Source organism: Rousettus aegyptiacus, unplaced genomic scaffold, assembly GCF_014176215.1.
Source record: "Rousettus aegyptiacus isolate mRouAeg1 unplaced genomic scaffold, mRouAeg1.p scaffold_m13_p_11, whole genome shotgun sequence".
In the NCBI taxonomy this organism is placed as follows: Eukaryota; Metazoa; Chordata; class Mammalia; order Chiroptera; family Pteropodidae; genus Rousettus; species Rousettus aegyptiacus.
Window position 1 is genome coordinate 72,077,382 of NW_023416286.1, and position 103,326 is coordinate 72,180,707.

Genomic DNA, 103,326 nt, shown 5'->3' on the forward strand with positions numbered 1-103,326 from the left:
ATAGACTATGCCTAAAGTTATTTAGTCTTATACTCTCAGAGTCACAAATAAATAACTCTGGTAGTCTAGCAACATGTCTTGAAGGAAAGAAAAGTGGAAGCAAGCCAACTTAGGAACTGATTAAGCATTCAGCAGAGAATTTTCTGTGGTTCTGTCAGAAGGCTCTGTCAGTGCATTTAACTATCTGGACAAAAGGTTGTTGAAATCACACAAAGGACTTTCCCAATTCAAATGCTGCAGATGAAATGATATTCACATAGAAACACAGCAGATCTTCAAAGCTTAATAAAAGCCTCATCTATTCATTTCATTACTTTATTACTTGCAAGCAGAGTAAGAAACTGATATAAAACCAGCATAAAGAAATCTCTTTAGGAACGGAATTCCTATTTTTACTTTACATATTTACTTCAATGCGCACATTCAGGAAGAGGGCAAGTGCTAGGTCAGACGTAAAGAAGAGATGTGAGCAGGTTATTTCACCCCAATGTAAGAATAGCAACCATTTGTATCAGGCTTAAAAAGCCTCATTATGTGAAAAGTGGGCAAACACTCCTGTGTTGGAACATTTGTAAAGAGAGATCAGCAGTTTAGCAGAACAGTTTGAAAACTTACATTTGAAGCAGCCACGTATTCAAAACTGGATAAAGCCTACAGAGTAAACAAAATGACTTAAATGCCTCTTTAATAAAATTTCTTTACTTTCATGGGTGAGTAGGTACAATAGCTTCAATCAGTATTAACTCAACAATAGAGGGAGAAGAGCAACAAGTCGGATTGCCTCCATGACATGGGCGTGAACTCTGTGATCTTCCTGCTAAGATTCTGTGCTCACCCTGTAATTGAAACATAAAAGGTTTTGATTAGAAAGACCTTGGTAACATTTAAGAAAGAATTTCTCAAACTATGTCCTACAGACTCGTCAGCTCCACAGGGGCTGGCAGGAGAAGGGTGAAGTGAGAGGGAAACTGTAAGAGCACGTCCCCAGGCTGGCCTCTGGAGGACCAGAGCACTTTTATTTTTTTTTAACCGCTTTACTGAGGTATGACTGACATACAAAAAGCTGTACATATTTAATGCATACAACTTGAAGAGTTTGGAAGATAAGTATACAACATGGAACCATCACCACAATCAAAGCCATAAACATATCCATTGCCTCCAAAAGTTTCCTTTCATTCCTTTTATTTATTTGTTTGATTTTTAAAAAAAATTTGTGTTAAGAGCACTTAACCTAAGATTTACCCTCTTACCAAATTTTCAAGTACACAATACAGCACTGTTAACTAAAGGCCCTATGTTGAACAGTAGATATGCAGAATTTATTCATCTTTTGTAAGTGAAACTTTATACCCTTTCACTGACACCTTTCTATTTCCCTTCCCAATAGTCCCTGGAACCACCATTATATGCTGTTTCTATGAGTTTGACTCTTTGATTTCTTATTAAAGTGAGATCCTGCAATATTTATCCTTCTACATCAGGCTTATTCAATTAGCATAATGACAAACAGGTTTATTTATTTTGCTGGAAACAGCAGAATTCTCTTCTTTTTAAAGGTTGAATGATATTCTACTGTATGAATATACCACATTTTCTTTATCCATTCATCCCTAGATGGACATTTGGGTTGTTTTCATATCATGGTTATTGTAAAATGCTGCAATGAATCCTGGAGTGCAATATCTCTTTGAGATCCTGATTTCAAATCCTTTGAGTATACTCACAACTAGGATTGCTGGATCAAATGATAATTCTATTTTTATGAAAAACAACATACTGTTTTTCATAGTGGCTGTACCAATTCACATTACCACCAACAGTGTACAGGAGTTTTCTTTTCTCTACATCCTTACCAACACTTGCAGTGTGTGTGTATATATGTGTGTGTATTAATGATAACCATTCTAGCCATTGTGAGGTAATATCTCATGGTTTTGATTTGCATTTACCTAATGATTAGTGATGCTGAGCGCCATTTCACATGCCTGTTGGACATTTGTATGGCTTCTTTGGAAAAATATCTATTCAGTTCCTCTGCTCACTTTTTAATCAGATTTTTTTTTTTTTTTTTTTTGGCCATTGAGTTATATTTCTTTATATTCTTTGGATATTATCAGATACATGATTTGCAAATATTTTCTGCCATTCTATACGTTTTCTTTTCATTTTGGTGATGGTTTCCTTCACCATGCAGAAGCTTTTTAGTTTGATTTAGTTAACTTGCTAAGTTTTGCTTCATTCCCTTCATTTTTGGTATCAAATCCCAAAAATCCCCACTATGTTTTCTTCTAGGAATTTGATGGTTTCATATCTTTCTTTCACATTTTTAATCCATTTTGAGTTAATTTTTATGTATGATATAAGATGGGGGTCCAGTTTCATTTTTTTACATGTGGTTGTCCAGGTTTTTCAAGACCACTTATTGAAGAGACAATCCTTTCTCCATTGTATATTTTTGGCTCCTTTGTCATAAATCCATTGACCATATGGCATTGATTTATTCCTGGGCTCTCGATTCTGTTTCATTGATCTATGTATCTGTTTAAAAGCTCATACCATGCTCTTTTGATTACTATAGCTTTGTAATGTATTTTGAAATCAGAAAATGTAATGCCTCCAGCTTTGTTCTTTCTCAAGATTTCTTTGGCTATTTGGGGTCTTTTGTGATTCATATAAATTTTAGGATCTTTTCCTTCTGTGGACAATATAATTGGATTTTTGATAGGGGCTACATTGAATCTGTAGATTGCTTTGGGTGCTATGGACATTTTAACAATATTAATTCTTCCAATATATGAGCACAGAATACCTTTTCATTTATTTGTGTCTTTTTCAATTTCTTTCATCAACGTTTGATAGTTCTCAGTGTGCAGATTTTATACCTTGATGTAATAATTTACTCCTAAGTATTTTATTATTTTTGATACAATTGTAAATAGGACTGCTTCCTTAATTTCTATTTTTGATAGTAATTAGTGTATTGAAATGCAACTGATTTTTTATATTGATCTTTTTTTATCCCGTAGCTTGACTGAATTCATTTATTAGTTCCAACAGGTTTTTGGATGAGGCTTTAGGTTTTTCGATATATAACATAATGTCATCTGCAAATAGTGACAGTTTTAGTGCTCCCTTTCCTATTTGGATGGCTTTTTTTTCTTGCCTCATTGCTGTGGTTAGAAATTACTGTAAAATGTTGAATAAAAGTGGTAAGAGTGGACATCTTTGTCTATTTACTGATCTTAGAAGAAAAGCTTTCAGCTTTTTACCTTTGAGTATAGTATCTGTGAGCTTGTCAAATATCTCTTTTATCATGTTGGGGTATGTCGTCTCAATACTCAGTTGACTGAATTTTTATGAATGAATGTTGAATTTTTATCAGATGTTTTTTCTGAATCTATTCAGATAATCATACAATTTTTATTCTTTCTTTTGTTAATGTGGGGTATCACATTGATTGATTTGTGAGCACTGAACCATTCTTGGATCTCTGGAATAAATCTCACTTGATCATGATGTATAATCCTTTTTACATATTATTGTATTCAGTTCACTAATATTTTGTTGAAGCTATTTATGTCTATGTTCATCAGCAATATTGGCCCATAATTTTCTTTTCTTATAGTGTCCTTGTCTGATTTTGGTATGGGGGCAATGCTGGCCTTTTAAAATAAATTTGGAAATGTTTTCTTTTCTTTTCTTTTTTTCTTTTTCCTTTTTTCTTTTTTTCTTTGAAAGAGTTTGAAAAGAATTGGCATTAATTTTTCTTTCAATGTCTGGTAGAATTCAACTGTGACAACATCTTGTCCTGGGCTTTTCTTTGTTGGGAGTTTTTTGATTACTGATTAATTTCTTTATTTGTTGTTGGTCTATTCAGGCTTTCTATTTCTTCTTGATTCAGTCTTGGTAAGTTATATGTTTCTGAAATCTTAACCATTTTTTTAGATAGTTCAATTTCTTTTTCTCTGTTGCATTGGTTGTCTCTTTTTTCATTCATTTCTAATCTTATTTATTTGAGTCTTCACTCTTGGCTTTAGTCTAGCTAAGAGTCTTTCATTTTTATCTTTTCAAAATAAAAATATCAGTTTTGTTAATTTTTCTATTGTTTTCCTATTCTCTTTTTATTTATTACTGTTTCAAACTTTATTATTTTCTTCCTTCTGCTAAATTTGAGCTTAATTACAACTTAAGGAATAAAGTTAGGTTATTTATTTGAATTTTTTTAATGTATGTGTTTATTGCTATAAAAATTCCTTCTAAGCAGTAAATTGACCAGATAACTATATATTCCAATATGGTAAAGATAAATACATTAAAAATAGCAGAAACTTTGAAGCCATACAGACCTCAGGTCATATCTGGGCTCTGCTATATATGAGCTGTGTAAACATGGATGAATTATTTAATATTTTGAACTTAATTTTTCATCAATAAAATGAATACATTCATAAATAACAGACTACATAAAAGTTCAAACAAGTAGGAGAACTGTGCTAAGTGGTTTTAGAAGGAAGGGAAGAAAGAAGAAAGGAAATATATTTTTTCATTATTAAGTTGATATTCTGACATATATGAATATCATATGAGAGTTGAGATTAGTTTGGGTAGGTCAGCCAAAATTGCTTCTGAAATCAGGAAAATTTTTGTTTGGTACCCCAATCAATAAACTACCCTAAGAGTCTCTGCTCAAGCATCCCCCAAATAATCTCAAATGATAGCTCTAGATTGAAAATTCTAGATATCACAACCAATAGCTTTAATCAATGCTTCATTGTTCTTGGGTCTATCCAAAGAATGACATCAACCAGGTACCTGACTTCTAGCAGTTATCCTCTGAGATAGCTACCACACAAATTCTCATAATAGATATAAAAATAAAAATAAATCTAAGATGCAAGCAGCTATAGCACGATTAAATTCAAATAAAATATTTTTTCCTTCATTGGAATATTATTTTGCCTTCCAATGGAAAAAAGCAGATTAAAAACCTAGTCATTTTTCTACATTTTGTTACTAAGTATGATCACAGAAAAACAAACTCTTCTGAAAATCCCTGAATGTGATTGACGTGACTCAAGCATGTGGGAGTTATTAGTATGTGCGACAGAGTACAAAATATTTTTCCTTAAGCTAGAAAACTTTACCAAATATCATTTTTAGGTTAAAACAACATACGTTTTGATTGAAGTTGCAAAGAGCATATTTTGTTTGCGATCTGGCTGGCGGGAGGTGGCTATATACCACCTATCTTTGGGAAGAAAATAAGAGAATATTCATTTACACAAGGTCACTCCTACAATTAACCACTAGGTGATAAAGCAGTAAGTTCACAATTTATTAGGGGTATAAAATTGCTGGGCCCCAACTAATTTTCTAATTTTTATTAAAAAAGGAAAAAACAATAGGAATCAAAGTTACTTACACAAAGGAGAGCTTAATTCTAAAATAAAAATGACTTTTTAGCATTAATCCAACATTTTAATAGTTAAAACAATTTACCAAAATAGCATTTTTCTTCAAATGCTTTCTATTCATAAGTCGAACAGTAGTGAATGTCTTTATAAAAAAAAAGAATGGAAAGGTCCTTGTAGGATCTAAGCCTGATGAAACAGCATACGTTGTTGCATACACTAGTAGTTATTATGCCTAAAAGAGATTATCTCTTGTAAATTATTATCAGGACTAAAGTACTGTAATTTCACCATGGACTCCTCAATTTAAGCTAATATCTTGTCCATAAAACTGTACCTGGACCTGTGGCTGTACAGAAATAACTAGTCCATTTCTTCTTAGAGTTTTATTCAGCAAATATTGAAAGATCAATCAAGCTGTCTAGGTATCATCATTTCAATCTACTTCACAGAAGAGGTTAATACAGAGCCATTTCTAGAATTCAGAATTACAATTTAAAAGATGCTAAACAAACTCTCAAAATTGGGAGGCTTCAGGTAATTATGCAACAGGAGTTTTTCTTTGACTTGCACTTGACAAACAGAAACCATTGTTCTGTATTGCTGAAAATAGCATTTTCTATCTTTAGGCACATTTAATCAAAATATTGAGGAGTGTGAATATAGCTAGAGCAAAAGGCTCTTTTGATTTAGAAAACTGCCACTTAGTTATATGTGTTCATTTGTTCATTCTCACCTGATTCATTTAAATATTTGATCTATCTACCTACTTCCTTAAAGCAATGCAAGTTGGCCAGGTGATTTTTTAAATTTAAATAAGAAAAAGGGCTTGACACACATCTCCTCTTGTTTTCATTTATGAGATGTGCTTGCTTAATAAAGTAGTAATGCTAGGAGAGATGACAAGTTCAAACTGTGTGGCAATTTGGCCAAATCTGAACTGCAGGAGGAAGATGTAAAAAGGTGGATGGATGAATAAACTGGATGGGCAATTTGGGGTGAGTGCTTTGGAGACACCAACTGCTAAACACTGAAACCTATAGAAACATTGCTTGTGTGGAGAATGAAGAAGGGCAGCTGTGGATAAGAATTAGGAATTGTAGATGAGTCCACTGGATGGAGACAGTTAACAGAGGGAATACACTGAAGTTACCAAAGTGAGGACAACTGTCTTGTTAGCACTTAATTAGGATGATAGGTATATCCCTGGTACCCTATCAGGCCTCTTTCTTACTTTTAAATTGTAAGAGTTGGGTTATTAGGCATGGTCTCTTTAATTACCTTTATATTCACTTGTCCAATAAAACTGATAACAGTCATAGTGTCCTTCAGACTCAAAACATTAACTCTACCAGCAGAGCAAATGAATAAGAGGGAGAGGACCCTGTTCACCTCTAATGGGGCTTTTCAATCAGCCCTCTCATCAACTCTACACCCTGCTTATTGCTGTGAGCCCTGAAGATCGGTAACAATTACATGAATACCGGAAGGGAGACTTTACTTTTTGCCTCTTGTGCCCCTTGGAAAGCCAGTCTCGCTCAAAACAACATGTATAAATTTCTAGGAAAAGAATGTCTGGCTAGACCTGGATTCAGTATCTAACATGTAGTCTACTCCATAATATACCTTACGTCAAAGTTATCACTTATTTTGGCAATCAGCATTATGGGGCTTTACTAATTGCCACATAATTCTGGAATCCAAGAAAGAAATAGAGGGGATCTTGTTAAATAATGTAATTTAAACTTCATCCCACAAATACTGTCCTCTTCAATCACATAAAATGAAGATATTTTATACTTAATAAATAAATAAAGAAATAAGGTTCTATTTCTTTTTGTCAGCATTAGTGTCTATAGTTTGGCATTGACTCAATTATAAGTCAATTATGAATAATATAAGCATCAAGCTCCTTATGAGGTACTGTGGGATATTAAAATGAAGACATAATTCCTGACCTCAAGAAATTTACTGTGAGTAGATAGAGGCAGAGCAAACATAGGGAGTTAGATACATCAGATGTAAAAGAATTTGCTACCCTCAGTTCTAAACTCGTTATCTACTAAGTTTATCCTATGGCCAAGGGGCTAGAGTCGGTTTCTCTGCTCAGCCCCTATTAACTGATGTCTCAGTTGGATTATCTGGTCATGTTTGTCCCTCAGGATAAGCCCTGCTCTACCCTGCAGCCATGTCTGACCCAATAGAGTTTTGAGTTAAAAAAGATGCCTTAGATATGAGAAATTGCAGCCAAGGGATCAGAGAGGAGACAAGACAGTAGAGGTTTTTACCTCATGTTATTTTCCCAGTGGAAATGAATAAGCAGTACCAGTCACAAAATAAAGTATTCATTAATTGACCCCTCAATCTTCTATTTTCATTTTACATTCTCCTAATTTTTTTACAACCCCAGGAAGTTCCCCTACTTCAGTGCTTTAGTCACTTTTATATAGATTCTTTAAATTTTTAAGTCTCTACACAACTCTAAATATATAACAACACATTTTCATAGCATAAAAAAATAAAGTTCTATCTCTTGTGTGGCATAATTACAATTCTTAATTGATTAATGCATTGAGTTATATCACATTTTGGTAAAGCCCAAGAAAGTACCCATCTATAAATTTATTCAATTAAGCTCCTGCCTATAAGTATATGGGGGAAACTCATTTTATTAGACCAAATAAGATGAATAACTTATTTATGATAAGCATTATGGAAAAATACTGGGCAAGCCTATGCCTGGTTGGAAATCTAAGACTTCAGTTCAAAGTATTAAGACATTATTAAAAGTAAATGTATTAATAGTTTGTCAATGTCTAGTTCACTATAAAATATGTCACTGAAAAGATCTTTTAGATTCTTAACCATCCTATCTGATGTCTATAGGGTGGGTTTATCATCTATTAAACCTTATATGATTATAACTATAAATAATTTCATTAACATTTATCTTGGATACATTGTAATACTCAGGAATACTATTGAAAACTTAGGAAAGATAAAAGTAGATCTGGGTACTATAAAAATGACCTAAATTCTCAAATTTTGGAATCCCTGATGGCAAAGAATGGTCTTCTCTTCAAATCCTGAGCTCCTTTGGGTTGTGAAATCTCACTTGGAAATAAGGGAGAACTGAGACCAGTATCCATTTGTCCTCAGAACAGCTGTATTAGTCGGGATCCCAGCGAAAAACAGAAGTCAAACCCGGATTGTTCAAATGACAAGACTTTAATAAGGGTAATACTTACAGAGGTGATTAAGGGAACCAACAAGGGATGTTGAGGCACTGAAATATTAACAACCAAAGGAAGTAACGCCTATTACTTTGGTTAAAGAAGCAAGGGGGAGGAATCAGTGTTATCAGAGCACAATGAATATTGGAGCCACAGGGGAGGGAGGGAGGATCCACCAGGCAGAACTGTATTTCAACTATTGCCAAAGACAGGCCACCAAAGGGAGGGAATGGAGATGAAATATCCAGATTATCTCTCCTCCAGCCCTTTCATCTCCTGCCAGTGTTTCCCATTGGCTGAACCCAACCAGAATCCAGAAAAGCAGCAGTTCCCAGGGATCAGCCTTCAGAGGCACAAAGCAGGGTAGAGAAGAGAAGAGACTGCAGGGAGGGCAAACAGAGACAAACTGGCATAACCACCAAAATCCAGCAAACTCCAAGAAAAAGTGGGAAGAAAAAAAACTATATAGAATCTCCCAGGCCTATACAGTCTTTCTTCAAATCTGCACTTCAGAGAACATTACTAAGAAAATCCTTGCAGTTTTCACTAAAAAATTCATGGGGCCATTTCAAATGGCTTTGACTTTCTCTAGCCACTTACCTTTATTCTCACTTATTATTCTTCTTCAAGTCTATTTTTACCACCTTTATTGCTTTCATCCAATTCATCTAACATTATAATGCTGGTATATTAATCTTCTTAAGTGAAGTTCAGCTATAAACATTGAATTCACCCATTCAGATATCTCTTAAGTCTTCTTAACTCCTGTAGACTATAGACAAAATTACTCACCATGGTAATCAAGGTCTGGTCTCCACTTACCTTTCCAACTTTATTATGTATTGCTTTTCTTTCATCCACCTAATATTTCCAGCCAAACATTCATTTACTATTTATTTCTTAAATATATCTTGTATTTCTGCTCCTAAGACTTTCCTGTAATGAATACCCTATCATCTGTATATATCCAAATAATTCTTTTCTATTGTTCAAATAACTCATGGCCTTGCTCAAATGTAACTTCCTTTTTAAAATGTTCTCTGTTACCCTCAGATTTTAAAAAGTTATAAAGTACCCAGCATACAGTAGCTCATAAATATGTGTCCCCCATCCTCTACCACCTTCTCTTATCTGAGGTGTCAAAGGACACTATATGTTTCTCTTTTGGGATTCATTACTTTCTAGCTCATATTAGAGTTACATATTTTATGTACCTCATAAGACTATAATCATAAGAGAAAAAAAGTAGTTGTTATTCAATTTGGTATAGTTCACCACATCTAAAGAAGAAAAATGCTTAATAAGTACACCTTGTACTTTACAAGCATTATTTCATTTAGGCCCTATAACAATAGTAACTTATGCTAGTAGCCCTGTTTTATAAATCAGAAGACTGAATCTTAGAATGATTAATTAACTTGCATAAATCGGAGCCTGGGCTACAATCATGTCGAATTGTGTAAAAGCTCTTGCTCTTTTCAAAACACTCTGCAGCATCGTGTGGATGGCTTCTACATGGTACTCTGATGAGTTCAAAGGAAACTTAAGACCCTCTGGTCTGATGGGCATTTTGATATACTAGTCATCTTTAGATATAGGTTAGTATCAAAGAATTTAAAACTTTTATTGATCCTAGTGGAAACAACGTCAAGAGATTTGCTTAAAGCCAAAATCTGACTCAGAATCTTACAGACTTTTAAGGATATTCTTTTTTGAAACAAGTTTATTTGAGTATAACATACATATAGAAAAAGCTACCGATCATAAGTGTCCAGCTCAATAGATTTTCTCAGTGAATGCCATCCATTTATCAACATCCAGGTCAAGAAACAGAACATAATCCCCCTCACAGAATATACCCTGTGTCCATTTCCAGTCACTACCAACATACTCAAGGGTAACCACTATCATGGTTTCTATCATACATTAGCTTTAACAGATTCAAACTTTATGTAAGTGGAAAAAAGAGTATGCACTATTTTGTGACTGCTTTATTTCTTTCAACAATATGCTTCTGAAATTCTTGTATATTGTTGTATATATATGTAATGCATTCATTCTCATTGCTGCTTAATATTATATTACATGAATATATTTCAACTTATTATTAATAATATTATTAATGAGCAATTGAAGAAATTTCCAGTTTGGAGGTAATATAAATAATGCTACCATGAATTTCGTACATAGTATTTCTTTGGGGAATATGAATAGAACTGAAATCATTGGGTCATATGATATGAATATTGATATACCAAATATTTTTTAAAATAGTCCAGTAATTATTTCTATTTATATGCAACCAGTAGCGCACAAGCATTCTGGATGCTTTACATCCTCAACAGCACTTTGTATTTCTGAGGGTTTTTTGATTTTTTCATTTTAGCCATTCTAGTAGATGTGTATTAGATCATATCATGGTTTTGATTTGGACTTTTCTAGTGACTAATAAAATTAAGTACTGTTTCCTATACCTATAGACTGAATATTCACTTTTATGAGATGACTTCTACTATTTTGCTCACCTCTATTGATTTTTATACTTATTTCTTATTCATTTTTAGATATTCTTATTATATGATTGAAAATCTTATCTCCCACTCTGTGGTTGTCTTTTCACTCCCTTAGTGGTATCTCCCGATGAACAGAAATTCTTAATTTTAATTTAATTAAATTTATCAATTTTCCTTTTATGTTTTTGAGATTTTTGTCCCTTTTTAAGATACTTGCATCTGTTCCAAAGTGATAAAGGTATTTTTTTTAAAGTTTTATTATTTTTTTCAACTTGATGTGGAAATTGATTTTCGTGTATGATGTGAGGTAGAGTCAATGTTCATTTTTTTCTATATGGATATCAGGTTCACCCTGAAACATTTATTCAAAAGATTATCCTTGGGTGTGGTTCCATAGTGTAATGGTTAGCATATCTGCTTTACACGCATAAGGTCTTGGGTTTGCACCCCAGTGGAGCCACAGTCCATGGTCTACAGCCATGCTACCCTGAACAAGCCCGATGACTGATCTCAGAAGCTAAGCAGGGTCAGGCCTGGTTAGTATTTGGATGGGAGACCACCTAGGAAGACCAGGTTCTGTAGGCATTAATAATAATAATAATAATAATAATAATAATAATAATAAAGACTTCCTTTACCCATTATATAGCAGTGTCACCTTTGTCATAAATCAGATGACTACATACAGGTAGGTCTGTTTCTACACTCTATATGTCATTACATTGGTCTTTCCTTTTTATCCTTATACCAGTTAACACATTCAATTTATTACTTTCAGAATGCATGAAAGTTTAAACCTAAGAAAACTTAAAATGCATTTTCTCTTAAACAATACAAATAAAACAAACATATGACTTTTCTCCCTGAAACTGTGAAGTCTACCTTCATTGAGTTAGTGAAATCTGTGTTCAGGTATATTTACCTAAAGGTTAGCATAGAAGCACTATCCTTAAAAGTAGCTATAGTCTCAAAAGCTGATCTTGCTTCTCTTGGTCAGAGTGATATTGATATGTTAAGTCAGTTTTACCTTTTTTTTTTTTTTAATGAAGAGCTGTACACAAATATTCTCTGCAGCTATAGCAGCCAAGAAATTGGAAACAGTTTCAGTACGTCCAAAAACAGATTTATCTTCAGTATTTATATATCCATTTTGACAGGAACCTAGCAATTCGTCTACACATACCTGTGAAGCAGAGCCCTTCTAAAATTTCGAAGTTGAAGTAATTTTATCAGTCCCTGTTCTCCCATTAAAACATGAAGATTAGAGTCTATGCAGAGTTAGTGTTTAAACCAAACACCTGCAGGGCATTAAAAATATTTGGGTTTCTCACCCACAGATTCTGATTCTATTGTGTCGTGTGGTCTAGGCAAAGGGATTTTTAAAACTTTCTTCTACCCCCAAGAGATTCTAATGTGCAGCCAAGCTTAATAACTACTTTTGGAGTGTCAGCAAACATCTCTTTCTCTTCTGTAGTAGACACGATCAATTAGAACAACTTGTGGGATTATTGTGACAATCAAATAATACCGCACACATAAAATTGACTTATACACTGAGTGACACATGGTAGGTACTCAACAAATATTTTATCCTATAGCCCTACTTCCCTGCTAGTTTCCCTCCTAAAATTGCCAGTGTGTCTGAGGAAGGCCATATTATTTTTAGGTGACAGTTTTATTATTGACTAATACTCAGGCAAGAACCAACTACTAGAAACAAAAATCCTTTAGGAATTAGAGAAAGAGCAATAGTAGAAATGAGAAGAGGCGTGTTCATAAAGACAATAGATAGATATCAAAACTTGGGTTTACCTAATTCAGACTTCAAACTTATTTTCAGATCCTTCAAGGAAGCCAAAACTGTGATACGTAGAGATCCTTTCCTGGTACTCAATTTGTTCCTCAAAGATTCTACCATCAGGAACTCAACATTGGCCATTAATAGAGGCATTTTAAATTGCATCCTTCAGAAGCACCATAAAACTCTTTTTTTCTATATCTTTCTTACCTGCTTGCTAAAGTCACTTTTCATCCATCAAGACCCAAGTCAAATCCCACGTTTTCCAAAAAATCTTCCTAGATCTTCTGAGGTGGAATTATTTTCTTCCTCCACCTCACCATTATAACTCTTCATTTATGAGCACAGTATGGCTTACCACTAGAGATGTTTATATGTGAAGGTCTCTGACAGACCATGATTCTATAAGGCAGGGACCAAAAAAGGTCATCTTTGTATCTTCCACCATGGCTGGTAACAATACCTGACACATAGCAAGTGCTGGACAACTGTGGAGTTTAGGAGTGTGGTGATCTATATGCCACATATGGTTCTTCTATAATGTGACATTTGCATTCCTATAAAATCACTGTGCTGTGCAATATCTTCCAACATGAACCATAGGGCATGTGGGAAACTGTGAGGTTAGGCGCAGCACATCAGTGACAGATAAAAATAATATAGGAACTTGGTAAAAAACAGTAGTACAGTTTTACATATGTTAAGTAGTTAATACTACTAATAATACTACAATACATATGGAAGTTTACTTGAAAGAGACCTGAAGTTTGCTGACAGAAGCGGAGTTTGGAAGGATTGCAGCATGTGAGTCATCATGGAGTGGTAGAAGGAGAGTTTTCTGAAATCCAAGGGAAAGTTGTAAAGGTAGCTGTGGGTGGGAGTGACTCATAATGTGCCCAATGACAAAAGAGATAGGAGATGCTTGAAGTGTGAGAGGCTGAGTTTTATGTATTCCCATGCTACTAGGACCAGCTGGGTATAGTTTTTTGCATTTATTTAGTCAACACAGCATTGTGTTTATCTACAAAGTTGAGATTCAGTCATGCTCAAATCATTCTCTAATATAGCAATTATGAAGTACAAATTTACACTTTCAAAATAAGTGTTACAGCAGAACTGACTTACCATATTACATATACAGTGTGAAATATTATTGATTCATATTTAAAAATAGGCAGAAATTCTACATAAATATACATTTATTAATGCTTCCAAAGAGAGCTGAAGTAAAATGATGGCATGAGGTTATGAACCAAAAATATAGAGTATGATCTTCTTTTTGGATGTAATACAGGCAAATCACAAGCTTACTCTGCTCTTCCCTTACATTCTCTATAATGAGGATAAGAACAGGTGCAATGTGAAGTCTGGATAATATTCTATATGAATATTCCAGATGAAAATCATTCTGATAAACTCTGAGGAATGAGTTTTTATAAACTTCATAATAAAGTTATGTTCTTTGCATATCAAAGACTGAGCTTTGTCAACAGATATGTTCTATATTCTCTAGAAAGACTTTAGTAGTTGAGTGAAAGTCAATATTTTTGTATAAAGTATACGGGTCCAATGGTGCATTGTTTAAAGACAAATAGGTGGTCGTTCAGGGGTCAATGATTCTTGTGTTGTCCATGCTGGCTGTCTAAGCGACCTGGAGCAGTTTGTTTCTCTAGTAGCAAAAAACTTACAGATTTGACTATAGTTTAATATTAAATTTGCCTTTTAAGACGAGCGTCGAGAATGCAACTTCATTTTCTTTTACCGTACTGAGGAAATGAACTGATGCTCCTCAAAAATGACTTGAGGCAAAAGACATTAATGGTTCTTCTATTCTCAGATTAGAAGAAAGTAGAGGACCACATGAATGCCACATGAGATCAGCTAGTCATTTCCTGAGATGCTGGTTTGGATTCATAAGTAATAAAATAGGAAATAACTGTATTTTTTTTTATTTACTGGCTAGGATAAGGATATTTACATAATAAAACATTTTATACCTTTTATAAGTTATTAGTTTTTATATATTAAACTGTTATCTAGAGTCAGTATGTTCATATTCTAATTTTCATATGACTCCTTATTGATTTTATAGAGAGCTACAGTAATAATAGCAATAATTACAGACTAAGTGTTGTACTTAATGTGCTCAATAGCCCCATTCCTATTTTACAGATGAGGAAATTGAGCATAAAGTAGTTAAGGAACTTGTTCAAAGTCCAAAAGTTAGAAGTGTTGGAACTGGTATTTGAAACCAGGCAGTCTGGCTCCAGAGTTTATGCATTTAACCACATTATATTGCTTCTATATACATTATAATATAATATATCTTACTAATCTTTTTGAAAAAAAGAAATTTTAAAATTTCTCTGTTGCCAGTTCAGGATCTCAATCATGGTTCCAAATCATCTCAAATTGCTTTTGCATCAAAACCTACCTACCATCATCCCTTCTTGCACGCGCTCTAATTTTACAGTTCTTGTTTTCTCTGCACTTTAGTTGATTTTTGTGATTAAAGAAAACTGTTCATCTGCAACAAAAGCAAAGATATTTCTGCCCACAGCAAAAAAAAAGAAAAAAAAATGACAGCTGAAACAGCATTTAAAGTACATCTTGAACAAATGTTCAAAAGCATGGCCTTAGGGCAATTTCCTGTTTTACTGGAAAATCTACTTTGCTAGTGTCTGATAAAATTCTATGAACAGTAGAAGCTTAATTCTCCAAGGCATGTTCTATGAAGCACTTGACAGCTTATCTGATGAAATCCACTCTACTAAGTTCAGAAAGACCATGTGCCCCTCACGAAGGAAGCCCAGCCTGAATGGCTCTTGTAGCCTTGGGGCTGATGTTGTTAGTTCCTAAATGAACTGATTAGTGTTTCCTTGCCTTATTTCCCAGCAACTGTACATATGTTTGACACACCAAAGGTTTTCCATCTTGTACAATCAATTTACTGTTGAAAATGACTTGCTTGTGTGTGGAAATCATATTAGAGCTATTTAATATTTTGACCCACTCAGGTGATTCAATAAATTTAGACAAAATTAAATCACTGCTTATATGAGATTTGATAAAGTGTCAGTTCACAATTAAGTGCTCCACTTTTGTGAACTATGGCAGGAATAAGTAATCATTCATAAATAGAGCACTAAGTAGATGGCCCCCATGCCTCAGATCTGCCACAAGGTGGTAGAAAAGAGTATAAAACAGAAACTTGCTCTAAAATACTCCCATGACACAAGTTAATAATACATTAACATTAATAACTCTTGAAATTCAAATACAATTCCATAAGACTTTCTACCTACATATACCAGGGCTACAAACTTATATTGAGCTTCATTAACTGTCAAAGTTTATGATGATGCACATAACAAGGATCAGAGTCTTTGCACTCCAGGTAATGGCCAGAAGTTATGTGTGTGCTTGTGTTCATGTGTGTGTGCGTGTGTGTGTGTGTGTGTGTGTGTATCCCACCTTCCTTGCATCAAATGCTAATCAGTACTGATCAGCTTCATTAGAGAGAACAGTGTTTATGAACTGATGTAAACCTGATCCTCCCAAAATGGTCTCAACTGTATCCTTTAGGTTAAGCCATCCCTGCACTGAACTGGACAACCAAACAGCATTGCTTCTGGAGTTCTCACAGAATCATATCTTCCTCAGTTAGACTTTAGTGTGCTATCATATTATAAGGGGAAAAAAAAGAAAATTTTGCCTATATTAACCCTACAGATGTTGTTGAAAATATTATTTCTCACATCACACAGTGTCCTCATTGTGAGAAAAGCCAGATATCTCTCTGGGGGTCTCAGAATTGTTCTACTTTTGAATTGCTATTTAGTTTTTACTTTATGAACACTGTGAAGAGTGTAATTGCTCTTTCTCCTCTAGACAATGTAAAACCAAAATTGCACATCACCCTTAGGACATGCACAGAGTTTCTGATTAGCATTTTCGGTACTGATCTCATTCCTGCTTCATCCTACATTTAAATCTAACCTATTCTTAGGATACTTTTTCACTTATTTGACCATGAATAGTATCTAGCTTTAGGGTATGTGTTTCTGAGACACCTCAACTATCATTAGAACATGTCAGGGTATAAATAAATGGATGAGATAAGCACATGAGTCATTCACAGTCCTAGGTAATTCATGTGATAGTATGACAAGGATGAAGATGGGAATGAAGATAGAGTTATTGATAATAAGGAAAATCTGGCAAATTCATTAACATAGAAAATTGTATTTGCTGGCTATGTATAACCAAGGAAATGGCTTAACTTCCCTGAGTCTCTCTCTCTCTCTCTTTATTTATTTATTTGTTTGTTTATTTGTTTATTTATTTAATGAGAAAGATAATATTCCATACAGTTATTATGAATATTTGATAAGACAATTCACTTATTTATTCAACCAGTAGAGTAGCTACTATATTATATATACATATATGTATACATATATATATACACACACACACATGTATATATACACACCCACATAAACACACATATATTACAAATTGTTCTGCCTGCTGAGACAGAGAAGAAAACAAGATAGGTGAGGTTCTTTCTCTTTAAAGTATATATTCTCAGGACTGGAGGCAGAAAATAAACACATAAGCTAATAAACAAAATAATTTCAGGTGTAGTAAACACTATCAATGCTGTGATAGAAAAGTTGGTCATACAGGTTTTCTTGAGAAGGTGACATTGAGCTCAGACCTGAGCCATGGGTAACATTAATTATTTGAAGCAGAAGAAGGAACGTTTCAAAGTGGTTCGGGCAAAGGCATTAGCAAATTCAAACGCTGTGAAATAGAAATACATTTGTTCCCACCAACGAATAGAAAAAAAAGGCTGCCATGCTGAGCATGGTGAGTGAGGAGAGAATAGTGGAGAAGGAGAGAGGACCCACAGTTATATATAGGATATGTAAGTATATGTAGGATATATCTCTGTATTTGGCATGTAGTCCGTCTTTTTATATGGTAAATGTCCATTTCTGCAAGGCAGCATTTTTAAGCAAAGACTGGAAAATGAAGATTGCTTAAAGTTGTTTTTGCTATTCTTGGGAGGAAAAAAAAAATGCTTCATTTAGTTCTGCCATGAACCAAAACATAAAGCAGAAAATAAGAAGGGTGATGGATGCAGTGGGGCAATGTTAGCTCCCCAAAGAGGAAGGCAGGGTTTGTTCTCTGAGCATGAGCATAAAGCAGGAGCCATGTAAAGGTGCCTAAAGGTGTCATCAGTACACTCCCTGGAGTCTACACAGAGTTCTGACTCTCGATGAAGATGTAAAACTAGGACTGAGAGCTGAGGCGGTTTCATCCTTAGCCCCACTCCTTAAGTAATAACGGATTCCCTAGCCAACAAAGCTCCTTTTCCCCACCTGGGAAAAGTAATAAAAGAGAACCACAATACATCCTCTGCTTTTCAGGAGCTTGATGACTACTAAGAGAAGACATATGCACAAAAAAAAATTACTACAGTGCAAAAGGAATCATCACTATTCTCTGCAAAAGGTGAATAATAATACACTTTCCATGCCATGTTTTACTAACACTCTAACTTTGGGGGTAAACAGGGAAAGTCTGGAAAATTCGGTGTAAAATAACTCTTTGGAAAAGCAATAGCTATAAATTACATTAATTAACACAACTGTAAGGCAGCTTTGAGAGAACACAAAGCCTTTTGATCATTTTAGACCATTTAAACTATAGCCAGCATCCTGAATAGCCTCAAACTCTCAAGTGGCTTTTCTTTGTTAAATGAGAAAAGTCAAGTAGCCAAACCTGTGTAACTAACTACCAGAGGCATCTAGAATTAGGTCAGATTTTTTTTTTTTCTGCCATCAATAGGGTGGGCTTTCCCAAAGGTGACTATGTTCTATGTTAGAAAACTTCTAATCTCAACCCAGAAAACAAACAAAAACAAAAACGAAAACAAAACCACGATTAAGGCTCCACTGCTTACATATGGTTCCACTTCCGGCTACAGAAGCTAGTCTCTTCCTGAGGGCCCCAGGAACTTCACAGTAGAAGGCACTCCCAGCCCTGTTCCCACAGCAGCATCTCAGAGGCCAAAATATGCTTTGTTGCTGGTGTTTAGTTGAATCTGATGCCTGGCAACTGAACGGTTTTCACTAGCCATCACACTTCACAATCTCATGAGAAAATATGGCAGGATTCTGCCCAATTCCTAGAGCAGATTCACATGCAAAAGGAAGGATGTTTCCCACTGTAGGGAAAATTTAGATGGAGACAGGACAAAGAATAAAAACCAATAGGCTTGTCTTCTGATGTGACTCTTGATATGTTTTTATGAGATGAGAACCATCTGGCAAGTTTAGTTTGGAATTTTGGTTTTATTTCTTTGTTGCTGTTGTTGTTGTTGTTTCTTTTATGTAAAAAAAATAGCAGCCAGAGTGGCCCTTAAGACCTTAATTTTAACATTCTCTAAAACTTTAGAACTTCCACATGGAGGGCATAAAGTTAATTTATTATGGGGTTCTGAAAATAGTCAAGCCTTTGTTGATAAGCATTCTGTAGAGGATTGATTGAATTTGCTTTGCTTATTTAAAACTATTGATACTACTTTAAAAAGACCGAACCTGGCCTTAAAATTTTATATAACCCAGTGATTCATCTAGAACAACAAATATATTTGTTTGACTCTTTCACAAAATGTCAAGAAGCTAACACCTGCAGGACTGTGTTTGTAGTAGGCTGCAACTTTTTAAAAATTTGAGGTATTTCCTTTTGCTATAATTTATTGTGAGAATAAAAAGTTATTTCTTTCAAATACATAATTTATTTGTAAAGATGAGTCTAATACAACTATATTGAAATTATGAGACCCAACATCTGCCACTTGGATTTTTCCCTGCTGCTCAAGCTGATGTGAGTTCTGGGACCTAGTAATGTTGATGGGCTTCCGTGGTTCATGTGACAAATAATCTTCTTTTCAAAACATAGATGAAAAGTGAAATACAGGTAAACAAGATTTCATAAGTTTCTACCATCTCAGTCTACTTCCTAAACAAAAACTTCAACACCAGCTCTGAGTACATGTTTCATGAAATGTCATATTCCATGCATTTAAAAACAACTCAAAGCAATTGTACATCAACTTACATCATCTGGTTTTCAAGAAGCTTTCTCATAGTAAGCTCAAAATCTCCCCCACAGACTAAACCAAAAGCTTGCTGCATAAACTTGGGCAAGATTCAAAATATAAATCACAGGTGCTTGTCAAGTTCATGTAAGCATTTGAAGGCTCCCCAGGAACTCATGCACAAAAAACCTTCCTGGCTCCAAGAGACAGAAAGCTCTGATCAGTGTATGGGTCCCATTTCCTTCTGTACCTTCTTCACAGAGCAGAAGCTGAGAGTGACAAACACAAATTAGGCAAGAATAGAGTCTTTAACCTTGTTCAAGGGACATCTTGTCTGTGCAGATTCATTTACCTCCACGAAAAAATAAACAGAAGAGTCAGCCCAACACACAGCTCTCTCCAGACAATATCTTCCCCCAAGTACTCTAAGACTCAGCTGCCTGAAATGTCACCATTTGTCACTGGGCACAGAAGTCTTCTACCTCCTGAGCAATGACTGTGGAGTAGCAGCACTAATCCACAGGGCCAGCTGCTGAAAGGTGTCTCAGAGAGGGCATGGAGGTCTCTCAGGGCTGTACAACACCCTAGTAAACCAGGTAAGAATGGTAGGGACTCAACAACTCTACAAGTTAACTAAGTCCCCAACTAAAAAGATACTGTGCAGAAAGAAAAAAGTGGTAGGGAAAAGGGAGGAAATTAAAAGAGATCACAGAGGTAAGATTCATAGGAGTTTCCACACAGGTCTTTTATCATGTTTAGTCACTATATGCTAAATGAGAATGGGAATGAGTTCTCTTTGCCCTTAACCACATAGAAGTAGTAGCAGCCAGAGGAGAGTCGAGACTTCATGGAGTGGAAAGTTACTAAAGAAAAATCACCGGATACTGCTATCTTTGGTTTGAACCATCTCTTTAACAACTAAAAATGTACTTTCCTCCTCCTAAAATCAATGGCATTATTTGTAAAATCAGAAAATAAAAGAAAGTAGAAATCAGGAAGAAGAAAGAGAAATGCATAAAAAGTTTAAGATAAAGAAGAGAAAAAGAGAGAGATTGAGATTGATTCTCTTTAAAAAGAAAACAATAGAACAGCCCCTTTCGGGGAAATAATTCTCAGTAATATGACTGCTAACTTTACCCTCACTTAAATAAGCTAAAGCTGACATTTTTAATTGAACTATTTTTATTTCTCCAGGATAAAAGAAATCCAAGGACATAAAAGCCCTTCCCTTTGGCATGAGCTTCAGCATTAATGACATAGATAAGACTTGTTTATAACTCCTTAGAGAAGGAAGCTAAGTGACTGTACCACTAGTCTCTTTGCATATGTTATTCCAGTAAATTCTAGGAGTACTTTATTGGCAGAGTCAATATTATCCCTACTTTATACAAAGAAACCAAAACTCAAGAGGCTGACTGAGTGAAGGTCACACAGCTGGAAGAGCAAGGATTTGAACTCAGACTGCAGAGCCCTGGAAATTGTGCAGCATCGCTTTATTCCACACTGCCTGCGAGCCTGAGCACCTGTGTCTCCAGAACGCACCTCCTGTGTTCTTTTATTTTATAAACTCAAATTTCACTTAACCTAACAAAGACTTGAAACGCTGACAACCTCAGCTATTTTAATCTTAATGTTAATACGTTGCTAAACATAAGAATACTGGGGATTTTTGCATTGAATGTATTTCTTAGCCAGATGCTAAACTGCAAAATAACATCAATTTGTTCAATTCAACCCCACCATTACACTTCGGTAACTCTGGGCAAGGTGATGACTAGTTCCACATTGCCAAATCCAGTTGTCAAGACAATGCTCACCTCACTTGACCTGGTCAGTAACATTTGATGCTGTTAATTATTTCCTCCATTTTGAAAGTCTTTAATTCACTTGATTTCCAGAACATTACACTGTCTGCTTTTCCTTCTGCCTCAGCTAATAATCCTCTAGAGTCTCCTATGCAAGCAATTTTTCCTCTTCTACCCTCTTCTCTATCCACATCAACTCCCTAACTAATTTTACCCATTGCTTCAACTTCAAGTACCATCATCTGGATGCCCTAGTCACAGACTCTCCCATAAGCTCCAGTTTTACGTTTTGAATTGGTGAGATATCATCCAATGGACATCTAACAGACAACTCAAACCCCTCATATCCAAAACAAAACCTTTGCTTTTCCCTCAAATCTTGATCCTCCATCAATCCTTTCAATTTTAGTATATGGAACCTCCATTTACCCAATCATTCTGACTAAAAACTCAGGAGTCATCCTTGAGTTATTTTCCCCCTTACACACTATATCAAATCTAACAGTAATACTTTTGGATCAACCTTAAAATTTTTTGTCTAGAATCCAAACACTTCTCCATTATCTACTGCCATTTTCCTAATCCCAGATATCATCATGTATTCAACTGAGACAATCCCCACTTTCAGAGTGTATTCCCAACACACAGAGAATAAAATCTAACTCCTTGCCTATAAGTTTCTACATGACCTTGTTCTGCCTGCCTCTATGATTTTATTCCCCATTCTCCCTCCCTTATTCCTTTTTACTAACACACTCCTTCCTGTTGACCATCAAACTCACAAACTCATTTCTACCTCGGGGCTTTTGAATTTGTTATTCCCTTTGCCTAGAATGCTTTTCTACCAAATTCCATGATTCATCCTCTCATTCCAATGACTTCTTTTTAAAAATTGTTATTTCTCTAAAGAGTTCTCCCCTAACCACCCATATCAAAGATATCTTTCTCCATCATTTTCCTATAGGGCATGCTGTATTTGATTTCGCTGGATGTATTCCTAATACATTACATATTTTTTGTTTATTCTCTATCTCACATTATGAGACCAGTTTAATATGGACAAAGACTTTGCTGTACATATTCTCAACGGTATTTATAGTGTAGAGAACATGCCTAACACACATTAGGTTCCCCAAAATATTTGTCAAATGAATAAATGAATTGATGAGTTAGAGTAGGAGAATATAGTTGACAAAAGGAAATTGGTGAGAGAAAACATTGCAAAGGCAGCCTAAAGTCAAGTGACCATGGGTCTTGAAGGCCACAGGAAATAGTTTGAATTGTACTCTAAATGCAGCAGAAAACCCACATAGGATCTTAAGCAGACACAAGACATCATCTAACTAATGTTTTACAAGATGATTGACTGTTTTGTGGAGAATGATATATGCCTGATTTCATGCAATTTCTTGAAAATGTTGCACATAAGATTTTGGCAAATCGAATAGTATTCTTAAGGCATTATGATAATGCCTTTTATAAAATAAAGAATCCATGGTCAATGGAACTGCCTTCTATTTTATGGGAACGAATTTTTCTCTTAAGTTGGAATAACAGTGGAAACAAAACAGCTATGAACTAAGTAGATTTAAGAGAAAAAAAAATCTTAATATAGAAAGAGAAAGAGTTACACATTGTTTTTGTCCCCTGCAAACTTATAGACCTAAATCTTTTTTTATTGCTTGTTTAAACAAGGAGAAATACTTCACATTACTGTCAGACTTTTTAAAGTTGCTTTTACCTCAAGCAGGTAGAAAATAATATATATGGATATAGAAGCAAAGGCATAGTATGAAAAAACCAAGAGAGAATTATAAAACAAAGAAAGTTGTCTTCACAAGCTGGACTCATTTAAGCTTATTTTAGCTAATCGGAACAATATATCTTCCCCCAGAATAAGAATGAAGGCATGTAGCTGATTAATAAATTCAAAACAAACATTCAGCTACACAGAAGAAATATAAAACATTACATGTTCTTGCTCTGTATCGTGGCAATGAGGAGCCATATTTTGTGATATTCCACAATCTTAAATGTGGTTTAAACAGAAATGGCAATATCCCAGGCCTATTTATGTAGCCCCCCCCCACCTTTTTTTTTTTAATCTCCAACATCTGTGAAACAGAGCTGTTACTCTAAAAGGAATCCTCAGGATTGGGAAACTGAGGCAAAAGTATGCATGAGTAGCATGGGAAACCCAGCTAAATAATAATAAAAATAGGCCTCGGACTCCAGGTTCTTGCCTTCCCTTGCACAATTCATATTTCCTTTAAAAATGTTTACATGTAGAAGATGGATTCAATTAAGATAATGGAAGAAACCAACTCTAACCCCATGAGTTGTGCACACAAAAATGTGAAACAGATGAGAAGTTCATTTGTAGTCAGTTGTGTTTCAGGAGAGAGGAAGAGTAAGACCCCTCCCCCACAAAAAAGATGGGTAGGTTTAGGCAGACATCCTAATTAAAGACTAACAAACCCAAACCAAAGATGACATGTGCATTTGTGAAAAGAAAAGAGGGAGTTGAGCAAATGTGGGTGGCATGTGAGATATAAAAATGTATTTGGAGGCTCATCTATGACAATGACAATGTTTTTGCACAGAGTAGAGCACAGAATAGAGAATACAATTCTAAATAAAAAATAAAACTGGAAAATGAAAATCTGGATTTCTAAAAAATATTTTCTCCTCTACTCAAATGAATAACAATCTCAAAGTTAAATGCTATTGTACTGACTGTAAGATCCTTGAAGACAGGAACTACGTCTTACCACTTTTTGTTAATTTTGACTATCAGAAAATCAATGAATATTAAGTAATAATTAAAGAGGAGAAGCAGAGAAGGAGAAAGAAACAAAAGTGAAGAAAAACAATAAGTATTATTATTAGAGGTCCTATCCCTGTCTTGTAAGGAGAAGTAAACAGGTAAAAAAGAAAAAAAAAAGAGTCCACAGAATTTGGGGGCTTTCTTCGTTTAAATATTTGGCAACTGTATAAATCAAAGCAAAGATTTTAAAGTACACACTTCAATTGCAGCTTTGCAGATTGTCACGGATCACAATTTCTTTCAGAGCACAACAGAATCAGGATTGTGCACTTGCAGATCTAGGTGAGGTAGGAGGTGGGAAAGGGAGCCCCGTTTCAGTAAACCCTGCAAAACTTTCCACAGTCCCTATCAATGCCCTGGCTCCTCCTCTTCCTGACCTTCCCGCTCCATCAAAACTCTACAAGGTGGACAGAAGGGAGCTGTCACCATCACCTCTGGAAGCGTTTCACTCACTCCAAAGATTCTTTACATACTGCTAAGAAAATGACTGAAGGAATTGTTGATCCTTGTGAGAAAAAGACAATTTCGTTTCTCTGGACCTGCAAATATACCCAACTGAACTCTGTAGCTGCCTATATTGCTTAAATAGAATTTGGCACTGTAACCTGCTAGATGGTAGAATTGGTTTAGCTTCTACTTTTATGTACAGATAAGTGAGTATACCCTTCCATAGTGCATCTGATGCTTTTGGTGGTAATAATCACTCAGAGGGATTTGGTTAATCTAGAATAATAATTCTATCCAATGAAGCATCACTTGTGTCAGAACGAACAGGACTGATCAAAAGATTCTAAAAGTAGGATTCTGGCTCAGCAGGTGAGCCTGATGGGCTCTGCAAGTCCAGGCGGGCATTGTTCAAAATACACTGCCAGTTAATTAATATACAAGGAAGAAAGGATGAACTGCCCATCCACATAAGATACCCAAAATGGGTTCTATGAAAACAAGGTGCTATAATGATCTGAGTTGACATACTCAAGCAGGGATTTCCAGCTAAAGGGACCAGATTAAATAAATGTATTTATCCCTAGCACCCACTACACCCTAAAATTTAGAAGAAAGGATAAAAATAATACCAATTAATAAGAACACAAAGCATCGTAGATGAGAAGATATCGTAGATGAGAAGTCAGTAAGATTTTAGAAGATAGAAATTCTGAAAACTAGTCCCAACTGACTCAGTGGAGTCCAGAAAACAGGGTTCCACCGGCATTAAGTCAATTTCCACCTCACGTCCCAGCCAGTCAGGCTGGGATGCTGGAGGGGGCTGATAAAACAGGACTCATTGGAGACATCGTAAGAAATAGGTAGACTTCCTAATCCATTCCCCGACTTTTTCAGCTAGGTGACTGTTTCCTCCCACACAGACAGGAGGCAGGACCCTGGAGAAGCTGAAGCAAAAGGCTCTGCTGGGGCAAGGGTGAAGCACCTCACCGAACACAGGGGATTGTACTACATTTTGCATAGTAAAAATTTTAATGTTCTTGCCGTGTGAGCAAACAAAAGTTCCCAGCTCTGAATTTGCAACCTGGGTGGGAGGTGGGGGTGGGTAGGAGAAGAATAATTTATAGGGACCAGCAGATGTAAATTAACGTATAGGCAGAGGGCTCTGTCTTCCTGGGGATCTTATAATGGAGCAATTACACATTTTTCTTAGTAAATAATTAAATAAAATCAGGGGGAAATGTAACAACCCAAACTTTTTAGCATGTCATTTTTAGTAAACACTTTATAATAGAGAGTTTTAAACACATACACAAGTAGAAAGAATAGTGCAATAAACCCATTACCCACATTCAACAATTAGGAATTGACGCCATTATTAACTTATGGCTTATTGTGTTTCCTATTTATTCCCTTCGTTCCCTGGCACTTCTTTCTAGCTCTTATAATTTTAAAGCAAATCCCTCCCACTCTCCAAGAGGTCAGTGTATTCCTCCAAAAACTAAGAAGTATTTTAAAACTTCATAGATCTAGAACCAGCATATAGCTACACAGTTCCCTATTCGCCTCCCATCTGGCAACCATCGGTTTGTTCTCTGCATTTATGAGTCTGTTTCTGTTTTGTCTATTCATTTATTTATTTATTTTGATTCCACACATAAGCGAAATCATACAGTTTTTGTCTTTGACTTATTTTACTTTGCATAATACCCTCTAGGTTCACCTATGTTGTTGCAAATGGTAAGATTTCATTCTTTTATAAAACCGATATTTCATTGTATATATGTACCACATCTTTATCCAAATGTCTATCAATGGACACTTAGCTTGCTTCCATATGTTGGCTTTTCAATATGAAATGTCCTTCTTTGTCTCTTGTTACAGCCTTTGTTTTAAAGTCTATTTTGCCTGCTATAAGTATTACTACTCCAGGCTTTTTTCATTATCATTTGCATAAAATGTCATTTTCCATCTCTTTACTATCAGTCTGCATGTGTCCTTCGATCTGAAGTTGAGTCTCTTATAGGCAGCATATGTATGAGTCTTATTTTCTTATTCAGCTATCCTGTGTTTTGATTGGAGCATTTAATCTACTACATTTAAAGTAATTATTAATAGATATGTAGTCGTTGCCATTTCATTATTCCTATTTTTGATCTCTTTAACATTTCTTGATCCCTTTAAAATTTCTTGTAATACCGATTTGGTGACAATGAACTCCTGGGAGTTTTTTCCGGGAAGCTCTTTTTCTCTCCTTCACTTCTAAATGACAGCCTTACTGAGTAGAGGAATATTAGTTGTAGGTCCTTGTTTTGCATCGCTTTGAATGTTTCATACCAGTCTCTTCTGGCCTACAAAGTTTCTGTTGATAAATCGGCTGACAGTCTTATGGGAGCTCCATTGCATATAATTAACTGCCTTTCTTTTGCTGCTTTTTAGAGTCTCTCATTGTCTTTAACCTTTGGCATTTTAATTTTGATGTGCCTTGGTGTTGGCCTCTTTGGATTCATCTTGTGTGTAACTCTCTGTGTTTCCTGGACTTGTGCGCCTATGTCCTTTGCCAGGTTAAGGAAATTTTCAGTCATTATTTCTTCAAATAGATTTTCAATCCCTTGCTCTCTCTCTTTTCACGCTAGTATTTCTGTCATGCAAATGTTGTTATGCTCGATGTCCCAGAGATTCCTTAAACCATCTTCTTCCTTTTTTTTTTTTTTTGCTGTTCCGATTGGGTGTTTTTCACTACCTTGATTTGATCCTCTGCTTCATTTAATCTGCTGTTGATTTCATCTAATGTATTCTTCATTTTAGTTACTATATTCTTCATTTTTGACTGGTTCCTTTTATGGTTTCTATCTCTGTGTAAGTTTTCACTGAGTTCTTCTACTCTTCTCCTAAGTTCATTTAGCATTCTTATAAACAGCATTTTGGGCTCTGTGTCTGGTAGATTGCTTGGTTCCATTTTGTTTAGTTCTTTTCCTGAAGTTTTATCCTGTTTTTTTTTTTTTTCATTTGGGATATGTTTCTTTGTTTCCTCATTCTGGCTTCCTCCTCGTGTTTGTTTCTGTGTATTAGGTAGGGCTGCTATGTCTCCCAGTCTTGGTAGAGTGCCTTATGCACTAGGTGTGCCATGAGGTCTAGCAGTACAATCTTTTTGTTCACCTGAGCCAAGTGCCTTTGTTGGACTTAGAGCCCAGCTGCCACTTGAGCTGGGCTTATCGCTGCTTAGCAAGTGGAATAAGGCATACTGAGACCAGCCACCATGACAAATCTAAAAAGGGGGGACAGTCCTGGTCTTAAAGGGGTACAATCTATTGAGAAAGACTGATTAGTCATCAGGCACCTATAATACCAGATGATGAGGGACTATAAGACACACTAGCCACGGACCAGATTTTCCAGAAATGGCTTCAGGTGACTCCTGAAGCAGGGAATGAAGACAAAGGAGGAGTTGTGGGAATATTATTTTAAATAGAGCAAGCAACAAAGGCAGAAGCCCAAACACAAGAAAAAGCAGGTCAACTGTGAAACTTCTCTGAGTGCCCCACTGGTAAGAATTAAAAATGTGAAATTCATGTAGTAGCTGTACTCAGAGCACTGCAGGCCCTTTAAAAATGTAGAAACATAATCTAGTTAACCCATCCTCCCAAAATAGAATCATCTGAAACAAATACACATTAAGGGTCAGTGTTTTCACCTGTGACTGTAGAGACCTAAGGAAAACAAAGGGCAGGCAATTCACTCCTTATCTACCTAGAACATTCAGGCCCTCCTGCCCATTTCCTGCTGATCAAGTCACAGGGTGATGTTAAATCAGACCATGATTTTAAGGTAAGGTCCTAGTGAGTTCAAAAGTGAGAAGGGATTCAAAATAGTACATATCATTCTATATTTACAATTAGATTTAAGCCTCGAAAGGCCTAACAATCTAAGAACATTTGGTCAGGTGTCCTGACACATCTTCGATCCTCTTTCATACTAGTTACGAAAGCGGTATCAGTTCACACAAGTGACATCACAAGAGCCACTAGTTAGCATAGGTAGCAAGAGAGGTGGTGGAGGTCAGATTCAGTGTGGAAATCAAGAGAGTGGTTTTATAATGAATCTGAGGAGACATCAAATGTAATGAGGGCCATTTCCTCAGGGCCCATGGTTAGTGGGCCTCACATGGACCACCTGTGTGAGATTATAGACCCAAGATGGGAAGAACAAAACAGAAAAGGCAGGGGAAAAGAAAATGGAGTGGAAAAAGCGCAAGAGGAAAGAAAGAAGGAATAAAAGAATTCAACTGATTCTCTTGGATCAGACAAAAAATAAATTGTATCTCCTTTGCTTTTGACAGGACTGATTCACAATTGTCAAGCATAAACACTAGTACATGATAAATAATTCACTTACCAGAAAATTCCTAGTCATTAGAAAACAGCATATTTGTTAAGCCTAAAATATAACTAGTACAGATGCTGCCCTCCTGTGGACTATAATGATATTGCTAATTATCCTGTAATAATTTCAAGTAAACTTTTGAAGATAATGCATTTGTGGACCTATCTGTACCTGTAATGGACCAGTGTGTTATGCAGAATTCTAAGGTGGCCCCCAAGATTCCTGACCCCCAGTTGGACATACTTTGTATAATTCGCCCTTGGGTGCATTACAGACATCTGCGTAAAATGGAATCTCCTGTGCTTAGATTACTAACCTGTTGTTGCCTTTTCAGCTAATCAAAAGGGAGGTTATACAGGTGGGCTAGATCTATTTAAGTCAGCCCTTTGAAACATCAAGGTATCTCCTTAAAGAGCTTTGAGGCATAAGGAAAAAGCTGAACGAAAAGTAGGACATTTAGGAACTGAGATGGACCCCCAAACTGACAGCCGACAGAACAGGGTACCAGTCCTACGACTGGAGTAAATTCAAGCGTGAATGAGCGTGAAAGAAGACCCCAAGTTCAGAAAGTGAGGCCGGCCGTGGGACATCTTGATTTCAGCCTTGAGAAACCCTGAGCAGAGAACTCAGACGTCGGACCTACACAAACAGTAAGATAATAAATTTGTGTTGTTCTAAGTCCCTAAGTTTATAGCAATTTGTCACGCAGCTGTTGAAAACTAATACAGTTAATATTCCACAACCTAATTTTCTATTTTACAATTAATTGTAAAGCAAAATGCAGCATAACTTCATAACAAAAATGTTCAGGCTTTCCCCTGGGTTCGGGTTAGGAACTTTCAGTGTTTATTCCAGGCTGCATGTCACAGCATGTTGTAAGTTTTGGACAGTTTTAAGTTCTTCATGATAATAGTCCAATTGTCTCAAATTAATAACTTATTAAAAGGTAAAAGAGAACAGTGATATGCAAAATACAGAGATATTATCAAGTTCAGATTAACTGCCAGATCTAAAAGTATAAAATATGTATCATAAGAAAAATGTTGACTCTAATCAACAAATTTTGATTTCATTTGAGTCTCATTATGAAAGGAAAAAAGTGCAAAATTTTAAAATATTATCTTATCTTTGTTTTATTATGCAATGAAAATAATAATTCAGGAGGTATAATTTTAAAATAGTTTTAAAACCGAAAGCTTACTCTGAGATTAAGCAGACAACTAGAAACACAAAATATGGATTTATTAAGTCCCCTATATTATCAAATTCTCCCACAACCTACCCTCTGCCAACCATCAGTCTGTTCTCTGTATATACGGGCTCGGATTGTTTTTGTTTTAGATCAACTGATAGAGCAGTAGAAATAATCAGAAATGGTACAGAAGTATTAAAAATTGTTCTAAGCTGTTAATAAGAATGCCATTTGGAATCACATTCCTTTAGCATCTAAAGGAATTCTGACTGCCACAGTATATTGAGAGCCAGTGAAATCTGTTAAGTTTATTAAGAGATTCACTGAATAGCCTTCCTCCCCTTTTTATTCAGAGATTACAACTAACCATAACCACATACTGAATCACATTAAAGGTTTTTGATTGTCAAAAGGGACAGCAGAGCATGTGAAATTGATATAGGATGCACTTTTTTTTTCATTGAAAAGCAAAATATTTGAGTAACAAAATAGACATATTTGGTGATGTTTTAAACACTTTTAATGAGTAAAATTTGAGATTACAAGAGAAAAATGTCTAATATATTTATTAGCTCCAAAAAGCTTTGTTATATCAACCAAGACCTAACAAGTAATTATCTAAGTTACTATACTCCTCCATATAATTGCAACATATTTGTGAGAATATTATTTATGAAGACAAGTTGAACAAAGTAAAATGAGTGTCATTTCTCACATCTCAGTCTCAAATTTTAGTCTCAAACTTTTAATCATTACTTTATAGGAGAGAAATCTGAAAATAAAGAATATTAAGATAAAAATTCATGTAACTTTTCAAAATTTGAAATCAAAAATTGAATTAAATTTAATTTTCCCCAAAGAGAAATAAATCATTGTAGCTTGCTTATTCATTTAAACAAAATAACCAGGTTATTCATTTACACTGCAAACTAAGTATATCATAATTATTATAATATAACAAATATATCCTCTTTTTAGATTAAGAATAAAGGGGAAGTTTTATTGATAAATTCAAAAACTATTACCAACTATACTTAAAAAATACAAAACATTATACTATTACTACCTGATTAATAAGTGTAATATGAATGGGTTTAAATGAAATTTTGACCAGTCAGTTCTTCGTATTATGTCAAAGATTTCCTAATTTATTCTTATATTGGCAAATTTTATGCTTTTTTTTTTTTTGAGGTAGAATTGACATATACCATTAAATCAGTTTCAGGTATACAACATAATAATTTCTTATTTGTACATATCGTAAAATAATCTCCACAATAAATCTGGTTAATATTGATCACCACACAGTTACAATTTTGTGTGTGTGTGTGATGAGAATTTTTAAGCTCTACTCTCTATGTCTATTTTGTTAACCAAATATTTTTACTTTTCAATAAATATTTTGTATTCAAGTATGCAATACAGTATTAACAATAGTCACCATGCTGTATATTACATCCCATGACTCATCTATTTTATAACTAGAAGTTCGTACCTTTTGACTCTCTTCACCCATTTCACCCACCTCCCAATTCCCAGCCCCCACCTCTGGCAACCATTAATCTGAGCTCTGTACCTACCTGAACTCATTTTTTTGTTTGTTGTTATGTTATTTGGAATTTTTTAGAGTCCACATATAAGAGAGATCATATATTTGTCATTCTCTGACTTATTTCACTTAGTGTAGAGCCCTCAGTTTCCATCCATATTGTCACAAATGGCAAGGTTTCATTCTTTTTTGTCGCTGAATAATATCCTATTATGTATACATATACACACACCATATTTTCCTTATCCATTCATCTATTGATGAATACTTTGGATGTTTCTAAATCCTGGATTGTAAATAGCTATATAATGAACATAGGGGTGCATATATCTTTTTGAATGAACAAAATTTTCTTTGGATAAATACACAGAAGTGGAATTGCTGGATCATATGGTAATTCTATTTCTAATTTCTTGAAGAATTTCCGTACTGCTTTCCATAAGTGGTTGTACCAATTTACCATCCCATCGACAGGGTACAAGGTGTTCCTTTTTCTCCACGTCCTCACCAGCAGTTGTTATTTCTTATATTTTTGATGATAGAGATTCTAACATGTGTGGTGTGAAATCCTATTGTGATTTTTGTTTGTGTTCCCCTGAAAATTAGTGATGTCGAGTCCCTTTTCATGTACCTATTGGCCATCTTTAGAAAGATGTCTGTTCAGATCCTCTGTCCATTTTTTAATCAAATTACTTGGGATTTTTTTGTTTTGTTTTGCTATTGAATTACATGAGTTCTTTAAATATTTTGACTATTAACTCCTTTTCAGATATGATTTGCAGATATTTTTTCCCATTCGATATAAATTGCCTTTTCATTTTGTTGATGATTGAGGTGCAGAAATTTTTTAGTTTGACCTTGTCCCACTAGTTTGTTTTTACTGTTGTTACCTTTGCTTTTGGTGTCAAATCCAAAAATGATTGCCAAGACCGATGTCAAGTAGTTTACCATGTAAGTTTTCTTCTAGGAGTTTTACAATTTCACCTCTACATTCAAGTCTTTAGTCTATTGTGAGTTAATTTTTTCTGTAAGATAATGGTCCAGTTTCATTCCTTTGTATGTAGCTGCCCGATTTTCTCAATACAGTTTAAGTGATAGTTTTGTCCCATTGTATATTCTTGGCTCTTTTGTTGTAAGTTAATTGAATATGCACACGTAGGTTTATTTCTGGACTCTTTATTCTGTTTCATTGATCTGTGCGCCTATTTTTATTCCAATATCATACAGTTTGATTACTCTAGCTTTGTAATATAGTTTAAATTACAGAACATGATGTCTCTTTGTTTGTCTCAAGATTGCTCTGACTATTTGGGGGCTTCTGTGGTTGGTACCATACAAATTTTAGGACTGTTTATTCTATTACTGAGAAAAATAATATGAAATTTTTATAGAGAGTGCATTGAATCTTAGATTTCTTTGGATAGCATGGACACTTTAACAATATTCTTCCAATCAATGAGCCTGGAATATCTTTTCATTTATTTGTGTCTTCTGTTTCTTTCACTAATGTTTTATTAGTGTAACAGTGTACAGGTCTTCCACCTATTTGGTTAAATTTATTCCTAGGTATTTTTTTTTTCAATGCAATCGTAAATGGGATTGTTTCCTTCATTTCTCTTTCTGATAGTTTATTATTAGTACATAAAACCACAACAACTTTTTGATAGTTAATTATTAGTATATAAAAATGCAATGAAATTTTGTATATTGATTTTATATCCTACAACTTTACTGAATTCATGTATTTTAACAGTTTTTGAAGGAGTCTTTAAGAATTTCTATATATAACATGTCATCTGCAAGTAGTGATGGTTTTAATTCCCAATTTATATGCTAAGATTTTCAATATTATGTTATATAAAAATGGTAAGAATGGGCATCATGTCTTGCTTTTGATCTTATAGAAAAACATTTCAGCTTTTCACCATTGAGTATGGTTAGCTGTGGGGTTGTCATATATACAGCCTTTATTATGTTAAAGTATAGTCCCTCAAAACCCACTTTGAGAGTTTTTATCATAAATGGATGTTGAATTTTGTCATGCTTTTTCTACATTATCAAGATGATCATATGGTTTTTATCCTTTATTAATGTGATATATCAAAATGACTGATTTGCCAATGTTGAACTATTCTTGAATCCCTGGAATAAATCTCACTTTATTATGATGTATGATCCTTTTAATGTACTGTTGAATTTGGTTTGCTAATATTTTTGTTGAGAATTTTGGCATCTATATTTACCAGGGATGTTGTTCTGTAATTTTCATGGAGTGCCCTTTTTGGTGTTAATATCCAGATGATGCTGGATTCATAAAATGTGTTTGGAAGTGTTTCCTCCTTTTCTGTTTTTTGGAAGAGTTTGAGAAGGATTAGCATTAATTTTTTTTTAATGTTTGGTAGAAATCAGTGAAGCCTTCTGCTTTGAACTTTTGTTGGGAGGTTTTTGATTATTGATTCAATTTCATTACTAGTAATTGGTCTGTTCAGGTTTTCTATTTCTTTATGATTCAATTTGGTAGGTTATATTTTTCTAGTAATTTCTTCCATTTGTCTCTTATGATTCTTTGTATATCTGTGGTATCAGTTGAAATGTTTCCTGTTTCATTTTTTAGTCCTTTCTCTTTTTTTCTTGGTACGTCTGTCTATAGGTTTGCCAATTTCATTTATCTTTTCAAAGAGGCAGCTATTTCATTGATCCTTTCTATTGTCTTCTTAGTCTTAATTTCATTTATTTTTCTGATCTTTGTTTTTTTTCCTTTCTACTAACTTTAGGCTTTATTCTTCTAGTTCTTTGAGGTATAAAGTTTGTGTTTTTTTTATTTGAAGTGTTTATTTCTTGATGTTAGTATTTATTGCTTTGAACGTCCCTCTTCAAACTGGTTTTGCTATATCATGTTTTGATACATTGCATTTTCATTTCATTTGTTTCAAAGTACTTTTTGATTTCTCTTCTGATTTTTTTCTTTGACACATCATAGCATGTTGTTTAATCTCTACATATTTGTAAATTTTCCAGTTTTCTTTATGTAATTGATTTATAGTTTTATACCTTAGTGGTCTGCAAAGATGCTTGATATGATTTCAATTTTGTTAAGATTTGTTGCCTCTCATATAATCTATACTGGAAAATTTTCCATATGTACTTAAGATGTATACTCTATGCATTTAGGATGAAATTTTCTATATATATAGCTGTTAAGGCCATCTGGTCTTATGTGTCTTTATTTTTTTTTTTACACAATATTTAGCATTTTTATTACAGTTGATGTTTTCAAGGCCCTTTGTACTTTTTTAATTTTTATTTTTTAATTAGAGTTGATATTCAATATTAGTTTCAGGTATACGGCATAGTGGTCAGACATTCATATAATCTGCAAAGTGACCCCCCCAATTAGTTGAGGACCCACCTGGCACTATACATAGTTATTATAATATTATTGACTGTATTCCCTATGCTGTACTTTCACATCCCTGTGACTATTTTGTAACTGCCAATTTTGTACTTCTGAATCACTTTACCTTTTCACCTAGCCCCCCATCTCCCCTCCCATTTGGCAATCACCTGTTTGTTCTCTGTAACTGTGAGTCTATTTTCATTTTGTTTGTTTATTTTGTTCCTTAGACTCCACATATAAGTGAAATAAGGTTTTTAGCTTTCTCTGCTTGACTTATTTCACCCAGCATAATACCATTTAGGTCCCTCCATATTATTGTAAGTGGTAAGATTTCATTTTTTATGGCTGAGTAATATTCCATTGTATACATGTACCACATCTTCTTTTCCCAATTGTCTATTGATGGGCACTTAGGTTAACTTCCTATTTTGGCTATTGTAAATAATGGTGTAATGAACACAGAGGTGCATATTATCTTTTTGAAATAGTGTTTTGAATTTCTTCAGATAAATACTGAGAAGTGGGATTGCAGGATCATAAGGTAGTTCTATTTTTAATTTTTTGAGGAACATCAATACTGTTTTCCATAGTGGCTGCACCAATTTGCAATCTCATTAATAGTGCATGAGTCTGCCCTTTATCCACATCCTTGCCAACACTTTCTGATTTATTGATGACAGACATTAGGACAGGTGTGAGGTGATCTCATTTTGGTTTTAATTTGCATTTCTGTGATTCTTAATGACATTGAGCAGCTTTTCATATGTTTATTGGCCACCCGTATGTCCTCTTTGGAAAATGCCTATTTAGGTCCTCTGCTCATTTTTTAATTGGATTGTATTTTTGTGCGTGTTGAGTCACATGAGTCCTTTATAAATTTTGGATGTTAACCACTTATCAGATATATCAGTGGCAAATATCTTCTCCCATTCAGTAGGTTCTCTCTTCATTTTGTTGGTGGTTTCCTTTGCTTTGCAAAAACTTTTTAGTTTGATGTTGTCTCTTTTGTTTATTTTTTTCTTTTGTTTCTCTTGCCTAAGGATACACACACACACACACACACACACACACATACACATACATACACACATACATACATATATACACACACACACATACGTATATGTGTCTGTGTGTGTATTACTAAGAGCAATGTCAGAAAGTTTACTGCCTGTTTTCTTCTAGCAGTTTTATGATTTCAGTTCTTACATTTAAGTCTTTAAACTATTTTGAGCCTACTCTTATATATAGTGTAAGAAAGTGGTCCAGTTTCATTTTTTTTTTGCATGTATCTGTCCAGTTTTCCCAACACTTTTTACTGAATAGCCTGTCTTTAACCCATTGTATAGTCTTGCCTCCTTTGTCATAAATGACCATATCAATGTGCTCTCTATTCTATTCTATTGATCTATGTGTTATGTGTCTGTTTTCATGACAGTACCATGCTCTTTGATTACTATAGCCTTGTCATACAGTTTGATATCAGGTAGTGTGATACTGCCAACTTTGTTCTTTCTCAAGATTGCTGTGGCTATTCAGGGTCTTTTGTGGTTTCACATAAATTTTAGGATTATTTGTTCTAGTTCTGTGCAAAACACCATTGGTATGTTGATACTGATTGCATCAAATCTGTAGATTGCTTTGGGAAGTATGAACATTTTAATGATGTTAGTCCTTCCTATCCATGAACACAATATATGCTTCCATTTCTTTGTATCTTCTTCAATTGCATTATTTAAAAACCTATAATTTTCTGAGTACAGATCTTTTACCTACTTGGTTAAATTTATTTCTAGGTATTTTATTGTTTTTGATGCAACTGTAAATTGAATTTTCTTAATTTCTCTTTCTGGTAGTTAATTATTAGTGTAAAGAAGTGTAACCAATTTCTGAATGCTAATTTTATATCCTGCTACTTTACTGAATTCATTTATCAGTTCTAAGAGTTTTATGATAGAATCTTTAGGGTTCTCTATAATACTGTATCGTGTACAAATAATGATAATTTTACCTTTCTTTTCAATTTAGATACATTTTATTACTTGTCTGATTGCTGTGGCTAGGACTTCCAATACTATATTGAATAAAAGTGATGAAACTGGACATTTTTGTCTTGTTCCTGATCTTAAGGAAAATGCTTTCAGCTTCTCCCCATTGAGTATAATGTTAGCTGTGAGATGGTCATATATAGCCTTTGTTATTCAGGTATGTTTCCTCTGTTCCCACTTTGCTGAGAGTTTTTATCATAAACAGATGCCAGATTTAGACAAATGCTTTTTCTACAACTCTTATAATCATATTTTTTCAATTTGTTAATGTATATCATATTAATTGATTTGCAGATATTGGACTAAACTTGCATCCAAGTAATAAATCCAACTTGATCATGGTAACATGATATTTTAAATGTATAGCAGAATTCGGTTTGCTAATATTTTGTTGAGGATTTTTGCATTTGTTCATCAAGTATATCAGCCTATAATTTTCTTTTATAATTTCTTTGGTTTTGGAATCAGGGTAACCATGGCCTTGTAAAATGAGCTTGGTAGCTTTTTCTCCTCTTGAATAGTTTGGAACAGTTCAAGAAGAATCAATATTAATTCTTTGAATGTTTGGTAAAATTCACCTGTGAAGGTCTAGGACTTTTGGGGTTTTTTTTTTTTTTTTTGGAGTTTTTTTGATTACTCATTTGATTTCATTTATAGTAATCAATTAGTTCAGATTTTGTTTCTTGACTCAGTCTTGGAAGATTGTATGTTTCTAGGAATGTGTCCATTTATTCCAGATCGTCTAATCTGTTGGCATATAATTAATTGCTCATAGAATTTTCTTACAACCTTTGTATTTCCATGGAGTCAGTTGTTACTTCTCTTTCATTTCTGATTTTATATATTTGGGTTCTTTCTCTTGATGAGTGAGTCTGGTTAAAAGTTTGTCAATTTTATCTTTGCAAAGAACCAGCTCTTGGTTTCATTAATCTTTTGTATTTTTTTTCTTTTTTTAGAATCTATTTCATTTATTTCTGCTCTATTATTTCCTTCTTTCTACTCACGCTGGGCTTTGTTTGCTGTTCTTTTTTAGTTCCTTTAGTTGTAAGGTTACATGGTTTGAGATTTTCTTTCTTTGTTTCTTGAGGTTGGCCTGTATTGCTATGAACTTCCCTCTTAGGACTGTTTTTAACCATGTCCCATAGATTTTTGTGTCATTGTGTGTTCATTTTCATTTGTCTCAAAGTATCTTTTTGATACATTTCTTGACCTCATTATTAGCCCATTCGTTGTTTAGTAGCATGTTATTTAGCCTCCATGTGTTTGTGTATTTTTCAATTTTTCTCTTGTAATTGATGTCTAGTTTCATACCATTGTGGTCGGAGAAGATGCTTGATATGATTTCAATCTTAAACTTACTGAGACTTGTTTTGTAGCCTAACATGTGATCTATCTTGGAAAATGTACCATGATTTCTGCATGTTGATTTTGTATCTTGCAACATTCCTGAAATCATTTGTTCTGATAGATTTTGGTAAAGTCTTTGGGATTTTGTAAGATAAGATCATGTCATCAGCAAATAGTGACAATATTATTTCTTTTCCAGTTTTGAGGCCTTTTATTTCTTTGTCTTGCCTAATTGCTCTAAGATTTATGGTACCATTTAAATAGCAGTAGTAGTGAAAGCAGGCATCTTCTCTTGTTCCTGACTCTAAAGGAAAAGCTTTCAATTGTCTCCATTGAGTATCATGTTAGCTGTTGGGTTTTTGTTGTTGTTTTTGTATATGGCCTTTATCATGTGAGAGATGTTCCTTCTATACCCAATCTATTAGGTTTTTTATCATGAAAAGGTTTTGTATTTTGTCCATTTTTTTTTTTCTGTGTCTATTGAGAACTAAGGCCTTCCTTTCCGGTGCTAGGATATGGCAGGTGCTGCTTTGGAGGGGTTGGGTGGTGGGGGTAGGGTGCCACATTGAAGTGGCTTAGGGGTGTGCTGGTCAGAAGGGGCAGGTTGGGCTGGGCAGGTTCTCAGAGGAAGTCTGGGGGTGGGGCAAACTGTTAGTAAGTTAATGTTGAGTGCCAGAACTGTCATCCACCAGCACGGGACCTGCTGGGTGGAAGAAAGCAAAGTAAACCAAATACAGAGAACGTGGTGCTCACTAGTGCCTCCATTCCCAAAGAAAGCTCCAACAGATCCCTGTCCCTCAGACACATGTCCCCATATCAGCCAGTTTATCTGCTTCACATATGACCCAGACACTTTTCAAACCGTTACCTCTGTGTTGGGACTCAGAGTGAAAAAGTTTGTGCATGGGCCCCTTACGAACAGCGACTTGGTTTCCCAAAGCCCCATGACTCTGACAGATGTAAGCTTTGCTAGTCTTCAAAAACAGATGTTATGTAGGCTCCTCTTCCTGATGCTGGTCCCTAGGGTTGGAAAGCCTGATGTGGGTCTCAGATCCTTTACTCTTAAGAGGGAGAATTGTCTCAGCTGTAATATCCCTCCTATGGAATGCTGCATTGAGAGTGTAGGTCCTAACCAAAACATTATCTTTGACTCTCCTGCCCCTCTCAATGTGCCTTTTTCTTTATATCCTCAGTTGTAGAGAATTTGTTCTGCTAGTCTTCAGGTTATCTTCAGAGATAGTTGCTCTAGAGGTAGTTGTAGTTCTAGTATGTTATGGAAAGAAGTGAGCCCAGGATCCTCCTACTTGGCCAGAATCCACACCCCTAACTCATTTTGTGAGTCTAACACTATCTTCATTCCAACACTTAATAGGGACAATTTAAGAAAAAAGTTGTAGAACAATTTTTCCAAAATTGGACCAAAAAACTTGTGAAACATTAATAAATCAAATCCATCTACCATAAAAAAAAAAACTTCATTATCAAGTTGGATTTATCTCAATAATTCAAGGTTGATTCAACATTAGAGCTGTCATTGAATCAGCATATTAACAGGTTAAATGAGATACTATTTTTAATAGATGCAGAAAAGTTTGTTAAAATTCCCATTTTTACAATAAAAAAAAACTCTTACAAATGTAAAACTTAATGGCAAAAAAATAGAAACCTTCCCTTTTTAAATTAATAAAGATATCTATTATCATTTATATTTAATAGTTCATTGAAGACAATAGCCAAGAAAAATAGGGAAGAAATAATAGGAAAGGAAGATATGAAATTAATATTCATACATTTGTATGTAAACACTCTAAAGACAAATTAGTATAACTAATATAAATTTAAGGTTTTCAAATAAAACATTTAAAACAAATCATTGGAAATGAAATTTCATAAATATAAATTATGATAGAGTAAAAAATAAAATACCTATAAATTAATCTGACAAAATGTGTGCAAGTCTTCTATAAAGAACCTGTGTAATTTTACTGAGATTAAATAGAAGAGGTGCACAAAATTCATGGATTCTAAACTCAGCAGGACATTTTTCTGGAAGTTGACCAGCTTGTTCAATGCAAAAGGACAAGAGCAGCCGAGACACTCTTGAGAGGAAAATAAGATAGCAGAACTGCCCTGCTATTTAGCAAAACTTAATTATAAGGCTATAGTGATTAAAACAATAAATTCTCATGCAAAAATAGTTCTGAAATAGGCATACAGACACGTAAAGACAACTGCTTTATGACAAAGAGAAATAGGGTAAAGATAAAGTTTTCAATAAGTGTTATTAGGATAACTAGATATTCACATGGACAATATAAGATATAAGATACAATCTCACACTTCATACAAAAATCAAGTCCAGATGGATTATAAACCTATAGATGAAAAGCAAAATAAAACTTTGAGAACAAAGAATATGTTGTGTGTGTGTGTGTATACATACACACACACACATGTATATACCTGTATGTGTGTATACGTGTATGTATATACAGGTGTATATGTGAGTGTATTCATGATCCAGGCTAGGGAAATATTCTTTAAACAAGATATAAAATGAGTAACCCTAAAAATGATAGAAGTACTAATTTTAATATGGTATAATTTATCATCAAAACATCCCATATACACAGATGTTGAATTATACTCTTGTATACCTGAAAATTGTTATTAACCAATTCTACTCTGATAAATTTAATTTAAAAACCCATAAAGAGAATTAAAAGGCAACCTACATAGTATGAAAGTATATTTATAACAAATATAATTGACAAAAGCCTTATAGCAGACTATAGAAAGAACCACTACATATTAGTAAGAAAATCTCAATAAGAGAACAGGCAAAAGACCTGAATAGGAATCCATAAAAGAGGATATGCAAATGTTCAATAAACAAAGGAAAAGGTATTCAGTCTCACTAGCAACCAAGGAAATACAAATTAAAACCACAAGACAGTTCCACACACCACCAAATATGTAGCAACAGGCATTCCCACACACTGCTCACAGACATGTACAGTGTGGAAATCACGTTAGCATTATCTAGCAAAGTCGATGGCAGTATTTTGCAGTTAGCTTCTAAGATGGCCCCAATGACCCTTGTCTCCTGACATGAACATTCTTGTGTGACACCCCACCTTTTGAGAGCTGAACCTAACGAGTTGCTTCCAATGAATAGAATATGGCAAAAGTGATGGGATAATGCTTCCAAGATTAGGTTATAAAAGAGAGTGATTTCCATCTTTCTGGTACTCTCTTGGTCTTCTCATTTGCTCATTCTGATGAAGCAAGTCACTGTTCTAAGTGTCCAAGAAGAGGTCCATGTGGCAAGGAATTGAGGATCATTGCTGGTCAATGGCACACAAAGAAATGAATCCTGCCCACAACCATGTGAGTGAGCTTAGATTCTTCCCCGGTTGAATGGTGAGATGACTACAGTCTCGGCCAACACAGTGCTGCAGCCTTGTGAGGGGCTCTGAGCCAGAGGACAGCTAGGCTGTGGCCAGATTCCAGACCCATAGAAACTCAGATAATACTGTTTTCAGCCACTGACTATTGTGGTAAATTGCTATGCAGCAACAGTTAACCAATACAAATGGAAACTAGATTGTCTGTGTGCCCAGCACCACAGGTCCCTTCCATGTTTGAGAACTAAGCTGCTCGGGATCTCTTTTCTCAGTCACTTTGTTACCCAGTACTAGAAACGAACATAAGATGGACAGCATAGGTGTCTCAAGTCTCAGACTTTAATCTTCTTTTAACAAAACTCATTTTAGTGCTTTGAGCCAGAGTCACGGCTTTCAAACACACTCCACCACGGCCCTCCCCATCTCGGTTGAAGGAACTCCATCCTTTTAGTTGCCAGCTCAAAACACTTGGAATTTTTCTTGGTTTTGAACACAGGATATCCATCCAATCCATAAAGAAATCCTGATGGCTGTACTTTTAGAATATGTCCTGAAGCTGGCCATTTTTACCACTTCCTTTGCTATCCTGATCCAATTCCTTATCTCTTACCTGGATTACTTATTTAGTTTAAACTACATTTGCCATTTTCAGTTTATCCCTGCCAAATTCTAGAATACTTTTGAGTCAAAGCATGAACTCCACTGCTCAAAACCATGAAGAGCTCCCATTCCTGTGTAAAATCAGTTTTTACTGGGGCCCGGTGCCCTATGTGATCCTACCCTGTTGCTTTTCCAACCTCGTCTCTTCTACTTTCCTCCTTGGTCTGCTTGCAGCCACAATGTCCTCTTTGGTCTTTCTCAAACACACCAGGCATGCTTTGCCCAAGCCTCTGTATAGACTTTGCCTCTTTTCCAGCAGCCTTTCTCAGAGGGTCTGCAAATCATCTAAAGGGCTGATTTAGTAAGGCCTGGAGAGGGACTTGAGAAAATGTGTTTCTATTAAGTTCTAATAAGATGCTGATGCTGCCAACGTGGGGAGCACTTTGAGAACTACCCTAGCACATCTGTTGTATGTACTCCATTACATTCTCTCCTATGCATCTAGAATAATTACTGTATACCATCCTAGGGAAAATACTAACATCACTTTGTGTTATATAGAACCCCAGGTGAGGGAGGCTGTGAAACAGATTCAGGACTAACTCCATCTTGCAGTCTTTGTTCAACTCCTTAACGAGATCTTTGCAGATGACCTATTTGTGTTCTCTCTCCCCATCTCCATTTTCTCCATTTCAGTTCCTCTTTATCTCCTTTCTTCTTTTTCTCCCATAGTACTTAGGACCTAACACATGGTGAGTTACTTAATGATTTGGTTTCTCTCCTTCCAATTAGACTGTACAATCTAAGATGCAAGGAAGGACCTTTGTTTTTTATTCCAAGGGCTGAACAGACTTTTTTGAATATAAAACATCTGAATTGAAAATGAACCCTTTAATTTCCTCCACAGAACAAAAACTTATTTTTTAAAAATGTACTAACTACATGTGTTCATAAGAGGAGAAAACAGTGGGAAAAAGATTTTTGAGATCGGGTAAACCTGGATTCAAAAGTCAGCTTCACTATTTACAAGCTAAATGTGTGTACAAGGTTAATGTCACATCTCTCAGGCTCAATATCATTTTCAAAATGGTGATACCAGTTGATGATTGTGTACAATATCTAGCCCAGTCAAGTGCCTCATAAATGTTACTTCCTTTTGTTGTCCCTCCTCCACGCACATTTAATTTAAAGCACAAGCTACTTTAAAGCCGGTCTTTTAGTTCTAGATAGAATTATGTATAAAGGCACACTTTAAGAATAAAAATCTCTAATGCCCTGAAGTAGAACTCTATTTTTGTTACATTACCTTTCTATATTAGTACCTTTAGGTGAAAAGTTTACTAACACCTGTCAAATACAATGTGGAATGATAATTTGCTGATACTAAGTATTTCAAGTCCAATCCTCAAAGAATATTAAAATCTCATGTGTTCATCCATAAATGTGTTCCTGGGTAATGGGCTACTTGAGTTCTAGTAGCCCTTCTAAATGGGACTAAAACTAAACTTCATTAGTATTTTAGAGAAATAATTTTTATAAATGTAGATATTGCATCTACCTGCTTTAGATATAAATGCCCTATACAAGAGCATAGCAACATTACAGTGAAATAGAGCGATGGTGTTCATAAGGTTTATGCTGCACATTCATGCGTGACCTGATATTGCTGAAATAGTCTTTATTTCTGAACATTCCAAAACAGCAGTGTACACACAGTAACAAATATTAAGTCATATACCATAAGAAAAGCATTCATTAGTGCAAATGGGTTTTGTAAAAGGTCTATCAAAAAGATTTATTTGCTTTAAAATGCATTCATTTCCAGAAGCATTGTTAATAAAACATTACAGTTTCATCTTCTGTAATAAAGTTATTGAAAATCAATTGTGGTACAGTAGCAAACATTGCAGGTATTAAGTGCAATGAGCTTGTGATGCCATTATAAATATGAAACCCATGTATGACAATAAATTAACAATGAAAAAGACACCATTTAACTTGCTGTCTGGCTATCTCCTTGCAATGGTTCATATTACATTGTGCTCATTCAACATAAAATTATGTCTCTCAAATTGTATGGTGGATTTTTGCTGATATATCCCTAGAGCTAAAAAAATAGTACCTTACCACAAAAATATTTTTATGGCACAAAATTTAAGTTGTTCCATAGTGGCTCACATAGGTGTAAAAAGAAATAGGCACAAAAAATAAAATTCCTGTAAACTATAAAAAGTAAATTTCAAAGCATACGTTATAGAACACAGTTGTAAATATGCAATGTATTAAAATACAGAACATATGAGAAGATGTTTAGAACACATAAGTAAATTGAACAAGTTACTTTAAAAAATTCATATGGCAAAGAAAGCATTATTGATACATCTCAATTCTCAAAAAAGTGTTCAGGTACATAGCAGTTCTACAAAAACTTCCTAGATCTAAGTGTCACAATACTGCAACCATGGATTTGAGAATGGTGCAGTATCTCAGGCAAATATTTAAGTGCAATAATTAGTCTCTGGTGATTGGTCCATTGAAAAACAATGCAGTAAGTAGGTTAAAATGCAAAGGGGGGAAAGAATATGCCGACATCCACTGTTACCCAGCCAGCTAGGTAACACGACCCTCATTTCCATTTCTTTCCCATTCTTCAAGGGTACATAAAACCGCATCAGTAGCAACCATCTCTCCAATTTCCGTCTCTCAGAGTGCTGAGTGAAGACAGTGGCTTTGGAGGCTGAAGGAAACTATAAAGGTAAGAAAAAGGAAACCAGATTGTTAATAACCCCATGAGTCACATCACTTACTGCTCTCCTATATATGCTCCTCCACTCCGGTAATGACAACCTGTTGGCACTTTCCTAGGTGTACCTTGTGTTTCACACTTCTGGAGTTTTGCAACATGCTCATCTGTTGGCAACCCAGTTCTCTGCAGTGCCACGCACGATGTTTTGTGTACAAGATTAGCAACAGAAGTGAAAAATGATCAATATCCTTAATGCAGAAAGAATATTTTTAAATCAGAAAGCACAAGATAAACTCAATAGCAAAGTAGCCTAAAAACAAATGGTTACTTCATTAACCACAGATAGCAAATCTATGAAGTATGTTATGAAGAACTTTTCAACCTTACAAATAATCAAAGATTTGCCTAACAGATTGGTAAAGAGTTTATAAAGAGTAATTCCCTGTGTTTGCCTACATCTGGGAGAATAGATCCTCTCAAGTTGTTGCAGTGGTTTGTTACATGTGGATTGTGAGTTTTATTTGCCCTTGTGCGAACTAGATTTGAATTATATTACATGTGTGTAAAATGGCTCCACTAATGTTAAACCTCAGAAATATAACTTGTTTTGCTAAACCGAAATTGTTTACCCCAAGAGTGAAATTGTTTTGACCAAGAGTGATAACCAGACACCCATGCACCTGGCTGATAAGACACTGAAGACGTCACTGCTACACATAAAATCTCTAGGACACTCTGCCTGAATCAGAGCACTCTGTCTCACAAGAACATGTCTCTCCATCCCTTGATTTCCTTCTTGGGGTAAAAGGTTTCAGTTCGGCAAAACAAGTTGTTTACATTTCTGAGGTTTAACATTAGTGGAGCCATTTTACACACATGTAATATAATTCAAATGTAGTTCACACAAGGGCAAATTAACTCACAATCCACATGTAACAAACTACTGCAACACAAGTAGTCTAGCAGTGGCAACCTTTCCAGGAGGTGAGTCTGGAGACACGTACCCTACTCAGATGTAAACATAACACAGCTGTGCGTTCACTAGGGGAGGATAAGCCAGAATTTATTAAACGAGCACGCACCAAAATTATTTCTATATAAGTAGGATTGGAGGTCAGCCTTTATCTTTCCATAGTTTCTGAATTTTTGATCTGTGCACCTATTCTAATCAGAAAATAAAAAGCAAAGGTATTTACACATACCAAAGCATAAACATAGAAAAATTACTTGTTCCCACATCCCTTTCAAACTTTTACTATGGTTTGCTCCCTCTCCTCGTCCATATTTACTGCCTCTGTCTCATCCTCCAAGCTCAGCCCACTTTTATAGATTTTTTTAAAACACTCCGGGATATCCAGGTTCAAGGAGGGTACCTCATAACCATGAATTCATCTAAATTGTGTTATGCAAGTAATCTAGAATTTGAGGGGAAAATTCTACCTAGATCATACTGAACTTAAAACAACATAAGCTAAATATCACTAAGATGCTTTTAAAATCATGAGTGTAAAGGAAAAGTGTGCGCACATGCACCTAAGTTTTGCTCACTTTGATGAAAAAAATTGATTCAAAAAACATTTGCACTCCTACTCTGTGCTGGGCTTGGCCTTGGCATCAGGGAAGAGAAGTGAACCGAAGGTCAACTGCCACCAACCCACTCAGGAAACCTGCATTGCTGTGAGGAGAGTCAGACCATGAACTAATAAGTAGGATGTATAGTCCAGCAAATGGTGACAAATGCTACGGGGGGGGGGGGGACAAAATGGGATGGAAGAGTTGCAACTCTTGCAGGAGCTGCAGTTTTGAACAGAGGTGTCACCTGAGCAAAGCCCTGGAGCAGGGGGGAACCAGGCCCGGCAAACGCCCTGGGGAAAGGAAACCCGAGAGCTCTGGAGATGGAGCTTACCTGGTGAACAAAAGCAAACTGCGCCAAGAATCAACTGATTAGGGAGGAGGGGACCTGACCACACAGGGACGACCCACCCCATCACCTTTTTAGAGAGAGGAGAACACAAGTCAGGCCAAAGTAGTGTGACCTAAAGAGTCTTACCTTCTAACAGGTTGTGCAATTTTGCTTCGAGGCAGGTTACTCCCATTTATTGCCAGTGAAGGTCTTGGAAGTGCACTACGGCCCATTATCCCAGAAGCCGTAGCTTTGTTTGGTGTGGGGATTCCAGTATTGGAATATAACTGTAAGCCGTTGGATAAAGGCATGTTGCTGCTACCTTGAACAGTGGGACTCACATATGCTGTAGCTTTAAGAGGCTGTCGGACAGACACTGGGAAATGTCCCACGCTGTGGATTCTGTGTTGAAGCTGTCCTGGTGATGGAACTAGAAAGGAAAACATACAACTCAAGAAGTGTATGTTAAATTCAACAGTCTATATAGTGTACGAGCTTATAAATATATATAAAAATGAAATGTAAGCTCAAGACAGCATTTAGGACTGGAAAATTCTAATTCTTGACAAGAGGGTCTTCTATTCTGTCAATTGACTACATTTTTGAGTGCCTAACTATATTATTCTATTCTCAGAATAACCTCCTTTAACAAATTTGCGTTTTCACAGGACAGTTTCTTTCCTGCTTCGAAGACATTAGAATTTCCTGATGGTTGCTTTGGAGATGATTTCATAAAAATAAAACAAGGGAAAATTTAGCTGTGATTATAGAAAGGAAGACAAGTGACATTGGTAGGTACAAACAGCTTATTACAAATATATTTTAGTTTTCATCATGACATTTACCTATCCCATGGGGTTGGTGAGAAGATTGAGTTAATCCACATGAAGCCTTACAACAGCACCTGGCATGTAGTAACCACTCAGCAAGCACTAGCTAGTATTACCTTGATAATGGCAGTAAAATCTATAAAATGAAGGGACCTCTATGGGTAAGAGCCCTTAAAAATGTCATCAACGCACTGGCTCAACAGTGTGTACCACTTCCCATTAAAAAACAAACTGGCAGAAATTTTTAAATTTTTTCAATCCTCCAGGGGAAAAACATCAATCATAAATTTAACAGAAACTTATGCACACAACTCTGCCCAGTACTTACCATTCAGTTAAACAGGAACAGATCCTGTTTTCTAAAACAGTTTAGCTGATTATAAACTTAAGCACAGAATATATACATACATTTTTTTGAAATAAAAACAGAAGGAGAGAAAAACAATGTCTATAGTTACAGTATCTCTTGAAACTTTAAAAATTAGTTTTGTTCAAGTATATAGTAGGTGAACTCTATATCTAGGAACGCTGATGTACAGGTAAAGTCATCAAAAAATTCAATAAAAAATTAGGCCTGTGTAAGATTCTGCTCATCAAGTTTTTGGGAAACAGTAATCCTGTGTTGGGGCTAACACATCACCTCTAGCTTTTAACCATGAATATTTCAGTACATTGGTTTCTCATTTCTAACAGATGTACCACACTAACGCGCCAGATGTTAACAGAAAACTGGCAGGTGTGGGGGTATATGGAAACTCTACTTTTTGCTTAATTCTTCTGTAAACTTAAAACTGCTCAAAGTAATTATAAACAATATTTGAATTTGTCCCAATTTCTTATGAAGCAAAATATCAAGTGCATAAATGTCAAGTCTAGAGTACAATGAAATTTCAAAGTGAACACACTCATGTAACCACTATCCATATCAAGATATTAAACATTACCAGCACCTCAGAAGGCTTGCTCATGCCCCCTGAATATGCCCTGAAACTAGTATATGCCAACTGTAATTGACAAGTAAAAAAAAAATTATTTAAAAAAAAGTAGTTAAAATAGGAGACATAATCCTAATTTCACAAAGAAAACAATAAGGAAGGATATATAACTTGCCCAAAAGCTTATAATTAAGATCCGAACTCAAGCACTAAACACTACAAATCCAATGTTTTTTCTCCATGATGCTGCCTTTCCATCTTCCTCTATCCTATCTATGTTCTTTCCTGAAAGTAAAATGGTCCAGAACTAGTGATCTTCATTATATAGTTTTAGAATGTATAAAGAACATTTGCTTAGAATGCTTAAGAATAAAAGTAAATGAGAGCAGAATCCTAAGGTATGAATCAAGTTTATGACTGACCTACCACACATTAACACCCTTCTCAGGTTTTTTTCCTTCTGTTTCCATTTTCTTCATTTTTTACATTTATTATTGGAGTTATGTAAAAAAATTTCCCCTATTCTCTATTCAATGAAATATGGACCCATGATTATTTATTGTAAACTATGGATTATAATCCTTCAATATACTTATTCAATGGCTTGAACTGTTCCAGATTTGGTTGGTCAGTGGGAGCTTCTTCAAGTTATTTCCTATATCCTTTAGACATGTTCTCATTTTTTGAGTATTTCCATCAAAACTAGCCATTCTTTGTACTGTATACTCTATTCTGTTTAGGTTAAATACGTGTTTTGGGCACTCAAATCATGCTATTAACCCACGCTGAGTTGGAGTTAACAAAATTCTTAATTATTACCATATTCACTACTGTCAAAATCATTTTCCCATTCTATGCTTATACTGTTGACTTCTGTGCTCACGTATAGAACTATTTATCTTAGATTTCATCATGATCTATTTGGCCCATTGTCCTAACCTCCTGACATAAAATTTGTTAACAGTTGTCTGCTTCCCACCATCAGAAAATTTCATAGACTGTCATCTGTTATTTTTTACAGGAGTCATTAATTCAGATATTAACAGATTAAGCCCTAAAATATAACGCCATATCATTTTTTTATTCCTTCATTCAAACATTTACTGAGAGCTCATTACATGCCAAGCAGCATACAAGGTGCTGGGAACATAAAGTCAGATAAAGTGTGGTCCGAGCTCAGAGGGACCTCGTAGAGTGAAAGGTAAGCGCAGTGACAGTGGAGTAACTGGTGAGCACTGAAAACCTAATCCATACCAGACGTGTTTTATGGGCACATGGGGGAGTCTACTGGGGTCATCAATGGAATCTTTTCAAAGTGAGTGGTATCTGGGCTGCATTATAAAGATAAATAAGAGTAAACTGAAGAAGGGGAGAGAAGAACAGAATATCACAGTTAATCAGAACCCCTTCCATCTCTGTTCCTTTGCCTGCGTCACCTTGGACAAACTGTTACCTACCTGTCTAGAACTGTTTCTTCACCTGTGAAATGGGAACAAACTACCTCATGGAGTTGCTGGCAGAACTAAATGAGAAATGAATATGAGCCAGTCAGCATACTGCCTTGTGCAGAGTAAAGGTGATCATTTTGTCTTTGGGAACTATGACATAAAGAAATGAAGGACCATCACGTGTTGGGGAAATACTGCTCGAGTCCCCAAATTGGATCTGTCGAGGGAGAAGGGCCACAAACCACTCTGGGTGCAGATTGGACGTCTGGTTGGTGACCCCTGCCAGCATGCGCTGAACACACACAGGCCTCCCAGGTCTGAGCTTATCAATCCTGGGACTGTGACCCTGAGTTTGCATCCCAGGGGTCAGCCTTGGACTTAACCCCAACTATCTGTATAGACAGCATGAGAAGGAATGGGGGGAGGGGAGTGCTGGACATAGGAAAAACAATTCCCAAAGGGAAAACACAAAACACCAGAGCGAAGCTCACGGCCCTGCCCACGCTCACTGCTGGTAAAACAGACAGAATGAATGGCAGATGGTGTGGTGAGCTCAAATGGAGTAGATAACTACTACTTTAGATATAATAAAACTTCATTTGTAGGGGAAAAACTGGTGAAAAACACCACCAGGTAGTAGTGTGCTTTCTTCGGAGTAAAGGTATCAATTAGACAGAGGTAGATCTACGAAGAAAACAGATTACTTCGTATGATGAGTGGACCAATTAACCACCATTTAGTGCTTCTGCTATCCTTGTATACAAAGGGTTACATATAATTTACTAATTATTAACTGGTAATAGGCACTGGTAAAAATATCGCTCAATTATAATGATGAATTACAAAAAAAAAGTCACAAGGAGAAAAGCATTGTGTAGTATGCTCAAGGAAAAAAATAGAATAGTAAGATATTTTCCTAATGATGTTACAACTAATTAGAAATTACGAAAAAAAATTGAAAATTGTATACTTACTACAAGACTGTACTCTTGAAATTCCATTTCCAGCTCCATGCAAGCTTGAGTCAAAACTCTGACTATTTCGCACGGTTACTGGAGAACTAACGTTGCTACTAACAGCAGTTGTACTTGGCATCCGAGCTAGATTAGGCATACTTCTTCGGAGCTTGTCTAAAAGAGAAAATTTAACTGAGATAAAAATTACAAATTTTATGCCAATTAAAACGTAAGCTTTCGAAAGTAAACAGAAGTCATGTATTGCTCAATAACAAGAATCGTGTGCATTATGAATTATAACGAACTAATGGAATTAAACTCCCGTATCGAAAAACACTCAAATCTCCAGACTTAAAACATGAGTTCTATAAAAAGAGGGATAGTCTAATCATTAGCTATTTGTTCCTATACAATAAGTGGACAAAACTGTATTAAAGTGAGGTTAGAAAATGATCTTACAGCCATTTAGTTTTTTTAAAAAACACTAGGAATTGTTACATGTTAATAAAAAAAAATCTAGAAGAGTCAAAACCAACTCTTTTGTTAAAATATCAAGGTGGAAATTATTTAAATTATAAGATGTTTTGAGATATCCAGTGATCACATCGACAGTACCACATTAACTTCCCGAAACGTTTTAACTATCATGAGTATATGCCACCAAACCTTTGGAGACTTGAAAAAAGAATGCTTCCATTTCTTTCTCCTTGCTAGGTACATTTTATGCCACTAAGGGGCGGCAGAGAGTCACACACAGAGCTCAGTGTTGCTGAAAAGTAAAATGAGCCACAAGATTGCAACTATATAAATTAGTTCTTTTTATTAATAGATACCCCCCACCCTCCACAAAAACAAAACAAAACCTAAGGTATATCAGGTCACTCAAGATCAGGACACAAAGGATTTATCTGAACACTAAGCAAAAACCCATTCAAGTACAAAACAACTCATCTCTTTCTGCCCTTCATACACAGCTTCTTTTACGTTCTTTAGATCTGACTGTAGCTCTAACCAGCAAGTCACCTAATCCAGAAATCTGGAGACTCTCCTAAGGTTCGTGTCTCCTACACGCTTACCCACAAGTCCTCATAATTTTGTCTCAAATATTTAATTAATCGTCCACTAACACCTATTTTAGAACTCATTATTCATCACATTTTCAGTAAATCCTTTTACCTGGTCTCCACGCACCTTGTCTTGTTCCTCCGATCTATGTTCCATATAGCCAGTTCCACTGCTCCGAGCGCAAACACACATCTAGTCAGCACCCTGAAACCCTCCAATTGCTCCTTCTCACCTTCACCTGAAAGTCCAACCCTAGGCGTGGCCTAGGTGAGACCCTTCAAGGTATCAGCTCTACCTACAGACTTCTCCAGCCTCAGCTCTTGCTACCCCTGCCTCTCAGCCAGTCTTCAACCACAATGAACAAATGAGGTTCCCAAGTACTCCACACCCTTGTGCCTGTGAGCATGCTTGTTCCTCCACCTGGACACCCTTCCCTACGTTGTGAAATGAATAAGCAAGTGAACAAATATTGTGTATTTATGACATGCCAGGTGCTCTAGAAGATGTCAGGGCTACCAGAGTGTATTAGATACAGTCCCTGACGGTCACTGAGTTTATAGCCTTGACCAGTGTTTCTCAATCTATTTTTTCATAACTGATCCTAAGGCAGAAAACTAAATTTAACATTTATTAGTTTCTCCCAAACTAGAGAAATTAATATTAAAAAATAACATTTTGAAAGATTGCGTTGAACTTTGGAGAACCACAAAACATTGTAACATCTCACATTTTTCACATACCCCCAACTCTATTAGATATTTTTATCTTTATTAATAACATACCCTAAAACACTAATCAGGTCACTCACGTTCATGGTCATTTTCTTTCAAGCTAAAACAGAAAACAAATGATATATATGTAAACAACAATCCAAGAATGTGCTCAAGGGCAAAACCAAGCTCATCCTTTCTTTCTCCCTTGCACGGACTGTGCGTTCTACACTGTGCCCTGTCCGGCAACATTAGCCTCCTTGGGGTGGTCTAGGGAAAAGACAGAAAATTAAACAAGTCTAGCAAGTATACTTATATGATAAGCATAAGAAAGTATAAGAAATTGTGAAGACTACTACGATATAAGACCAGAAAGCATTATATCCATCTATCTAATTTTTTACGAATTCTTTAAGAATTAGCACAACTAACCACTCCTTAGAGAAGGTTTTCTATATACCACCTAGCTGAGGGATCGACCACCTACACGTTTCCTTACTCAATGTGCTCAAATACTGCCAATGACTATCAGATTTCTTGACTCTTTTACTCATTAGTTCCTTGAGGCCTACTCTTAACATCTGGATCCTTCGAATATCACAATGACTGGCATTAAAAAGTGAACCTCTATCAATACAAGACTAAATTACTCGGACTGTATTTAAGCAGCAGGGAGGCAAGGAAAAATAATTGTTATTATTTAGAAAATGAATTGAGTTTATTCTTAAAAATTTCCCACTTAAAAAAGTTTTCGTATGTATAGAAGTGCTGTAAAGTGGTATCATAAACATCTGTATGCATTCCGCCTGGGTATACTAGTTTTCATTTTGCCATATTCATCTCCATATGTATGTACGTATTTGTTTGCTGTTGTTAAGTGACATAAAAGCCACAGACCTCGACACTTTACCCCTAAATGCCGTCTCCCTCAACTTTAATATGAGGCTATGACTTTCATTAAGCACAGAGAACACACTGTCTCCCTGATGTTATGAGCTTTAATAAATTAGTCACTATCATTCCTACTGTTCTCTTTTAAATCTAAAATCCGAAGGTACTCAGACACTTTGAAATCTTAGGAATCTCCTAAGAATAAAAAAATACTATAGAATCACAATATTGTCCTGATATGTAAGTAAATTAACAACAGCTTTTAATCATACAAAAATTTTCCAGACGTCTCAAGAATGTCTTTCATATTTTCCCCCAAACCACTAAACCACACTCCAATTAAGGTTAACACTTTAGACTTGGTTGTTATGTCTCTAATCTCTGTTAATCCAGATGTATCCACCTATAAAAACCTATCTTTACTCCTACTTAAGCATCGAGTTTCACAAAGCTTTAAATCTGCTCTTAAATTAGCTCTTAAAAATAGATGTTTGCAAGTGTAAATATTTAGAACACTTCTCTGGGAGCTAAGCTGCAGTCTGCAAGCTGTGTTAGGGACCATCTGGAAATGAGGTACCCTATCCTGTCAAACAATTTGGGATATTTCAATGGCAAAACCTACTTTAAACATTCAAGGAATCAAAAATAATGTTCTATTTCTATCTTCACAAAGAAATGAGAAATTTTTGCTCAAGGACTGGAATGTAGCAGAGAACTGGAGGAAGAACCCAAGGAAAGATTTTGAAGTTTTCTCATATGAAAGTGGCAACGAAGTCCCTGGAACAAGGACTAAAGAGTCTCAGGGAATCAGGAGATCCCTGGTCACCGCCAACAGTTAGATTCAGCCTTCCAGACTACACAGTCCTCGGGCTGACACACGCCACCAATAACTTTTGCCACGCGCTAAAATCAGTTAGAAAGGATCCTGCAAGATTTAGTCATCTGGCAAACTACTCCAAACATGGTTCTTTTAATTCTACAACCCCTAGAAATCCCAAGAAGTTTGAAGGACCATCTCTTCTGAACCTAGACGGTATAGGAGTTATGGAGGCAATAAATATAAATGCATTTCTGGTTTGTTTTTAATTATTTTTAAATGCATCGATGATTTAACAATTATTTCCTTCTATCTAGTAATTTAGTAATTTAGAAAAATATTTGATAGCTTTGAAACCTTTCATAATTTTGTTCAAATAACGTTCCATGGTAACAAATGAAGGCTCTGATATCTGAGTCTAGTTAATAAGTTGTTTTTGTTTTTTTTTTTGTTTGTTTGTTTTTTAAGGGAATGACAGGGGAGAGACATTTATTCACTTTCTTCAGCACTTTTACTCCTGGCCTGGTCATCATCTCATTTTTCCTTTATGCTGGGAGAATATGCGGCAGATGGGATGATGTGAAATTATGCCTAGGTTTTCTAAGAAAGATATTTTGTTCACAATTTATAGTCAGGAAAATCAATGCTTAGAGCCACAAGAAGCCTGTGAAAGGTATGAGGTAGGACGGGACCAGAACTCGGGGTCTGTGGGATGTCAGAGCCTGTGCTCTCAACCACTAGGTTAGTTTGTCAAAGTCTAATTCAGAAAACTGCTATTGTATCCCATCTTCCTTTGTAAGAGCTCAGACATTTTAGGAACAATAAAACCACCACGGCTGGACACCAAGCTGTGATCTTCTCCACTTTCCCAGGTACAGGGAAATCTAATCCTTTTCATAATGGTGCTTAATGTAAGTTAAAACCACTTTCCTAAGGTAAGACAATCATCCCGTCGACAATACCAACCCAGGTGCAGACCTGGTATCTGTCTGACGATGAGGATGTGATGTTCTAAGTAAGACACTTGACAAAAAAACTCCTGAGAAACAAGTCTATGTGCCCATCCCCTTAACTGTAAAATAAGGCTATGACTTTCACTAAGCACAGGGAATACACTGTCTTTCTGACATTATGAGCTTTAATTAGTCACTGTGGCATTCTTTGGCTGCCAAGGTTTTCTTTTAAATTTGAACTCTGAAGGTAAGAGAAATTGTGACTAAAATTTTTATAATTTTCAAATGACCTCTCAATTAGCATGAATGAGACAAGTGCAGAGGAAGAAAAGGACTAAAAACGTGGCAACAGATGATCACAAATATAATTTGGCTTTGCAATATTATAAAATAACCTGCTTGAGCACTTCTGTCTCCAGCTGAGAAAAGGCACTATACCTGTACAAATATGGTTTGTTTCTCTACATGGATTTGTGTGTGACTGATCCTTAGTACAAAAACATACCAGGCTTAGAATATTACATGACTTCTCCTTATAGTTTGTTGGGAGTGGAGAAGGAAGATAAATAATGAAGACAAAGATAGAAAACAAACAAACAAACAAAAAACAGAATAACACATATTCCAATCCATGTTGACATTCTGGCAGATAAACCATCCATTAACACCCCAAATATCAGCCGCCATTGTCTTACCGCTACCTAGGTCTTAATTCTAGACATCGGGAAGCAGAGGGAAAGACATATCCCAACTTCCCCTAATCCTGGATGTAAAAAGCAGCATCCTCTCCAAGCATCACTGTCCATCCATCATTCTGTGCCAAGAATAGGCAGTAAAAGATGGAAGGTTGGGGAAAGGATGAGGAAAGATGCACCACAGTGCCTTGGGCTGCATGGAGCTCCACTACAAATTCATCAACTTGCACAACCCCGCCCATCCTACGGCTAAACCAGCAACAACATAAAGGTGTTCCACATTTATGACGCATTCTGAGCCAGCTATTTCACAGTGGTTTTCTTGAAGCTATATGTCAATTAATCTAGGTCCCATTATCAGAAGTTGGTCATTTACAGATTTAAATTTAAACCCATTTGACAAGGTCTTGAGGATGTTCTTAATAAATCTGGGAAACATTTACCAATTATTTGCACTGATCTTAAAATACATATGACCTTGAGTACATATGAAAGATCAAATACCAAAAGGGCATCCTAACTTACCTCCACTGGTCCTGTTTGGTTGCTGATCTGGAGTTTGGGCTTGAGGTGAGTAATACTGTTGCTGCTGGTAATTATTTGAAGGGAAATACTGGGAACTGGGGCTCCTCCTACACTCCCGAATGCTGGAGAAAGTCTGTGAATGGGGAATTCCTCTTTGGAAAGGTGAGCATCTTGGAAGACGAGGCTGAGGTGGTGGCAAATGATCAAATTCTTCCTCATCCTCCAGACTGAATCGATCATATTCTTGATCACTACATGTCCCCTTTTTTCCTGAACTCAATGACACACTGGAACTATTTCTTGACACAGATGCTGAAGTGGAAGCATAATCTTGCCTGAGACCTATAAAAACAACAAGTAATCATATTATGAGACTTTTCAAACTAGCGAAAAGTTCCAATTTATTAAATATTAGACAAAAATTTGTGCCAAATGATTCAAATAGAGACCTATTATGTTTAGTTTATTAAATCCCAAGAACATAAATACATTTATCTACTAAGTAGATGTCTAAAATTAGACAACTGTTTTGCAAAAAGATTGCCCCAATTGCAGTGAAGATTAAATACAATACTGCTACAGTTCACCACCAACCAATGTCTGTCAATTTCCCCAAATGATCCCTTCTGAACTCTGGAGAGTTACTTCAGAAGGCTACTTACGAAAAACTATTCATCGTCATTATAAACAGTTTGCTATGAGCTAAACAATTAAAATAATCCAATCTTTGCCCCTCCCAACCCCCACCCCACTCTGAGTCAAAGGAAAGCTCAAAGCCTACGGTGTAAGTACCTTCTAATGGGGTCACCTCTCTTTTGTTCTTTTTGTTCCTAATATTATCTTTTTCACAGCATACTGACACTTTAATGCTGCACTAGTTTGGGTCATCTTAAATGACAACCATCTAAAAACAGTAAAATTGGAAGTTTCTAGTTATTCATCTCACTACTAATACAATTTTTTAAAAAGCCTATCCCTGACTACTTAACTTCTGAAAACTGACATCTAATCTTTTAGCCATATAGAAGGAGTTACTGTTAGCTTACTGTTACTAAATAATGACATAAAATGACTACTTTTCCCCCAAATGTATCCTAAGTTCTGTATAAGCATTATTATGTTTCTCATGGTAGCCTTGACTAATTCTGAAAGCAGGAAATTGTTATGCTCAAATGAAACTTGGCTGTTTCAGCTTATGTTGGCCTGAAAAGATAACAACTCCAAAACAAGCTTGGCTTAGTTCTGTGATTTACATCTTGTGCATTCTGATGCCATTAATATCCTTGAAGAAGTTCACTCCCATGTTATTTGTTGTAACTTTATTGCAAAACCAGTGATAAACTGTCCAATTTCCAATAACCTTCTCTTCCATAATTATTTACCCCAAGAAGTATATTGATGCATTTTAATTGACTTTTATTAGGATAATTATACACTCACGTGCAATTGTATGAAATCATACAGAAAGGTCTCCTGTGCACTATGCCCAGTTTCCCCCAATGGATACATTTTGCAAAATTATAGAATAACATGACCACCAGGATACTGACAATGATACAAACCCATTTTATTTGGATTTTCCCAGTTTTACTCACGTATGTGTTGATATTAAGTTTTACACAGTTTTATCACCTGTAGGATCAAATACCTGCCACCAGTGTCAAAACACTGTACAGTTCCAAAACCCACAAAAATAAAACACACAGAAATCCCTTGTGCTGCCCTTTTGCAACAATATCCACCTCCCTCCCGCAATCCCACACCCTGTCCCTGACCTGCAGCCACCACTAAACCGTCCTCCGTTTCTAAAATTCTGTTATTCCAAAATGTTATATAAATGGAATTCGACAGTGTAGAATCTCTTGGGATCATCTTTTTCAACTCAGTATAATTCCCTGGAGATCGCCCAAGATACTGCATTCGTCCACAGCTCGTTCCTTTTTTATCACTGAGTAGTGCTCCATGACACGGAGGAACCACCGTTTCACCTACTGAAGGACATCTGAGTTCATTCCAGTTTCTGGCTGTTACAAATAAAGGTACAGGGAACATTCACGTATAGGTTCTGTATAAACATAAATTTCCACTGCATTGGGATAAATGCCCAAGAGTGAAACTTGCTGGGCTTTATGAAAAGGGCACGTTTAGTTAAGACACTGACAAACTGTTTGCCACAGTGGCCATACCAAGAACGTCTTTACACCAGTGTGTTTTGATCAGAGTAAGTCCGAACACCTTGCCAACGCCCATGACAGTGTGAGAAGCATTTAACTGTTCTATCTGCAAGGTAGGCCAGTATGAGAGAAATATAATCGCCTGACCACCACCTGAGAAGAAATACCTGACGACTCCCCACATCCTCATATTTCAAGGAGAAGCCTCGAATTTAAAAAGTTTTCCAGTTTAAGAAGAACATACTTTCTTCTTGCAGACGAGCCATGATCTGCACATCGGTGAGGTCCTGTAACTTATAGCCCATGGAGATAGAATCATCCTCCAATTCTGAAGTGCTCAGCTCACTGTCTATAGATGACTGGGGGCTGAGAGGGGAGCCCCTCGAGGTGTACCCTAAAAGACAAAGGAAATACATTTATTGTTTGGTCTAAAGAATTAATATCTACTTATGCTTTATAATTCATGTTATCAGCAATTTTTGTCCAGTTTTCACAACACAAATTTTTGTCCTATTGCCATGAAATGCACATCTGCACGTGTTCATAATTCATATATACAATACCATTTTTTTTCAAATTGTTTTCATAATTAAAAAAATCTTCCTGTGCTATATACTAAAATAACTGTTAAGATAATAGATCTCATGTTTTTCACAATAAGAAAAAAATGTTAAAATTGGCATTTCACTACATAAGCATACATCTAAAGGCACTGTATAGGATACATGTTCACTTTCAATTAATAATCAGATATATCTATCTCTGGTGGTAATTATTACATGTTTTAAAATTAAATTTTAATCTGGTCCATTTTTTAAACAGGTACAAATAGTTCTATAAATGAATAAGACTATCACATATAAAAGGCACACATACATACACAGAAGCATATATAAAACCTTCATAATTGAGAGGAGAGTATCACATGAGACGTGTAATAACTCATGAAAGTGTAAAAGCAATGGCCTGAAATAAGAAAACCAAGAAAGAAAGGACTTGAAGGCAGAAAACTGGAGGAATGGAATCACAGCGATGCTGAGACAAGGAAATGGTGAGACCTTCAACTCAGTCTACCACGACTCTTTTTTCTAGGTAACCCTAACATAAAAAGCTACCAGAAAAATAAACTTTAAAAGAACAAGGTATATAATAGGTTTATATTCATGAATCATAATAAAAAGTACTCGAATTGTGTTTGGCACTTAATTTTAAAAGCATGTTAGGCATTTGGAAACAACGATATGCATAAATTTTTGCTAACTAGGGAAAAACCACCTACTACACACAACTGAAAGCAGTAGGTTAATTAATGGTGTTCAAGTACAACAATGTTCACTTTTTTTGTACCCAAAGAAAGTATGCAGCACAAACTCCCCATCATGATAAGATGACCCTCAAGTTTTCCAATGACAGATGGATATTTAAGCTGCATTTAGTGATTGAGTGACAAAGCAAGCGGCTAGTCAAGGAGTTGAAATATTACCTGTTTTTTCAGGTGTTAGTATTGCTTTATTTGAGGTTTTAGAGAAGCTGGGAGTATTAATGCCATTGCTATAAGGGCTGAGTCTTGCAACAGGACTATAAGGAAAAGCCAGTGAGACATTTGAAGAGAAGAGACTCCGCCATCGGCTAGCTGTCATAAAAGCAGAAAATAAAACAGCAGCAGTTAGCTATAACACAGGAAGACGTTGATGTGTCAGAGAGAGAAAGGGAAGAGGTTAAAAAAAAAGTGAAAAGACAAAGCAACTTTTCATAAGAACATCTTAACTGACTTCCATTTATCTAGGGGGAAACGTAAAAAAGGGGGGACTATTTGTGAATTAGGGTCCTATTTCTACATCCATTAAGAAAAAGTACATCAGTCTCTCCTTGATTAAAGCTAATATGCCTGAAAACAATGAAAATTTGTTTTGAATTTTTACATTACATTTTCTATTTCTGTGTGAAGATTTAAGTATTTTGTAATAATATAGAGCTAGTGTAAAAAAATTTATAATCTTTAGAAATTGTGGGAAATGTTCTCAATATTATCTATACACAGCCCTATATTTTTTCCTAACATTAATTTTCAACCCATTTAATCAGAAAATGTTGATCAAAAATTTTTATGGAAACCTACTCTTAAATTATGAAAAAACTTAAAGTGACTATTGCATTTATGAACGGCTTTGAGTCCAAAACAAGATTTATGGAAAAATGATACAAAATCACAGAAGGATGTATACCAGAATTTAATGACAGCTATTTTTGATGACAAGTATAGAAACTAAGTGGTGATCTGTTGGATTTTTTTCTCTTTATAAAAATATTTTCCAAAGTTTCCATATTGAACATGTATTTATATAACATTTAAAGGCAGGATTATACATATTATTACTTTAATATAATAAGAAGCCAAAAAATTTTACCTGCAATAGTCAGATGATCTAATTCTTACATTATCTTAGCTGGCCTACTTAATGTATTTCTCTCCTCCAAAATTACCAACCCCTTGCTATTTCTTAGTTCTTGGAATCATGAAAAAGACCCCAAACTGTAAAAACTTGAATATATCACACCAAACATCACTTGCCCTCCCTTCAAGGGATACAAATTACTGTGCTTGTAAAAATTCACTTTCCTAAAAAAGCAATCATTTAGATATATACTAATGCAGGATGAGAGGGAATAAATAAAAAATATAAGTTAGGTTAAACTTCACTTTAAGTAATAAATACATTTACATTTGCTGAAAATTTGGCAAACCTTGAAGAAACACATATAAAAAGGACTGATTTGAAACATATTTGCCAAATCACTTAATGAGCAATGCTAATGAGCAGTCGAACAGACGAAAAATGCTTAAAAATGGGCAGTGGGGTAGAGAAAAACAATGGATGTGGGTAGTCATGAGAATAATCAGCTCTAAACTGGGACCTTAAAAGCCTTGTAAAGTATCACTAGGGTTACTGAAAAGAGCAAAGTATTTCCTTTTACTTGAGCAAGAATTCTTGAGATTTCAGTACCATCCCATTACGACAACTACATAAAAAAAAAATAAAATAAAATCTTTTCCTTATGTAGGTGAAAGAACGAGACAAGGAAACATCAGCATTTCACAATGATTCCACTTTCAGAATCTTCCTAAGTTTCATGAAGGGGGCACTGCCGAGAAGCCTCGTTTCTCACTGACTGGTCTCGCTGCACATCCAAAACACAACTGTGGCTGAGCAGCCAGAGCGGGGACTTGCAGAGCGGGCACTCCCAGCTTCCTAGTGCCTAGATATGTACACCTGATTGCAAAACACACTGACATAGGAGGGAAATACGCAGCACAAACTAGGGAGCTGTTCTCACATTTTCAGTATCTATCACTCAAGAGTTTCTCATGAAAAATTCTATACTGAGAAAAAGAAAAAAAAAGATCAATAGTTCCTTGTGATTGCTAACTTGCTTGACAGACAATGTTATTTTATACCAGTTTGATCCCTCGCCAGGCAAATTACAGTGACTGCGTGTTCTCAGCCACAGATGCAGCGGCAGCGCGTCACAAGTAAACAGCATTCACCGCTCTGCACAATGACTGCTGTGACCCAGCCTCCCAGCACAATGGCACAGTGATTGTGGCTATGACAGCGAGATCCCGACTAAGCACACAATTAGCATCTATTGCAAGAAAGAATGCTCTACATTGTCCTTTGGCATGGAGGCTTTTAAGACGAGGGAGGAGAGGGAGGAGGATTATCGTGGAGGCAAGCTAACAAAACAACGAGGCTACAGCGGTGCCCAAGGCTGTGGTGGAGGAGGAGGAGAGGAAAGGAGCGGAAGCCATCGCATCCTACTATTCCCCACTAGGGAGCTGAAGAATTGTAACAGGAAGCATTTTTATAGCGAATAAAACAAAAAAGAACTTTTCATAGGGCAATTTTATGCTTTTCAATCAATTTAATGGATTCTTCTCATATAAGGATGCTAAATTATTTGAGGCTCGATGATGATCAAAATGACCCTAAGAAAGAGGACATTTACTACAGAAGAAAATGAGTGATAAACTTCTGAATGAGTTACATTTCCCTATATCTGTACTCCAAAGTTCTAGCTCTAAGTAAAGGGCTTATAGAGATGGCATGGACGACATGTTTCTTCATTTAATTGCAACACCTCGGATAGCAGAGAGTTGGGCCTAAACTGCCTCCTGCATGCTCTCTGCTTTCCGCATGCTCTCTATAGTGCGACTGCAACTTTTAAAAATTATTTAATTAATTTTCTATGTCTTTATTTTTTATTATTTTCCCTTAATTATAAGCATGCACCTAGAGAAGCACCAACTAAAGCAAATTTACAGAAATCCCACTTGAATCATAACTCGACAGCTCAAAGCCATTACACATTCTACAACTTCGGTGTAACCACTACACCATCTGACAACCTGTTTACGAGATTTGCCACTTCCTTGTCTCAGTGGTCTAAAATGATGAATGCTCAGACAAAAGGCAAAATAAGCCAGTCCCCTAGAGTCATATTAAGTCTACTAGTCGACTTATTTCCTATGAGAAACCCTTGACCTAGGCAGGCATGGACTAAAGAAAATTTCGTTTGTCAGATATCCATTGAATAGTATTGAATACATTAACAAACCTTGAATATTAAAACATCCTGAGCTTCAGATATGACTTAGAAATGCCAGTGTGATGTATCTGCATACAGGGAAGAAATTAAATAGCTCACGTAGTTCACATCATATAAAGCAGTCTGGTTTACATACTATTGCTTTTTTTCACCACTGCATCTTTCTTAAGACACTTGCCACCTCTCACCACATTACTGCAATCTGTTCAATGAACTTCCAGCCACCAGCACTACCCTCAGCAAGCCTGTTCTGAACATCATTCCCAAAGCTGTTAGTCATATTACCTTAACTGTGTTACTTTGTTCCACTGGAGTGCTACAGTGGCTTTTCAACAAATACAAGACTTGAAAGCCCGTCATCACTAGCACCCTTATCCACTATCGTGTGTCCCATGCCCACCTCTAGTGTTCCTGAAACTTCCTTGTTAAGAATATTCTTGCACTGGTTAAACTTTCTACTTTGTCTCCCTTGTCTAACGAGCATTTCCTATTGACATAAATGTTATAAATTACTAGGATGTGGACTGACCCCTCATCTTTCTGTGAAAAATAATTTGAGAATGTCTTCACCAGAAGACATGACTTTTAACGTGGCCCTTGAAGGTTGAAGAGTCTATCTCACAGGGTTCAATGCCATTCTAGATAGAAATAACACACATAAAGCTATGGAGGTATGAAAAGAGCCGTGCATATTCAGGGAATGGCAAATACAGTTAGGACCGAAGCATCAGGTACACAGGAGAAAGGTTAGGGCTGGAGGTTGGCAGGATCAATTTCTGCACTGTTGAATATAGTATAAGCTTTAATATTCAATTAGTGCTTTAACTTTGAGAAGGAGACATGACCAGGTATGTACTTTATGAAGATGACATGAACAGCCACGTAGATGATAGACTAATTGGGCAGAGGCTGATGACTGGGAGACTAACTAGGAGGCTTCTCAGTAGAGCTGGGGAGACATCACAGGCATTGGATAAAGTAGTAACAGAATATTTGGTGAGAACATGTTAAGCCACATCTGAGCTAAAGCAGAGATAACCGGTGACGCTATGAATACTGGGAGTGGAGAAAAGGAAGCCAAAGCTAAAACCCTGGTTTCTAAAACAATAATACCATCCACTAAGACAAGGAACATGAGATCGGCATGTTTAAACGGAACAAAAATGAGTTGAATGTAAGATCATTATAGGACATGCCTATCCGCCGGTGTCTAGTAAAGGAGTTAGAGTTCAGGGAAGAGGGCTAGAGAAAAAGAGATCAGAGCATATCAACGAATGAAGCTACAGGCAACAAAGAAGTCACCCAAGCAGGACATAAAGAAAAGGGGCATAAGTAAGGAACATTTAAGAGAGGAGAAAGGTCATTCAGAGAGAATTGTGGAGACTCAAAGATCAGTGGGGCCCAAAAAGAATAAAGAGGAAGAAGAGTTTTGACATGGATGCAACAGTTAGTAGTGGGAATTACTGCAGAGAAGTCCTATAGAATCGGAAAAAAAAAAAAAAAAAGGCCACTGGCTAGGACAACTAGTCACTGATGAGAGCAGATTAAACAGAAGAGTTAAAACAGAACCCAGTATTAATAAACAAGTCAAGTAGATATAAGATGAGGAAGAAATTACTCTAGAGACTTGGCTATTAAAGAAGAAACAAGGTTGCAGGCAGAGTATGAAACTCGGGGAAGGAGTTTTAATGATAAAGGGGACCTGCATATTTATAGCGCAAGGAGGAGAACCAGTGGAGAGGGGTCTACAGAAAAGAGAAAGTAAGATCCCGGAGATCAAAGGCATGGGAGAGAGGAGTTAGAAGGAAGAGGTAAGGCGGAGGGGACAGCCTAGGAAAAGGGAGGGTCATTTCGTCCTCTGAAACACAGACTAAGATAGAATATAGAGGATATGTGAGGTGACGGTGGGTTTTATGGCCTCTCTTATCTGTAAGTTAGAAGGCAATAAATATGCTGAGAAGGTGGAGACTAGAATAAAGGACCTGTGAAGTAGGAGTAGCCTGGACACCAGTGGGACAGGTAAAAGTGACTGCCTAGGAGGCCTGGAGAGTGTATCTCTGTAACAATACCAATCTGAACAGGTAAGCCTAAACAAAACATGCAGATATTCACAAACGTCTGTATCATGTTTCTGTGAAGAACATTTATCTCCTATGGATTTAAGTTCAGGCAGATGAAGTATGGTGGCTGTACTGTTCACGGACATGTCAAAGTAAACTTTGTTATAAACAATTAAAAACAAAACAAAAACCCTCGTGACTGAAGCTTATTTGCCACTGGAGAATTTTAGAGATCTAGGGTAAGATCTTGGCGAGCTGAGTTAGATGGGGGTCTACAAGGGTTAGATGGATGCATTCAATGCCAATGAAGGTCAAAGATCGCAGCGACAGGCTAACACACAAGGGTTGGCAGACGTGTTCTGCAAAGGGCCAGCTAGTAAGTATTTCAGGCTTTGCTGGCCACATGGTCTCTGTTGCAACTACTCTGCTCTGCCATCAAAGCATTAAAGCAACCATACACAATACATGAATGAATGTGGTTATGCGCCAGTGAAACTATGTATACTGTAAGTTGAATTTCATAAAAATTATGGATCATGAAATACTACGCTTTCGATTTTTGTCAACCTCTTAAAAAATGTGAAAGGAACCATAGAAGAACAAGCAGAAGGCCAGATATAGCCTTCATGTGCCAACCCCTGGGCTAACATACAGACCCATTTTGTGATGCTCGCTCTGAAACATGCACAGGATTAGAATTCTACCACACCGGTATTTCAGGTGTGAGACCTAATAACGGCCGATGGCATACTTCTTTACTGCAGTTTCTCCTCACATTGTAATAAAGACCAACAAAAGACTGAAGACCAAGAAAGACTGACTGAACTAAAAATCCAGATACCAGAGCTCCAGCCTCCACCCTGCCGCACTCTTGTTCCGAGAGCCCAAGCCTGACAATCCAGCACTATGTGGCTGCAGGGTTCCTATCTGAAAAAAAGTAAGTTTGTCAGTGGTGAATATAAGATAGAAGTTTGCAGCATGCATTCTCAAACTATAAAGCACTTTAAAAAAAAATCTACTAAAGAGTTACAGCAAGCTGTAGCAGAAGCATTCTCTAAATTGAGGAAAAATGTTCTAGAAGCTAGGTAAAAGAAAGGACCCAGAAATCTTCTACTCTTTCACTTTTCCTAATTCTTAGGCAGCTTAACTTTTTTCTCAAAAAGATGCACTTTTTAAAGTCATGTTACTGAAACAATCTCAGACTAAATTAACTCAGATGTCACCAACTCAGAAGCAAATTACTGGATCTGAACCTTCAACAATTTTACTGGAATAGGTCAACAGTTCTCACTTATCCAAAGACTATCTCAGAGGAAATAAATGTTGCAAATGCCACATTTTTAAGAAATATGGTTTCTTCAAAACCACAGGCTCCTAAGGTCATATCCTTAACTCTTGAATAATGTTCTTGACCACAAAGTCCTAAAAGTAAGGTAAAAGGAAGCAAGCTTTCAACCCTTCTCCTTTTATTCTTTCTTTATACAGAGGGTAGGCAGCCCTTAGTACTAAGCCAAACGATGGGAGGAACCCAACTACATGGCCCTCGACTAACACCACTTACAGAGTGGTCTGAGATCAGGGAAGGGAGACATCAGCTCTTTTTAACACTTCTTACTCTCCCTTATATTGGCAGGAAGTTTTATCCAGACCACAGCATTCTGACCTAAACCACAAACCACCAGGGCAGGAAGATCTCCATTTTCACAACCATCCTCTCTAGCACAAACTTCCTAGGTGATGTTATTACATCTTTATATACATAGATCCTACAGAAATGCTTGGCACATGGATACACTCAGGTGTTTGGACTAGGCTTAAACAAAGGAAGTATTTTCCTGGTTCACTCTTATAGACTCTGTAGAGACTGAGGTATAAGTTTTCTACGGAGGCCACATGTTTACGTTAAGCAAGCACTACTGACTTGACTCCAACTTGAGCAAGCCCCCTGGAGTAGTAGCATATGGTTTGCAGCTTATCTGATCCACCAGTTTTATTGGGTAAACTTGAATCGCATTAATTTCTCCACAGCTCTCCATGACCTGATAAATAAGCATATGGGATCTAGGAAGTCCTACTACTACTGTGAAACAGGTGTTCAGAGTGCTCTTACCCAGAGACACGAAGTAAAGGGGAGTCAACTACTAGGCACTTATTTGCCAGTGTATTCAAATAAGAAGAAGGACCAAGGAACCAGTAAATGATGTTCCTAACTGGTATACTGAGGAACCATTTAATCAGAGTAAGTTAGTCATAACCAAGTCTCTTGAAATTGTAGCTAGAAAAACTTGCTACATTAATTTGATCTTCTCACAGTCATTCGACCTATGACAAATGTAATGACTTAAAATTAGTAACCATGAAACATGTACAAACACTCCCATAACCCAAGAACATAGTACTCAATATTTCAACTTCCAGTATATTCAAAGTGTAATAATTTATAAAAATTACTTCATACCATTAAGAAACATGAGTTCATTTAAATAATACCTAGAGCTTATCAAGAAAGTCAACTTCAATATTATAATTGTTTTAAAATATAGTAGGTTTGAAAGTAACTAAGGGATTATATACCTCTAATGATTGGTAGGTAAATATTTGAATGAGAGTTATTCCATAGGGATCAGAGTTTTAAAACTTTTCTATTGAATTTAATAAGTCAAATGTTTCCTAGGTCTTAACAGTTAAAATAATCTCACTGGCTAAAGTAATCTGGTCATCATAATTAAAGCATTAAATCTTTTCTACTTCTCAGACCTTAACCAGTCCCAAGACCACACGCCAAATATTCTCCTCTCACTGCAACTACTGGATCCTTCTGTGGGTCTTTTCTAACCAGGACAATGGTCGAAAAGTAAAGCTGGAAAATGAAGGCTGAAAAGGGGCAGTTCTCTGGACTGTCCACTTGTTTCCAATTAATCACTGGTCAAACTGGAGAAGCCGCCAGTGTAAGCACACACAGACCAAACTGTGCTATCCGGTGATCTCTACAACTTCATAAGTCGTCATCAGATTTCCCATCTGCAGTTAATAAGGAATATTTTTTTTTTAAGGTAGTAATTCTACTTTAAAGACATGTTTTAGAATTCCCTTTTATATAAGCCTTTTCTCCCTTAGGCCTGACTGCTAAGGCTTAAATCAAATTTAAGGACAGTAAAAACAGCCACGGAATGTGACAAGAGGCCCCGTGTTAAAATAACTCAACCTGAAAAGAACAAGGGAAAAGAGTGACCTAATAGTCTGTCAAGGGTGTGATGTCGGCCTGCAGATTCTCGACAATTGCTTTCAATTTGGACTACATACAACACAATGCACGCTGTGACAACCAGCTGGAAGAACTTCCAAGTGAGGTAAGAAAGACACTATGGGATCAAATTCTACGAAGAAATAGGCTAGATCACCTCATGTCTGAAAATAGTGGGTTTTCCCTGCCTGGAACTAAGGGTAGACTAGATATCCAGTAAGAGTTCCTGCCCTTCACCATGTACAGTGCAGCAGCAAATTCGAGCCCAGCAGGCTACTGGAAAGCACTAGAAGCTGCTGAATAGAAGAGTGATGAAAATGGGATTTGAACAATCCTTCCTATTCAGCACAACCTGGGCTAAACACTGTTCTTCTAGCAAGGGACACAATGCATGTGACTTATATTCCAGTGGCAGAGAAGGCCTCTGACCCACTAATCTTGAGAGGTGGTAAACGTAAATTTAAGTGTTTTGACAAAAACACAACCTTTTTGGGGGCCCTAAAACTAACCACTTTCATGACTTTATTACAAAGCCTGCACGAAGAACAGTAAAATATACATAAAAGTCTGAAACAGCCAGACCCACCTTCCGGCAGTTTTATTTTGGCATTAGAGACAACTCTATAATGAGTATATAAGTGTGACATTAAGTAAACGACCGACACCTCCTTGCTGGTAGCGGACTCCCCAGAGGAAAGGCTAGACATCTAGTCCACACGCAGCCTCCTGCCTCCCACTTCCATCTCCAGATCTGACAGTCCTATTTTACTTTGCTAAGGTTTACTGTATTTTCATTTCGTTCTATACCTGTGACTAGGGCAGCTTTAGGTTGGTCATTAGACGGTAAACCTCATAAATGTGTCTCTTCAGTGTTTTGATGTAATAAGTATCATCAGTAACTGAGAAACTGAATATTGTGAAAAGACCAAGAGAAAGAAAAGTAATTGTATGGCACTAGACCTTAACTATTAACTACTAAGTAAAGAACACCGCAAGCCTTCGGCCTCAACTACCTCAACTACTTTTCTTATGTCGTCTTTCTTGGCTTCTCCTAGGTCATCTTCATGGCCACTGTTTCCTTGATCTCATGGCTCTTACTTTCTTTCTACCATTCAAGTAGGGTGTATAAAGTAAAATTTTCTAAATCGTTGCAAAACCAAAAACCTCCATTTTCTCCACAATTAGTGATATGCCCGGGTGCAAAATTATAGCTTGAACATAACTTCCCTTCAAAATTTTAGAGACAATATTCATTTTTTATCTAGCATCCAATATTACTTACGAATTATTTGAGGTCTGTTACCAGAATTTTAACATTTTCAGGATTTTCTCTAACTTTAGAAATTCAACCAGGATGTCTAGGTATAGGGTTTTTGTTTGTTTGTTTGGTCATTTGTCTATCCTAGTTCATCTAGTTCATGCTGAGGATTTGTTCTTCAGCTCAAAGAAATTTTCTTGTTATTTATTGATACTTTCTTCCTCTCAACTATCTGTTCCTGCTTCTAAAACTATTAAAGACGAGAGGTTCTGGATGTGTCCTCCATGTCCCTGAACTTCTGTTTTTTTCCCTCTCTTTTTGGGAGATTCCTTTCACTAATTTAGCTAAGTAGCTTGGTTTTTAGCCCTGTTCCTTTTTTTTTTTTTTTTAAGTTTTTCCAGAAAGTTAAAAATGACTAAAAATACTTATTTGATTCCTTATTTTCCTAACAATCTGTTCCTGTTTTAAAGATGTGTTGCTCTCTTAACTGTGAGCACACTAGGTTTTCTATCCTCCTATTTACTTGTTTCCTACAAACTCAGTTTATCTGTTTATTTTTTCTTGCTATGAGTTTTCCCAAAAAGTAAGACCTACTTAGTGGTTCATATTTATGTGTAAAGACTAAGTTAATCTGAAGAGATAACTAGCATTAAGTCCCTTCTGCACCAATACAGGTTCTACCCCAAGGGACCTCTGGCTTAAAAAAAAAAAAAAAATGACAATAGACACCATGGGAATGGGTGGATTATTCCAAAAGCAGGCTTCCCATACAGTGCCTAGACGTGCACCAGCTGAGGATCCCGACAATATAAAATAAGGAGGTCCTTATCCTAAGGGTGAGATGCTTTAGAAGTCCATATAATATTCCTCCTACCCTCTGCTCAGTCTGTGTGAACATTTGATGTTACCCCAAGCTCTGCTTCTCGACAGGAATCCCACACTTAGCTCTCTCTACCTTCCTTAAAAATAAGTATCCTGTTCTATCCTACAGACATCACTCCCACTTGTAATCATCATCCTTAGCACATGCGGGCAACCCCTACTGCTAGAATATCCTTTTACCGATCCAACCTTTCTTATCTAAAAATGCTATGAAAATGCAAAATAACACATGATTATACTATATGTACATATACATGCCCATATGCATATAACACACACAAGATAACTACAAATCTGAATTTCAAAATATTGATACTTTTACAGACAAACCCCATTCCTTGAAATACAATCTTATAGCTATGATGGAAAAAAATTAAATGCACAAATACGAACTGACAAGAGCTCCAAAACTCCAATGCATGAAACTTGTTACTTTATAAAGGTTTAAAGCTCCATGTGTTATAAACAAATGAGAATATCAAAGCCTTATGTTTTAAAGTAAATTAAGTATCATGAAGAGTTTGGCCATATTTTATAGTACCATTTCTCACATGAGGTCACACAGAAATTCAGGATATTAATGAGAGAAACAAAGGAAAACATTTCCAAGTTTATCTACACTAAAGAATCCCCTTAACACATGCTAAAGCCTAACTTTAATCATATTCCAAAGAATTTCTAAAACCACTACTTCACTTTATGTCTTTCTAGGTTTCAAAAAAGGTTGTCTTGTACCATCATTTAGACAATACCCTGTATGCAGCCTTCTGTCCAGAATTATGTCACTTCTTTGCTTCTAACTATTGAAGTGCTTCCCAATCATCTTAAGTCCAGAATCCTTAACTGCTCTGAAAGCCCTGCATACCTCTCTAGTTTCCTCTTGAGTCACTCAGCTGTTTTCTCCTTCATTTCTCTCCCTTAGACTCCCACCACAATGGCCTGCCAGTTCCTCTCACGTCGTGAGTCTCATCCCATCTCAGGGCCTTTGCATACGCTATTTCTGTAGTCCGGGCTGTTCTTCCCCCCATCCCACAGATACCTGCTTAACTCCTGCTGGCTTCTCGACATGTCACATCCTTTGAAAGCATGTGACATATCCTGGCCACAGCCCTCAGACTCAGGTTCATTAGCAATATCATGCTTGTTTTAAAGGAAAGGAAGAAAAAAAGCAAGAGCTGCAACCTTTGTAATCTATTTCGTGTACTAGAATGCATGTGCCAAAAGCCAGGTATTAAGTTTGTATGCCTAGTACCTAGCACTGGGCCTGCACCCAGCAAGTACTCAATACATTTCATGATCCAGCATTCTAATCCTCTAAGGTCCAGTGTTAGAGAAAAGGAATCTACAAATTCTTGCATGAATTGATTCTATTTTGTAGAGGTCTGTTACCAAGAAACAGGAATGAACACCTACCAACACAAAATTTTGCTGCCATAGAGGCAAATTTAATCAATTACCAGAGTAGTATGAAAGTAGTAAATAACTACTTTGGGATAATCTCTATTGTTTTATTTTTTTCCTTGTTGAGGTAGATAACAAAATAGCATGTCAATTATATAGTCATTATAATATGCATTAGGCACTGCCATAAGTTCCTGCTTATTTTATTAAATACTTTCCATGGTAGAACTGCAAAAGAAAAACAAAACACAAAGCCCGCAGAAGTATGTGGGATAGAAACTGCAAATTTCATAGGAGCACAGTCCCAATTATTTGTTACTTGCTGTACTAAATAACATTTCCAATCTGAAGCAAATGTACTGGGGATATTCTGAACATAAGAGCAAAGCAAAATTGTGACGGAAGCTCATGGCATGACACTATATGTGTCTTCAATTTCCAGCACATGGGGATAACAGCAAATGTCAAGAGACCCGTCTGCACAAAAATTTCAGTATGGCTCCAAAGAAAGGGAAAACCTTACAAAGCTTACCTAAAATGAACTGCACAGACTAAATTTTAATTTTGTGTCCCAAATTTGACAGAGCACCTTGAGACTGGAAACATGAACTAATGAGATAGCATCTTGGGTCACGTAAGGAGAGACCAAACAGGTTCCAGGAGACGGACACTTGATAAGCTTCTTGATGTCTCAGTTCAATCTGTGTGGCTTTACAACCACCTTCAGAGCACTGGTTTAGGGGATGACTTTCTTCATTGGCTAAATTTAGAAAGAAATGCTCCATCATAACAACTAGGATGAGAATGGGAACTGGTATCAAATGAAGATATTAGAAAAACTCAATAAAGAAATATCTATTCCTATTTGTTTAGCATATAATCCCAGAGGAAATGAGAGACAGTCATAGGGAAACATGACCCAAGATAGTAATTGTGCAAGGCTATCCCACTTGTGAAAACTATACCCACACTCTTCAAATGTGACCTGTCTTGATTCAATAGTTACAGACATTCAAGTATCTTAAGGCAAGATAAGCTTTTATTAACTGGCCCCAAATTAAGTGAGCCACATATTGGGTGTTTCAAATTACTTAGATAAGCTTTTTTATCATTATTTGATTATTCAACATCCCAGCCTCATGACATGAACTTAGCAAAGACTCTAGATTAGCCTTATTCCAATTTAGGATACCACATGAGTTAATGCTAACCATGAAAGTTCCATGGGTGTATGTTACTTATATTCTAAAGGGATGGGAAAAATAAGGGAGAATATAGAAAATTATGTCAAAAACAGAATGCATAGAAGAAAACGAATAGACTAATGAGGTTGTGTCAAATTTTCTACTATTCTTGAATAAATTACTCAAATTTTTTTTAGTTTGAGATTTCTAACTCTAACAAGTACTGTTATTTTTAGGTAGAGAAAACACTCTCCCCTCAGAGGAAAAAAAAACATATCATTAGTTTTCTAAAAAGTATAAATAGCCAAACGAAGAAGATTCCCTGTATTTTTCAGTTCAGTTTCTGAATAAAAAAAAAATTGTATATTAGGAATGTGTCCTTATATTTATATAGCACTTCAAATTTTCCAAAGTAACTTTGCATTCAACATTTTCTGAAACCTAATAGCTCTGTGAAATGTTAAATGTGCCCACTTCCTAAGCAAAACACTAAAAACAAGTGACATGTTCCTAATCATAGTTAAACAGGGACAGGGCGCTAAGTCTAACGACTAGATCAAAGACTCTTCCACCATATTTGTTCATTTGATAACTAGCATTCGACACCTACAATGTGACAGGAACTAGTCTGGGCATTGGCAGAAGTAGGCAGTGAACAAACAGGCTCAGATTCTCCCCCCATCCCCCACCCCGAACAAACATTTTAATGAGCACCGACCACCCTGTGATTTTTTTTTTCCTTGGATTGGCTACTCAGGTACCATTTACAGCACCAAAAGTTCAAATCTTTGTTCACCTAAGAAATTTAAATGTAGTCAAATTAATAGATCACAAAAACCAAACATTCAGAACTTAAAACATGTTTAAAGAGTTTATTCAGCATCAGCAATTCAAAATGAAACAGAGGCCCCCACCCTCACACTGTCTTTCCTCAAAAGAAGAAAAACAACCAAGATAGGAGGTTTCTCTAAGACTGCATATTCAAGTGCAGCATATTCAAGCATCGGTGTCTGAGTAAGAAAAAAAACAAAAAAACAAACAAAAAAAACAGAAAATAGCATTCTAGGCTTTTTTAGTTAATTTTATACCACACTGCAAATTTAAAAGTACCAAAAGATTTAACTTTCAATAGTTAGTTATTTACTTTTAATGTTACTTTCTGTACATTATTCAATAAAGCCATTTACATTATTCAAATATATTAGGAAAGAGACCTAATATTTAAGCCTATGTCTGCTTTACGAATATCTTTATTTAATCCCTTATGACTCTAAAAAATAAACAAATGTAGAAGAGGCTGAGAAAGCTTAAGTACCTTGCCTGTGCTGATTACTTGATACATAAGACTTTATAAATTACAAAATTTAGTCTTAAAAAACTGTTTGGAAAAGAGGAAAACAAGTTTGGAATCCACAATAAAAGTTTCGGTTAATTTAAGTAATTTTCCTATGAGAATTTAGGGATACTGCATACATATCAGTCATCTTGTAAGAATATATATACCTTGCACCAAAAATAATTATCCTATTGCAACTTAAACACACATATTTAACCAATTTGCAAAATTGCAGCTGTGAACACAAAGCACTTCTCTTAGTGGTATCTTAAAATGGTCATAATATTGGAGCTGTCTCCCTATAAAATTAGGCCTCGCAAAACATAACTTTCTCTCCTTTTCTTTAGAAAAACTAACTTCCTTCAGAAGAGCAGGGTTTTAATAAGCCTGTTTTCACAACCTCAAGACAAAACTTGAACACTTCCCTTATATTCTCCCATAATTTATCAAGTTTTGTTATGTAGATCTAGTCACAAAGTTGTCAGATACAGCATAAAGGCTGTTTGAAGACCTCCCAAATGGAGAATGTAGGCAGCAGAAAGAAATCTAAAGAAGTTACAACCCAGATGAGCTCATCAGCAATTGTACAATTCGAGACAATCTTGGGAAACATGCTGCCCAATGTACCTACAGAAACTGAGCTTGACAAACCCTTACTCAGATGTCTTCCTGGAGATGCTTCTTCATTAAGCAGGGAAGACAGCTAATTTGCAATCAAGAAAACAGTTCCTAGGGTATAAGAGGGAATAAGAAAGGGGATGTAAGACCAAGGGATCAGAGGGGATATGAGATCCACCCACCAAGTAGACTTTGGCTCCTCATAACTACAGCCCCTTTCTACAAGTTCTACAGGAAATCAGTCTTTAATTTTTGAGGAATTTTCTTCCTAAAACATCAGGGTCAAGAAACAGAAGCCAGATATCTACAATATTTCCTCTCTAAATAAGCAGCATCTTATCTGAAGCCCCAGGCTAACATTAAAGAACATTTACCTATCCCTCGGTAAAAGAGTGAGAGTGTATTATTAGACAGAAACAGGATGACTTTACTCTTTCTTCAAATCTAATCTCTAATCTCCCCTTGTCATGGCAGAAGATGGTCTAAGTGAACGACCTTTAAATTTTGGCTGTTTGCAACAAAATGCAGTAACTAAAACGGATTAAAGTAAATATGTTTGTGCATAGGAAAATAATGCTGCAAGCTGGTACTTAAAATGCCAGTCTTTCTTCTCAAAAAAAAAGAGATGGCTAATAAGGAAAAGAGTGTAAAGACTCCATCCTATCTTAAAATATTCAAAATCAAAACTGAAATGATAACAGTAGTCATTATGACATTGCGTTCACAAAGAATTAAAAATTCATTCATTTTAGCAGCAGCATCTATTATAGATCAGGTTCCCTTCTGGCTAGTGTTAATAACAAAACAAAGTCCCTGTCCTTGGATAGTTTATTTTCAAATGAAGGGAAACAATTCTGTCTCAAAGAAAATGCTCAATATTTGTTACTTGAAAATGCTGATTGTTCAAGAGAGAAATTAAGTCTAAACCAAAAGAACATGCTTTATTAGAATTACCTGAAACTTCTAAAACATGAAATGCTCCCATTATTCCAATTAAATATTTATGCCATATTATGAATAAAGTTTAAGTCAAAAGCATAATTTCTGATATCTGTTAATTTGCTATCGTTGACAAAGGACCCTCTTAATTGGAAGCCTGCAAGAATTCTTCAACATGAAGGACTAAATATGAATTCTCTATTCTCTTACAAAACCACACTAGAATGACAGTTCAAGTCTTATAAACCTACATGGAAGACTGACGAGGAGAGGAGACCCTATCCGATCATTTTTTTCATCTAGAAATGGGGGTGGGGGGGAGATAAGCATTAGGAAACTGACTTGGGTTTCAGCATTCTCTGCTCTAAGGGCCAACAGTGAAGTATAAGACAACAAGGACCTGGAAAGGTTCTGGTCTTGAAGGTACAAGGGAGACCAGGGAGCAGGGAGTTCTAAAGTACAGTAAACACAGGACAACCATTTCAAAACCTACCAGGAAAGAACTGAAATGCTTGGGCTGGCTCCCTGCCCAAGCAGCTGCTCCTCTCCTTTTCTCAAAGACAGGTTTTATTACTTAATCTGAAACAGAGAGCTGCTAGATTTAAGATACCTTACATAAATAAGGGTACCGTACAAAAGAGAACAGGAGGAGTCCATGAAGGTCAGTGCATACGAGAAGGTAAACCCAGTGAGGGCAGGACTTAACATCTGTTTTGGTCATGACCATATCTCCATCACCTACAATGGTGCTTGGTACTTAGAAGGTACTTAATAAATACGTAGCAAAGGAGTTTAGAAGAGGTATTTAAAAAAAAAATCTAAGACAGTAAAACATCAAAAAAAAATCAAGGATAGAAAACAAGAGATTAAAATATAAAATGTGAACATCAATCCAGTAGATTCAATATCTGACTAGAAGGAGTATCTAGAAAGAACAGAAAACTGGAGGGTGGAGGGGAGGGGGTAACTACAAAGAAATAATGCTTGAAATTTTGCAGAGCATAAGTTTCCAGGTTGAACTGCCCACTGTCTATCACAAAAAAAAAAAAAAAAAAAAAAAAAGTCACAAGAATCAGAAATGAGAATGGTATAGAACTTCAAAAGCAATCCTGAAACTAAGATATAATGAAACAATGCCTTCTAAACTCTGTTGGAAACAGCTTTTGACCTAAAATTACACACTTAGGCCAAGGGGAAAAAAATGTAAAAGTGAGGGTATAATAATGGCATTTTCATATCTATGAAGCCCTCAAAATCTACCTCTCACACATCCTCTTCCTTCTCCTTGCACCCCAAAAAGGAAAAGGACAATGTACTCTACTGAAAAAGGGAATATAAAGAAAGGAAAAGTGTTTGCATCTGGAAACATTGAAAAGAAAACAGAATTCCCAGGACAAGAACAAAAGGAAGTCCCACCATGATAGCTTTGAACAGGCCTGAAGAGAACCAGTTTGCACTGGAGTAAAAGAACAGGACGCCACAAGGAGGAACAGTTAAAAAACAAACAATAAAACCTTGGTGGGTTTATATGTCCAACCACACTGAGGATGGTTCATTTGCAGTGTTTGGGGATAAATTAATGACAAAAACCAAAAAAAAGCAAATCAGTGTCTTTTTATGACTAATCCTAGAAAAAAAAACAAAAAGCTAGATGAAAAAAGAAACAATAATAAAATATTATACGGCTAATCTTTCTATCATAATCAATTGATGTATCCTAAAATTAGTAAAAAGCTACTTGGAAGGATATGCAGAGGAAAAGTATAGGGGGGAAGGCACTACTAAAAGAATCAAACCTTTATCTTCCAAAACAGAAAGCCAATGGATAATGTTTAAAATTGTTAACTCAAGCAAATAACCATACAGGCAAAGAATTTATAGAGACAAACAAAAATCAAACAAATAGGCTTTGTTAAATAATTGCATCGAGGCAATAAAATGGCCAGGGGAAGATGGGGTAGGAATCTGCTATTTTCCTTAAAACATCCTTAAGACTAATACTTTCTAAACTACAGACATATTGCTTCATAAATACAAATTTCAAAGAAAAATTTAATCCAATGAATAACCTATTCTACTGGATTACTTATTTCCTAATGAGATTATGGATTTGGATCTTTGGATCAAAAGCATTCAGTCTCAAGGCAAAAGAAGGTTTACACTTATACAAATTTAGCGAAAGCCTAATTTTGGTTTTGAGATGCTAGTTCTCTGATTAAATAAATGCTTATATGACATTTAAATAAATTACATCATGACAAACTGCAGCATGTCAGTCCATTTCCTAATGACCTCACAATTTTGCTTTAGCTCTTTGTCAAAGGAAAATCGGATGATTAGTTACTTACTCTAAAATTTCAAAAGCCACCAGTAATTAGGATTATTTACAATTTAACAAAAGGATCTCTTTTTTCAAAATCAACCTTATATGTAAATGCACCCTGTATGCAAATGAACTAAAGCAGGGGTTAGCAAACTATGGCCTGGGTGGCCCAAATCCAACTTGCCCTTGCTTTTATAATACTCACCAGCAGCTAAAATTAGTTTTCATACTTTTTTAATGCTTTAAAAAAGATTAAAAGATATTTAGTGACAACTGAAAAAAAAAATCACATGATATTCAAATCCCGGGGTCCACAGACAAAAATTTATTGAGACACAGCCTTGCTCATTAATGTCTGCATCGACAGTTACTTCTAGTCCTAGTAGAGATGTGTGGCCCACATAGCCTAAAATACTTACTATCTGGACACCTTTCAAAAAAGGTTTGTTCACCCCTGAGCTAAAGAACTCTAGTTCTGAATTTCACTTGAATTTTATTTTAAATAAAATTGAGCCAAATTCATATATAAAAAAATGTGCATATAAAGTCCTTGAATCGAGGGATGTTTGAATAAAGAAACTTCAGCTCGGTCTATACAGCCCTTGGAAGAGAAAAGTCCAGAGGGATTTAAGGGTTTGCTTAGGGTCACTTGAGTTAAAGGGAAGAGAATCAAGACCAGAGCCTCCTGGCTCCTGAGACAGTTGCTCTCTTAGATAAGCATCTCTCAAAGTTTTAACCCTAAAACTCCTTTGTTCCTATTCCACTCTTCAACTTTCTATTACTAAATCGCTTATTTACTATTGGTTAAAATGTTAATAAAACTTACTTTTTAATTTGACTTTCCACGAATATTTATGACTGGACCAAAGAAGCAGTATATGTTACTGGTTAAGGGGAGTTTTAGGTGTCAGGGAGACCCAGGCTCTCAGCTCTGCCCTCAGGGTATCAACTCCTCAGGCCTCATAATCCTTCAAATTTCTTTAAACTTTACTTTTCTCACCTCTAAAAGTGAGTATACTATCTACCTCATGAGTGTGGTAAGACAATAAAATGAAAGATGTCAGGAATTTAATGTCCTGACAGTTGCAGAATTAAGAGCTCAAGGAATGTTACTTATTATACTTTGTCTTATGTCCAAGTATTTTATAATCATTCGTTATCCTTGAAGAACTTCACACACAGTGTTCTTGAACTTCAGTGCACATAAGAACCACACTGAACTTGTTAATGCAGACTCCCTAGGCCTCACTCCCAGTGACCCTGATCATTTAATCTGGAAGGGGCAGGAGCCTGCATTTCCAAGCTCAAGCGAGAGTGGATGCAGGTAGTCCATAGAATAGAAAGTGTCCCCAGACAACAAAACAGATACTGAGAGCGTAAGACAAGAAAAAGCCTGAATAATTACAGCTTTAATTAAGTAGTCTGTTTAATCAAAATAGCAAGGAATTGAGTACTGCTCATTTCTTTAGCTGTTTTTCCTTCTACGACACTATTTTTTTTTAACTTATGTTGGGCTCCATAATTTAACTAATGTTACATATAAGATTATTTCCCAGTTTATAAAGCTTAGGACTTCCAGTTGCAGACACAACTAAACATTTGAGGAACTCAAAAAGGTCAGTACTAGGAAACCTCAGCTTTCCATCCTGGAATCCAGCCACACAACCTGTTACCACCTACAGAGGACTGAAGACTGACTTGTTTTACTTATTGATATTTGCAAAAAAAATAATAATAATAATAATAGAAAAACATGTATTTCTACTTTCCAATACAAATTAAAACAAGCTCAAAATCTGACTGAAAACAATCAGGAAACTAAATATATTCTATATTAAGAAACTCTGATGTGTAATACACGTGAAGAGAGAGCCAGACCTCAGGGTAAGGTTTTTCCATGTGAGTGTCTATTCCAAAACCAGCAACAAAAGGAGAGTTCACAGTGGCAAGAGTTTGAGAATGTAAATGTTTAGGTTTGCAATTACCTTGCTCCAGTCTAAAGCACAGGGAGCGCCTTGCTGCTTCCATCTCCGGAGTCGGATTATCTAGGACGTGTCTACACCACTGCAAAGGGCTCAGGGATTTTTCTGATGATGAGAATGTCTTTGAAGAGCCAACGTATAACCTTAAAAAAAGAAATCTACATTATAGGTATTATATAGATATGGTGAGATTACCTTGTTTAGAGAAAATAACACATCTTTGATCATTCCTATCAACAGAACTCATGTTTGATTACTTCAAATACCAAAATTACTTTTTAACAGGCACACATTCGCAAACAAAATATGACACTTGCTATAACTTGATGGGAAGGACTTTTTTAAAAAACTATGAAATTATGTCTCTGTCAGAGATTGGGGACTTTTGTTATGGAACTAACCCTGAATGAGCATTGTGATGATCGAACTACCTCTCCTATATTTCTAGAAACGAACATTTTTATCTCTTTCTTGGCAAGAGAATCTTACATGAACTCGGGCTAATGCACGTAAATATGACATGGCAAACAAAGCAAATATTATGTTCTTTTTAAAAAAAAAAGTCTAAAAATAAATGTAAATCAGTTGTTTGTTGATTCTCTCAACCTTTAATCAGGTAGTTCCCCTGTCTCAAATCTATACTGAATTTGTTATGCGTTTCTTTCTCATTAAAGCCAAACAAACAGCTTTCAAAATGTTTTAGGAAGAGCTCTCTTCCAGCATCTATCTCATTACACAGCAATGGGTAGGATTCAAAAGAACCACCACAAACCACAGTTAAGTTAAAACAGATTTCCTTTCACTGAATGAAATATTGTGCTGAGGTAAATTTTAGTTTCAGTGACAGGGTTACATAAAATGGTTGTCTTGAGGATTAACTAAAAGTTAACTAAATAAAGGCAGAAAAAAAATTATAATCACTGGCTCTCGTAATTGACCTTACTTTCTAAGGCTGTATTCTAATTATAAATCTCATTAAATACTCCTCCAAACAAGGTTACCATAATTCTAATGAAATAACATACCTCATTATTCACTCTTTCACTGTTTATAGTCAAGACTATTAGAATAAGTTACCAGTTACCCAAGATATATTGGGGAATGTACTATTCATCAGCAACTTACTCTTTTAGGTCAGGGGTTGGCGAGCTTTTTCTGTAAAGGACCAGCTAGCAAGTATTTACATTTTGTAGGCCAGACTCCGTCGCATCTGCTCAACTCCACTATTGCAGCCCAAAAGCATCACAGATGAGATGTAAATGAATAAGTATAGCTGTGTTCCTATAAACTTTAACTATAGACATTAAAAGTTGAACTTCAATATTTTGGGAGGGAGGCGCACAGCATAGGGAATGCAGTTAGCACTAATATGATGGCTAGGTGGAGGGCCAGGGGAAGGAGGGAGCAATTGGGGGGACTGTTTTATGAACTATATAGATGTCTAACCAATGTATTGTATACTTGAAACTAATTTAAATAATTTTTTAAAAAGTTGAATTTCCCATAATTTTCACATGTCGTAAAATAGTATTCTTTTATTCTAATCATTTAATAATGTAAAAATCTAGCTGATCAGCTATACAAACCAGGCAGGGGCCCAATATGCCTGTTCGCTAACCCCTGTTACAGACAAAGATTCTCAAATACTGTTTCAAGTGATTTAATAATAACTGTAATATATCATTAGCCCCTGAGAGTGTAAACATAGTCCTGCCTTCAACGAGAGTATACTGATTAGTTAAAAATTTCTACTCCTGGCCTCACCTCAGTGTTCTAGGACGAGATTACCACTTACCTATGTAAATCCATCCCTTTCGCTCTCCCTAAAGGACCCCTGAACTGTCCAGTACTAGGTAGCTCTCTTTAGACCCCCAAGTATAGTACAGGCCAATTGTTCTCAATCTTTGGTGCATCAAAATATCTTAGGGGGCTTGTTAAAACACAAATTGATAACATCTATTGGCAGGTAGGTCTGATTCAAACCTACCTGATTCAGAAGGTTTGGGGTGGGGTCAAAGAATCTGAATGTCTAACGAGCTCCCAGGTGATGCTCATACTGCTGTTGGGAGATCTTGCCTGGTGATGGATGCACTGGGCTAAGTCAGTCATAGAAATCCCGTTATTCTCATTTGCCCATTGACTTCTTTAGGCACAGGCTCTGGACACAATCCTAGCCAATAAAAACTAAGGGGTAAGATTATGATGGGTATGAGGACAAGTTTCTCCTTATTTTTAAAGGGGTCACAAAAGACCCAATGTTATGCTGCCTACAACATATACATTTTATATATAAACATACAGGTTAAAAGGACAGAAAATTATAAAAACCTATCCACAAAGAAAATTTCAAACCCAGTTTCATCACTTAATTCCACCAAATATTTAAAGAATACCAATTCTTCCCAAACTCGTCCAAAAAACAGAAGAGGAAGGAACATATCCTAACGCATTCTGGGACACCAGTGTTACTTTGATACCAAAACGAGACAGACATTTTAAGAAATAAAGGCTAATATCCCTCATGATCATAGAAGCAAAAAGTCTAAATATTAGTAAATTGAGTCCAACCATATATAAAAAGTTTACTTCATCATTACCAAGTGGGGTTTATTCCAGGAGTGAAAGGTTGGCTTACTACTCAAACAGTGTAATTTACTATGCATGCGTGTGTATGCATGAGCGTGCATGCACACACACACACACACACACGAAAAACCATACGATAATCTCAGCAAACAAACAGAAAAGTATATGACATCCATTCCTGATTTAAAAAAAAAACTCTCAGCAAATTAGAAATGGAAGGAAACATCCTTGATCTCATCAAAGGCACCTAAAAAAAGTAACAGTGAGAGACTATGAATGCCTTTCCCCTAATATCAGAAACAAGAGAAAGACAGGAGGTTCTAGCCAATGCAATCAGGTAATCAAACATTTAGATTGGAAAGAAAAAAGTAAATCTGTCTTTATTCACAGATGACATGGTTGTCTATGCAAAATATGAGAAATCTACAAAGAAGATACTAGAACTAATAAGAGTTTACGAGCAAGACTGTAGGATACCAGATCAATGTAAAAAGGTTCACTGTATTTCTACATATTAGCAACAATCAGTATTTTTGAAATTGCACTTTCGATTATAACGTTAAAAAACCCCGTAAGATATCTAAGGATAAATCTGACAATGATGTCAAGACCTATACAATTAAAACTACAAAACATCCTAAGATAAATAAGATAAATAAATGGGGAGACAATGTTCAAGGGTCAGAAGATTAAATATTGTTAAGATGTCAATTATTCTTATTTGATCTATTGAACAAAATCCCCCAAAAAAACCAAGCGGGTTTTTGGTAGAAATGTAAAAGCTGATTCTAAAATTCATATGGAAGTTCAAAATCTGAGAATAGCCAAAACACCCTTAGGAAAAGGTGAAGTTGGAGAACTACTGATTGAGGCTCAACACAAAGCTACAGTAATGGAGACAGTTTCATATGGCATAAAGATAAACAGAAGCAGAACCGCACATATATGGAATACTGATGCCTGACAAAGTACAAACATTAAGTCAATGAAGAAATGTTAATCTTTTGAACAGATGGTTGGGGAAACAAATAGATATCCATTTGCAAAAAATTAAACATACTTACCACAATATCCAAAGTTAACACAAAATATATCACAAAAATGTAAAGCCCCAAACTATAAATTTTAGAAGAAATCACAAGCGAAAGTCTTTGTATCCTTAGATGGGCAAATATTTCTTAGATACAATTTCTTATACTGAAAGCATAATCCATAAAAGAAAAAATATCGACTGGACTGCATAAAAATTAAAACTCTGTTCTTTGAAAGACACTATTAAGAGAATGAGTGATGAACCACAGACTGGGAGAAAATATTTGCAAATCATATATTTGATAAAAGAACTTGTATGCAGAACATATATAAAAACTCTGCAAATTCAATAACCAACCCGATAAAAAATAAAAATTATGAAAGACATTTCACCAAAGAAAATCTATAGATGGCCAAGAGCATATAGAAAATAATCTCATCATTAGTCATTAAGGAAATGCAAACTAGAAGCCCAATAAGAAGCTACCATACAATTACTAGAATGGCTAAAATTAAAAAGACTGACCACAGCAAGTATTGGTGATGATGTGGTGCAACTAAAACTCATACACTGCTGGTGGAAATGTAAAATGGCCTAACCACGTTAGAAAAGATTATGTCTGCTTCTCAAAAAGTTAACATACACCTGCTCTCTGTTCCGGCCATTCATAAGTTATTAAGTATTTAGCCAAAATAATTATCGTGATTGTTAAGAAGCCAAACCACAACAAATGAAAAAAAAAAGTACATACTATATGATGTCATTGTTATGAAAGTAGAGAAAACACTAATCTAGACCGACAGAAATCAGATCAGTGGTTGTCTGGACTGGAGGTAAAGGATAAGGAAAGAGGGAACACAAAGGGCCATCCCAACTTGGACGACTGGGATTTGCCCAACTGTCTCGATGGTGGTGATGATTTTATGGGTGGGCGCACATGTCAAAACCTATCAAATAGTACATTTTAAATAGACGCAGTTTATATTTCACTTAATCCTTAGTAGAGCTTTAAAATCAAAGACACAAGACAGGAACTGCTTCCTGCCCTTCACCTAATACTTAAGACTCAGGTTGCCATCTACCACGAAGGTGAATCAGAGATCGGCTGCCCTGACATAAATAGGCCCCTAAATTAGTCAAGTGTGAAACTTCCTTCTCTTTAGGCTTTAATAAAATTTCCTGTTTAATACACAAATGCATGTCACTGTCTGAGCCTTTGCTTGTTCCTAGATCCCTCTTTGCTGCCACGTGAAGCCACTATCTGAAGCGGTGTTCTGCCCAGTACCTCCTACATCACAAAGGACAACTATTCCTATCTACTAAGGAGCTTCCACCAACCAGCTTGCTTCCAGGTTTCGGATACTCACAATTTTTTTTTTTTGGTAGACTTTTTTGCTTGTTACATGTAGATGAATTCCACAGAAGATTCCCTTAACCTCTTAACGCCTTTGTAATGAAGTTCTTTCATTTGACCACACAGCCTCACAGCATATTCGAAAGCAGTGCTCACTTCCCACAGTAACATCTGATTGTTAGATGACCCACTGTGCCATATTCATTTGTGGGGAGCTCTCCCTTTCACACTTCATTGTCCACCCATGCTATCTGGTAGTTATGTCTCACCCAACCCTGAAGTTCACAGAACATGGGGTGGTCATATAACTGAAAGCAGTTGAAAGTCTGCATAAGGAACAAATAGAACCCCAGATCCCCTCCCCTACCCCCATTACAGCCAGTCCCGCCACCCCTTCTCTATCACAATGTAAGACCAAAGGCTTACTATGTAGACAGGCTGATCCAGAGAAGCTCTGACTTCGGGCACACCAAATTGAGTTGAAGGAGGGCTGAAGAACCTTAATGTACCAGAAAAATTAAATGAAAGTCTACCTCCTGATCGGTTAGAATCCCTACCCCATTTATCCCTTTATATTCCTAGAAGTGACTGCCATACTTATATACCTTCCAAGAGTACAGGAGATTAATGTTTGGAGAAACAGATAAACCCAAGAGAAGGCGCAGAGATACTGAAAACTGAACTGCTACCCACCCAATCACTTAGTAAGGTGCACCAGTCAAAAAGCACCACCTATGCAGAGCTTTAGATAAGCTTCAATGCCTCCTTTGGGTATGGACAAACCACCAACGACATCAGATATTTGAAATATTCCTTTTAAGTAAAACCCTGAGACTGAAAGTAGAGGGAAAAAAAAGAAAAATCTCATCTGAGAGAAAATGTTGCATTCGTAAAACAAAAACAGGATATTAACAAAAGAAACAGTTTATTCGTTCTTGGAAAATGAAACTATTAAAGCAGAGACAAAAGATTCATTAAGTTTAGAAGGTCAAGATGAAGTCTCCCAGAAGCAAAACAAAGACAGATTTACAATGGGAGATAAGAAAATTAAATGACTGCACCAGGTGAGGCTAAATCTGATTTTTCCAAGTTTTAAAACATGCATGCATGCACGCGCGCACACACACACACTGAGAGAAAGTTATGTCAAAAAGACAGAACATTTCTAAGAGTTAAAGGCAAGCCATTGAGTTCTAGAGTGAAAGCACCCACAAATGTCCAATACAATAAATGATAAAGAGGCCTATACCAAGGTACAATGTGACACTGTAGAACACTAGGAATAAAAAATAAATAAAAAATAAAAAATAAAAAAAAAAGCTAATGTCAAGAAGAACTGCATATCCAAATCACAGCAAACTTCAATATCTAGAACATAATGACAATTAGAACAAGACAGAAAAATGTCTTCAAATATAAAGGAAAATTGACTTACACTTTTATACCCAGCTCAGCTATGACTCTTGTATAAGGGAGAAAAAAAAAAATCGAGACATTTTCAAATATGCAGGATTTCAAAATGCACATGTGCCCTTTCTCAGAAAGCTATTGGAGGCCATGCCCCACCTCCAAGAACAAATGAAATATGAAGAAAAAGAATTTAAGAAATAGTAGCTCCTACATAGGCAAGAAACCTAAGGCATTCCCATGACAACAGCACGGGGCATCCAGCCTAAGGAGTGAATGGTAAAGGCTGGCGCAATGGGTTTCATTAAGAGTGCCAGAATGGATGGCATTACAAAATACACTTTTAAGAAGAGATTTAAGAGAATATCAAATGTATTTGACCTTAATAAAAAATTTATGACTCCAAGTAAAGTGTTTGGATAAATAATTAGTAATTGAAGATTAAAGGAAGTGAAGGAAAAAAAGAGACCATTATTAACTCTTGGAGAAACAAAGAGTTTAGAGAAAATAAATTTAACATACAATTAGGGCTCAGCTAATAACAATTATAATCGTAATACAGACATTATATGATTACAAAAATTATAAAAAAAACATGGAAGGAAAAGAAGATATGGTGGTTTGGGGATGAGGGGAAGAGAGCTTAGTCTTCGCCTTCCAAAACAAGTCCACAGATGTTTAATATCATATAGTATAAACACTGTTTAGAAATAAAGAAAAGAAATAAATAGAGGAGTACAAAGGGATGCTTGTGTGGTGGATGCAGAAGTAGGAAAGAGTAGAGGACTACAGCTTTCTGTAAAAAACCTAGCTAGAGATGAGTTTTTCAACTATTTACATCCTACTCTGAATTACTTTAATAAAACTTTAGAAGAACTATGTAAATATATGGTATTAAGACAAGTGATGATTTTCAGAGTTAGTCTCCAAACAATGTACCCAGTATAACTTTGAGCCTATTACTTCCATGGCTAAAGCCTAGAGCCAGATTTAAATAAAGAAGAAAAAGACAGTTACGGAGATCATGTATCTATAAATTCCTTGAGTCCAACTCATAGATCTCCAAAAGTAGATAAGCAAAAGCTGTATTTCTCCTAAATGGTTCCAAACTCTTAAAAATCATTTTAAAAATCACCTTATTCTTTGGTATTACAATCCCAGAAACATTTACAATATCCTTTATTGCTATCATTCACACAACATACTTCCTAGTGACTTACAAACTACTTTCAACTTCTCTAGTTTCACTGATGGTATATTAGAATCTGGCAGGAATATCTGAAAAGACTTAGCCTAAAACTTAAGAATTCTTCAAATATTAGAAAAGCTATCACTTTAACTGTCACACTAATTTCCCTTATCTTTTCTTCAACAATTTCCAAAAGCACATGAGTAGAAGCGATTATCCACAGAGAATCTCTTCTATACATTTCGTATTCTGGACCCCTTGACTCATACACGTGCTAACACTGGGAGGTCAAAAATAATGCAAAGCCCACCATAATAATCTTGAATGCTTCAAATGAAGTATTACAACTGTCTAGAAAAAAATTTCAGTTATTCTCAAGTAAATGTTTGGTTTTGAAGTCATCCTTCTGGCAGATAATGCAAAAACAAATGATATGGCTTCATACTTATACACAGAGCCTGTCACTGAAAAGTAACATGAAGTTGTTTTAAGCAACTTTAAGAGCCTTCAATCATGAGTTTTATTTTAAAGAAAGCTAAAACATCAGCACAGATAGGTACAATTAATCTCCAGTCAAATTAAACAGTTTTCAATTCACTAGCACCTGCTAGGGTCAAACTGGTCATCCACTGCAAAAGAAATTTGCCACCACTAAACTATTAAAAAGAAACACGAAGTCCAAATTTATTTACTGAACTATATCCTATAGCAGAATCTCTCCACTCTCGCCAGTTAGATCTGAACTTGTATTTCAGTGTCTCACTGTAGCACTCAAAGTTACTCATTTTAAAGACATCAGCACATATTTCAGTCAACTCCTTTTTCTCCTAGAAAATGCTGTTTTTCAATTAGCATTGTCAGAAAATGAAGCACCCTTTGGTCTTTTCACTGAAAATCAATTATGCAAAGAAAACAGTTTAGGTGGTCTAATTTAGCTGTGCCATATGTATAGTACAAGGTGTTCAACAGCTTTGATGAAGAACTGGCAAGGATTTCAGCCAGCTGTCCAGGGTGTTGGTGTTACACATGGAAGATGAATATTCATTCATTAAATTTTCCTTAATTCGTACTTATCACCATTTTTCTCTGGTATGATCATGTACTTTTCTCCCGTCCTTTCCAGGGGTCAAGTTTAAAATCTCTGCCACTTTCCTTTTACATGTCTCAATATTCTGGTAACTGCCACTCCACTAAAATTAAGGTCTTTTTATGATTGTGTTTTACATATTAGCACATTTTTATCTTGGCATTTTCTAAACACAGACTTGTCTTTCTGGTTGAGGTGTGCAAGACCTTTCTCCAGTGCTACACTATCTTCAGAGCAAGGCTCTCCCATCTGTTCTTTCCAAGTCCATTTAGTTTTCAAACAGTATAAACTTGAATTTTCCTAACTTTGACCATAAAACACAAACACATTTACAATTTCAACCCAGGTCACACACATGTAAAACTAAAATAAGTTTATGCAAGACGAGTTTCTATTGTTAAGATATAATGCACTGATTTTATATTCTACTGCACTTCATTAAAAAAAAATAACTTAAATATCTGTTACTTTGATATGTTAAAGATGCAAGATAAACTTAAAAGTTAATTTAATAACATTTAAATGTTAAAAAATAAAAAAGGAAATGCTGGTCAATCCAAAAACTGACTATATCCCACTAATGGGTCACATCAAAGCTGAGAAAAAATACCACTGGTGCAAACACTTCTGAATCTGTATAAACAACCTGGATTTTGATCGTAATTCTGTCAGTAAATAACTGCAGGACCTTACATACGTCATTTCACCTCGGGGCTCCAGTCTCTCAACACTGAAATAACGGAGCTGAAATACCATAGGATTAGAATAACTGGATTTAAGAATTAAGGTTCTGGAATCTCAATCATCTTTAATTTCCTGAGACATTTAATTCTAGCAGCACTGTACTAAAGATAACCAGGTTGTATTATGGCAGAATTAAATACTTTAACTTCAGCTGAGAAAAGTATTTGAAGAAATAAGACAACTGTTCAGCTTCAAAGCTTTTCATCAAAATGAAAAGCAGAACACAGTTTTTCTTACATCAAAGTTTTGTTTTGTTATAAACAGAAGGTACTTATAGATTAAATAATTGTTTGGAAAACAGATCTGAGACACCTGATTGACCATTCATCATCCAATGAACTATCAACAAGCAAATACTGACTACAAATTCAGCTTTCCTACTACACATAATTCTTGAGCCCAATGTAGTCCAGGTTGTTAATAAAAGGTGAACAGTTACTCTGCTTTATTAGAAAAAAACAGATTTACATGAAAGAACTTGTAAAATGTTCAATGATTGATCTACGTTTGTGAACTTTCCTTCCTGAAGACAGGACATCTTAGCAGGAAGGGCTATTCTAAATAAATTATCAAATATCAATTTCAACTCGTTAGGATGAAATCATGATAAAAATGAATAAAAAACTGCAGGTGATTCAGTTAATAGTAACTTGATGCATCACATTTTTACCTTCATAATTATGCATCTGTCACAGGAAGACAAAGATATCCAAGATTTGTTCAATTAAAGTATAAAAAAACTGATGTGTATCTATTTGCAGATTGATGTGTATAACTGTGTTTTTATCTTGAAGGACCTACAGAATGTCAACAGGGTTACTTTTGAGTTATGGTAGTAAATTGAGGATAAGAGGAATGATTTGCAACCTTATTTCACTTCCTTGTTTTGACTTTCATGATGAAAATGTAACTTTTAAAATATTTCTAAAATAATCAAGTACATAGTATCCACTCCAGTTTTTTTCCTAATAAACAAGGAAAATAAAAATAAGTTGCCATCCTGCAAACATATCATGGAATCCATGATGAGACCACAAGACAGGGACATACAGTTTTCAGTGATAAAGGAACTACAAGCATTTACAAGTGGAGTAAAACCTGTTGATTATTTTTTCATCCACAGGCAAAAATATTACAATACAAAAATATTTTAATGCATAAAATGTTATGATAGAAAGTTTTCTGTAAATCTGGTGACCTTAAAAGAGATTTTAAGTTCATCCCACTAAGATTAATGATCCTTCCGTTTTTCCACCTGGGATTCTAATCCTAGGTTTGTTTTGAGGAGGATACAATACTCTATAAATACTGTGCCATTTGTCTGTAGAAACATTGTAAAGTGTCAAAGCAATGATTCATTCACCTATATATCTGATGAATTATTAAAACCTGCTACAATTTAGATTTGCATCAAACCATCTGAAGTGCCAACAGGCTAATCCCAATAAGTAGGTGATTTTAAAAAAAAAAAAAAAGGTATTTTGATTTTTAAAAAACTATAAAAGCCAACTTTAGGTATAAAATACAAGCAATAGTTGGATGACAACTAAATATGGTAGAAATTCATTCAAAAGAAGTGAATTATATTTATATATAGTTTTATATTGCTAAAATAAAATTAGATATATCACCAATCTAATTCACTTATAATAGTAATGGTATAGTTTTTAAGTACTAATATTTTAAAGCATAGAATTTATCTCTATCGAAAATATGAATAAGTTTCCTTCTATTTTTTAAGTGCATATATTCAGAAAAGGCCAAATGGGGACTTAATCTAAAATAACATTAGAGTGGCATAAGAGCTTATAGTTATTAGTGATAACCTAAGAACCACGAGAGCATTCTTGGGTACCATACTCAGGCTGAAACTGAGATTACAATACAGCCTGGCTTCAAAAAAAAAAAAAAAAAGGTGTAGCTTCTAAAGACTGGCTTAAAGTTTCCAGAAAGTGGTGAGTTGTTTTGATTTTTACAGCTTGAGCTACTGGCACAGCAGCTGAAAAGTATTAAAGAGGATAAATGCCTTATAAATGAACATTCTCCATACGTTCCAATTCTCAGAATCAAACCAATTAGTTAATGCACTTTACAGAGTTCTCATATAAAAGTGTAAGGGAAAAGAAACACCACAGTTCCCAGCAGGAAACCAGTAAGGGTCTCCATTTCCCATTCCCTCCTGTGCAATCATGCAAGAGCAACACAAAGAAAGTGAGGAAAACCCAGCTTGCAAAAAAAAAAAAAAAAAAAAAGGTCCTAAATCAAAGCACCCAAGATAATAGAACGACAACTATTCTTCAAGTCACTGCTATGAAGAGGTGAGTGCTGTTCATTTTTCCCCACGTGAAGGTAAATTCCACACTATCTGAAGCTTCTACCCATCTGACCATGTCCCACACTACTTCTCTAGTGACTGGAGAACGTATATTTAAATTAGTCCATGAGCAAGTAGCATGAAAAATAAGGAATTAGAACCCCTTGCAAGGTTACTCATTGAAGGAAAGTAGAAAGAGCTAACCAGATTTCAACTGCATAAATGCTCCCAGCCTCAAGTTTTCTGATAATTTGGAGTTCCGGAAAAAATAGTTTCTTTAATCTCACTTTTCTTCAATCACTAGTTGATTTTAAAAATTAAAGAAAGCTCCTTGGTTCTTACGCAATATAATGTCTTCAAGTTGCCCACTCCATTCCCTGAAAAGCTCTCATTTTTGACACAATTACTAACAGGAGAGCCCGTGAGGTCAGCGCTGTTAGAAAACCAAGTCGGTCGCTGAAATGAGATGCTATCAATGAAAATGCTGGGTTGTACGACGGACGGCACAACCCAAAATAGAAGAACGGATCTCGAGGGGCAGCGAGGGATGGTACGGGAGGAGGGACAACACGTAAATCCTGGCCAGCGTTTGTTTGGGAGGAAAGAACAGAAACAGCCTCAGACTGAGGCCAACCCCTACCCATCCCCCGTCACTACCAAAGAAGACGGGGGGAAAGAGCAAGACTGAGTGACAAAAAGACGAGCTAGCATGGAATTTTCAGTTAATGCTAAGGAGGCGCTAGGGACCCAATCAACAGCAGAAAGCAGAGCACAAGGAGACGGAGGGGATCCGTACATCCCCAGTCGGGTCAGCCTGAGCTATTAGAAGCAGGTTTCCGCCCTCGTGTAAAGCCTCGGCTCACCGCCCGGCGAGGCACCTGCCGAGCAGCTGCGTGTCTCTTCCTGCCCACACCCTCCCCGCCGCCGCTGCGGCCTCAGAGGCCAGGGTCGCGGGTCAGGGAGCGGAGCTCGGCCATACCAGGTGTAGTCGTCCTCGTCCCGCCAGGCGGCCACGCTCTGCAGGTCCAGAGGCTCCACCTCGTCCAGCAGCGTGGGGGGCGGCGAGGGCGGCGCGGCGGCTCCCCCAGGCGGCGTCCCGGCGCCCCCCGGCTCCGGACCGCTGCCCGCGCCGAAAAAGCCCGCCGCCGGCTTGAAGTAGACGAAGGGCGCCTCGGGGGGCTGCGCCAGGCTGCAGAGCAGGGAGGGCGCCGGGCTGGGCAGGCAGTAGGTCCCCGAGAACGCGGGACTGGTGCCGCCACTGCTGCTGCCCCCGGCGCCCAGCGCCAGCCCGAGCCCCAAGCCCCCCGAGGCGGCGGCGGTGGCCGGGGGGCTCCGCGGACCCAACGGGCTGCAGGCTCCGGCGGGGGGCGGCGCTGCGGGAGGTGGTGGCGGCAGCAGCAGCAGGTGCGGGGCGGCGGCCGCGCTGGCCGCCCGGCTCCGCAGCTGCTCATTCTGCTTCTCCAGCTTGCGCACCAGCTCCTGCAGCTTCTTCACCTCCAGCTCCGCGTTCACCACTGGCCCGGAGCCCGCTCCGGAGCCGCCCCCCGCCGAGGTGCATTTCACCTGCTCCGCCATCATCGTGGGCCCAGCGGGCACCGCAGCCGCCTGGGACTGCGCGCTTCCGTGCCGGCTCCTCGGGTAGCGGGGATGCTACGGCTTCCTTCCTGCCGCCCCAGCCCAGGGGACTGACCACGCCGGGGCTGAGGCCGAGTCGGCTGCTCGCATCAGCACCGGGCCCCAGCCTCGAGCCGAGGCTGCCGCCGCCGAGCTGCTCTGCACATGCTCAGAGCGTCTCTCCAGTCCCCTGGGCGCCTCGGCGACTCCGGGTTTTAGCCACGGCCCCAGGGCGGGGCGGGGCGCGGGCGCCGTGTGGGCGGGGTCTGGGTGGAGGACCGGCCAAGGGGGAGGCTCTTCCCAGGGGCGGGGCCCCGCCCCCACCCACGCTACCTAATCCCAGGTGCCTGATTGGACCTTACCAGAACTTTCCCGCCACGGGCACTTTTCACCCAGCTGCGGAGAGTGAGAACTACGTGCATCTCCCAGCCCGGGGCCGTCTTCCAAAGGAGCCGCTGCTGCAGGTGCCAGCCCTGTAGGAACGACCACGCGCCCGTTGGTTTACGACCTTCCTAAAGCACTACTATGCTTAATAACATTAGGCCACTAAACTAATGAAACCTATAGGAAACCAAAATGCTAGGGGACGTTATCCCAAGAACCGAAAAGTAAATAGGTGAAACAGAAAGACTTCGCGATGATGCTGACAATCCACTAATTGGTGATACAGAAACAAAATGGTGGGAGAGAAGAGTCAGAAGAGAAAGAAGAAATCCCCCCTTCTAAGAGAGGGAGACTGGCCAAATGCTAAAGAACCAGTTGTTCACTTCAGTTTATTAGAAAACAGTCTAATTTGAATATTCTATTACCACCAGTGTTTACTCCAATAAAATCATTTTTTCATACGGTATATCTATATCCTTATATTCATTTTTTAAAAAGACAGCACCGAACTCTGCCCAACACCATTCTAACACTTGGCCATAAAAACAGTGTAGAAAACAGGCAAAAATTGTTGAGAGACACATGAGTAAAATTGTGCTCCATCTGTTAAATAATCTACAAGCAATTAAGATCAGACTTGCTGGGAGACAAAAGAAAAACGGAAAGCCTCAGAACCCTATCCCCAATATCCTTAATTTCACCTGCCAACCCATTTTTTACATCTTAAGGGAAACATCAGCAAATCTGCTTAGGGTTGCTTTTTAAGCAGAAGACCCCAATCAAGTTTCATTCAATTGATGTTGACAGCATTTTGAATATTTAACACAATCAGAGGAAAGCCTGAGATTTTATTATGAGAGAAGTCTGCACAACTAGTTTTAATCTTCAGCTGATATATGATCTAGTCAAGGTTGCTGCTCAGGAACTTTATGTACCAATCTTGGTGACAATGTACCACCACATGACTCTGGAACTGCTAGCACACTGTACGGGGTAGTTTTAGATATAGCTTTGCGCCTTCCTTCTCAGAAACACTTGTGTCTTCTCAGTTGTCAGCCTGTATTTCTAGCTTCTGTGTGAGGGTGGGTGTTCTGTGTTTAACTTGCTTGGTGAGAGCTTCCATAAATTAGATCAGTATGTGTGACAACTACCCTGCTCCTTTCTCTCTGGTGCCCCAGCTTGCTAGACCACAGACTAACCACCTGTATCCACCCATCACCTTTCCAAGTTTCAGTCCATCTTCTGGATAATTTGGTTATTACTAAAACCCGGAGAAGTGGAATGATACTACCGAAAGTCCTAAGTAAAGAATCTATTGAAGGATTTTTCCGCATGCTCAGTGGCAGATGTGGGTAGCAGTGTCCCTGCAACACAAAGAAAGGGAGACGACAGACACAATGAGAACAAAGAGCTGCTGGGTTCCACATTAACAGCAGAAATTGGGAATAGGCACAGACTAGTGAAGACAACAAGAATTAAGATGCAAAGAAAAGCAATCACTTTACGGCGAAATTTATACACCCTAGAGGAAAGAAATAAACAGCCTGCTCCTCCCCCATTTACCCAATATGGTCTATAGAACACATCCAAGCAACCAGTAGTCAGGCTTTAGAACTATGTTCTCTAAGTAACACTTATACAAATCTTTGTTGCTTAAAAGGAAAGCATTCATTGAAATTTATACATGAAAAAGATGAAACATTCTAGCCTAAATTTCTGTTCTGCATTCTTCTTCTGAAAAGACAAATTTGCCCTCTTCCTGTTGTAAAAGTGTGAAATGACTCATGTCTTTTCTATTAAAGCACCTCTTCTTTTTTTCCCTTCTGTGGATTACACATGTACACACACCAGAGACTCAAAATGCACACCAATTTTAAGTTGGTATCCCCAGGACGCCAGTCTCTTTAACACATAATTAAATAGGTCGATGGTGTCAAGGTTTTAATTAAGCACTCTTGATTTTTTATTTTGATGCAAATTTGTAAGCTTTGCATTTTGAAAGAAGTTGTATATATAGTTGCTCAATTTTAAAATATTTTTATTTTGAATGAAATACATCAAGTGCGTTCAGAGTCTACAAAGAAGATATGAAAAATGAAAAGTCGTGTCTCATTAAAAACTTCATGCTTTTATGGATACATTTGGAACACCATTTGCTAATGAGAAACATCCATACACATTCAAATCCAGATAAAGAAATGTGTATTTCTCCAGTGTACCTCAGAACCCTGGTTATTCTAGTGACTTTTAAGAGAGAAAGTAAACTTATTTTGATTTGTATTTTTCACATATACCTCTAACAGTACCTACAGATATCAAATTGACCCAGCTGCAGAACTGCAAAGGCAGCATGGTTCCTTCTTCAATTTGTAAATCTAATTTTTCAAGGAAATCTGTAATAGCCTGTTATTATCCCAGTTTTACAGATAACCTAACAAAGTTAGGTTACTTGCCCAAGTTCAGCCACGAAAATGACACTTCCCAGAACAGGTTCTAGTGGTCCAACACCCCTTTCCCTATACCTTTGCCTTAGAGTAAAATTCCTCGAAGAGTAAGCCCCATCTATCTTGAAACTTAGATGTCCAATCCGTGTGCTAGACAAATCCTAATACGAGCACTGCATTCATTCTCGATAGATCCAATTACTTACTGCAGGAGAAAATCACCTAATGTGTTAAACTACGATCAAAGATCCCCAACTGTGTTTTCAAGTTAATTCAGCTGGACAACATAGTTTGCTTTTTTTTTTTTTTTTTGAATCTTAATGGATACTCCTGTTTATCCACCAGAATAGGCTTGAATACTATGAGTTCCCACTGACTTTGTGGAGTGCCTAGCACAGTGTCCAGTACATAGCAAAGAAACATTGAACTGAGTTTTTAAAGAATAGATAAATAAATAAATAAATCTTCAAGTTCTAGCTGGAATTTAGAAAAGAAACTAATTATTTATTTCCATAAACCTCATTTATTACATGGTAAAAACAGGGGAGAATCAGAAGTCTTTTTGCAGACCCTATAATAATTATTTCACATATCACTCAATAAAAAGCTAGAAAAACACTTGTTGCATCTAATGTATGTATTTTCATGTAAGGGGATAATGCAGAAAGAAAACAAAAATACATAAAACTAGAATTTATGTAAATGTAAATTCATATTATGTGCTTCACTTTGTTGTGGTTCACAAATGTTGCAATTTTTTTACAAATTGAAGCCAAGACCCTGCACCAGCAAGATGGTTACAACTCGCTTTATTGCTGTGGTCTGGAACTGAACCCTAAACATCTCCAGGGTAAACCTGCAATCCTTGTGTGGGTTGCTCCAATCTGACCCCACCCAACTCTGCTATTCAAATTCATGCCAACGATACATGTAATTATACCCTGTAAGGTCACATATAGTGGTAGTTAAAATAATAATAATAATTCAGTTTGTTTGCAAGCTATACTTTTCAGAACCCTTTTAAATAAACAGATATTACATGTTTATTATGTTCAACTCACAATGCTAGATGATTTTTTTAAAGTAAATAAGACAGTGTCTCCATCACTAAGACCTTATCTAGTTAGAGAAAGAAACACATAAACAACTAACTATAGTACAAGACTTAGTATGATAAGTATCATGATGAAAATACAAGCCAACAACCTAGAAAACATTCAAGAAGAATCAATTAATTTTGGCTAAAATTTTTTGGAAGACTTCAGGTAGAAAGTATACATTATTTCATTTGGTTCTGCTTATGAAGCTTAAAGCTAGGCAGGCAAGCTCGATGTTCATTTTATCAGACAGGATATAGAATGTATCAAAGCGACCCTGGAACTAGGATGCAGCACCCAGCTCTAATGCCTTAGTCAAGGGTGTTTTTTCTGTAATCAATTTGTTGTTTTTATGAACAGCTCACAAATCTATCACTCCCATTAAAACGAAAATTTTTACTAATTATCTTAATAATAGCTATTGGTGCTTAGTAGATGCTAGCCAGCAACTGTTCTAAGCTGTCTATTTAATCACCGAACAACCCTTTAAGGTAGTTTCTATTATTATTCCTGTTTTATAAATGAGAAAGTTGAGGCACAGAAGTCAAATAATCTGCCCAAAGTAAGAGGCAGAATCAGGATTTAAAGCTAGGCAGGCTGGCTTCAGAGTCCAAACTCATAAACTGCAGTATCTGCTTTCTGGTCTTTGGTAGCATCTAGCAGAATACCCTGCTCTGGTCTTAGTGGCTTATCAATAAAAACTATTGACTAATGCAAAATCAATGGTCAGGAATGCCTTGAACAAAGTCTGATTCATTAGCAAGTAAATATTACTGAAACTTTAAACCACCAAGCATAGACGAGAAAACAGTAGTTTTCCAAGATCAACAAAGTTACCAGTGCTGGCGCAACATTTCTGACAGTACAATGGCTATTCATTCAATGCTTATTTCTGTGCAGATGACAAAAGAGCATGAACCATCACTGCTTTGTTTTGCATTTCTAGCCATTTGAATTCTTCAAATGTCAATAAGCACTCTCATAGCCTATGTGAGACCTGTGAACAGATCCCAGAATGGTTTGGGAGGTATGTTAAAATTCAAAGATTAAAAAAAAAAAATGTTCAGAGAGTTTTTTCAAACTCTGAAACTTTTTTTACCCAAAACAGATAGACATTTTTGAATAAGGGGTGCTCTTCTTGAAAGATTACTTAAACCTTGAGCAATAACGTCGTATTTAAAAGCATCTTTAATTTTTTTCAAAATTTATTAAAAGAGAAAAATGAATCTGGTATTGCTTGGATCTTGTAGGCAAAAAAATCGGTAATTTAAATAACAATCACACTTGATGTCTGCTCTAGAGCTTTCAAAAGTATTTGGATTTAGAACAGTCTATTTTCTTGAAATGTTTTCGAGATGTCTCTTTCATCATAAACATCAATGCGGTAGAGAATTTTCTTTCTTTAATTCAAAATAATTATCTTTGATAATTTCCAGAGCTTTTATAAAAGTCTCTGTAAAACAAAACAAAACAAAACAAAACAAAACAAAAAACGCAATCACACCGGAGTGTTACAAACCAAAGCCAGACGTCATTTGAAAGTCTGTGTGGCATGGCGGGGCAACGAATCTTCCTTTTAAGGTAGATCCTTTAGGTCTTCAAGGGGTGGGCACAGCTGCAAGGACATGAGTGTTGGAAGCTGAGTAAATGGCAGTGGGAGGCAGCATACAGAAACTAATGCAGCATTCTTTGAGCAAATCATTACATTCTAGATGTTACAAGCCAGCCCCGAAGAAGTTGCTGTGAACTTCTTCAAAACAAACCATCAGCGAGTGCCTAATCATGGTCTATGCACGTAATTAATTTTCAGAAAAGAATAATATTACAAAGGGACGATCTTTGTTTCAACTATAATATCTTCTTAGACCTTTCACAGAGACAATGATAATTATGTCACAAAAAGGATTTGTCACAGTGATTACAGACATGTTCTTATTTCTTATCTTCAGGAATATTTTTGTTTATTTTCAGAAAGGAAGGTATGTGTCAATTAGCAGAAAATACTTTATTAAAAATATAGTTGCCTTTACCAAAACAGAATGTAAAAAGCTTCAAACATGAATGCACTCTGATAACTGAAGAGGAGTCAAATGGGTGGGATAGGCGGGGAGATTCACTGCCTGGACAGTTTTCCAGTCTTATAGCCAGCTTAAAGCCTCGGTTTTCAGACTCAGGGCTTTATTGGATTGTATTTGTAAGCACTTTTTATTAGTCCGTGGAAAACGGTGTCTGAAAACTCCCTAGATGCTACTAAAAAACTGGAGACTGAGAAAACAACAAACGATAAAACATAATTTGAAAAGATTGGGCTCATTAGACGATTAGGCCAACAGATTGCAAATGCATCTCCAAAGAAGAAAATCTAAAATAATCTAGTTTGTAGAAGATGGCAATCCAGGTAATATCTGTGGAAACCATACCTGGAAATGAGACAATGGTTAGCTGTCCCTATGATGCTGTTGTGTTGCTCATGTGGGCAGACAGGAAGAGAGCCAGGGAGCTCAGAAGACTGTCACCTTTCCTTGTGCACCTAGGTTAAGGGAGGCTCTCTCTCCATGCTTCTATAATTGCCAAGATTAGAACGAAGGGTCTGGCCAACTGTATGTTACCTTGTAAAGTTCCTGCCTAAATTGGCACAAAACTGATTCTACTCACATTTCATTGACGATAGCAAGTCATATGGCTTCACAGGACTTCAAGGCAGCAGTGGTATGCAATTGTACCACAGGACCAGAAGAACAAGGAATATTTAGTGTACCACACTGCCTACTATAATATACTTCTGTGTAAATTTTTCCTGCTACTAAATAAACTTTAGGCTAAGATTTACTTTCAATATTTTGGTAGATTCCCATAATTTTGGAATCTTCTGTTTTTGTGATTGTTTTGCTATAATTTTACTGTGATTGTGTCTGGCTCATTTGCAATTTAAAAATACAATTTTTGCTTGCTTCTGTATATATATTTTCCATCATCTTTTACTATTGATTCATAATTTACTTGCATTGTAATTAGAGATCATAATCTATATAAATCTGATTCATTGAAATTCAATGAGACATTCTCTGTGTCCTGGTACACTGTCAATATTTGAAAATATGCCATGTGTACTTGAATACTATGTATATATTCTATTAGTTGTAGAATAATATGCACACGTAATTTATATAATTACAAACATGTAACATTTATATTAACAATATTTTAAAAATATAGAATTTATGTGTATATTGAAGTCAATGTATTTGTTATTCAAATTTTGATTATTCCAATTTAGAGTTTATCAGTCTATTGCATTTTAAAAACCTTTTTTTTTGTATAATTACGCATTTATTTGGAATGGTTCTATTCCTTTCTATATCTACTTGATAACTATGAACATACTTACTTTAAAGTCTTTTTAAAATAGTACATTTATTTTCATTTTGTCTAGAATGATTTCATTTCCCAATATTTGATTTTATTTGCTGTCTTTCTTTGTGTTAATTTTGTTCGTATGTTTTGAAATTTGGATTTCAGACCTTCCCTGAGTTGGTGCTACTTTTTTCTCCATCCTTCTCATTTTAAGTTAGAGATTTTGTGGTTTCCTCCACCCAGCCCCAAAGAACCGTTGTCCAAAACCAAATCTTCTCTTGACGCTCAGTGCTCTTATTTGACTGTGACATTGGGAATCGTTTAAATCAGATGGTATGTAGACTAGTCTTGGTCATGAAGGTTAAGTCTGTCCTGTCATCGGCCTTGGCACTCATACTCTTATGAGCTGTAGCTCCAAGGAGCAACCGGCAGCACCTTTTTCTGACGCTGTTCCCAGGATGGGAGAAAAAAAAGATGGAGAGGGGCAGAGTGGCCGGCCACTCCAACGCACTTCGTGGCCCTGGGACACGTATCCCCCCATCTCCGCCACACCTGGTACTGAGAAAGGCTGTCCTGTGGCTTCAGTCCCACATTTCTCTTCAGCATTTGGTCCATAAAGGGGATTTTTTCCTCCCCCTTTGTTATAGTCTGGGTCGTGGAGTCTGTGGGTGACCCAAAGTGTGACCTTGAAATGTTATTTTGGTGAGAAATCTATACTCTTTTCTTATCTGCTTTTAAAAGGCCCTAAAACTAAAGAGTGCACCAAACCCCCATTCCACGGGAGATGACTCTGTGCTACCTGGCTGTGCATGTGGCAACTCCAGTTCCATCTCGGCCTCTAGTGCACCATACGCTGTACGCCATTTAATTAGCATGCCCATCCCTGCTCAAAGACTGAGTCGAAGCTTCGGTGGTTTTAAATTTTCCTCACTTATCCACGGCCATGCCACCCTGAACAAGCCTGATGACTGATCTTGGAAACTAAGCAGGATCAGGCCTGGTTAGTACTTGAATGGGAGACCACCTAAGAAGACCAGGTGCTGTAGGCATAAAAAATAATAATAATAAAAAAAATAAGGGATTGTAAGCTGACAAGGTCCTTGCAATCTGTGAGGTCAACCAAAGGTTGCCTCGACTAAAAAATAAATAAATAAATAAAAATAAA

General features: G+C 36.4%; 1 protein-coding gene and 1 pseudogene across 3 annotated transcripts; one reads left to right on the forward strand and one right to left on the reverse strand.

Moving 5' to 3' along the window:
• The first annotated feature begins 11,629 nt into the window (after positions 1-11,629).
• On the forward strand, positions 11,630-11,745 carry LOC118609844 (annotated as a pseudogene).
• Positions 11,746-44,734: 32,989 nt separating this feature from the next.
• Positions 44,735-95,073, reverse strand: SLAIN1 (SLAIN motif family member 1). Of its 3 annotated transcripts, XM_016149319.2 has the most exons (8): positions 94,248-95,060; positions 81,558-81,697; positions 61,203-61,352; positions 59,964-60,113; positions 57,546-57,887; positions 51,908-52,063; positions 47,868-48,150; positions 44,735-45,818 (listed from the first exon to the last, which is right to left on the reverse strand). In XM_016149319.2, exons 1-8 carry the CDS (start codon positions 94,844-94,846, stop codon positions 45,743-45,745), a joined length of 1,896 nt encoding a protein of 631 aa, XP_016004805.2. In that variant the 5' UTR covers positions 94,847-95,060; the 3' UTR covers positions 44,735-45,742. The 3 variants fall into 3 exon arrangements, with proteins under 3 accessions (XP_016004805.2, XP_016004803.1, XP_016004806.2); XM_016149317.2 differs by lacking the exon at positions 61,203-61,352 and having other exon boundaries at positions 94,248-95,073; XM_016149320.2 differs by lacking the exons at positions 61,203-61,352; positions 81,558-81,697 and having other exon boundaries at positions 94,248-94,856.
• Between the last annotated feature and the right edge of the window lie 8,253 nt (positions 95,074-103,326).

Coding starts and splice junctions, on each gene's coding strand:
- SLAIN1 (XM_016149319.2), bottom strand. CDS start 94,846: ATGATGGCGGAGCAGGTGAAATGCACCTCGGCGGGGGGCGGCTCCGGA. Junction 48,151..51,907: donor TTCAAGAGTACAGTCTTGTA/GTAAGTATACAA, acceptor TTTCCTTTCTAG/TTCCATCACCAGGACAGCTT. Junction 45,819..47,867: donor ATTGCACAACCTGTTAGAAG/GTAAGACTCTTT, acceptor TTACCTTTATAG/TTTCCTTCAGCCTCCAAAGC.